Source organism: Pezoporus wallicus, unplaced genomic scaffold (assembly GCF_028554395.1).
Source record: "Pezoporus wallicus isolate ANWC-B61680 ecotype Strahan unplaced genomic scaffold, APGP_CSIRO_Pwel_v1 contig_2384, whole genome shotgun sequence".
Lineage (NCBI taxonomy): Eukaryota > Metazoa > Chordata > Aves > Psittaciformes > Psittacidae > Pezoporus > Pezoporus wallicus.
In genome coordinates, this window is record NW_026640488.1 from 8549559 (window position 1) to 8693005 (window position 143447).

General features: G+C 41.3%; 4 protein-coding genes and 1 long non-coding RNA gene across 7 annotated transcripts in view; 3 read left to right on the plus strand and 2 right to left on the minus strand.

Moving 5' to 3' along the window:
• Positions 1–10323: 10323 nt before the first annotated feature.
• LOC130604562 (uncharacterized) lies at positions 10324–26325 on the plus strand. 2 transcript variants are annotated; one of them, XR_008973485.1, is made up of 4 exons: positions 10324–10381; positions 17271–17400; positions 22196–23130; positions 25797–26325. It is a non-coding gene; the product is annotated as an uncharacterized LOC130604562 (long non-coding RNA). The 2 variants fall into 2 exon arrangements; XR_008973484.1 differs by lacking the exon at positions 10324–10381 and having other exon boundaries at positions 16415–17400; positions 22196–22329; positions 23021–23130.
• Positions 26326–28233: 1908 nt separating this feature from the next.
• On the plus strand, positions 28234–104403 carry GALNT7 (polypeptide N-acetylgalactosaminyltransferase 7). Of its 2 annotated transcripts, none has more exons than XM_057419019.1 (12): positions 28234–28390; positions 59752–60209; positions 80749–80915; positions 86895–87025; positions 87238–87317; positions 89195–89377; positions 92784–92901; positions 94877–94999; positions 95733–95951; positions 97964–98062; positions 99381–99509; positions 102165–104403. In XM_057419019.1, exons 1-12 carry the CDS (start codon positions 28265–28267, stop codon positions 102300–102302), a joined length of 1971 nt encoding a protein of 656 aa, XP_057275002.1. In that variant the 5' UTR covers positions 28234–28264; the 3' UTR covers positions 102303–104403. The 2 variants fall into 2 exon arrangements, with proteins under 2 accessions (XP_057275002.1, XP_057275001.1); XM_057419018.1 differs by lacking the exon at positions 89195–89377 and adding an exon at positions 89544–89726 and having other exon boundaries at positions 28237–28390.
• A 9515-nt stretch (positions 104404–113918) lies between these two features.
• HMGB2 (high mobility group box 2) lies at positions 113919–115718 on the minus strand. Its single transcript, XM_057419045.1, has 4 exons — positions 115482–115718; positions 115184–115329; positions 114922–115096; positions 113919–114454 (listed from the first exon to the last, which is right to left on the minus strand). Exons 1-4 carry the CDS (start codon positions 115629–115631, stop codon positions 114299–114301), a joined length of 627 nt encoding a protein of 208 aa, XP_057275028.1. The 5' UTR covers positions 115632–115718; the 3' UTR covers positions 113919–114298.
• A 15967-nt stretch (positions 115719–131685) lies between these two features.
• SAP30 (Sin3A associated protein 30) lies at positions 131686–138951 on the plus strand. Its single transcript, XM_057419137.1, has 4 exons — positions 131686–132332; positions 133664–133786; positions 136361–136459; positions 138525–138951. Exons 1-4 carry the CDS (start codon positions 132018–132020, stop codon positions 138645–138647), a joined length of 660 nt encoding a protein of 219 aa, XP_057275120.1. The 5' UTR covers positions 131686–132017; the 3' UTR covers positions 138648–138951.
• A 3170-nt stretch (positions 138952–142121) lies between these two features.
• Positions 142122–143447, minus strand: part of SCRG1 (stimulator of chondrogenesis 1) — a 7725-nt gene continuing 6399 nt past the window's right edge. The window contains exon 3 of the mRNA XM_057419142.1: positions 142122–142414. Within this exon, the coding sequence (XP_057275125.1) occupies positions 142360–142414 (55 nt within the window). The 3' untranslated portion in view covers positions 142122–142359. The remainder of the gene's footprint in view (positions 142415–143447) is intronic.

Consider the following 143447-nt stretch of genomic DNA (forward strand, 5'->3'; position numbering starts at 1 on the left):
AGAGAAAGTATAAATTTATATCAAGTAGGTATGTGGTCAGCTTTTACTTGAAAGATGAATTTACAGATGAAAGCACCGTAAATGCAGATAGATCACATCCTCTGTGCTGTAACAGTACTTTCAAGTTCCAAAAATATCGTATGTTATTAAGTTGCTTGTTCTGATTGCTGGAGAAGTGGCTGACTAACCAGAATACTGATGTGCTGTCTATCCTGTTTTGAGGGAGTAAGGTGACTGGTTTTTTTATTGCTCCTTAAGCTGTGTTTATGCACAAAGAGCATTGATTGCATCCAGAGGATGGTTCTAGTACCAATAACTGTGCTATTTTATGTCAGCACCTTGTAGTTGTAGGTTGAGGCCCAGACTTGTAGGTTATAGGAACTTTTTAGGAAGGAAATGAGATCCAGCAGTATTCAGGATGTATGCACTTGGACAGTTGTGAAATGTGTCCATACATGGAGCACTTGCTGCAAGATAGTGAAGAGGTCTTTCAAATAATCTGAAAGAAATGTATCTATAGAGTTAGACTTCTCATTTTATGATTTTAAAATAGGTGATCTTGTTTAGGTATTGTTTAATTTGAAGATATGGTGCACTCAGGAATGGAAGCAGTAAAGCTACTCTATGAGGATACTTCAGATTTGTTTGGCTATCAGTACACAGGAGCAGGCTAGACACTGCAGACTGTCAGCCTTCCCTGGTGCAGTGTTTGCAGCATCATTTATTTGCCACCTGAACATGAGGAAAGAGGATTTGGAAAAAAAAGAAAACGGCTGCCTACAATGTAAATGCAGCCCTCAAACTGTTGACTGTAACTGGCCCCAAACTGTCAAAGTTCCAGAAACAACACTGTATCCCCAAAATAGAGAGGCAAAGGGGAGTTGCAAACCAGCTAAGCAGCTTACCAGCACAGGCTGGTAGGATTGTATCATTCAGTGTCTGACTGCATTTCAGTGGTTTGATTTTGAAACGTCTAATGGGAACTAGACTTTTGTTGGGGCAAAGAAATTCTATGTCTGTTACAACCCTTGCTGAGTAATATTGCACAGCACTTTGCACTGCCAAAAGAAACCTTCCCATTACTCATAGCTGGACACTAATCGTAAGCTCTAGCAGTCCTTGTCAGAAAACAATCCACGTAACAGATACTGAGATGTTTGGGGAGGAGAGAAGGAAATATGATCTACATATGTATGTTTTCAGGTTTTATCTAAGAAAAAAATATATAAAAATATATTGGAGTTTGTTGTGGATCAATAGTGACCAACTGTTGATCAATCTGAAAGTATAAAGGTTAAATGAAGGTCTAAATCTTGAGGAAAGTTGAATGAGAACTTGTCACAGTGAGTGAGGCATAGAAACACACACACACACACATATATGTGTGTGTGTATATGCATATGTATATGTGACCAGTGGAAAGAAGTAGGTGGAGGAGAGAAGTTTGTTTTCACTTCATGGGCTGATCTTTCAAATATTTAGTATAACCAGAGGCATGCATGAAAAAATGCTAGGACACAATTAGACCTCTAGAGAAGACAGTTATCTCACTGTTTTCAGCTTGAGCAAATTACTCTTTGTTAAAAACTGAGACAAAAAAAGCTAGCATGCAGCTTCACCAGAGACAGGTGTAATCCTCCTACTATGGGTAGAAGGTAAGCCGAGGGACAGAGTTCTTCAGTGTTGTGCTCCTATAACATTTGGCATGATGGATTCACAAAATGGTTATGACTTGCTAAGCACAGGACTCCTTCAGCAGGAAGTTTTATTAATAATAAATGATCATTTAAAATTAAATCTCAGTTAAATTCTGTCGTGGGTGTTCTCCAAAGCTTTCAACTGATAACAGTATTTCATGACTAATTTAACATTCAGAATTTAAGTCTTCCTACAACCATATCTTTTCTACTCAGCAAAGAGCTGAACAACTTGATAGGATGGACAGATATATCTTCCTCACATATTTAATCAGGAGCATTTAGATTTAATATGCTTCTCTTCAAAAGACTGTGAAGTTTCTTCACAGAACTTCTTTCTTTTAAATACCTGGGTAGTTCTGAACATATGTTGAATTTAGTGCACAGGTAGCATGAACTGATGTGGGCTCATTATTTCAGTTGAGCTATACTGATCTGCCCCAACTGATTACTTGTTTGAGATTTTTCGGTTAATTATTTTATGGTGAGAAGGTGCTTTAATCAACATGCCTGAAGATCTCTATATCTTAATAGTTCATCGTTACTTACCCTAATGTTTTTCCATTTAGGGAAAGAGAGAGTAGATGACTATCTTTTTGTGCCCAGCAAACTGTTACTGCAGGAAAGAGCAACTGGAAAAGCTGGAACAAACACTTAAGTGCAACTAAAACTCTAATATCACTGCATATATGCCAAAATCTAAACAGAAGCCTTGGGGTAGAGGGCTTAGGAGCTGGAAACAAAGCATTTCAGCTGTTGGAGAGCAGCTTTGTTGCAGAGGCACAACCAGACTTCACTTCTCATTGGGCAGTTTTATTTTAGAACAAATGTTTCTGCAACAGTATGGCTATGTTAATGATATAATGCATGCTTCCTGGGTGGTGTCAGTTTATGAACAAATGGTCTGTAGCTGCTGAACTAGGTCTTCCTCATGATAAAGATGGATTAAGCTTGAAAGGAAGCTGACAAACACCTAACAGCATTTGATTACCGGCAGTTTGCCAGGCATTAATATCTCCATGACCTCAGTGAAAACGGATGCCACAGAAAATGGTAGAAGAAACGTATATAAATAGCTTAACCAAATTGATGTGATGGGTTGCATCTCTGTAAGAGTGGCTGTCAACTTTTTCTTTTAAAACAGTCATCATACTCAGAATTCATTTGCATTTTTACTGCTAACTTCTGCAAGGGACTGAGTGGGACCCTTTAAACCTCCCCAGTCAGATTGGTGGTGTAGCATTTAGGAAAGCAGTACTGGGAGGCTTTCAATGTGGCTGCCACAAGGGCTGTGTCCATTTTCTGTTTAAAGAGCATCTTTAATGCTCTTGCCTAGCGCTTTTCAAGAGAACACAAGATGTACCTTAAAAAAATACAATAGTCGATTTATTTGGGAGTTTTTTTAATCTATTCATATTGTTAAGGAAATCATTTCAAAACCTTTGAAAGCAAAAAGCTGATCAGAAATAGCTTTTTCATAGCTGGTATTAGTATTATAAAGTTAATTAATTCATTTGTTTAATCCCCTTCCAGATCTGTTCCATACATCCTCTTAGAAAAAGCACAAGAGTCCAAGAGTGCTTTTATGTAACATTCTGAAGATCTTTCCTGTCTGAAAGTTTTGAAAGAACTTCCAAAAACTAGCAAGTGTAAGCCAAAAGGCAACAAAATACCCACAAGAAAAAGTCCCAGGCTATTATGTCTAGTGTACCAAGAGATTTTGCTAAATTTCTTATTCTAAAATAGTACCCATTGACATTAACCACATGTAACAGATAAATCTGTCCTGAGGTCTCCTGTAATCTCACACTTCCTTCTTATACTTCTGAATGCACTGGAGAAAATCTAAACAGTGGGGGGAAAAAAATCCCTAAAAACTATCCAAGAAACCTGTGTAAAAACAGGCAAACAATAAGAAAGTTCAGCTAGAGATGAGCAGAAAAATGCATACTTCTCAAAGCTTCAGCAGCATGCAGAAGATGCTTTTGCTCTGTGCAGTGGCTTTCTATTCTATCAGCGTATTGTTAATATCAGTGGTATTACTCCTAAGGTAGGACTTCTGAAAATGATGTGCTGTCATTTGGCACAGTAGATGGATAGTATGGTGCCAGAGGAGAAAAAAAAATCGACTTTCTAGGAACAGTTCCTGAAAAAAACTGGGTTCAAACATTGCAGTCTGGTATGCCTTTAAAGTCTTAGCTGTTCATAAGGTTTCCATTATCTTAGTATGTCTTTTTTACAGGCCCTGGTAGTGTGGTAGGTGCTTCAGTAGCCCTTATGAAAGCAGTGCAGCCAACAGGGGAACAAAGAGTACATGTGTTAAAACAGTAAGAATTTGGGTTACCTAAAGGTGTTACGTCCACCACACTGATGAGCAGGTTAATTATACACAATGAGAAGTTTGTTTCTTTTGTGAGACCACTGTGGTAGAGGTCCAGCTTCACGAATGAATTAATGAGAAGGAGCCTGGCAAAGTGGGCCGGCTGGAAAACTTGTACTCAGCAGAAGATGTAGAAACAGTCACAAGGATCCATTTTAGAGAAGCAAATGAATAGGGTATTTAGATTTGGGTACATGGACAATGTAAGGAATATGAGGGCAGCTGCAATGAGGTGAGCAGTACTATCTAAAAGACATTAAGGCACAGGAAAGGAAAAATTGGTCCTCATTAACCTTAGCCCTCATTAACCTTGGCAGTATCCCTAATGCTTTGTCAAAGTATTAGTTGATTTAATTAAGTTAATCCTTCACCTCTCCCAGTAAATGGGCTGGAAGGAATCACAGCCCAAGCAAACTTCTGTTGATCAACGCAGAGGATCTAATTGGTACAAAACACCACTAGACACAGTTTAGCCAAAAAACCCAGCTGGCATCAGAACTAAAACAATATTATCAGCCTGAAAGATTTGTAGTCCTCTGGCATCCTTCTGTGAAAAAAAGTTTCATTTGCCTAAATGAGTGATTGATGGTAATGATCCTAGAGTAAGAAGATCAGGAATCATGAGCTTTTGCAGAGGTGAAAGGCCAAATGGTGAGATTAGAAGATGGCAGTTTAATTGAGAAAGGAAGGAGGAAATAGGTGGTAGAAAGGAAGGAGGAAATAGGAGGTAGAAGGAAAGAAGTAGGAATCTGGTTTAATTCTGGATATGAAGGAAGCAGGACCTACAAAGGTCAGACACTGATAATTTTGGCTACCTCTTCATATCATGTTTATTTCCATCACAAATATTCAGGAATTGAGAGGCAATCAGTCCTCCTACAAAGGATTTACTTAATTTTAGAATAATGAAAACTGCATAATCTGAAATTTGTTGATATGAAATACAAGAGTGCAACTAGAGCAAAGCCTTGGAGGATACCAAGCCAGCACTGAGTTTTACACCAAAGGTATGTATGTGCTGTCCTGCAGCTATTTTGTGGGTAATGAATAGAAGCAGAACATTACGATCACCATTTTACCTCAGATTAGTATTTCTCTGCATCTCAGGCTTTTTTGAAAGAGGAAAAGTGTTCGGCTAAATTTTCCAAGAAACGCCAGCCCAGGTTGGTACAAAGTAACTGCCTGCTCCCTGTGTGGATCAAGACAACTTATGTTTCTCTTCAGACATCACATACAGCTCTTAAAAAAAAAAAGGAACAGTGTGGCTCTGCCTTCATGAACCCTTGCAGTGTTCACCATTTTTTATCCATTTCGGTTATTTTCTTTATTCTTCTTACTGCTTGGTGTTTCTTCCCTTCTGCTGACTCCCCATTTGCAGGATTCTGTCAGAATGCTGGTCTTTTCTTCCCTCCTTTCTGTTTTGTGCCAAGAGGTGTTTCTGCTGTTGCAGATCCCTTCCTCAAGATATGAGTGACTAAAGCTGCTTTGATCTTGACTTGGCAGAGGCAGAAGCTCTTCTGCCTTGGGGTACTTTTCTTGCTTGTGCTAGCAGAGGGCTGGGGGGTAGAAAGGCACCTGAAGACAAGGGATAACTTCTATCCTTATGGGTCAATCTCACTACGGATTTTGTCCATGGAAGAGTTATCTTTGAGGGAGAAAATTGCATTGGTGCTCTACTTTCTCACCCATCTTCAAAGTTCAGTGCTGCCCAGAGAGAGGAATGTGTAAGAGCAGACAGATCTTATTCAGTGGATATTCTTCTTATGTATGTTTAGAAACAGCTGAACTTAACCTTGGCAAGCAGGTTTTTAACTTGTGATTATCCTTATTGAGTTAACATAGATACAAGAAACTGAGTTGGAGTTATATCAAAATGTCTTCTTTTGTGCAAGCTACCAAGGGTTTATAACAACTTTAATTGAAGGAATTATTTCAAATCTGAGAGGGATGATCTGTGATGATCACATGACACCAGAGGTTAACTTCTAGTCAAGTTGCAGAGAGTCAGCAGGGAAATCAGAATACCAGTGTGAGGGCTGTATAAATGCACTGTTAAAAGGATTGTCAGCCAAGGAAGAGAGAATTCATGTACAAGAAAAATAAGGCCCCCCAAGCTTGTTTTCGTTTATTTCTGTCATATCAACCTCCAAAATTGCAGCTACTGCTCTACACTGAAACGTATCATGGTAATCAACACCTGAAAGGATAATGATGCTTCATCAAGGCTCTGCTTTCAATTTTTCATAGAAATCTGAACCATGATGGCTATATAAACCTGATCTTTGGGGTTGGGAATCATTTTCCATTGTTGCTGTCCCTGCAATGAGTACATTCCTTACAGCTTTGGCCTGACCTGCGTTTTTCCACCTCAGACCCTGTTGGCTGAAGTTGCTTGGTATCTCCAAGCTCTCCAGATGATGTAGTCCATTGCGCTCTCTTCATTCTTAACTCTTCATAGCAGTCCTATTCACATAAACACACATGCAGTTTTCCAAGCATTAGGTGGCAAAATAGGAATTTGTGGTCCCTTCTGAACCTCTAAGGTGCTTCTGTTCAGCAACTAGCCTTTCTGGTCGTCAGCGTGTTTTCCAGGCATCTCTTTCCTGCAGGTATCCTGCAAAATATGAAATTCTCTCGCTTTTCTGAGAGTCTGGAATTACAGCTTTTGCTAGCTGTTACACAACATTCAGGACAAAACACTCCCTGGCAATCAACTATTAGAAACTATTTTGAAAGGGCCAAGAAAAGCTGGAGACAACTTCGTGTAATCCCTAACCAATGTGTTAGTGACAAGGCAGCCAGTGATGAGCTGGGCTGATAGGTGACTAGCAGAGATCGATCAACAAGTAAGATGGAGTTGTCTTAATTTTCTGGGAATCAAGGTCAAATTATTTGGTTATTGTAATTTAGGAAATATAGCTGTCTGAAAAAAATGGAGAAAATATTTTCAGGTGTGTGCATAAGTATTATACAATAGACTACAATTAGTAATATATACATTATAATAAGTAAAATGGAAATATTCACTTCTGTGCTGACTAGTCACAGATAGTTGGCTTAGATGTTATTAATGGCTGTAGAAGCTTTGACCAACTTACTGATGCATTAAAATAATACTTTCAAGACATGTTTAAAGGATTTACAGGGAGCACATGCCTGTAAAATACTAGACTGTAATTAAGAAACTGAATTATGGAATAAAAATTGTACACCTGCCCTATTTTATATTTGGATGTATTACATTACAGAATACAAAGTAAAAGATTGCTGAAGTACACTTTCAAAACAAATTACCATGATCTGAATGAATAAAGCCACAGCATTAATCTTTCTATTTGTCGTACATCTACTGCTGCTAAAATAACCTGTTGTGTTGAGTGAGTGAAGGAGCAGGCAAGCCCACCCAGCCCAGGGCCATATGGCTGCTTGCTGTTCCCACAGTCCCCTGCCACACCAGCTGTGTAATATCAACAGAAAGAGAAACCAAAGTCATCCTCTCCAACAAAGAGCACTGTTAGCTCTGACAATACTGTAAATCATATCTTGGATGGCCACTGAAATGAGAGGCAGATATAGAAGGGAGGACAAAACAGGCATACACACATCACAGGCCTCAAGTGGCAAATACGGAAGCATTGAAAAAGTCAGTGAGGACTCGTATCCTAGTAAAAAGTCAGGTAAATTAAGATTTAGCTGTCCCCTTTCCACGCCAAAAAAAAACAACAAACTTAGATATTCCCAGTGCCACTGGTTCTTCTTCTGCCTACAGCTGATAAGATATAATATACCTCATCTTCCTAAACAGGATTAGCTTGCTAAAGGAGGGTACCCACATTGCAGAAGTTTAGTAGTCATAGAGGAACAGTAAAAGTCAATCATCTTCAAAGACTATGGAAGGAAAGGTTGCTTCTTATCTTTCTTTATCTCTAAATGGATGATTTTTCTTTTTTTGTTTGCATCACTTTAAGCCTTGTAGTTTAATTTTATGCATACCCATGCACTGCAGTTCTTCAGTGCTGTACCTCTACCCTAAAACTTTCTAATCTAAACTACTTGGTTAAATTCATCCCTGACATCCACTGCATATGACGGAGTTGTGGCAGGACTTAACTGAACTCTTTCTATATAAACTATTTTCTACATAAACTTTCCAGACAAATTGTTGGGACTAATTCTTTACAAGCAGTTCTTCTACTAAATAAACCTTGGTAAATATTTTTCTAGAATGAAGATAGATAAAATGAAGTGGTGATTATAACAACAAAACAAAATACAAGTGGGGGGAATTTTATGAACAACAAAACTCCTGTCAAGTCCCTAATGAGGATAGAGTCACGTACATGATAGGCACTACCTTTGGCAAGGGAACAACTAAGAATGAAGGAAAAATATTACGAAAAGAACAATAAAGGGCTTTAGATACATCAAAACCAATTAGGCATTACTTTTAACATAGCCTAGAGTTAAATGCAGTAAACCAGCAGACAATTCTCCCATTTGCATCATTTAAATTCCACAGCCTGAGGAAAGCATGTATCAAGAAACAGGATAGACTTATGTGAATTGTGTATCAATTATCTAATTACCCTTGATAACATCAGGTGCAAAGCTTAAAAGAAAAATCTTTAATGATCTTTTGCAGGTAAGGACACATCAGGAGAGTAATAAGACTTGAAGCAGAGAGAAAAGAAAGGAGACAGGACTGTCTCTTAGTCTGAAATAAGTGGCTTATCCCTGGTTGCAGGGAAAAGCGATAGGCAGGAGTTATACAGCAGTTACGAATGCACATTTATCAACTAAACCCACAACATTTCAGCACAGGAAGACAGACAAGGAGGCTGAGTGGGTTTTTGCTTTGACTTGTCTTTTACTTCAAGGCTGAGATGTTGCCATGTGTATTCCTGCTGGTCTCGAAGCAGAGGAGTATCCAAGCCTGGCTCTGACCTCCTCCCCTCCTGCTGCCTGTGGATAGGAAAAGGTGAGAGCAGTCTGTGATCATCACAGCTGGGCAGGAGGGAGATTGCTCCAATAGAGGAGGTCAGCAGCAGCTACAATATCTCAGCCTCCAGAGACAGCTCTATGTTAGCAGCAGCTATTTGGAAGCACTTGCAGAATGCAGCCTCCCACAGCCTGAATTTCCATCCTGAAAAGCTTGTGACACCACCAGCTCATGCAGTAGCTCCATACATTAGCTGCCTATTTTCTCAGTGGTGGCACTTGCACCATTCCCTGCACCAGTCAAAGGCATGTTGCCTGTCTGCACAATTGATAATGCTGTGAGTTCTGATCAATGCATTGCCCCAGCTAGGTAGGAAGGAGACAGATTTCCTGGTCAGCAGCAGGGTCTCCCCCTTGGTTTTGAAAGGAGACTGTAGTGACCTTTTCAACTGGAGGCCTTGGGGAATGGGTGTAGAAGAGGATGCCTAGTGGGGTGCTCATGTCTGGTTGTGTTTGGTTAATAATTGGGGGGGGGCTTTTAAGGTGAGGTGGGGAAAAAAAATCAGGATTTTTTAAATGTTTTTTTTCTCTGCTTAAGTGATTATTAAGTGATATTCACCACTGGCTTAGTTAAATGTGTCTAGTGATTTACAGCTAATAAGCTACTTTAAGGAAATTCCAGGGTAAAACTTTCGTTCTGCCGGGGGGAAAGCAAAACTGACAAGTAGAGGGAAAGTAACTCCAGCAGTCAGAAAGACAGACAGACAGACAAAGTGGGAAGAGCTGAGAAAGCTCAGCTGGGGGACTAACCCCAGGAGTAATACCTGCATGCTAATAACTCACAGCCCCTTGCTAAAGAGGTTGGCTCGGTAGCTACTGCCTAAACTAGGTGAAAAGATAGGTACTGTAAGTAAATTACTTGGTTATGCTATCTCCTCAGTGCTTCCCAGAGCCTAAATTAAGAGCAGGAAGCCAGTCAATAGTGCATCCCTCCAAAATGCCTCCCCACACACTTCAGGTGACCTAAGAGGGTCCGTGCTGGCACCAGCACAGGAGGCTGCAGTCAGGATGTCGGGGGTGTTGCCACCTGAGCAATCCCATATCTCCCAGGTCCTCACCAGTTCTACACAGCAACAGATCATACCAATGGTTACGTAAAGCCTTTACAGATTCACTCTCAGGGATGGTTTTTTGAGCTGTTTTTCTTTAGGGGCTCCTGTTTGTACCTCCTGATTACTGACCAGCTGTAGCTCCACCATTTTCATGACAAGAAACCTGCGTTTGCAGCCCTCTAAGAAGATATGACCCTGCCTTTCCAAGCACTAGGACTTGCAACTGAAAGGAGACGTCCCTAACCCAAAATCAGGTCAGTGACTAAACTGTTTGATATTGGCAAGTGTCATGAACTTATGAAGTCACTTGCAGCTCTTGCTTAGACCAGAGAGCAAGAGCTGTTTATTTAAATGTTTCTGAAATAGCAGCTGAGATAGGGAGAGAAGAGTGGGGAGACAAAACTGCACCGTGGCCCTCTGAAAATGCAGATGTCTTTGCTGTTAAGAGCTTATGAATATGGTACCAACAAAGGACACTAGCCAACTGGTCTTTAATAACGCACACAGGTCTTTAATAACCATGGATGTAGGATTATAAAAAGATCACATCAAGCTGCATTTGCTGGTTTCAGTTTATTTCTTCTAAACAGCATGCTACAAAATTAAGGTCTGTATCGCAACCTTTTGGGAGCTCTAACCTATTTCCAAAGCTCTAACTCAAGAAATTATAGCCTGCCATATCTGCTTGCTGGCTGCTTGGCAAGGATGTTGGTGCAGTGTGAGCCTTGCTGGGCAAAGACAAAATGGCATTGCTTCCTACCCCATGTGGCAGTCAGCATGCTGCTGTGCTCCTTACTGTTTTTGCTGAGATAAGCAGAAGGTACTTTTTTTTGCGGTACAGGCGATACCAGCAGTCTCTTAGGCTGACAGACAATGTGGCATGGACTAGGTGAGAAACGGGATTTTGCCTCTTCCCTCTTTCTGATATAGCTTTTGCATCAAGAAATGCAAAGTGTAGGAAAGCATCTCTTGGTTTAGGAGCTACCATATTCTAACTTCCAGTAAATTCAAAGCAAAAACAGAAATCCCATGTCCTTTGTGCTAGTTACTTTTGGTACATGGGATGTTGCTGAAATTTTGTTCCATGCAAAAAATCTTTCTCTTGCATCAATCTTTCATCTGACCCATTATTGAAATAATCTTCAGCTAGCTTACTCTTAAAAAGCTGAACCTGTGGTGGTTCTCAGGACAGACTTGGCACCACATATATGATGAAACTAAAGACAGTCTAGCCATGAATAACACTTTCAGTTTCCTGAGAGCTTCCATCAAAGTAAACCTGGGGTAAGATATTTCCCTTTTAAAGCACACGTTTGAAGTAAGGAAGGCAAACTGAACATTTTTCTGTTATTTGCTTGCCACGACATTCTTTGCTTGGTGTCTAAGCACAGTGGCTGGCATACGCAAATATGGCAGCTCATTTTTTAAAAAAGCATAAGTGTTATATCAGTAATAAAGAAAACAATTTGCATTTCAGATGAAGAGACAGCGGTACACCACAAAATATTTACTCTACCCAGAAGACCAGCAATTTACAGACAATTTAAAAGTGGTTTAAGACTTTTCTTGTCAGTATGTGTAAGCATTTAAACCTTACGACTTTGTTTTTAACTAAGGTTTTCATTTGTGTGCTAAGTAGTTTAAGTTAAAGGATTAGATTGTGAGGGGCTGGTGTGTGTTAACTGACATTCTTTCAAAGGCAGTAGTGATTTAGGTCTGAGTTTTTATAGCATGTGGCGTGTAAGGAGTGTTTAGCTTCTTGTGAAGTTTTTGTATTTTTTATTTTTAATAGAACTTAGTCTTTACTGGAGAGGGTTAACAGAAGCTCCTAAATGGCTCTTGGTCTGGCTGTGTCCTGCGAGCAAAGCAAACAGGCACAAGGGAAATTTGTACTGCTGTCATCAGAGCACATCTGGTCCCAAAGCTGTATTGCAGGCCTCTCTTTAAGCTTTATCAATCATAATGGCAACAGATGTGTGCAAGGACCAAATATGAGTTTACTTGCATGGAGATGTTCCCATAAGCAAAGTTAAACCCAAGGGAGGGTGCTTGGGATCTGCAGTGCCAGATGATTTGTGACTCTGTGAACTGTAGTTGTACCTGTGGTGGGGGCAAGGAGCCCTCTAGTTCTTCATGAAATGTAATTTACAAGGAGAATACCTATAGCTGCTTGGCTTATCTCCAATGAGATGAAGCTGCTGTAACTGCCCTTGCAGGGTACACCACCAACCCACCATACTGAAGTGCATGCTGTCAAGCTGTGGTGAAGTTAATTAAGTATAGAAGAGCTCCTAAAATGGATCTTTTGAGTTACCAAATAGAAAAAAAAAAAGGAAAAAAAAAAAGAATTTTGCTTTATAACCCATGTAGCTACCTATATGCAGCAAAGGATGCCATGTCAGATAAGTCAGGTAGTGCATACATAATCTTGTGATACCTGAAAGCTGCTCCTAATTGCTGCCTTACTTGTGGCAGTGATGCCTCGGAAGAAAGTCCCTAAACCTCTTGAGTGGAGCAGCGGCCCTGGCTCACTCCGCCATAGCAACAAAAGTGCTTCCTGCTGGAAAAGCCAGCTGAGTCCAGAGAAGATCCCCAGAGACCTTTAGAAATCCCAGAAAGCTTTAGCCTCAAAGAGGAAGAGGCACAACTCTGAAGCTGGCAAGACAAAACAGCTTGCCAGTGGCAGGCATACAAAATTTACCAGAAAAAGGTCCAGAGCCACAAGAGCTGGCATCAGTATGTTTCATTTGGCTTCTCTTCTGCACTCTCCCACTCCAGTGCTTGGCAGAGCAGATGTAAAACATGGCACGCTGCTTGCGGAGATACTGGTTACAGTTATCAGATCTAGGATCCTCAGAGACAGCTTAGTCCGACCACTTATGACAGGCTGAATTTGTGGGAACTGCTGTGTCCTTTTACTGGATCCAGGCATGATAATCCTCTCATTGGAAAGCTTTTCAAAGAATTACAATTCTTGATGCACACTGTCACGCTTAAGGCTGTATATGATTGCAGGAGTTCACTCTTGCATGCTTAAAGCATTTGTGTAACAATTCCTTAAACCTGTATAAGCTGTGTCTGATGATAAGTATTTTGAGAAGAAAAGCACTTTCCCCCCGCCCACCCAAAGGTGTATTAAGGCTGCTGGAGTTAATATGGGAAAGAGACTGAATGCACAGCAGCAAACTGTGCAGCCTGGCTCACTGACCTGAGACGCTACACTAGCCACGGAACAAAAGCCTAAGCCTGGCCTTCCTTTCCTTCACCTCTCCTAAAGTAGCTATGCCAAGTACCATCACTGGGCAGCAAATGTAGCAAAAACACCAGCCCCCATCTCTCTGTGTTTAAATTGAATAAACTGAAAGGTGCTGGATGGGAATGTGTATTGAGGATTTACCCACATCCTTGATTCTGCAGCCTCCTCTACTCCCAGTGCATACTAAGCAAGCAGGTCATTCTGAATGCAGGAAACTTTTTAAACCACCACTTTAAAATACCTACAGAACACACTTGGTGTTGAAGTTGTATTACTAAGAAGTTAAGGATTTTTAAAATAATTATAAAAGCATAGTGGTTACAAGGAAGAAATAGAGCATGATTAAGAAAGCTTCTGAACACCTTAACAAGTGGAAATATTCAAGTCTTAACTTTTCTTTATGCTTTGTCTTCCTACCTGTCATTCAGCTTTTCATGTCTATCTGCAATGCATAGTATTCTTGTAACCCTAATGCTTTCTAGGGTCTTTAAAAACTCTGCAGCTAACATTTTAATTGGTTGGCTTTTTGTTTTTGTTAGGTCAAGGAACAGTTAAATGCAATCAGTGAGCAGTGCCATCTTAATTATGGAAAAGCCAATACACAGCTTTGGGCAGTGTGAAGAACAGACCCAGCACAAGCCTTAGTACCTTGGCTATGACTTAAGTATACGTGTAACTTCATGATAACAGCGTCATCATGAAGTCACTAAAGTCCCATAATCCCTGAGGAAAGGGGAGGGCAAGTGATGCCATGTGTGAAAACCTGTACTAGGTAGCTTTTATCCTTCCCTCCCTCCCTCCCTTACAGGAGACCTGCATAACATTCTTATTCTCCAGTTATTTGCAATTATATTTTACATAGCTCATTATTAACAGAATCAACTAGTTAACTGAAAAGCTATAAACAAGGCAAAACCTCAGAACTCAGAATGTGGTGTATGGAGGAAGCAGTAGAATAACATGTTTTTTCAGGATGCAAAGTGCTTCTGCACATGCTTTGATTAGCTCTGAAGAAAATGGCAGGCTTGGAGGTGGTTTAGTTGTGCTGGGGGAGGCCTGTGAAAGAGAAGAAAAAGCAACCATATGTGTCTGTGCCCTGGTTCACATCAGGGAGCACTAACCTTGGGGTTCAAGACTGATGGCTGTCCCGCAGCACCAGGGGAGAGCACACCCAGCAGCAGGTGTGGAAGGAGGAGTGCCGGGCTTACCTCAGGCAATGCAAATACTCCAGGACCAATTGGCACAATCAGTGAAGCCAACCCACGTTGCTTGGCACAGCCAGCTAGCCACGTGGCACGCTGGCATACCTGTGCTATGGCTTTAGCATAAGAGCAAACAAGGGCCTCCAAACTTAGGCTCAGCAAGCCCAACCCAAATGACCAGGTCAAGCGTACTGCAGGCATTAATTAGATGCTAGGTAGGCTTACTTGTCATGAAACATGATGTGAAATAATAATACAAAGTATAAGAGACTGTGAAATATCAGGAACAATTGTGGCAACCAAGCCAGCCTGCAATACCCAGGCATTTTAGATTAACATTGTGGGCATTGCTAACTTGAGAAATATGGCACGTGTGTCTACCGTTTCAGATTGGACTGAAACTTCACATGAGATACCTACAAGTTGCTGCCAGTTACCGGTGGAAATGTCAGTCAGGTGAAGAAAAGAATGAGTTGCCTGCTGTTGCCTGAGGAATGCGTAGTGCAAATATTTTACACATACAAATGCGAAGTGCAGACTGAAGGCAAATTGGACAAAAAGTGCAGAGCATAACAGCTGCTGTGAAGGATGAAGCACCTTTAGGTTATAAAGTTGCATGTTAGGGATAGATGTTCACAAGCTCCTCAGGCACAAGAAGTAACTGGGAAAAGGGTAACTGCATGGTAAAGGCTGCATGCTCTGTGCACATTGTTTACAAACCAGGAGCACAAAGAAACTGTTTTTTGTAAAATCTCTTAACTCTAAGGAGTAAATCTTTAAAGCAGCGCAAGGGAGTCATGCACACAAATCTCATTATTTTGAAAGCTGCTTAGAAACTTTAGCCCTTAGAGTCAACATACCACAATGCATTCAGAAGTACAATTTCAAAGAGTTACAAATGCTTCTAACAATTAGCTAATTAAAAAAAAAAAAAGGAGAAAAAATAGGATTTAAAAGGATTTAAAAGGAAAGAATTACAGAGGGGTTATATGTTAAGAAGGAGGTAATTGAAAGAGATTGAGAGGGTACAGTAGGAAGTGGATGTGGTTAAGGTATTTGTAAGATTAGTTGAAGAAAAGTCTGGTAAAACTGGAAGTAGGAAGCCAAATCCTGGGACAAATGAATAGAGTTTCTTTGATGTATTTGGAGCTGCATGGTTTCTACATAGTCAGCATCTGGCCTGTGGATCTTAAGAATGATTGGATAAAAATAATGGTGGAAGCTTATTAAAATACAACCATAAAAAGTGGTATATAGTATTTGATGCACAAAAGGTACTTATATTATCGGAGATTAAATACCCAGTCAAAAGAACCAAACAGCTGCAGGTAGTACAGCCTCAGGGGTCTTAGGGAATTAAGCAACTTAACAGTAATGGAAGCTGTGACTTGCTATGCAAGCTGGTTTATTGAAATCAAAATTGAAACAGGATTTATTACTGGTTTAGAGGTAGATTGTGAGTTTGAAACTCATTTTCGAACGTGTCCTCAAAGAAGCAGGATGATATGAGTGTTAAAACTTGGGGGGGACCCGTGGCAGTTGGAGGTTATGAGGAAAGCTCTGGCATGCAAGTGATACTGACTCCAATTAGTGCAGATATGCCTTTTGAAATGCCTGCAGGGTTTTTATAACTATAGAAAACACACTCAAACTTCGGGTAAGTAGGTTGTGTGTGCATGCTTGAGTTCTCAGCTTCTAGGATTAAGAGACTGTAAATCTGTGCACCATGCTATAGGTGCTCTAGTTACAGACTGGACTCATATGTGCTAGGCTAGGCACTGAGCAAACACGGGACAACGATACACAGCAAACAGTGTACAAAGCAAAAAGACAGAGAAAGATAAGTAAAGAGCCAAACCAGGTCAGCACGACAGCACTCAAACTTTGTATTCCCCTGCTGAGCCTGCAGAGCTCCTAGGATCTTTTTGCATTTTACATGCTAAAATTTCAAAATCAGAAGACAAGGGAATCTCTGTCCTGACTTTAAGCAGACTCATTTCGAAGATAACTCTCATTTCATTTTCATTGCTTCAGTGAGCCAGTGCCATGTTCAGAGCACTGTTAGCGTTGAGGAAGAATAGACAAGCACTGAGAGTTTCATGGCTGTAAAAATAAACACTGTCAGCAGGATACATAAAATAATATATTGAATTTGAAACACAACATCACAGGCGAATGAAGAAAACCAGTTGCATCTGCTAAGCATTTCTGGGCAGATCAATTTACATAATGTCATTCTGTAACTACACAACTTTATTTAAAAAGTCAGACGGAACAGTACTGCAGGTCTGGGATAAGCAGCAATGGACTTTCTTAGGTCAAAAGAAAGAAACAAACAAACAAATCACCATCTTTTTTTATCTAGGTACAAAACACATTAGGATGAACATACTCTGAACCTCTGAGCTTATGTTTAGTGCAAAATTGAGTGTGTTCAGAGAACTACATAAAGATTTGCCTCCTTGATTTCTGCCACTTCTTTAGAATCCAGGGTGTCAGCACATTCAATATGAGAACTGTTGTAATGATGGCATGTGCTGTTGTGCAGAGGTGAGGAACCTCAAAGTCATAAACTTGGGCGGGGTGCATGTATTTGTTAAGGACTTTGCCTGTCAGAAGTTGAGAGCTATAAATGAATTCATCTGCCTGTGAATCCATCTGCCTATTCTTTGTATTTTATACTAGGTCTCAGGATGCATCAATGACAGACTAGTATTACCCTAAAGTGCTGGAGGCTTATTTGATCACTTTGAGAAGTTTCTCCCATGCCTGCAAGTAGCTGGAAGAAGGCTGTGACATCAGAAACTTTAAAGAGGTCTGGCTTTTTCTGAGTCTGTGTAGCGAGTGTAGATGTTGATGCTGGTGCTGGTCCTGTCCATGCACTGTGGGGCAGGGTGGAACATTTGGATTCGTAATGGAGATAATTGACAGGAGAGAATTATTCAACTGTATCCAGATAATTGACCAGGAAACTGAAAATCCTGGTATCAAGGTTGTAGCCTGATGAGGAACTTATACTGTATAAAGCAATCTTTTTTTTTTTTTTTTTTTTTTTTTTTTGGGGGGGGGGGGGGGGGGGGGGGGGGGCGAGGGGAGAAGATAGGGAATGATGACAGACTAACAAAAGGGCAGTAGGAGGGGAGGAAGGATTTGGTGAAAGCTTTGAATGATCAGAGAGGACACTTATCAGATGAAGCAATTTCTGGGAGGCATACAATGAAGTATTTTAAATTTCAACACCAATTCAAGTTGTGCAGCCACTCAGAAAAACTTAAAAGCTTTTTTGAAGATAATTGCATGCATTTTACATGTACTATAGGCACTTACTCTTTCAGAGAGTGCAAGTAATTGATCACTCCTGCCGAAGGTAATAGTGCATCTCTGTCTAGATTGCAAAGCAATAACTACTTGTTTAATTAATGAAAATTATGCCTAACAGTCTAAAATCCAGATTCTAGTCACTTTTTAAGTTAAAGTGACTAATATATTTTTGGAATAACAACTTTGTGTTTTTCTGCTGTGTACAGGGCACTAATACTCCAAGTTCAGAGCTTGTATAATCCACAAAAATAATTCCCAGTGCCCATCCATCTCTGTATCATCAAGCTGATATCACGAAGACTATAGATAAATCTAACAACTGTAACTTTCACTAATAGTCTACTTAAGGCTGATGAATTTGAGAGGCTGGTCAGAAAACAGTGATGAAAATTTAGTAGCCTAGTGGACACTGCACATGATGGGGAATGACAAGTTTAGAGAACAGTTTGGTGTCATTATAGTTACCACCATTAAACCACCCTTTGTGCAACGAGTGATAAAGAAGTGGTAACATCTCTGAAGCAAAAGGAAAAATACACTACAATCTCTCAGTAACATACCCTGTCCCACACCATCAAGCTTATTTTTATCTTATTTAATGCATAGCATCAAGAAGCCTGTCACTGACTAAAACACTTATACCAATCTAGTTATCCACCAGCTCTGAACTGAGCTGCATGACTAGAATCCAGGCAGTCTACCTGCCTTAGTGCACACTGTTACCACTTGTAGGACTTGAAATACAGCCAGAAATGTGGGTCACAATGGAAAAGATTAGAGTCCATCTCCTATGCTGAAGTCCTGTGTCATAGCAGGCAACCTTGGTGGAAGATCAGTGTGAACTGTGAGGATTTACACTGTCTCAGATTATTTTTACTATCACATCACCAGCCTGTGTGCATTTTTTAACTTATCAAAATGAATGACATTATTTTATTACCTCTGTGGGTTCATCCTAAAACACTAAGCGCAAGACAGTGGAATTTGACATTTTCACAGCTTTGGCTATGGAATGAGATACATGTCTATGTACTTTTGCTACAGATGCACTCATGCTGCACCTAAGAAAATCTGCTTTCCTGCTTCTAATGTGATCTAAAATATAAGATAGCTTCTCAAACACAGTAGGTAGATGTAAGGCATGTTAATATAGGTATCAGCTGATCCACAACTGCGCATTTGAAGGTCACGTAAATCTTAACTTAGGCAAAATTCATGGTTGATACTGATTTGACTGTTTCTCAAATGAAATTTAAAATGAGTTTTTCAATATGTATTTTTTGAATGTGTTGGTATCAAGCATTTATGAATAGCTTTAGTAATCAACTGTCATAGGAAAGGAAAACAAGTATGTGAAAAGTCTGCATCCTATTTACATTTGTAATATTTCATAATTCTTAAGGTATCAGTAGAAGCATTTTAATGAGGGTTTTGACAATAGTGCTGTACCAAATGCACTGAAAATCCTTTTGATGATTAATTAAAGGAGATTGTAAAGGCGTAATTTGAAAAGATAAGGGTGGAGTTAAAAAAGATACCTCACCCACTAGAAAAATGCCTGTGCTGTTCTTGGCCTATGTTTAAGTGCATATTAATAGATCTCCAAGAACAGGTATTTCTTCTTCTGCAAGTAGTAAGATGGCTTCTCATCTAGTATTTTACTATCAGGTATAAAAAAAATCATGTGGCCTTGTGCATACGAGAATAATGCATGTTTATAGAGCTCTGGTTTGAAAAGTCACAATACTTTGCCCTCAGAATGCAAACATGGTATTGCTTGAGACACCCAGCAACTAGCATAAATGCATATAAATTTAGCAATGCCATTAATGCTCTATTTTTAGTACTATGATTCTGTGCATCACTATTGTAATACATGGAATACGGATACAGTGTATCCTACTTCAGTAAGTGTGCTGGATTATTTTTCAGTGGTCAGCAGTTGCGTATCCACTGCTCCACAATGAAGCTCATCTTTAAGAACCTCCCACGCTGATGTGAGTGTCTCTGCAAACTGTTTATGTAATTCTGATAATACCACAGGATACTGCAGACTGCAACTTAAAGTGCACAGGTACAATTCAGCCCCTTAAGTTCTGGTTTGCAACAGGATTTTAGGTGGAGTACTTACTTTATTTTGCAGATCTGATCTTTCTGATTTGAGTTTGATTAAACACCTTGTATTCACATTTAGCTTAGAAAAAGAAGAAAAATGTGATTCTTTTGAATAGCAGCATCAAATTTAAAGTTGAGAAAGCCATAGCCAGTAATTTTTATCCTAAAAACAATTCAAGGTGAAATCCTGGCTCTATTTAAATCAGTGCAACGCTCCACTAATTTCAAGTGAAGGTATTCACCCTGCTAAATGCTTTATATCCTAAGGGCTCGGTAAGTTGTTGCAAAAACATTATGTAATTAAATGATGAAAAAACCACACACCCATTTGTCTTTAGAAAAGGGAATTTCCTCACCTAAGGTAAAAATTTTTGCTGCCAGGTTTCCGTGAGAGAAGCTGACAGAGGTAATCCAGCAGTGATGAAATATTCTGGGATTAATTAGGCATGGCCTAGATACAAGCAAGAGAGTATAAGGGCTGACCTAAATGTAGCAAGGAACAGTGCCTCTTTCTCCTCATTTCTGTTAATCCACCTTGACACCAAAGGCTGAGCAGGGCAAGTTTGAAGAGAGCGCGTGGATATAAGTCTGAAAGACAAGAAAGTTATTACGCTGATTTTAATTCATATTATTATTTAAAGTGTATTGAAGACATGATTTAGCTTCCTGTGTCTTGTAGGTTAGTAAGAAGTCAAGCAGCTTTTCCAAGCACTTAGTCAAGAGTCTACAAAAGCCCTACTGTGGATCACCACGCTTTATCGGAATATGAAGTTTTCCTATTGCTTCCACTTTGTCCCAAAACACCATTTCGACCGGGGGGAAACCAATTCATCCCACACATGCTGTGTTCATTTTTAAGTACATACAAATATGTCAAAGTTGTTGATAGCAAATGAGGAATGGAATAAGCTTCGCTTTGGCCTAAGGTTTACAGGAGCAGCTTTCATTTGTTAAAACATCAGCGATTCTTCAGTTTAATTTGAAATAATGTCAATTGCAGTAATCTGCTTTATAAGTGTGTTGAGTCTCAAGTTACAACCAGTGAAATAAATTGATTTTTTTTTAAGGACAAAACTTTAAATTAGTCTTTTCCCTCTTACTTTGTGAACTCCAAGTAAATTCTGAACTTAAAGGATGCCCCTGGGTTGATCAAAGTACTTAGAACAAAGATTCAGTTAAGCCAGTATTAAAATGAAAGTACAATATAGAAATCTGCTTCTTGCTAATTGCAGGGAATTTTAGACAATTTTTGGTTTAATGGGAATAATCAGCCCACTAGTTTTTAAGTCACTGCAGTTATACATTAGAAAAAGGGGGTTGAATTAAGAGGTCTGAAAACCCGCAGTATTTGAAGATGGATGGGATCCTGCCATTGTTACTATTACTTGTCACAGGTGACTAAAAAGCAGCAGCTTGCCAAGATGATGACTTTATTACAGTTCTTCACCTTTATTTCAAAGTCTTTTTGACAGGTCTAGGAATTTTTTCGGTGAAGTTGGTTGGGTTTTGGGTGGGTGGTTTTTTCAGTTGTGGGTTGTTGTGGGTTTTTTTTGGCTTAGCTTTCAGTTTGGGAGAAAGATGGAAAACATTTTAAAACAAAAAGTTGAAAGGAGTATCTATCTCAATACTAGAGTTAAAACTGCACAAGTTAGGAATCATTTAATTCATAAATAAGGATATCTGTATGTAACTTTGGACCAGAGAAAAAGGAGAAACTACAACAAAATGATGCATCTGCATGTTGTACTAAAGCCCTTTTGAAATCTGTTTCATTATGATTATATTTAGTAAAAGACTTGAATGTGTGCAGTGTTATGATCCAACAGCTGCTATTGCCTGCAATTCCACAAGCAATTCCCACAAAATATGTCTTTTACAACAGAATCGTTTCATTGAACTACTAATCAATACAACTTGGTGTCAGACCATACATAATAGAAATAATCTACTGTTTAAGAGTTTCTCTCCAAATAGCAGCTCAGCTGCTGGTAATATCAAACTTAGAACTTATGAAATCTGGAAGAAGTAACAAAGCTTGGAGCTGTCTGGCAGTGCTTTTATGATTCATTGCTACTAAGACTCTCAACTTCCAGGCATCAATTTGTGAAGGAGGCTCTGTCCTGAAAACTTTAAATGACTGATTGCAATAGTCTTGCTGTCATTTTCTGTTGCAGAGACCTTCCCCATTCTCCAAGCATCCAGGGACCCCAGTCTGAAAAACAGAGTCCAGATGATCTCTGTGATGTTGCGCAATTTCTACTATTTCAATGTTAATGTATAAGCCTATCTACTGGACTGGACTTTCACAGTAGTTATTAATTTACCTTTTACTTATTTATGTAAAAAAGGGCTAATGACACCTTCTGAAATAATGCTTTGCAAACTTACCCTGTGACTAAGGAACAACAAAAGATACTTGGTTTAGGGACTAGTAACTAGTTGCATGTCCATGCTTTTCTATATAAGTCTCAAGTGTCTTTTTTTTATTTGTCTGTGAAGCTTCATAGGGTTTGATCTTGCTCAGATTTGACACTCTGGCTTTATTGAACTCATCGAGTGCTTTATAAATGTTCATTATCTTCAGTAGTTAGGTTTTGTTTCATTTTGAGCAACATGGCAGAATATATCCTGAAGAAAAAACTGTCAAAGTTATTGAAGTTTTACAGCCAATATAGCAAGTATGATACTGAATCGATAATTCCCAAGTTACCAGTTATATGTTAGACTATCAATCAACACTTTATCACTAAATAGTAAAAATCCAGAAATACGAAAATCTCATTAATTTATAGTTGGAAAATTTTCCATTTTGCACCTCACATGCACTGCAGATCTTGTTCAGCCTGACAATTTCATCACATTAACTCCACTAATATTCTATATTTTAAAAGCTTTCTGGAAAAGTAAATCAGCATCTGAAATGTGGGTGGTTACACCACTCATTTTTTTTTCAGCATAACAGAAATTGAAGCAACCTATTTCAATTTTCTCTGCCCTAGATTCAGGAAATGATGCAAGTTAATTTCTGTTCATATTCAGAAATATGATACCTTGGAAAAGGATATTTTCTAGACCTGACCTGATTACTTACATCTGGCTCAAAATACAGGTGAGAGTTCCTAAAAAAAAAAATAAAATAAAAAATAAAAAATAATTTAAAAATAGACATTTAAAATATTTTTTTACTTTTAAAATGGCAAACCCGCACTTAGAATCAATCCAGTTCTCTTCAAACTTAAATGAAACACCCACATAACAGACCATCCCATCCACTATTTTAATGAGATCTAAATCTGTCAAGGATTGTCAACACTCATCATAGTGTGGATGTTTTGAGGACTTGCAAATCTGAAAGAAGTTAAATTTCTTCAGACAAAAGCAGTATTAATAATACAACATTGCTAATAGACATTGATTGGTACTCAATACCAAAAAGGGCAGCTGAAAAAAAAAAAAAAAACAGCTTCTTACATTAGTCTTCAGAACATGGGTAGAATCCAGACCAGTACAAAATAATGAGCTCATTTACTCTTGTGTGGGAAAAGAGAAGAGTAGCTAGAGGTGATACAGCAGGAGGAAAACCAAATAAGTAGGCATGACAGGAGTATGGGGGCTAAATGTAATGACAGGAACTTCATAACATGTTCTTCATAAAAATGACAGGAAAAGCAAATGAGGCAAACTGCACTCTGCCAAAAGCATCCATTCAAATTCTGAAATATTGAAGGATCACTTTTGGTAGGACACACGTTGCTAAACCTCTGGTTTAAAAAAAAAAAAAAAAAAGGATAAATGAGAATTACAGGAGGAATGCTACTAAAAGCTATAGATCATTAACATAAAACAATGAAAATGAAGCACATCACAGTCTAATTTGCAAAAGCACATATTAAATATTACTGAGTCACTTATTTGACTTAATTTCTGGGATTGTTTTAAAAATAAGAAGAACTTTAAATCCTGTAGTTCCTTTTTATCAACTGTGAAGTTAAATATACATGCATTGTACATATTTAGGGCATAGTTTTATCTCCATCGTAGTATCACCTCAATAATCCAGAATCTCACCGCAAATCATTCAATGCTGGGGACAGTGTCAGAAGAGAGGATGAGCCTGATTAACATAAATTAATCAGGCTTCTCCAGCCACATGTAGAGTTTCTACCTTCTCAGATGCAAACTAGGGAAGGAGTTTCTTGGATTCCACCTGGACACTCCAGAAGTTCAGTTAGCAGCACACAAGAGTTTTCCGTGTCAGTGTAGCAGTATGTAGGGATATGGAAAACTACATCAGATTTGTTCAGAGATGACTGTTCAAATGTAAATGACCTTAGAAGAGCTGGCACTGGAGTAGGGAAGGTCAGAAGAGGTGTGAAAAGGGAGCTGGAAGTTTTCACTGGAACAGAGGTGTTGCTTGTGTCGAGGGTATTCAGTTTAGGAAAGCAAGTTACTCTCTGCCAGCTGGCTTTTTCTAGCACTTTCTTGTTTAATCAAAGCACGACCAAATTTGTGTTACGTGAAGCCTAGAGTGTAGTGAAATGCTGTATTAAATGGAGCATTGGTAGTTAGATCTGGAAACTTCTAAGAAAGTGAAATTGCTTGAGGTCTACAGTTCATTTGTCGTATTTTAACCCCAGCTGGCAACAAACACCACTCAGCCACCTGCTCACTTAACTCTGTGCAAGCCCTGCTCAGCAACAACTGAAACATCGGTGTGTTAGCAACATTATTTCCAGCACAAATCCAAACCACAGCCCACACTAGCTACTATGTAGAAAATTAACTCTACCCCAGCCAGCGCCAGCACGCCATCACTAATTTCAAAGGACCTATTTTCATGAGGGGAGAGGGGGGGGAAAGGGAACAACCAAAACCAAACCCACAATTTGTGTTTTGTGCTCACTGCACTCAGTAGAAAGAGAAGTTGGTCCCTGACTTGCAGATTTTACAAAGGAGATCTATGTGTTGACAGAAAACAACCTGCAGATGAGCACATGAACAGCGAAGCCCTCAGAGCAGCTTTGTTGTATTACAGAGCTTCCTTAAGTTTTCATCTTAATAGGTACAAAAGTTCTGTAGGAATTTCCTTTCAAACACTATGTTAATGAGCAAGCAGAGTGCTTTATTATGGCCAAATATTCAGGACAAGAGTTAAGAGGCGTATCCAGATCCTGGTGCTTCTCTAGTGCTAGCAGTTGCATGAGATTTTGACATTTGCTAGTGACCCTGCTCCAGGCACCATCCCCCAAATCCCCAGCAAAAAGGCAACTGCCTGGCTTAGGGGATTGGTAATCGGATACTTCACCTCCAGGTCATTGTAGGTCTCTAGTTCAAGAGCAGCAAGGCTTTGTAAAGACTTAGACACTACTGGATATTTATTTGGAGGCATATGGATAAGTGAGCATATGATTTCTGTGCAGCAAGCAGCAGACATGTCCACATATAGATACAAATATTATGACAGTTGCCAGTCTGTTAGAAACATTTGAATGACAGTATATCAGTCTGACAGAGGTTGATTAACTCCCTAATAACAGTGGGGATTGTGTCTTGTTATAGTACTGGATGGATTGTAAAAAGCATCGTAGTTTCTACAGTATTTTGCAACTGAGAGAGGCAAAAATCCATGTTTAACCCTCCCTTTTCCCTGTCCAGGTTGTAAAAGACTTTGAAAGTAGTTTTGAATGTTACTGGAGGCAATCCAAAGCCAATTTTAATTTGAGTTTTCCGTCTTTGCCAGTATGAATTCACCAAGATGTAAAATATCTTCTGCAGGTCTTTCCAGGCACTTCACTACATAGGGAAAACTGCAAGTGCAGAATCTGAAACTTCCACACGTCCTTAATGAGGATAAAACTGGAAAAAAGAAACAACTACTTCCAAGGTCAGTATTAACCTAATGCTTCTGCAGTCAGACTGTATGGCCTGTGTGTGAGGGAAAAATGTAGATGATGCTCCCTGTTGTGGTGGGACCAGAGCAGGCAGGTGTAATAGTAAAACAGAAGCATGATGCTTTTTCCAGTCTGCTGTCAGGGGTAGTTTCAGAAGGGAGTGGGGCTGGCTGGCATGAGCACCTTGTCCATTGGCCCGTGCTGCCTCCCAGTGGGCATCAACTTCTTTTTCGGGGGAAAAAGAAGGGGTTTTTTAAATGCCCAGTACAGAAACCACTGCCCTCAGACAACTAATGGGGGAATTCACTGATGGCGGCACTTCCGCTGTCTAAAACCAAACTCTTGGATTTTGTACAGTGTACAGCACTCTGTGATGATCTTGGATGCACGGTTCATCCATGGGTTTCTGCAGAACATAAGCCTGCGTTTAAAAGCAGACAAAAAACACAAACAAACAAACAAAAAAAGGTTTCTGCAGGCAACTTTACAAATGTGAATTCACATCGTATTGACTCGCACGCAGAAGGCTCTGTCCCTGTCACTCTCAGCTTCGACAAGCAGCAGCAGAGTGGTACCACATCACTTGAATGTAGCCAGTTTTACAGAGCCCTCTGTGCAGTGGTAAAGGTAACTTATTTTTTCTTCTCACTCTCTTTGAATGTGCTCACAGCCCCCACAATGAAAAGGGATCTCAAAAATGGACAATTAAACAACGGGAGGAAAGAGCACCTTTTGCCACAGTAAGGTCTCCATAAGGCAGTGAAAAGTTGTAAGGAACACTTCCATACGTTTTCGACAGCCTACAAAGCTTCACGGTTTGTAGCCCCAACCTGCCCTTTCCTACTCGGCTTGCTAAACCAAGGGGTCTGCTTAGAGCCAGGCACCTCAACCCTATGCTTTCCCTAGCTAAAAAAAAAAACAATCCCTCCCAGGCTTGTGCTATTATCTACCTGGGAACAGTCACATAAACTTTTGCGTTGGGTTGTTTGTGGGGTTATTGCAACCTAAAACAGGGGAGGGGCTTTGGGGAAAACACCTCTGGGGACCCCCCTGGGGAAGTCACAGGGCTTTGCAAACACTCCTAAGGATTAGAGCTGTTGCCCATGCTTTGAACAATGTGTTTTTCTAAGTCTTGAGCTGTGCTCTTAAAGAATGGGAGGGGGGAGGGAGGTGGCAGATCATACAGGGCTATAGCACAAGTTATATGAATAAACAAAGACTTCTGTATCCAGGTGTGTCCAACTACAAAAGTCACTTAGGTATGGGTTGAGGTTTGGGGTTTCTTTTCCTCCAAAGTGATCCTGTTCAGAGTGTAATATACTGTTTTATTTCTACAGTGCTTATCATTGAAGTTAACGCTTAGGATCCTTGGATGTGATATCCTCACAGTGCACACAAGAAATAGATCTGAAAAACATCAAAGCAAGCGGATAGCACTGAATACACAGAAAAAGCAAAAGTATTACACTGGAAGTACTGCTCTTGCATCACTCTGCTTTGTGAAGAGCTCACATTATCGGGTTTGCATGCGTGTGTGCACGTGCGAGACTCCTTCAAAGGAGGAAACAGGATGCCTAACTTTTAGTGCAGAAAATTAGTAACAAACTACGTGCAAGATACGGGCCGATAACATCTCTGTAATCTCGTACTTAATCTGCTACCCTCAAGAAAAATCTATTGACTTTTCGGTGTTAGTCTGCCCAGGCTGCAAACAATAACTAATGGGCCTGTGTTACCCTGTGACAAGCACTGGAGCTGAGCGTTTGCGCCTCGATTTTTACAAGTCGGTGCCCAGAGCGGAGCTGCCCATCCGGCTGGCTGAGAAAAGCCAACCCCCGACTCGAGCTCTCCCATTCCGTCCCATTATTCCGGGCGGGGTGCAGGCGCCGTTAACCCCACGGCCGGAGCAGGTGCAGCGGGAGCACACACCCGCTGCTGCCGCCGGGGCGGGTGCTGGGTGCCGGGGCGGGAGCGGCTGCCCGGTGCGGGGCGGCCACGTGGAACCGCGGCTCCCGCGGCGGCTACTTCCTGCTCCGCATCGCCCCGGCCGCTGTGCACAGCGGGGAGGCAGCAGGCAGGCGAGCAGCCGGCAGTGGGGGAGCCTACCGGGGAGCAGGGGGAGGGAGGGAGGGAAAGAGGGGCGAAACAGAGGAGAGAAAAAACACAGAAAGTTTGTACGTGCGGTGGTGGGGGGGAGCCTCCGCAGGCGGGTGGCTGCCGGAGAGCAGCGGCGGCCGGGGGAGAAGGGGGAGAGGAGGAGGTGCCGGTGGAGCCGCGGGGGGCGGAAGCCCGCCGGTGCGCGGGGCCGGGCGCTGCGTGCGCGGCGGCGGGAGGGAGAGGGCGGGCGGGAGGATGCGGCTGAAGCTGGGCTTCCTGCTGCGCGCCGTGCTGCTGGCGGGCAGCTTCTTGGGGCTACTGCTGCTCTGGTCCTCGCTGTCGCCCCGCACCGAGGAGCCGGTTCCCCCGGGACGGACGCGGGTGAGTGTGCGGCCGCGCCGGGCAGCGGAGCGGGCGGGACAGAGCGGGTGGCGGGGCCGCCTCCCGGGATGTGACCGGCGGCGGCTGCGAGCGGGCGTGGGGGGGGGGGGGGGGTGTGCTGCCAGGACTGCGGCCTGCGGCGCTGCAGGCCCGAGAGGGGAGCGCGGAGCGGTGGCGCCGGCCCCAGCTGTCCCCCGGATCCGGCGTCCCTGCCCGGGCGCCGCCGAGCCTCGGCCCGCTGCCGCCGTAATGCTGCCCTCGCCGGGCCGCGGAAAGGACCGGGGCCGCTGCTCTCCGATGGGCCCCGGCGGGTGTCTGGTCTCGTCCGCAGCATCCCCAGCCGCCGGAGCCGGGCGGGGAGCTCGCCGCTGGTGTCCGCCGCCGGCGTGGTGGTGTGGGCAGTGCTTCGACGGGGCCCTTACCCGGGACCTCCCCGCCGCCGTGCCCTGCGCACCCAAACCAAGTGGGTTTGCGCCGCCTTTGGGGGTTTTCCACCCCGAAAATGGTGTGAGCGGTGTAAGCATCCTGCAGCGGTTCCCTTGGGCTTCAACAAAGGGTGCAGGTGTTCCCCCCTCCCACTCACCCACCCACCCCGTCCCCGGGGATCGGCTTTCTGACGTTTTAGTAACCCAACGGCACGTTTTGCCAAGGAGAAGCAGCAGGTCGGGTAACTGCAGAACAGCCCCAAGGCGTCGGGTTGATGGTGCTGGCAGTGCAGATCTCTGAAATGGGGGGCGAGACCCGTGAGGCGCGGGGTGGGCAGTGCGTCGGCCGAAAGGGGCAGTAGCCTTTAGAAATGCTTCAGGAGGTCAGCAAACAGGTCTGTATAGAGAGCCTTGCAGGCCGTATGTTAGTCAAGTGAGAATAATCTGACCCTACAATACCAGGGTCCTGGAAGGAGTCGAAGTGCTCTATCCATTTCATCAGATGTTTTAGAGCTGTGGAACATAGCTGGGATTAGGAGATCTGTTAGAAGTAAGAATAGTGAACATTCATTTAATCTTGATAAAGTCATAACATTTTACAGTGCTTACATTAAAACGTGATCTTTTGTGATGTGTTCACTAATGATCTTGGCCCTTCCTAGTGGGCTGCTTTGAATAATCGTGGAGGGCAAGCGAGCTGACTGAGTTCTTGCTTTTGAAAACTGGAAATGACTTTGGACGCCTTCAGCAGATGCTCTGTCTTCTGAAGCTGTTATAGTTTGCTGTGTCTTGGCAGTTACTGCTGAGATAATAGGCCATATTGGAGATACACAGTTTATTAAGCAGTGAAGTTTCTGTAATCTGTTCTTCTAGACACAGCATAGGCTTTCCCATGTATAGAAAAAAAAATCAGGAATTTTATTTGCATACCTCCCAAAAAAAAACATCGGGCAGTAAACATTTTGCATCAAATCCGGTTGAGTTGCTTTTCCTGCTTAGGAAGGGGTAACAGACCTGTAAAATGACATCCTCTGGGAAGAAAGAAAAAGGAGGTCTGGTTGTGTTGCTGTGTAGGGCAGTGACCATCTTCAGGTGATTATTCTGGGGTGACAAGTGAAATATTGTAGTCCTACAGTGTGTGCACTGTATCAACTTATTCAGGTGCTGTAATGAATCATGCTGTCCTTTGTCACAAGCCTGAAAGCATTCGCTCAAAGGCTTTTAAGCTGATCCCTTGTATCAACCTCCATTCACATGAGAGGTCTAATTTGGAAATCTTCTCTAGCTGCTGTGTGTTGCAGTAAAGGAGTCGTAAGAGGTTTTTACAGTCCAGCCCTTGATAAAGCATTATGCTGCCTTGATTGCCCTTGCCTTGGCTGGAAGAAGAGATAGCCATAACAGCCACTTCAGGAAATAATTCAGTGTTTGTTGGGAACAAATACAATTATATTAAGTAAACACCGTCAAAGATGAAATCTAAAGAGAGTATCTGGTTCATTAGCTAGATCAGCTGTTTACTTGTTGTCATGATATATATGAGAGAGGGTAACACGTGCTGCTTCCTCATTTTCTGGGAAACAGTACTGTTACTACTAAATGCATGTCATGGTTTGGACTGCTCTCCTCCTCAGAAGCTGCTCAGGTGAAGAGTCCTAGTTAAGCACTGGTGAGCAGGATCAGTACTGGCAGTGCTCCAGCATATTTCTGGGGAGCTGCCAGAGCACAGGAGTAGGTCCAGAGATTAGGGTCTGTGTATGCTGCATCCTGCTAGGCGAGGCAGTGCGGTCCCTATGGGGTAGGCTTGTGTCTTGCCCCTGGAGACACGATGTGATGGTACAGCGCTAGCACATTGGAACTGGGAGTAATTGTAACTGCTTCTCTGAAACGCCCTGGTGTTCACTGTGTGCAGCACACAGGTGCCTGTTTGCTCTGTTGCTAGTTGCCTGAAAGTTTGTTAAGCTAAAGATAACAGAGTAATTCTTCTGGTACAACACCCTCATCCCTTTGCTTGCTCTGAAAGCACTAGCCAGGAGGCATAGAATTCCCCCTCAAACCAGCTTAAAGTAGAATTTAACTATTTATAACTAACCGCAGGCAGTACCTTTTCCGTCTCTGCACTGTAACCCTGGCCACTTTTTAATAACACTGAGGCATTAAAGCAACAAAGATGAAAAGTTCTGCTGTGTTGTTCTTTTTATGCTTATAACCTTGAATCTTTTTTCTGCTTACAGCAGCAGGCAGGAATAAGTAATTCTGAAGATCTCGTAGTAGTGTTATAACTATGTACTTTAAAAAAGTATATTCTCCCTTCAAATACTGCATTATGTTTTTTTCTAATAACTTTAAAATATTTCAGAGATCTATTGGAGATGAATGATGATTAATATACAGAAAGCTTTTAAAAGAAAAAGTGAAGGTGGAAAAGTGGCTGGTTTAGGGAGGAAATGAGAGAACGTAGAGATAATAACAGTAATACAGACAGTTGGAGATAAGACCTTTCTACCTGATATAAGACTACCACAGGTGTATGTTTATTGAAAGCATGCTCAGAAGTTGGGGGGGGGGGAACGGGGGGACGGGACAAAGGTCTTCTCCAGGTAACTCTGCTGTGGAGCTTTGTTTCTGCAAGGCACTATTTGAGGAAAAAGTGCTTGCAGGATCTGGATGGAGAGCCTAAGTATTTATTAGAAATTACCATTTCTAATAAATTGTCATTATCAGAAATTAGCATTAATAAATAAAAAATTATCATTATCCAAAATATCCAAACAGAATAAAATAATACTTACCCTAAAGAGCTTTTAGTTTCCAACCTAAACCAAATAGAAACAATGAAAACATATTAAGGTCTGTTCTCAGAGTCTTTAATAAGGACATCTGCTGTATGATAGTAAGGATTACAAGGGTACCAAAAATTTAGGCAGGAACACTCTTGTTTGTGGCTGTGAAAAAAAAGATTAAGTAGAATCATCGATCTGTTTTATTATGTGTATGTTGTGAGGTCTTTTGGATGTTTTCCAGTACTTTCTGATCTTCTGGGTCAAAGTATCACAGTTTTGGACCTCAGTTTGAAGCTGTTCATCATAAGAAGATTGCTGTAGGGACCCCAGCTATAGTACTTGTTAACCTCCAGTGAGATGTGTCGCTAATGATCAGTCTCAGAGATGCAGCCTTAAAAGCTGGCATCACCAATGAGTGGGTAGTACAGCAGGCAGAATCAATGGACTGTAAAGAAAGATTTGTAACTGAAAAGTTGAAAACTGTGTGTATTTGGAGGAGTAAGTGTAGCATAGGTCAACTTTAACTCTCGAAATCCAACCAAATTAATATTCCAAAGCTTCAAAGCTATGTACAATTGAAGTTCGTGGTTTTGATTCATGTTTGTTTGGGGTTTTTTGGTTGGTTGGTTTGGGGGTTTTGTTTTTGTTTGTTTGGGGCTTTTTTAATATCTCTCAAACCTACCTGAGGCAAAGGTGGAAGTACAGCTTTGCTAGTTCATAATCTATGCAGCAGTACCATGAACAGTGGTCTCTCACTTCATCTAATGTTCACTGGAATGCTCCAAGAAGCTGACAGAAATTACCCTATTCATTTCTCCATATGAAGGACAGGAAGAAACAGTGTCCAGCATGTTCTTAGTCCCCTTCTGGAGCCTACAGCAATAGCAAAAGATTTGCTGGAAGTGTGTGGTTGACCTTGCACAAGTCAGAAATGTGGTGCTGAGATTGCAAAGCTCACAAGTTGTCACGTGCAGCGAGGAACACTCCCAGAACTCTTGGCATGGGCTGCCTGGCCTCATATCTGGGAACTTGGTGCTTCAGATTTGAAGCACTACAGGATTTGTGGTATTTCCCAACTTTAGCCAGCCCATAGCCACTGCATCTGAGCTTGTCTTGCCACATATTGAAGGTGTTTTAATTTTCTGTGTCTGTAAGTGACATGTTCTAAATGGGCCTTTGTTTAGGGAGTATTTGTTTATCAACAGCTTTCCGGTTTTCTGGACTGGGTTCCCAGGCCTGCTTTTGCTTTGTATGTGCATAAGTAATTGGACAGCTCTTTTCTTCCACCTGCCAACCCTGGAAACATGCACATCTCCTATGCCAGGTGTGCATTGTCTGTAACTTAACAGGAGCTTTTAAGGCCACGGTTTCCCATCCTTTGTTATTTATACCCTGATCTCCTGGTTAACTGTCCTGGCTGCCAGGTGTCACAGAAGCCATGCCACGGTGAGGTTTATCATTGGATCGGGAAGGGAGGCTCTGCTGAGGACCCTGGTGCAGATGATGATTCTGGCATGTCCCTCTGATTCAGGAAGCCAGATGATGGGCTTGCAGCTGGGGCTGTGGGCCCTCACCAACAGCCAAGTTTAAACATTACAGTTTGCACATAGCCACTAGAAGGTGCAGAATTCATGGGGTGGAGGTGGAGGACTTAGAGTTAAAAAAAGAAACAAAAGCTGAATTGACATTTTCTGAGCTTTCTGGTGACACCCCTTCTCCCCTCCTTTAGAGACCACTAATATCCTGTATACCTTGGCTGGATTGTCACTGAGAACTTAATGACAAGTTGTAGACTGAACTTGAAGTGTTGCTGTAGTTTAAATTAGATTCTTTGCTGTGGAAGTCCCAGTGCAAATTCTCCACTTTCCCTTAAGGAGTAAGGACAAATGTGCTTAGAAAAGAAACCTAGATGCAGAAATTTGGAGTTGATATCATTACTGGATGAAAGGTGGGAATCAGAACAAGATGATAAATCTGATGTAACAGGGAGAGTGGTGTTCAGCAGCGAAGGGATTCGAGTTGTCTGAGTTTGGTAAAAACGTGATGCATTGTGGTACACATAATGAAACGGCAAAATAATATCTCTCTCCAATTGCTTTGTATAGTTATCTATATGTTAGTCACTTTTTTTTTTACTGGTTTGCCTTTCTATAATTGGGTGAGACCTAACACCAGGAGCACCAAGTCAGTTCTGGCGTGCCAGCATTACCTGAAAGCTCAACACAGTCATTCATCATCTGGGTGTGAAAAGCTACCTACAGGTGCAGGACTAGGCATAAGCATGCTGCCTTCTTCAGTCAAAGACGTGATAAATCACTACTACTTGTGTTAACACCATGGCAGATTCAATGAGTTTGGTTTGAAATCTGTGTGCAAGGATGAAGTGAGCTTGCTATAGCCATTGTAAGAAGTAAGCATCATTTCCTCCACCACCTCTGTTTATTACTTTAATCTTTAGTGTTGCTAGTGACAGTAATAGGCAAAATGTTTTGAGATATTAAATGCTAATTTTTTTAATGTGTGCTTTAATCTAAATTGGCCTTGATAAAGCTTGTAAAAATATTCTGTCACCCTTGGGAGAGTACAAAAACCCCAATCCCTGTCATATTAAAAGTGAAATCATTTAACAAATGCTTCCAGTTACATTGCAAATAAATGACCACACTAAAAATAATGTGAAGAAATGGGGAAAAAAAAAAAAGCCTACATAATTCCCACAATTTATGTACACATACATAGATTGTATTAAAACTTTCCTGAACTCGCTTGTAATTAAGATCCCCTGTAATAAGTTAGGTAAAGAACTCATTGTTATCTCTAGACTATTAATTATGTAAATGTCTACTCCTCTAGAGAGAGCAGTTTTGCAGTGTCTGTGACAAGATTCCTTTGTCCTATTCTAGCACCAAGTGTTAACATTTGTGAGTAATGTAGAGGAACTGAATAGCTGAAAAATCAACGATCTTATGTTAAGGCTGGTGTTTGCTTTTCAAGAATCCCGTTGCAGGAGAAGGAGATATAGACCACCCAGAGAACCTTGGGCTGTATCCTCAGCACTCTTGGGTAAGATTATGCAACAATATCTTAGTAATTGTGTCTGTTTGGGGGATCGCACAGGTAAAACTATTCCATTGTTGCAGTATCTAGTGGAGAAACCACAGTATGATCACAGAAATCAGGAAGGATCAACACAACCAGTTGGGCAGGTTGTCATTTGTTTAAAAAACCCAAGAACAACAGAAGTGATTTTGTGCTGCTTAGTGGCCAGCCCAATGGGGCATTAAAAATAGCATGTAATGAAATTAATTTTTAAAATAAAAATCTAGGTAGTAGTTAGCTTTATTTTAAAGGAGGTGAATTAAGATATGATGGCTAAGCTGATGTAGTACTAATTCCAGTGCTAGTATATTTAGTTCTCGGAAGAAGCTCAGTGGGCCATCAGGCTGCCAGCCCTGAGAGAAGGCATGTCATACGCAGAAGTATATACATGGAATTTTTCGCCACATGGCCAAACAGCATGCACCTTCCCTCACCCGAAGCTCAGCAGAGTTAAAATTGCTTGTATTGAGCTGACATTCCCTAATGAAAAATGACAGTATCTTTGTCCTATTTTTGTCGGATATTAAATCAGCATTACGGGAGACTGCCAAGTGGAAATAGGGCAGGATAAGCTGTTACATTAATAGGTTTGACTTCTACCTGGGGGGGGGGGTAGATGCTTTTTACAGAAACTAGGCCATATAATCTGAGAGAAGGATTCAAAGTCTGGTAACAGTTACATTTAATTACTAGATTTCCTCCACAAGTATGGAAAACAAACGTCTACTGTGAAAGATTAGTTTAAAAATAGCAATGTGCTGCTTAAAAGGCTGCCTTCTCCATCAGTTTTCTTTAATCTTTTTGTGAATTAAAGGAAACTTATCTTGTTTGAATCTGCCTTCAGCAATCCACCTTCACCCCACAATGCTCTAGATTTAGATCTTTAGATCTAAATGCTGTTTAGGTGAGTGAGGTTTTCTGCTCTTTCCCCTCTTCCCCCCCCCCCCCCCCAATGATTAATAGCAATGCCAAGGTAATGTGTTCAGTAGGGAAGAAGTTGCCAGGAATGGTCCAAAAAAGAAGAGCAATAAGAAGACAGCAGCATGCATGTCTTTGGAACCTGTGGTACTGTTAAGCTTGAATTTAGGGCTATTTTTCTTACCTTTCACCTAATACAAGTTGGGGAGGGGAGAGGAAAATTAAACTCAGTAAATTTATGTGAATTTAAACCAAAGGTTAAAGTTCTGCTTTATAGCAGATTTCTGGGTTGGGATTTATCAGTTTAATTGTAACTTACTTGAAGGAACTTGCTAGGAAAGTGTGTGGTTTTGTAGAACAGGGGTTTTTTTGTTGTTAATAATTGTGACAAGACACAGAGGAGAAGGCTAGTGCTTGAATTCTACCTTTGTTTTTCAAACAAATATCCTTATTGGGTTTCCCCTGCTTGGGACAGAACAGTTTTGAAATGTTTGCTTACTCACTGGAGTATCAAATTTGTAGGTCTGGAATTTGAAAATTTTGCTTAATGCAAGCTGGTTTTGAAACAGGTCGGTGCTTTCCCAGGAATGCATTTTATAGCAGAAAATTCCTATATTCTGAAAATCCACTGACTTCCCACATAGGAATAAAAATATTATTCTTACCAGGTTGTATACATACATTGTTACTTAAACAAAAATGTCTTCTTTTTGTAATGAAGAGTTGATGCTTAAAAAAAGATTGTATTAAGCAGGAATTAAGCATGCTTCTACATGCATAAACATGCTTTCTTGCAACTCGTGGAAGAAACTGCATCTTTTTTTCTCCTCTTTTATAATAAACTAATTGTTTGTTGCTCTATGATGGTTTGTATTTCTTTTAAGTTTCTTTCTTACCATGTCTCCTTGAATCCGTCATTCTAACCACTGACTCCAGTAACGTTTTTTATATTGCTCTGGCTTTCCTAAGGTGCAGCTTATTTTCTTTTGATTTCCTTGTGGAACATTCAGTTGCAAATGGCAGCAGTTGGCACTGATGTGCAGTAAACCCCAGAGCAGCAGGAAAAAACTTTAGGAAGGTATAAGGTAAAAAGAGTATACTGGTTTACATGCTGTTTACATTTGGAAAACGTTATTTGCAGTTGAAGGTCTCAAATTCTGTTAATGAAATTAAAGCATAAGCAGATGGTACTCAGCTCACAAAATTTCTTACTTACTTAGTTGTCTTTTAAAAAATGGGCAATGAAAATGGCTCAGAAAGAACTGTTATCACTTAGGTGAATGCAGCTGATTTTATCAATAAGGCAGAAAGTATTATGTTGAATAGTGTGCTTTCAGTGCAATCACATATAGCCTTTTGCATATTTTTGTCACAACTTGGGAATTAAAATTTGCTTTGTTTTTTAACCTGTAGTGAAAGATTCCCATTTTAAGGGTGACTGAAAAATAAAAGGATTTCAATAGGATAGCATTTCAATAGGGCAGAATCATAACAGCACCCCATTTTAGTTCGCAGTTCCTACCTTTATGGATTTGTGGTAATTAAGCAATGACTTTGTTTTGAGCTAGATAATAAGAATTCTAGATATGTCCAAGAAAAAGGTATTCATTATTTTAAGCCGGCTGTAGAAAATGTCTCATCTGCAACATTTTGAAGTAAACCCAAAAAAAGTAACCAAGCTACCTCTTAAAAGCATGTGATATGGTAATGTCACAAGTTTTCTCATGACATATCTATTGAGGAAGGAAGACCAAGAAAGACAATATTGAGATAATGTGTTCTTCAGGGAAAATAAAGTGTTCCCTGCATGCTTTAGTCTTGAAACAAGATTTGCTACACTCTCACTTAAATGATCCCTTCAAGTCAGCTCTTCAAGGCTCGTAATGTATGTCTTTTAAAAGCTATGCATGTGTCAGTGGTGCATTTATTATGCACCTTAGACTGCTTCACCTGCTCTGGCTCTGCTAATCCATCTCCCACAAGTGTTATTTAACATACCAAAGCTTCTGAGAAGCTTTGAACAGCGGCTATGAAATATGTTAGGGTTTTCTCACCCATTCCACATTTCCCTCCCCTTTATGCAATATGTTGCTCCTCCACAGAACCAAGACCTTCACTAGTGATTAGCTTAAAAACAGTATCACCTGCAGAGGTGGAAAAGGGTGGGAGGTGAGTTTTGTTGTTGTTTTCTTTTGATGGAGTATGAGATTTTACTGATTGTCTCTAAGTGTATCACTTGCCTCTGACTAGAGAGCTCTTAGCCAGCAGCTCTCAAGTTCAGAAGAATGGGTCTCCTGCTGGAAAAGAATCTTTTCCAGCATCTTGTATCACTTTTTGGAGATCCTGAGCTCAAGATACTGATATTCCACTCAATGGAATATCAGCATATGCTGTGAGATTTACTGAGTGTGTAAAGTGGTCTTGAGTATTCTCTAGGGATGTTTTTCAGCCCTGGGTATCTGATGTAAGACAGCAGATCAGTTTCTGGGATGCATTTCTGTGATCTCAGTGTCTAAGATTTGAAGGCTTCTTGTGTTTTCTGTCCCTCTCTATGTTTTCCAATACCAGTATATTTGTCTTGAACACTTGCGTATTTTTTAGTGATGTCAACAGTAGAAGACAGGTTGGTCTAAGGGAGGCCAAAAAGTGTTGGCTTGACAGTGAGGCTGTGAAGCTCTTTGACGGTGTTCAGGTGCAAGCTCCTCCTTCAGAGTCACCAGCAGAAAACCAGCCTCAAGAACAGCTATCCATGACAGTGGAATCTAGACTGGGAGAAGACTTTCATATCAAATCTGGAGCAAACGATTACTCTTGCCCAGCTTTGGCAATGTATGATGGGACCCTTGAGTGCTCATATACAGCAGTGAGTATGTGTCTGAAGTGTCAGTACCATTGCCATGATTTCATGTAGAGAGACAGGGGGAGGAATCTCTGTGAGATAGAGTTGCAGTATTAGATAGCAGACTTACCTTTTCCATGAATAGTCGTATCAGTCACCTCTTGGAGTTAACAAATTTTGCTCCCATTATTATCTTCTACCAAGGCTGGTGATGACAAGGGAGTTGTCAAGCTGTTGTGATAAAAGGGAGCAGACTGCCAGGATAGTTCATGTAGCCTTTAATCTTTGTGTATGCCTGAGGGGCCTTGGGAAAAGAGGATGGCAGGGAGCAGGCTGGATTAATTTTTCTGGATGAAATGGATATGTCCTGAGGGTTGGCCTACTTTAAAAATAATTAAAATTCTTTGAAATCTGCTGTCCTTGAGCACACTTCATCTGTCCTACATCCCCTTTCTGTGATTCCTATATGCCTAGATCTTGTGGTTGAGAGATGCCTCGTACCTCTTTGGAGGGTGTTTGTTTTAGCAATATTTCCTAGGGGTGCATAATTTCTAAACCCAGGCTGACTTGCATATATTTGTGTGGTGAAATGTGTGCGGGGACTGCAGGTAATCAGAGGTACCTCGTTATGGTTTTGCTGTTAAGCTAAGAACAGAGATGCTGCTGGGCTTACAGGAAGGCATGTGAGACTGATTTTTCAGATCGTAACATAATTTTTATATCTACTGAAAACAATACTTTTTTTTTCTTCTTTAAAATGATTTTTTTATCAGTTCTGTACCTTTACATCAGGTGGTGAAGGTATGGACAGCAGAAATCCATGTTACTGTAATGAGGTGCATTGATCTTTGTTATTCCAGATTCTTATTTGAGTCTTATCCTCAGCTGAAGGATGAATACCTCATTTAAAGTTCCTTGTGCACTCTTTGTGGGAATCTGAGGAGTTAATTAAGCTTATTCTCACAAACCCCTGTTCAACAGCTTAAGAGTTTTCTTGCATTGCGGTAAGGTATTAAGTGATATGGATATCTAGATCTAAGGAAGAAAGATAAATGATCAGACTACTTTTCTTGAGTTTATCTTCTGTAATAGCTTGGGCAATCTATCTTCTAACAGGTTTGTCACAGGATATAAAATGCTAAGGTTTTATGGGGGGGGGAAACCTGTTTAATTTTAAACTCTACGATTCTTGTCTATGATTAAAGAAGTCTTCACAGCCTCAAATGCTAAGCACTAAAGTTTTCACTGGTAGACTTGGCCAGTTAGCTTTGCTGCAAAGGAGGGGCAGCTTGAACAGGTTTTTGAGCAAGTTTTATCTCGTATGGTATTTGCAAGAATTTAGTCTATAATTATGATTTGTCAAAATACAGTTTGCAGTCTAATCCCAGCAATCCTAATTTTCAGGAGTGTTTCATAGTTGTTAATTTCTAAGAAACAGGCAGAAATATCTCTGAATTTGGTTTCTCTTATAACCATAATGTACTGCTTATTATTACCAAAGGCATAATGTTACAAGCAGAATTCATTATACCTTCTAGGTTGATGCTTTAAAAATACATTTTAATATTTTAACTGACTGTGTTAAGCTATTGACTGTGATGCCATAGTGTTCACTAGTAAGAAAGCTTTTGCATATAATTGTATTTTATTGTCATCCTTTTTTCATTCTCAAACCTGAGATTTCCCAAGTCCAGAGCAATATACTTTTTATGTATTTACAAAAATGTATAGGTGTTTATTTTTAAGACCAGTTTTACTAATGAGGAATTTAAGGTTTCAGATATAGAATCATTGTCTTATAGCTGAACTCTTAAATATTCCTGTATGTAGCTGTCTTTCTGTAAGTCACTTTGGCTTTACAAATGGAAACCTTCCAGCAGTGTATATTTAGGCAGTCTATTCATAGTCCAACACCAAACCCCAACAACTTTCCTGCAGGAAGTCTATTTTCTCCCCTGTATGCCTTTGTTAATTTTGTCAGACCTTAATGTTGCCTAGCTGATTTATACTGTGTCAGCTGTAGGACTCAAAGAACCTTTAAATGTAATGGAAAAAAAAATCCAGCTCTGGCAACTCTAATGTTCTATAACCAGTGCTGATTTTATCCCAATGCATGTTAACCTCTGTGGTGTTCATTTCCCTTAATACATGTTTGCTTTTAAAATTTTGGTTTCTTTACTTACTTTATTTTGTCTATAGACTGAAGAAATGTGGCCAGTGCTAGACTGGCACATTTGCTAGCACTTTTTCTTATCTAGCAGTAGTGGCTTAAAAGATTAGGAACAAGAATGAGAAAACAGTTATGTGGAAGGGAGCTTTGCCTGACAGTTGTGTGCGTTTTCTAAGGAAAGGGTAGTACTGGAGATTTAGAAATACATGCTCAAATCGCCATGCTGTGAAGAGTCGCCATTTTTATGTTTTTTTAATGAGAACTCTCTTGAGGCTTGGAGCTTACTTGGAAGGAGAGAAGTGCCCTCACCTAGGTCAAGGCAACCACTGGTTATGCACATCTTCCCTCTCTTCCCATTAAGAACATGTAGCTATCTCCTTAGTTCTGCGCTACCAGAGAAAATAATCTTTTTGTAGCTTTGGTTGCGAAGAGGAAAGGGAGATTCATACTGCTAAGAATATTTAACAGAAGTGTCCTTTTGTTTAAACATAACAGTGTTCCTGCATTGCCATTGACACCACAACAAACACTGGAAAAGCAGGCCTTGGGTGCCTTGGGAAGGGGACCAGAAGCCATTGCCCAGACCACCCAAAAGAGTCATGTTTTACTGTTACAGGCATTCCCTGCCTAGGAACACTTGGATTATTTCTAGAAGGGGGTCTGGGTGGGGTGTGGTGGCTGGGAAAACCAAGAAAGCCTGCATATTTTTTCCTGACGCTCTTAAGCGCACCATGAGTGTCTGACCTTAAATTCAGTTGGGACGTAAGTGTGCTGCCTTTATGCCTCCCTTTCCTTAGTGGATTTTCTCCAAGGGAGAAGAAAGGTTCAGAGAGGTCCTCTGGGTTATTTTTCTTGGTTTGGTTTTGTTTAGTTGTGTTGTGTTGTTTTTTTGTAAAGGTATAAAAGCTGCAGATGCTCTCTTAAGTTGGGCCCCACGCAGGTATTTGTTCTGGTCCTGAGGGTGTACAGAAACCTCTTGGGAAAAGCAGAACTGCAGGGTCTTTGTATCTCTGCTGCATGCCTATGTACAAATTCTAGTTTTAAAGGCCTGGGGAGGCAGCTGTGTTCTGTGTGGTTTACTACTAGGGCACTTTCCTCAGTGTTTTCAGCTACCCCTTGCTTCCAGCAGCTTTTTGGTTTCCTTTTTTTTTCCTCATGCTCCTGTTTTGAACTAGCTCAGCGCTGATGTTCACCCTGCATATGGATGTCAAAGTCATTTGGTTTGCTGCACAGCTGGCTGGGGGGGGATGTCCTTGATCCAGCTCCACATGCGGGTGTGGAGGTAGGTGCTTGTATTGGCACACAAACAGGACAAAAATGCGTGAGGGAAAAGTACACTGGTTGTGAAAATGAATCCGTCTTACTTTGGAACATCAGCTTAAAAAATCCAACACCTATCAGACAGAGGTTTAAATCAAAAAACAATTAGAGAAGACAAAAAAGTAAAGGCAGCTCGTCTACAGTCATTAATTTTCTGCAAGAGCCAGGTGCATCTTGTAATTCGTATTGCTGGTGTTCCCCTGTTCTCCGTACAGCAGAGATGAAAAATATCACCTTCAGATTTTACTATGTATCTGCAATCTTGGGAAGGTAAACGTCAATGTAATACATCATAGTATTGACATTCAGAGGTCTTCCAAACTTTGCTTTTTAAATAAACCTTGGAAGTCAGCCTTGAGTCCCTTTACTCAGAAGTGTAGGCAAGTGATTTTTTTTTTCTATGTCTTATTGAAACCTGACTTCCTTTACAAATCTACACTTGTCATGCTGTCAGGAATTATAGAATTGGAAATGCCATACTAAACGAAAGGAAAATGTTCTGTTTCCAGGTAAAATACTGTGTCTGAAGTGACTTTTATTGCTTGTGGATTTTAGCTGCTAAAGAGATGAACAGAGTTTCTGCATGTTAATATTGAAATCGTTAAAAACAGAAAACTTCATAGTAGCTTATTTTTAACCTTTTATATTTTTTTTTAAAGGAATCAAGTTGCAAAGTCAGAAGTTCCAGCTTTAATGATGTCAGAAAGGCTGTCTGAATTTCTTGCATAAGATCATGGGGTTATTCAAGCTGAAAGGGACCTGAGGAAGTCCCTAGTCCAACCTCCACTCCAAGCAGGGTCAGCTATACGGTCAGACAGGCTGCTCAGGGATTTGTATGCTTTGGCCTTGAGCACTACAAGGAGGGAGGGAGACAGCATGACCGGCCTAACTTGTCCCACTGTTCATCTGTTCTCTTGGTACAAAGGGTTTCTTTTAATATCCAGTTGGTTATTGCCATCAATTTCATCAAAGAACACATTGACACCTCTTTGTCACTGTCACTGATATTTTTAGTTTCCCACGAGACTTAAAACTGTATGTCCTGGGTTCAGCAGTAGCAGTCATGTTTTTCCTCCTTGGTAGCTGGTGCAGTGCAGTGTTTTGACTTTCAGCTCGGGGACAGAGCTGATAGCGATGTTTTGGTTTGGCCAAGGACTTTGTGAGCCTCATGCTCTGCCAGGGAGGAGGGGAAGCCAGGAGGAAGCAGAGACAGGACACCTGACCCAAACTGACCAAAGAGGTATTCCATACCACAGCACGTCATGCCCAGGATGTAACTGGGAGTTACCCGGAAGGACAGGGGTTTCTGGGTGGAACTCGTTTTCTTGGCCAGTTAGCTCAGTTGGTTAGAGCTTGGTGCTAATAACGCCAAGGTCGCGGGTTGGCGGCAGTGTGATATAGTCAATCTGCCAGGCCTCCCCTTATTTATACTTCAACCATCGTCCTCCATACCAAAGAGTTTTTAACCGCTTGGCTTGTTTAATTGCAGCACATGTTTCACACTCATGAATAACCTGGGCAATAGTGTCCATTGTTAAGTCCACCCCTCGGTCACGGGCCCATCTATATGTTGCATCTCTGCCCTGATGGCCTGAAGTGTCATGCGCTCACCGGGCCAAAAATAATTCTTGTATGCAAGAACTTTTAAAGGACCTTAACCCAAAAGGTGACTGATTAATGACAGCAATAATACTGGCTTTTTTGACAATCACAGTGAATGTTTTGTCTGTTACTGAAGAGGCTCTTCTATATTGCTTTTACTTACCGTTTTCTATATAACAGTTTTATCTACTGTCCTGTCTTGGTACATTGGCCAGTTCACCCTTCTCTGGTATTTGAGCTTCTCCTTCATACTGAAGATTGAAATACTAACATCTTTCTTCTTTTGCTGTTCTTCCTCTTGGGAGGCAGTTTCTCCCCAGCCAGACTTCACTATGAGCTGCCTTATTTCCTCTGCCTTCTCCAGCTGCTGGCCAGATTTTGCTGTGTTAGAGACAATAGACTGTCTTTCTCGGGGACTACAGAGGGCTTTTGATATGAGTTTTCTGACAGGGTTTAACATAGATGTCTTTGTCAGAAGTTAAAGTGCAAGGCTAGCTAGATCTTGATTCAGTGAACTGTGTTGATGTTTAAACACCCATTTAATGAACAGGATAGATCGTAAGTATGCTTTGCTAATATCTTTTCTGCGTTAGATGCAGTAAGTGAAGGGCACGGTTTTTATAAATGCAGTTATTAGCAGCTCCATTTGAAGCCTAACAGGACTATGCATTCTTAAGGACTTTTAGTGCAAATTACTCCAGATGGAAGCAGTGTTACTGGGGAGAGTATAACCTGATGAAAGGCTTGCTGTTGGTTTGAGATCAATTTTTACATGGAGAATCTGAATTATCAAGACTTGTGATTTCATAACATAAATGTTTACAAGGAGCAAACAGTTACTGAAAAGGTTACAGAGCTTCAGAGAAATGCCTCTTGCTATGTTGTTGGGGTGGTGGGAGTATCCCGTGGTTAGAGCTGTTGCTGAGAACACTGACTTCCTCTTCTTGCAAACAAGAAGGATACTCTTTCTTTGTATGTGTGCTGTATGCCAAGTAATTTAAACAGTAGAATGCTATGGTCCAGTTGCAAAGGAATTGTTGCACACGGGAGAGTAATGTTCATTTGCATCTTCTAGAGACATGTGGTCGGAAATGCCAGCTAGAGCGCACCTGAGCTGGGAACACGAAAGTGACATGAAAACTCCCTTGTGGATCTGGCAGGTGTAGGCAGGCCCCTTGGAAGATGTTCCAGGCTGAAGGCTGATCCTTAGTGCCATATTAAAAGAAAGTAGGAGGATGTTTGTTCCCAAAGATGGCTTTGAGAGTAATGTTTTGAACATTAGCCTCAGATAGGTTCGGGTTTAGATTGCTGGCACCAGTGTGGATTGTCTGCACTAACAAAGTAAATGTCAAGGGATTCTGTTCCTTGAGGTCCAGGTGCAGTGTGTCTGCCTCTCCACTGGGTCTTGTGGTCTCAACATGAATGTGGAGGCTTCCATGCTAGAAATAAAAGATGTTGCTTTGGAGAATGCGGAGCTAAGTGCAAGGCTAAAAGCATACTGGAGAGCAAGCAGGTTCGATGGAGTCCATTTCAAGAAGCTTGTGGATTATACTGTCATACTCATGCCGGCTACCTGAAAGATGCAGAGAACCTAGCTGTGCTCACACATCACGCATGTGGCCTCTAAAGCAAAGCTATGAAGCAGGTTTTGATATTCATCCTGTTTACTTCACGGCAAAACAAAGTAATGTCACTAGCTGTATTTGTCACAAAAAAGAGTTGTCAATTTACTAAAACTGAATTATCTGTTCAATGAATTGGTTCTTACTAGTTTAGTATTGTTGCATGTCTTTTTTTCCTTCTTATGCTTCAAATGCATGTATGTGTCGATTGTTTTTTAAAGCATTTAGAAGAGATAAGAAATTACCTTGCCTCACCTCAACAATTCAGTAGAATATAACTAATTTATTGGCAAATACCACACAAATTCTCTTTAATATCCTACATAGAAAAAATACATAGAAATGAAGGGTCAAGGAAAGATGAGTTTGAGAACACAATTGATCATAACAAGTGATTTCCCCTCACTTCTCTAGGTGAGTAGTACACAAAGTAATTATGTAAATACTCTGAATTTCTGGAATCTTTTGGGAATTCAGATGAAACTTTTGAAAATGGATTTTAGTATGTGTCATTTTCACATAATGCAGCTTTTGACTTCAGCTGGCTGCTTTGAAAAAGCTTTCAAAATTGTAGTGTTCATCAAATTGTGAAATGCGTTTAAAAAAAGACATAAATAGGCTGCTGTAACACTTGAGAATGGTAATAGTATTTCAAGATAAACAGCAAGAAATCTGAAATGAGATTGACATATGTGTCTAAAAATTGAGGTAGACAAGATACAGCACAGAAACCCACATCCCTTGATCAAGCTTGTTCATCAGTGATAGATTTATTGTATTGTAAATGTCATTTACTTGCTGGCATATGTAAAACAAATACATGATTTTTAAATAGCCATCTGTCTCAGATAATTGAGAAACAAGGATGAAGTTCCTGTGCAGTCTTGAACCAGTGCAATGTTCATAGCTGGCTAGAAAAGCTGTCCTCAGCCATTCATCCTCAGGACATGAGGATTGATGGTAATTTTTGTTTCTTTCTGAGGCTTTTTCCTCTCTGGAGGGAAACATAATTGAAGTTGGATATTTTCAATAGCAAACTTATGGGTTATAAATTGTAACTCTTTGGTCTCTTAGTTCTCATATTCAAAGCATGTGCTTGTTTTTACCTACTTATCTCTATAGCATAAAATTTTATTACCTCAATCTTGATTGTTTAAGTCCAAAAGAAATGGCTTCATCTGTTTCTTTCTTCAGTCTACAGAGAGCACTCCTAAAAGGGGCTTGGTCTTAGTAAAGTGAAAAGCCTTGCCCCCTGATAGTCCACTGTGCAACACCACTACACAGGAAAAGGAGAATAATTCTTCCTTTATGGAAGGAAATGAAGTTGGATAGAGGACTGCTAAGATAAGCCCTTAAGAATCTCAAATATCTGTATGAATAAACATGAGTTCTATTTTTAAGACCTCATTCAAACGTGCATAAAATGAAGGATATTCCTAGAGTAAGACAGAAAGTGGAAGTGCAATGACTCAACTAGAAAGGTTACAAGCTTCGTCTAATGTTGAAATGTAGTGACGAGAACAAATCTTGTACTGTGTCTCTCCAGTGATGCTGTGTTTTAAGCCTTTCACCTTGGAGAGCACAACTTCCCTGGGGGGGGGGGAAGATTGAAGAGGTTTTTGGGAAGGAGGAGAGATGGCTTGTTGTTGCTGAACTGTTAAGAGCTATGGGAGAAAGTTCTTAGCAATTGTAGCAATACCTTGAGTGTAGGTATAGGACTGGAGGAAATCAGTGGCTGGGCACAAAAGACAAGGAGATGCTGCTGAAGATCATGGAGTGCAGGACTGAAACAAGACAGTACCAAAGAGAAGGTCTCAGTGATAGAAATGTGGATTGTGGTAATAATGCAGTGACATGATTCATTCTCATGGCTGCTTTCTCTTTTTCTTCCATATGATTCCAAAAACTGTTGGAATTGTTTGCCAGGCACTTGAAAGCATGTGCACTGACAGTAGTAGAATACTACTGTAGAAACTGTTAGGCTACATTGATTGACTTAGACTAAATTGACAATACATCAATCCAGCACTTTATTTAATTTCAGGTAGTCAGTATCATTTGCTCTTAATTTTTATTAATCACTGAAGTTTAATAGCCTTAGGGATCTACCAGGAAGGAGATTAAGCTAAGAGATGGGACCTGCTTTCTTACGTGAGTACAGTTCTACTAATTGCTGTGGTTGCTTGACTGAAACCAGGACACTAACGTACTTTGCTAACACAATATCTGTTATTCTGATAGTCTTTAATTGGCAATATGAAGAAAGCTCAGATGAAAAATCAATGCCCTTCTTTTTCTGAAGAAGGGACAAAATAGTCTAAGAGTCATCGGTTGAGACCTGATATCTGGAAGCTCTTTTGCATCTTGCAGTCAGTTCTGATGGAGATGATGTCTTAAGCAATTGTCCATTTCATTCTTAATACTCATAATTTTTCCAGTCAAGCATTTATAAGATCCCTCTAGAGAGAAAAATTGTGGACAGCTTTCTAATTATGGTATGTTCCTCTCTTTTCCTTGTACCCTGGAGAAAAAATTTATAGGCCAGCAAGGTGTTGGTTATTCAGGTTATTATTAAACAATTTATTATACCCCAAGTATGTTTCTGATTATTTTCATTGTAAATGTGTGAGAATAAATACTATTATCTTCACTCCAGTTTTCTGGCCTTGACTTGAAAGTCTATTTTTCTATTAAAAAGAAATGGATTTCAGTTTTATCAGTCTGCATTAGAAAACTGTATGGTGTAGTTGTGAGTTTTTTTCTATGTTACATGATCAATATGCATGTCTCAGGAAAAGCTTAGAGTAGATGGAGAAAAGCATCTGATACTTGACTCCGAAGCCCTTTTATGCAACTTGAAGGGCAGGGTTATGTTTCCCCTTTTTGTTGATGATTTGACTGTTTTCTAGATTATGTGTTATGTGAGCCATTCAGCACTGTTTTCAAAATCTGATTGAATGCATGCATAGCACTGCTCCAAATGATATAGCCATGTACAAATGTGGTACTCATAATCACTTGGAGGAGGGAGACAGAAAAAAAAACTGAATTTTCTGCCATCCATTTCTGCAATGCATTTTTCAAAAGGGATTTCCTGATATTCAGCTTTGGTCTAGAAGAAAGAGCTGAAAAACTAATTTTGCTTCCACCTTCTGCCCCTCTAAAATAGGGTAAGCAATGGCACCATCTTAATCAAAGCACTGTAAACAGAACTGGAAATTTGAGAGAAATTAAAAAGAGAACAGAAGGTTGCATTTGAACAAAATATGTAACAGCAAATGTTTACAGAAATGAGAGATGATAATATTGATTACAGCCAGACAGAATTCTAAGCATTTGGAAACTTCCCACAGCCTTCATCTGCTTAAACATTTTTTCCGTGGTTTGCTGTGTCCCTAGGAGCCAGTTTGTTGCACTTTTTGTTCAGAAATGCATCAGTTGATCTGCTTTGCTCCTCCTGTGATACCTACAGCAGCTGGCACATCTGCTTAAGGAGCAAGTCACCTTGCTGAACCTCTCACACAGGCGAGAGCAAACCCCATGGATTTCCTCCAGGTTGAGAAACTGAAAAAGAATTATTTTCATTAAGTTTCTGAAGAGAAAACAAGGTTTAACTTTCTAGGCAGTACGTGGTGTCCTTCCTGTGGGTAGATGCAACTTGACATCTCCTAAGACTTCTGGTGGAGGGTTGCTTCAAGAAAAGAAGGAAAATTGAAAGTGATTGGGTCCTTAAGAGTCTCTGCTTTCAAGAGTAGACAAGAAACTATACTTTGTTTTTGAAAGATAGGGTTTGGTGTTTGCTGAGCTTTGCTTACCATTTTTAACCCTAGCGCCATAGTAGAATAACTGTGTCCCAGAGCTGGGTGCTTCTCTTGCCTTTAGACCCCTTCATGGGGCTTGGCTGTTACCATAAAAACGATCCAAACAGGTGAATTACAATAAAATACTTTAAATGACTCAATTTAGCATGAAGTGAGTAACTGGCATATTCATTTTTTAATTTATTTATTTTTTTATTTAATTTGTGTTGAGGCCTATCTATGGTATAGCAACCCATATGGTGCATTTGAGGGTAAACATACCAAACAGGTGCTTCTTTGTTGGCTTGGAGTTCTGAGACATTGTAGTCTCTGAGAATGAATTACTATGGATAATGTTATTTTGCAGTTGAAATACCATGCTACGTACATGCTAATGACAATGTAGGCTGCAGTGCGTAGAAATTTGTCAGTTGTGCAGAGGAAGAAGAAAGGTTATGGGTGTTTGAAATGCAGGTGATGGCAGACTCGTAATGTTGAAGTGTAGTGTCTGGGTTGGCTGGTGGTTGATTAGAGCAGTCTTAAGTACTTAACCTAACCTGGCTTATCTTGTATGATGCACAGTATTTGTCTTTTCCCAATTTGTGTCACGTTCCATTAAGAAGACCTGGTCAGGATCAATGCAGGCAAGGAAAAGTGTATGGTCTCTTGTGGTCTCTGGGTTCTAGGGGACTTTGATGCAACACAGAAAGCCACCTAATTAGCAAGGAGCAAACACACCTGAAAAGATGCAGTGTTTAGGGAGATACTTGCTTTTATGCTGTTTTTTTTAATATTCTGTTCCACTTGATCACTTTGGCTTTCTTCTACTGAAAATGTTGGTTAGTTGTAACAAACTTGTAAACGATTCTTGACGTTCTGAGTTTAAAAACCTTTCTGTCATCTTTGGTGTGCTATATGTAAGGAGAGGATCTAGGAGACCCTTGATCATACTTCTATCTTATCGACGGTGCTCTAACTTTTTTATTACTCTGCAGCTAGCAGCTGGAAATGTGGTTTGGGTATTTTACTGCAAAGGCTACTAGTGCCAACATCTTTCTGTTTCTAAAAGGAGAGTAAAATACAACATCAGCTTAGGTAATATGCAGCTTCATTTATGATTCAGTTTAAGAAAATATGTGTTACTAAAAAATTATTGCAATCCTAACAGTAAGAGGCTATTTTGCCTGCTTTAAAACTAGCCTGAAGTTACAAAATTAAACAGATTTCTTTAAATATCTATTTATTCAGGTATATATCTGAGTCATTCTATTTTAGATCTCCTTAATTACTGTCTCATGAGATGGTGCTTTCCAGAGCCACAAGGAGGTGCATTGCTTGTGGTTACCTCCACAAAGTCCTCGGGCGTCTCTTAAGTGGACGCTTTGAGTGAAGTGAATCTCTGGCAAAGGTTCTTTAGTGTAGCATGACTATTGAACCACAGACGGGACCTGGAGCGGTATGGGACAATAAACTATGATGGTATCAGGAATGGAAGTATGGGATGTGTAAAAGCACAGTAAGAGTTGAATCTTGGGCAACAAGAAAGTCAGAAGGTTTAATAGCTGGTTTGATATTTCCCAAACACTGAATGTCGGTAAAATGAACCTAATAAAAGGCTGCTATTTTTGTCAGTAATTTGTTCTGAAGGACTCGGAATCTTTATTTTCCTTTGCTTTCAATCGGGCAGAATCTAATTGTGAAACTGCCTATCACACAGGAATTCAAAAAGTACTGCACCTTTCCTAAGGAGGCACCATGTAAGACAGGTCAGGTATACAGGCCATGTTGTCACTGGCCTGTTTGTACTCTTAAATCTCATTGAAGGCGAAAGAGACAGAGAAGTTTACAAGTTTTGGCTGGCCAATGGCATCCCCATTAAGAGGCTGGGTCTGGCATGAAGCAGACCCAGGCCTTCTGGTAGTTTTTGCTTTTGATGAAGGTCACTGAACTTTGCTAAGTAAAGGAAGTTACTTGGTCTGGACCAGGTGCATTTAAGTGTGACTGTAACATTTATACAAGATCGAGACTACTCCAGGAGGACGGACATGTACAGCAGGAGGTTGTGGGAGAGCAGGGACATCAGAAAAGGGAGTGGAGGAGCAAGGACGGGGCGGGGGGTAAAGCAGTACAAGCTGAAACAGCACTTACAGCAGGATTGCATTGCTCTGCAGGAGTCTGTGGTGTGTGTGCAGTAAGGCCAAAGAGGATGACAGAAGCACCATTAGCTCTGACAAGTTCCCTTTGAAAGTGAAAGATGGTATCACAACAGAGTCGTTTCATTTAAATGGGATGCTGAGATGGGTATCATATTGACTAAATACCTAAATGTGTGAATATCTAGCTCTAACCAAGGTACTCTGCAGGTAAACCTAAAACTCAGGATTTATGGTGTTCCCCTCTGTTAGGCAAACAGCTGCGCAATCATGTTATTTCAACTGAAAATAAGTATTCTTGCATTGTTAGAAATTTGAATATGGGAATTATTTATATTTACAGGTAGGACAGAAAAAGGAAGGACAAAGGCAGAGGCTGTCTCCATATGATTTGTTACCTGGGGGTTTCCACAGCTTAGCACAATTTCGTATGCGATGATCTTGTGAGATGTTGACTGCAGACCATGGCAGTATGCAGCAATAGCCTGAAGTCACTGTCTTAGATGAATGCTTTTGCTGTGGTGAAGTACACAGGATCTTTACAAAAATCCAAGACAGGAAGAGCTAGTTGGTCTTTTTTGCCTAGGGGACTCTTAACAGCAACCATTTAAAAATGGTTGAGAAACTTAACCTTCCTCAGTGTCTTTCTTCCACCGGTAAGTTCAAGCAGCAGCAGAGATGACCACAGATGTTAGTATTGTTAGTTTTTAGACTCATTACTAGGTAACAAGAAGTTGTTTTACCATTTTTTTGCAGTCAGAGACAGTCATGTAGATTAATGCAAGTCACTCGGAACTTGAATGCTAAAATCTGTCAAACTCTGTCATAATAGCAGAACATCAAGCTGTTTCCAAATTTACATTTTTACAGTTTCTCTCCCCTATTATGTGTCCTTTTTATTTTTGATCATGCCAGTCGCTTTTCCATAAGCAATGGAAAGCCTCAGGAATGTCAACCTTAAGACAGAAGAAAACTGTTGATTTTAATCCCCAAAGTTTTTTGCCCATCAGCTAAGTCAGGTAATTAGGGTCTCAAAGATAATGCCACTTTTTTATTTTTATTTTTTTTTCAATGAGCTGATTTGATATTAATAAATGCGGTCTGCTGGTACCTATTGGAAACTAAGCCACTTGTGTAACTGTAGAAATGTAAGTACCAGTGACTGTCCTGTTCTGCCTTACCAGCAATGAGTGGGGAAAAGGGATTTTTCATAATGCTGCTGACCTGTTTTATTACAAGTATCAATCCCTGGCAAAACAATTCCCTCCTTGAGTTCCCTCTTGAGGACCTACTTGGGAGCTGAGAAAGCAGGCTAGAAAAAGCAAGCTGGATAAAGGATGGTGCAGGCCCATAAGCAATGCATCACATATCAATCACCTTGACAGATCCTGTGAAATGTAGGAAGCAGGTGAAGGGGTAAGTTGCCTCACTTTTTTTTAAATTAACAACACAGAAACACATGTTATTTTTCATTCCTCAGATGTAGGTGGGAGTATGGTACACAGCGGTATAAAATTACTGAACACTCATTTCTTCAAAGCTGTGTGTGGCCCTTGCACCTCAGTTACTCTGAAGTATATTGGGATTTTTTGACAAAAAGAACATAGATCTAAATTATGCATATAATTCCATACTTGCTTGTTTAGACCATCAAAGGTTTTTTCAATTGTTTGGAGTTTTGTCTTGGGTCATCGGCAGCTTCTCATCAGGTCTTATGTTGAACACTCCAGAAAGTAGACTGATGTGGTTGTTATGGTAGCATTGCTTGCTCTTTCAGGTACCGCTGCAGTAATGTGGGTTTGGTACAAGACTGCAGACAGTTACTTCTGTCTACCAAAACTTATTTTGGGTTGGTACAAGACAATTTACACAGCTTTAGCACTGATACATGTGATTTAGGTATGTTTAAGTAAGTTTTTTTTCCCCTAGAATATTGAACAGAGAACAAATCTACTATAGAGACATGGCATTGGTGCGTAGTGCATTTTAATGTTGTCAGTATATGTGTCAAAATTGAGGGCAACTATCAACATAAGAACATAAATTAGATGTTTTTCTGGAAATGCTGCTGGCAAGTACCATCAACAGTATAGTTTTTCACTTGGGTTGCACAAAGCGTGCAATTACAGTGATTTAGGGATCTGTTATTTTTACAAACATGTATTTTTAAACTCCAAAAGTTTTCTATAACTTAGTGTGAAATTATATTTCTGTGTTTCTATAGTTCCCATAAATGCTCTGTTCTGTGTTTACACAAATTTTAAAGGTCACTATAGTGGCTACCAAGCACGTAAGTATGCATTACATCACCCTTGGAATGCCTCTGAAATACATAGAGGAAGCCAAATCAGGAGAGGGAGTTTTGCCCAGGCGCTGTGACAGCAAATGCACCTTTTGAGCACCTTTTCAAGCCACCTTTTGAGCCAGGCGATTTGAATGCTACTGCTCATATTTGACAAAAGAATTCTCCTGGTTCAACTTCTGCCCTAATTTGAGTCAATGTGGTTGCCTTGTGATGGAATTGTTTGATGGAAAGTTTTGCAAATTGTGACTTGAAGGCAGTGTTGCATGTGGAGCTTAAAACAGTCTTTTATGTGCAAAATATTGTTATGATTACAAAGGGGTTTTAATTATTTATTTTCTGAAGTGATGGCAGCTGTGCCATAGATCTTCATCCCTCTTCGTGAAGCCGTGTTTTACCATTTGTGTGTGCTTTTGGTTTTGGTTTCCCTTCTTCAGCTGGTCCTGCTGTAGCTACAACTTCTGACTGCTTGGATGAATGCTACCACAGGTGGTGGAAGTGGAAGGTGTGCAGGCTAATGGACTCCTTTTGGCAGCCAGCCAACTGCGTGGTGGGAATCATTGCTCATTTTATTTATTCTGAAGTTAGTGGGTATTTAGAGTAAAATCTATTCAGAAATACATTGTTGGATGTGTTGATTTTCCCTTTCATCTGTATTTGATCCTCTATACTGAAAAGTCTTCCTGTTTTTTGATCATAAGAGTATTGTGGAGTCTTTTTCTACCATGTAGCACAAAAATAGTTGCATGACTGAGTAGTTTTGTGTGGCACTTTATTTTTTCCATCTGTGCCCTGAACTGTACCCTGGTAAGACCCACACACTAATGATTCAAAGCAAACCAAAATATACTAGATGTTGGAGGTTTTTTCTCACTTCTGTTAGCTGGCAGAGCAGAATCATGCCAGAAGCTTGGCTGAGAGCAGGTGTTATTTTGGTATCTTCCCAGCATGAGCCTAGTTAATAACGAAATCTGTGAATCCAGCTTGTAGCCCTTTTTCTTCCCATTTTTTTTTTCTTTTAAAAAGGTAACTGAATAAATAGAAACACCCCCCTCCTATTTACTCAAATAATTGAAAATGCTAGGCTCTGTATCATTTCTCTCCTGTGGCCTCTTTTCTCCAATAAACCGGGAGTGTGGCTGCAATAAGTTGAGGCAAACAAACCAGCATATTTTAAATACGTTGAAATCCTTGCTAAACTGATAGCTATGTGGTCTCCATCAGAGCATCTGTGGCAGAGGCACTATGGAAAATGATGCCTTTTTGCATAGAAGAAGAACTTGCATCAGGGGAGCTCTAAGAGCTATTGATTTCATCCTTAGTTAAATGTCCTTGAATACTTCCGTATGGTGGAAGAACATATATTGTATTCACCTTTCATGGGAAGTGCAATGATGTTGATGCAGCTGAGAATTAAGAAGGGTAATAGGTGGAGTGAAGAAATAGAGCTACTTAGGGAGTGGCCTCCTAGGTTACTAAAATATTAAACTGTATCAGTTTTTATAGGTTTTTCCTGGAACACCTGAATATTGCTATGCTCAGTATCTGATACTATCTCAGTATCTAGTCAGCTAGGTATGAGCATGTATATTCGGAGAGTGTAAGGGTTTTTATTTTCCTATTGCATCCTTGGGAAATTAGAATATTACTGGATTCTACTTATTTATTCCCCTTTTCAGTTTTTGTGCATCACTGATTTTTGTCTAGATGAGCAAATTGCTTTTATAGACATGGCTTTGAATTGGCAAACTTCTTTCACTACGCTAATATTCCATTTTAGAAACGAACCAAATCCACTTTTTTTATGTCAGTTTGTACTTCAGACATTATTTCATGGGGAGTTTTAGGGAGTTGCCAGTCTTGAACTGGTTGACTGGAGGAAAGTAGATTATGCAACTTTCACATTCACAGTTTTACTGCCAGCTGTAACTCAAACCCTCCTGCCAGTTGACCAGTCTTGCAGACCTATGAATATCTCTTCCAGTTTTCCCTTTTACTTTGTATAATACAAAAACATGTTTCCAAAGGGATGCAGTTATGTTCTGTATGCCTTTAATCACATTTCTCTCTTTTGCACAAGAGGAAAAACCTAATTAAAAATAAATAAATAAATAAAACATTACACCAAATACCTCTTTTTTTTTTTTTTTCCATAGAAGTCACTGTTTCCAAAACTCCCATTGCAGTGACTCATACATAATGCTCTAAGGAGTGAAAAGAACATTTAAAAAAATAAAGCAGTGTGCACTGAAATGGAGCTAGAAAAGCTGGTGGGAAATCCTAGGTCTAGCCCTACAGGAAAAAAAAACAATGATCTATGGAAAAATCATTTTTCTATATGCATGTAAATAGCTTACTATGTGTCCTTTATAAAGATGTAATGAGATTTTTGTTGATGTTTGTCTTCAGATGTGAGAGCACTCACAGATTTTCTTGCTTCTCTGCCCTCATTTTTGGACAACCTAGAAGTGTAGTGTTCAGATGTTTGTTGTGCTCACTTCCTCTGAGCCTTCCTTTCACCTTGATGTCATTGATTTGTCTTTTAAAAGTTTTTCAAATAACTTTAAGACTTGTTTTTGGAAACCTTTTAAAAGGTTGTTGTGGTTTGGGTTTTTTCGAAGTGCCTTCCAGTTTGACTGTTATTGTATGAATCTTTTAGAAGTTTGATACTAAGTTTTTAGTGGAGCCAAGCTTCTAATCAGTGAGGTGCACAGACTAAAAATTATTTTAGGAGGTTTTATATCACTTTTCTTAAAGGGGGGAGGAGAGTCATAGCTCATAAGAGAGAAGCAGCTTTTGGATGTTCAATATACAAAATGCAGAAGTCTTACATTACTCTGTTCTTCCATCACTATTTGTGGCTTATATGATGACCAAAATAGTTCTTTGATTGTGGTTTGACTTTGCTTTTTTTCCAGACAGTATTTGGAAAACCTTTGCCTCTGTTATCTCTGGAGAAATGAATAACCTCCAGGAACTGTGGTCTGCACACTGCTAGTTCTTTTTTTTTTCTTTTTTTCTTTTTTTCTTTTTTTTCTTTTTAAATGCCCATAAAATGCTGAGATTGAGTTAATTTTCTTCATAGCATCCCATATGATGATGTGTTTTAGATTTGTGAGCAGTGAGAGGAGGAAGGAGTGAGCAGCTGTGGTGCTGGGCTGCCCGCAACACATACCTTCCATCATGTTTGTCCTAGGCACACAAAAATTGAAGGAAAGAGATGAATGTGTCTGTGTAATTGTCTTGTTTTAGGCAGTATTTTTTCAGGCCTACAAAAATGAAGTATATTTAGTGTTTGAAAGGGTACAGCAAATAAATGCATTACAATGCAAATTGTACATAACAGTTATAATGAGGCGAAGTGTAATACAAGATAAATCATAGTTCTGATGACAGACAAATGAAGAAACTACTTTGAGAAGTATTATGTTGGAGTCAAAACTAAGTGGAAACTCATAACTGTTTTATACATGATGGAAGTGGAATGAAAGAATATTTAATTTCACTCTGACCATAAGAAATTACTGCCTGATTGGATTAGCGATCCAGGATGGTGTCTGAGAGTGGCAGCATGTAAACCTGGCTGCTTTTTCATTGGATTCTTCCAATATCCAGCATCCACAGCTGTTGAATTAGAGTTTTTAGAAGGCACCTCCCTGCCCAGCCCTTTCCCAGTCCAGACCTGTCAACCACCTTGAAAAATGTGCCTTTTCACATGCCTTTATACTTCCCTTTCTCATGCTGGCTTTGAAGTTCCTCAAAAAATAGTGATGGAAGAACAGAGTAATGTAAGACTTCTGCATTTTGTATGTCCTCTCTATTTAAAGAACAAGCAGAGAAGTAGAAAGTTTCCTGAATAAATTCTTAATATTTTGAATTGAAGAAAGTCTGACTCCCATTGTTACATTGTTAACCTAGACATTTTTTATACTGGGCTTTTCTTCATTTCTGATGCCTTGTAATGCAGAATGATACATGAGGAAAATACTGTAATGTAGTAACAAGTATTGTGGGATTTAGTTAAACATGGACATGAGTTGGCATTGTGCCCTTGCTGGTGAACTGCATAATGGGTTACATTAGGAAGAACTTAGCCACCAAGCAAAGGGATGTGGTTTGTTTCCTGACGCATAGCGTTAACAAGCTTATGCCTGGTTTCTTCTGTGCTGCCAAGCACAGGAGAGATACTAAGAGATGGAGAGCAAAACCTGCTAAGGAAACTATAGGGCTGCAGTATGTGGCATAATCATGGAAAGGGTAGAGGAACTCAGCTTGGTTTGGCTGGAGAAAAGTCTAATGATGAATCTAATTGGATCTCTTTGCCCCCAAAATTGAGGTTACAGAGAAAACAGAAATAAAATTTTCTGAAGGGTGCACACTGAAAGGATAAAAGGCAGTCACCACAAAATGAAACATGAGAAACTTCTACTGAGGTACAAGGGAAAATATCTTCACTATGAGATGGGTCATATCATAGAGTAGTTTTGGTTGGAAGGGACCTTAAAGATAATCTAGTTCCAATCCCCGCTGTGGGCAAGGACTCCTTCCACTAGACCAGGTTGCTCAAAGTCCCTTCTAACCTGGCCCTTGAACACTTCCAGGGACAGGGCATCAAAAACTTTTGTAGGCAACCTGTTTCAGTGCCTCAGCACCCTCACCATAGAGAATTTTTTTGTAATATCTAATCTAAATCTCCCCTCTTCCAGTTTAAAGCCATTCCTCCTTGTCCTGTCACTTGTAAAAAGTCCCTCTCCCGGTTTCTTGTAGATCCCTTTATGTACTACAAAGCTTTCCTTTGGAACGTACTCTTCTTCAGGCTGAACAATCCCAGGTCTCTCAGCTTGTCTCCATAGCAGAGGTGCTCCAGCCTTCTCATCTTTGTTGTCTCCCCTGGACTCGCTCCAGAAGGTCCATGTCCCTCTTGTGTTGGGGGCCCCAGAGCTGAATGCAGTACTGCAGGTGGGCTTTCACGAGAGCGGAGTAGAGGTGGAGAATCGCCTCATTTGACCTGCTGGTCACCCTTCTTTTGATGCAGCCCAGCACAGAGTTGGCTTTCTGGAACACGTTGTCCAGAGACACTGCATGTTTTCAGGGTATGACTGGTCAAGTTTCTGAGAAACCTGATCTAAGTGTGAACTTATCACTGCCTCCAGCAGGTTTGAATAGGTGACATCCTTCTATCTCAATTTTTTGTTTGATTCTGTATTTGTGAATAGATAGTGAGACATTGCTAAAATGTGTGCATTGTTCTCTGCTGATTTCCCTGTGATCTAACATGTTGTGTTTACAAATAATTTTAGAGGAAATCTGAGCCTTTGGCAATGTTTCCTGTTGTCCTCTTGGACGATAGTATTGGAAAAAGCAGTGACTCTATGTTTTGGGTGGGGCTGTTGTACTCTGGGGATTTCACACTTCCAAAATCACCCGCCCTCATTCTAACCCACCAACCTCATTGATCACTGAAAATGCCAGGCAGTTTTCAAAATCCCAGCCTTTCTTCAGGCAGGGAGGAGTGCTGTGAAATAGAAAAGACCTTTTAAACAAGGACACGAACAAGGAGATGCTGGTGCCTGTGGCAGCGCTCTTCAGCCCCAGCGCTGCTTCCTCAGGCGGGTCAGTCTGTGTGGCCAGGCAGCACATCAGACCAGGGCTGCATCTTATTTTTGCTGGCTGTTCCCAGTGCCTTCAGCTTACCTCATGGCTCTAAATGAACAGTGTTGCTGTTGCAGCAGAAGGAGTGATGCTTAGTGGGAGTGAGTTGTAGGGGGGATGAAGAATAGAGATAAGGTGTGGTTTGAGGCTGCTGCAGATGTGCATCCCAGATTACAGGTAGTCATGACACTCTTTCCCAGTGTGGGAGCATGTTGAGGCTGTATCTAGCAATACTGAAACCCTTTAGAGGTCTCAGCGTCCAGTATGAATAGCCTCAGAAAGAGTGGCCCCAAGAGTGCCACGTCTCACGTTGTGGCATTGTCTGCCTCCGTACCACACCCTGTAAAACGCTCTGTCAGTGCTCCCTGCACATTGGTTTGGTGTGCAGCCTGAGCTATGTCCAAGCTAGCATGTCCTACATGAGTATTTGGTCTTTAGGAATGGTTTGGGTGTTGGGCCATTTCCAGGCTCTACTTGCCAAGGTAAGTGTGGATAACAGTTGGCAATGTTCTCCAGCAGCAGTTGCTTTAGTAAATATTGTTCATTGAACCCCTTCACAGAGATATAGAGACTTCTCCCTTCTTGCTTACATATATTTATTATCAACTCTCAATGCATTAAGGTACTGGATTTAAATAAATGAAGGATTATCAATATGTATGATCTGCTGTTTCTCTAGGATGACAAAGAAGCCAACAGACCCATGCCAAACAAAGGAGACCATGGACTAGGAAATGAGAAGTTCAAACCTGTGGTACCTTGGCCTCATGTTGAAGGTGTAGAAGTGGACTTGGAATCCATTCGAAGGAAAAATAAGGCCAAAAATGAACTAAATCATCATGGTGGTGGTGATAACAAGCAGCAAAACATCATCCAGAGGCAATATCTCACATTTAAGCCTCAGACATTTGTATACCGAGATCCTGTTTTACGACCTGGAGTCCTTGGTAATTTCGAACCCAAAGAGCCTGAGCCTCACGGAGTTGTTGGTGGCCCTGGAGAGGAAGCAAAGCCATATGTTTTAGGACCAGATTACAAAGAATCCATTCAAGCCAGCATTAAAGAGTTTGGGTTTAATATGGTGGCAAGTGATATGATCTCACTAGATCGGAGCGTTAATGACTTGCGTCAAGAAGAGTAAGCAAACTTCTTGTTTTCTTTTAGTTCTGTTTTTACAGATTTGATTATTTTTTTTCCATATGTAGTAATTGATGTTTAAAATAATATTAATTAGGTAAAATACCTAAAGCTTCTTGTCCTGACAGGCAAGAGCACTATACTATGTCAAATATTTCCATATATTATTCTTAATGCTGTTGCAATGTTTCCTTTCATGAATACTTAATCTATATTGATTAATCTCTGAAGTCATCTCTTTTAGTGTCTAATTGCATATACTGGCATGTTCCATGTCCAGCCACAGTCTTCATTATTATATCTTAATCCATCACTTCTTAAGATCTGTCTTCAAGAAGGAATTATTTTCTTTATTAGAAATTCCTCTGCTACTTAGTTTATTCAGTTTTAGTTTCACCCCAAGGCTTTAAAAATTACAACTAAGTAAATAGAAAAGAATCAAATGTTGTTCCCTTTAAATAACTCTGCTTAATTACCCACATAAACAGAAATATAGATCTGCCATAGTGGTGTTTGGGGTTTGGAGCTGATGGAAGAGTAGTCTGGTAATGATTTCTTGCTACATTTGTCATAAAGAAGGAAGGAAACTTAGAAAAACATTTTTTATTTGCTGGAAGGGTGTCTACTTTGGTGTGGGGAACTTCTGGGAAGTTGTCAGCATTTGCTCAATGATTACTGACGGGTTTACACAGCCCCTTCTGATCTTTGGTAAATGCTGGAGCCAGACTTGCTCTCAGGCTAATCTGCGTTTGGTATCATTTTCCTTGTTAAATACCAGCTATGGACAGGTCTCTGAGCAAACTGACTGGTAGGGGTTTTGGTTTTTTTTTGTGGGGTTTTTTTTGGTGGCGTGGTGGGGGTTTTATTTGTTTTGTTTTGGTTGATACTTTTTCATTTGGGGGGGGAGGTTATATAAATTTACATATAAAATGACAGAATTGTCTGTTTTCACTCGCCCCTCATCTGTGGCAATGGAACTATACCAACCCCTGGATTGGGTGCCAACCTCTGGGTTGTGTGTTTCCCATTCTGGCTGCTTATCTGTTTGGCTGGTCACTGTCTGGTTACTGAGGCTCTGCTGTAGCCTCTTATAGTGGGTGTTTTTCCATTTTGTGAGGTAGGAGAGAGCTGGCCACCTGTGAGTGACTCATGGCTGTGCATGTACGGACCTCTGTGCTGAAGAGATTTTTCTGGAGAGGAGGAAATCATCTGGGTAACTTGCATAGGTCAGAGTTCTCTTATACACGGTTATTCCCTAGACACTGCTGCTTCTGCTGAGGCATTTGGGGCCCCTTTTGTAGGAAGCAACAGGAATAAACAAGTCCACAGAGAAAACCCATTTCCCTGTCAAGTGTTGTGATTAACTAGGCAGAGGGGAGCTGATGCCAGAAGTTCATGTTAGCAGAGATGGCTTTGGCCCTGCTTTCCCTGGAGAGGGTGGGAAAGAGATAGAACCATGTTCTCCTCCTTGCTCTCCGCTTGTCAAGGACAGCAGAGCAGAAATGGCAGCATGAATGGCAGGCAGGACCGGGCTGCCTCTGCCCAGGCTAGTAGCCCTGTCTTTGGCAGTAGATCTCAAGTGCTCCCTCCCCTCTATTTTTCCCTAAGGTGGAAGGCATCAGCATATGTATCTGCCACACAGTTTGAAATCTGTAGCTTTTTGAAGTGTTTTTTTTTCCTAATCTCAGAGTTGGTCCTTAGTTCTGTTTTGAAGGAGGGTAATGAATACAAATTTCCAGAGAAGCAGCAAATACTTTGCATACTTTGAGAAATAGGAGGTACAGCCGTGGCATGGTCAGAACAGAAATGGTGGATTTTAGAAACAGCTTCCTCCAAGTGCTCTTGCAGATTAGTCTTCCATGAAGGTCAAAGCCAGCAGCTCAAATTAGGTTTTATTATTTAATGTTCTAAGCAAGCAAACAAAACAGCATTGAAAACATTGTGAACAAAAGCCATCTTTCTGACAACTTCAGATATTTTGTATATTGAATACCTTGGACACTTGCAGTTGCCCTACGTAGGTTAAGGGTTTATAGATTCCATGCGTCTCCTGGGAACAGCAGAAGAGAGGAGAAGCAATGTAAAGTTGGCCGATACTGCTGTGTGCTTTCAGGTCTCAACATACTCTCCTCATCCTCAGATATCAGCGAGAAATGCAGCAAAAGGTCAGATACACCATTTATTTTCCTCCCACTGATCTATTTAAAAAGTCCAGAAGCCATTTTGGCTGATAAGGCTCGTCAGTATTCAGTTTAATCCTACCAAAAAGCAGTATAATCAACTTTTTCAGGCAAAGGCTGGGTTATTCATTTGTAGACATTCAAATCCAGGTAGACCTCACCTGAGCCTTCTCTTTCTTTAAGCATCAAAATTGTTAACTGTCACCCTAAGCAGTTGGGTTTGCTCAGTGAAGTATGCCAAATGCTTTCCCAGCAGTGCTAGCAGGAGTGAAATAGTGCTGCAAGAACTTTCTTTCTCAGCTTGAAAGCCACGTAGCCCTGGGGCTTGTCCCTGCTGGAGGGGGAAGAGGGAAGAAATGCTAATAAAGGGGGATTCAGTTCTGTTTATATTTGACTGGAGTCGGATGCCTTGCCAAGTTGATTTGTCAGCTGTCTTATTGATTCAATAGGAACTTTGGTGATGATTCTGGGCAGTCTCGGCTGCCACAAAGCCTGAACTCTTGCTGCACCCTGTAGAAAGGAATGACGTTGGATGGTGTGTTGAAGTTGCTTGTCAGGTACTTCAGAATGTTTCTATTTTGCCAGCACTCCATACTGTTGCCGTATGGATTTTAACCGATCTGTTTTGAGGTTGAAGCCAAGCACTTTTGTGGGCATACGGCAAGTCATAAGCCTGGTTAAACAAAATCGGTAATCTATGGGAATACGTAAAAGTCAAGTGTACAAAATTTCAAAGATGGTATCATCTCACTGCAGCCTTTGAGTGCTCTGCAGGAGAGCCAGGGGAGCTATAAACTGGATTAAGGTGGAGCAATACCTGTTTTCCACCAAATTTCTAGCTGCAGAGAAAAAGAGCCAGCTTAGCAGGCCCTGGCCAAAACCTCTGTACAGTTGCAGAAAAAAAACTTTTCCTTAAAACTTTGTGTGTTTTACCATTTTCGGACCTTTTTTATTATCCTGATAGGTGACAGCCTTTTACTTTTTAGAGCAGTCATTTATATTTTATATTGGATTTTACATGTGCCTGCCTCCTACCAGACCTGTGATAAAACTAATTTTAGCCTCAGGGAAGAAGGATATTAATTAGATTGCTCTCTGGATTTTATTTATTTTTTGTGATCAGAAGTCCGTACAGAGGTAGAGCTGGTGTAAAAAAAAAAGAGTGATAAAGTTTCTGGATGGTCATGGATTCAGGATAAACACATCATGTGAGGGAAATAATAAATGGACCTAGGTTTGAGGGTGAATGCTGTCAGGTAACAAGGTGTGTCCTCTCAGAATCAGAACTGAAGAGAATTGCTGCTAGGGAGAACAAGAACTGAGCTATTTTTCCAGCATAATGAGCCACTTGTGCAGAGTATTTTAAAATAAAATGCAATTTATAGGTCTCTGGGCCTGACTAGATATCATTTTTCATTACAGTCTTGTCTCTAGCTCTGCCAGGAACACATGCTTGGGAGAAAACATACGAAAACAGACTAAGCTTCACTCCTGGCAACCAGTGAGCTGGGACACTTGAGCCAAAAATCGCAACAGGACTGTCATGATTCATAGACCTTTTTCTGTGCACAGACTTGTCTTTTAAATGCTTTTCTACTCTTGGAATTAATGACACCCCGAGTCAGTGACTCTTTCCAGGCTGAAGAACATGCTGTTTGTTTAGCCTGTCCTCCTGGATACTGTCATGTACCACCCTGTGATACGGTAATAACAGAGATATCTACATCAAGCTACTATATAAATGTTTTGTGTTGCTTCCTTATTATTCCCGCCATTCTGTTTGTCTTTTCTTTAACTCTGAGCTAAAATGCTCAAAAAATTTATTCACGTTTCACTCTAATTTATTTTGGTTTTTGAGTAGTAGTGCCGCGTTTCAGGTCTGTCACTGACTGCACACACTAAGAGTGGTTTAACACTCCGTATACAGTCATTTGCACTTACAGGGAGCTTTCCTGCCGGCTCATTTCATTAGTGTCCTTGAATTATTCTGCAGCTGTTTATAGTCATTCTAATTGCAACTGCCAAGAATTTTTTTCTATTATTCAGTAATGACCTGGAAGAGGAGGTGGACAGCTTGGCTCCCAGCGCAGACACTTAAGGCTACTATACTCCCAAACTTCCTCAAAAAATTTGAATGAATAGACAGTTTTTACACTGTAAAATACACTCTATTAATGGGCTCACCTGTGTCTACATAGTTTCTGATTTCCTCAAAAGATGGTGTGTTTCTGTGGCATGGCTTTCTTCCACAGAACCTGTGTCTATGGTTTGCTAATTTTCTTATTTATGGCTTGCTTCTTTTCAACATAAAAATCAGACTTAGCGGTCTGCAATTCTTTACCTCCTCGCTGCCCTTTTATAAAAACTGGTGTCATGTTTTCCTCCTTTTGTTTGTCTGATAACAAGGCTGGTGTCAGCAATGTTTATATAATGCAAGAGTTTGTCAATTTAGGTTGCATTTGTTTGGAAATAATAGGTTTATAAAAATGGCTATTCAAGGCACAAAAATCCAGCAGAACCTATCATACAGAAACCTCTGATTTTCTACATTGCTCTGAACTGGGCTGGACCTATCTGAGCCTGGCTGGACAAGTCTAAAATGAGCTGAACTGGGCTAACTTTGTCTGGACTGGGCTAAATGGACTGGGCTGAGTCAAACTGGGCTAAACTGGGCTGAACTGTTCTTGGCTGGGCTTAGTTGGGCTGGACTGGGCTAAACTGGGCTTAACTGGGCTTGACAGGTCTGAACTGGGGTAAAATGTGCTGGACTGGGCTAAACTCTTCTTGGCTGGGCTTAATTGCACTGGACTGGGTTGGATTGGGCTGAATTGGGCCCAGCTAGGATTAACTGGGCTATGGGCTAAACTGGGCTGGACTGAGCTGGCCTAAACTGTGCTCTGTTGGGCTGGAGTGGGCCAAACTGGGCTGAAGTGGGCCAGTCTGGGCTGAAGTTGGCCAAACTGGGCTAAACTGTGCTAATGGGTCTGGAGAGGTCTGAATTGGGCTAACTGGGCTAGGCTGGGCTTGGCTAAACTGGGCAGGGCTGGGCTAAATTGGTCTGGACAGGGCTAAACTGGGCTGAAGTGGGCTGGGCTTGGCTAAACTGGAATGGACTGGGCTAAAGTTGGCTGTGCTGGGCTAAAGCGGGCTAAACAGGCTGGGATGAGCTGGAATGGGCTGGACAGGGCTAAACTGGGCTGGGCTGAACTGGGGTAAAGCATCTGAAGTGAGATAAAGTGGGCTGGGCTAAGATGGGCTGGTCTAAACTAGGCTGGGCAGGGGTAAAATGGCCTGGACTGTTCTGAGCTGGGTTGGACCAAGCTAAACCGGGCTGGGCTACATTGGGCTAAACTGAGCTGTACTGGATTAAACTGGGCTGGAGTGGGATAAAGTGGGATGGGCTAGGCTAAGGTGGGCTGGCTTTGGCTACATTGGTCTGAACTGGGCTGGACATTTCTGAGCCTGGCTGGACAAGTCTAAAATGAGCTGAACTGGGCTAAACTTGTCTGGACTGAGCTAAATGGGCTGGACTGAGCTGGGCTTGGCTAAGCTGTGCTAAACTGAGCTGGACTGGACTGAGCCAAACTGGGCTGAACTGTTCTTGGCTGGGCTTAGTTGTGCTGGACTGGGCTGAATTGGGCCAAACTGGACTAAATGAGGCTAGGCTGGGCTGGGCTGAACTATTCTGGACAATTCTAAACTGGGCTGAAGTGGGCCAAACTGGGCTAAACTTGTCCAGTCTGTGCTGGTTTGGGGTATATTGGTCTGAACTGGGCTAAACCAGACTTTACTGGGATAAACTGTCTAAATTTGGCTGAACTGAGATAAGCCCGTCTGAACTGGGCTAAAGTAGGCTGGACTGGGCTGAACTTGTCTGAACTGGGGTAAACTGGGCTATGCTAAACTGGTCTGAACTGTACTAAGCAGTGCTGTGCTTGGCTGGGCTAAACTGGCAGGAGAATATTCTTTGAAACTCGGATTTGCAGGAACAGAATTCCCTTGTTCAGCAATTCCAAAATTAAAGAGCCCCCCGTCATCCAAAGCCTGAATTCCATTAAATACAAAATCCTCTCGCAGGAATGCTGCTGCGATAGTTCTGGGATTTGTTAAGCGGAGCACCCGGCTCTGCTGGGTGCAGGTACACCAGTAGCCAGGGCATGGGCTCTTCTTACCGTTGGAGACCGTGACACTGAGCGGCACTGCCTCCACGGGGAGGGACGGGAAGAGGGAAGCTGTCCCCTCTGCATGCCGGGACAGCAGCCCCGCCCCGCCGCGACTCCTCCCCTCCCGCTGCCGGGTTGCCCCACAGCCCCTGGGTGCCTCGGTTCCTCGGTTGTCTCTCCGTGCCGAGCCGAGCAGTGCAGAGCCATGCAGAGCCATGCTGTAAAACTTCTGTCCCTGCCCATGCCAGGGGGGTTGGAACTTGATGATCTTAAGGTCCTTTCCAACCCTAACGATTCTATGATTCTATTTACAAAGTCATTAAGTTTTAGGTAGCTGAAGATAGAAGTGTCACTGTGTGCTTGCCCTGTTTTTGTTCTCTTCCCTGAGTTTCTGGCATTGGTCACTGCTGAGAGTTCAACGGAAATACTTAATTTAGCTTTCCTGCTTCTGAAGTGGTCTCTTTTCATTTTGATCATCTATCAGCCCAACAGACTTTCTGGCAGGCATCCTATTCGTGGTGTTCCAAAAAAAAGTATTTCAATAGCAGCTTTTATACTTCAGAAAGCTATTTCTCAACCTTTTTTTTTTTCTTTCTTTCTTTTTAATCTATCTTCTTATTTACATTTTGTTTTTCCTAAATTAGTGCTCATTTCAGTTTTCCTTTTTTGAATGCCACCCTGTGCTTTTAAAGAATGTCTGTCTAAAAGCATCTGTTTTTTAATCATGCTGGCTTTCCCTAGTTCCTGTTGAGGCTTTTTTTTTATGATTAACGATAAAAACTCTCAGCTTCTTAATGTGGTATCTTTGAAAAAGCTCCAGGCAACCTGAAGGCATTTTACCCTTAGCTTATCTTTTCAATAAGCCCAACTTACTTCTTTACAGTTCCCCTTTTCAAAAGGAGGTGTTGCTGGGCCACCTCTTATGGCATTAGAACTTCAGTGTGTTGTGGCCACAACTAGAGTGTGGTCCAACATAGGTGTCTTCAGATGAGCTCTGCATTGTCCACTGAGGACTCAATGTGCTGCTTCTGTTGTGGGTTCTCTGATGTACTGCCCTCTGTGGAATCACTAATTAGTGATGCCTGGAACAGTAATGTCTGGAGCACAGTTTATATTTATTGTGGCCCCTGAGGCAGTAGAAGCTTCCTGCATCTTCTGTCCTGTCAGGTTCTCTGATTTTTCCATACACGTTGCAGGTACTGAGTCCTGCTTGGGCAGCTGGTACTTCTGTGTGGTTGTGTTGATGGCTTCCCCTTATCTTCATACTAGACAAACCCTAGCACATTTAAGCTCTGGTAATCTACTTCTGGTTTTGGAGAATCATGAAGTGATAGAATGGTTTGGATTTGAAGGGACCTTCAAGATCATCTAGATCCAACCCGCTGCCTCAGACAGTCCAAAGACATCTGCCACTAGACCAGGTTGCTCTAAGCCCTGTCCAGCCTGTCCTTGAACACTGCCAGGGATGGGGCAGCAGCAATTTCTCTGGGCAATCTGTTCAGTGTGTCATCACTCTCACAGGAAGGAACTTCTTTATAGTTGTTTATCCTTTTTCACTTTAAAGCCATTCCCCCTTGTCTTATCACTATTTGCTCTTATAAAAGGACCCTTCCCAGATTTCCTGTAGGTCCCCTTTAGGCTGCTATAATTTTTTTCCTGATACAGTTAATCAGTTCCAAAAATTTCACAATGTACAAATGAATTCAGAGCATGCTGTCTTCTCATCCAGGCACTGAAACTACTCTCCCTCTACCCTTCCTTCCCCCACCCCTCCCTATATTTCCTGGAAATTTGGTACATCCAGCTATTTTCTTCCTCTTTCCATCTGGGGGGAAAGAGAGCAGAACCTCACATACACACACACAAAAATAAACCATGTCCATACCCTCTCAGCTCCATGACTGAGGGTGTGAGATGTTGAATGAGTCCTTGGGCCAGGCCTCTCATCTGCTTCTTCCAGTCTGTTCTATTACTTTCCATGGCATATCTAAAGTTTGCAGACAAAGCAGCCACAGTGGTGGCCAAGGGGGCTGTTGCATTTGGAGCTGTGGGTAAAAGCGTAACTGAAGCGACCTGCTGCAAAATTACAAAATTAGGGTCAGTACTGGGTCCAGTATTATTTAATATATTCATCAACGATTTAGATGAGGGAATTGAGTGTACTATCAGCAAGTTTGCTGGTGACACTAAGCTGGGAGGAGTGGCTGACACGCCAGAAGGCTGTGCTGCCATCCAGCGAGACCTGGACAGGCTGGAGAGTTGGGCAGGGAATAACTTGATGAAATATAACAAGGGAAAGTGTAGAGTCCTGCATCTGGGCAGGAACAACCCCAGGTTCCAGTATAGGTTGGGAAACGACCTGTTAGAGAGCAGTGTAGGGGAGAGGGACCTGAGGGTCCTAGTGGACGACAGGATGACCATGAGCCACCACTGTGCCCTTGTGGCCAAGAAGGCCAGTGGCATCCTGGGGTGTATTAGAAGGGGGGTGGTTAGTAGGTCGAGAGAGGTCCTCCTTCCCCTCTACTCTGCCCTGGTGAGACCGCATCTGGAATATTGTTTCCAGTTCTGGGCCCCTCAGTTCAAGAAGGACAGGGAGCTGCTGGAAAGAGTCCAGCGCAGGGCAACGAAGATGATTAAGGGAGTGGAGCATCTCCCTTATGAGGAAAGACTGAGGGAGCTGGGTCTCTATAGTTTGGAGAAGAGGAGATTGAGGGGTGACCTTATTAGTGTCTATAAATATATAAAGGGGGAGTGTCACGAAGATGGAGCCAGGCTCTACTCAGTGGCAAACAATGATAGGACAAGGGGTAATGGGTACAAACTGGAACACAAGAGGTTCCACTTAAACTTGAGAAAAAACTTCTTCAGGGTGAGGGTGACGGAACCCTGGAACAGGCTGCCCAGGGAGGTTGTGGTGTCTCCTTCCCTGGAGACATTCAAAACTCACCTGGACACATTCCTGTGTAACATTATCTAGGTGTTCCTGCTCCGGCAGGGGGATAGGACTAGATGATCTTTTGAGGTCCCTTCCAATCTCTAGCATACTGTGATACTCCTCCAAATCAACAGGTTTAAAGAGACCTACATGAAGTGATTATCACTCTTAGAAGTCAAATTGCTTGAAGTCTGTGGTTGTCATGTCAAATCAGTGAATAATGTTCTTTCCTGCATTCTCATGGAAGTCCTGCTGCATGACTGTCGGAGCAGCAAGTGTTGTATAATAATCTCAGTATGCTGAAAAATACATTAATGCAAATCCCATACTGACATTGTGTGTTGGCCTCCTTTTAAAAGGAGGCAGAGTCAAACTGCATTTTGCTTTTTATGTCATTATCCTAAATGGATTCTTGTAGGACATAGTCTTATGCTTTTTATTCCCAATGGCTGTTGTTAATAGCTGGTTTGTTGGGGCAGAAAGTATTGATTTTGAGTTGGAAATTTTTTCACAGTCAGGATCATGGCCATGGTAAAACCATGTTGGCTATTCCAACTCACCTTCTTCATCCACTTGGAAATGTCTTCCAGTGGCCATCTTTTCAGGGGCTAAGATTAAGCTGCCTGGCTATAGTTCCCTGGATCCTTCTTGAAGGTGGGCATGGCATTTGTCTTTTCTAGTCCTCTGTTCACAGTCAAGTACCAGAAACTTGTAAAATTGGCAGAGTGTGACCACACAAGCTCCCTCAGCACCCTCTGGTACAGCCCAACCAGTCCAATGAATTTGTGCTGTGTTTATCCCATTTGCTGTGATATGTCCAGTGAAATGGTCCCTCACCAACCCTTCCTTCTATGATGGATATTCCTTCACTTCCACAGACTTTGCCACTAGACATGGAAGATGCGTGACCGCAAACCTTGCAAGAAAAGACACGGAAATTGGGTGTTGAGTGGCTCAGTCCTTTCTGTGTCCTTTGGCACAAAGTTGCATCTCATTCAGCTGTAAATTCATGTTTTCTTTAGTCTTTTGCCTGCAAGCCCTTCCTGTCTCACAGATGTCAACTCCATCAGAGTTTTGCCTTTAATTCTCTCTGCATGTACTCAGCCAATATTTCTGTACTCCTCCTGGGTAGCCAATCCATGCATCTACCTTCCCTGCTCTTCGTTTTTTGCATTGGAGATCCATCAGAAGGTCTTAGTACAGCCAAGTGGGTTTTCTGCCACGCCTGTTTGACTTACTGCATGTGGGGATGGACCATTACTGTGTTTTGGCGAGGTTGTTCTCAAAACAGGCCCTCTATGGCCAAGTTGTGACACCTGAAATCATGGCAGTTCTTGGGAAACATTTAAATAATGGTTTCCCTATGACAGAGTGAAAAAAAGGAGTGAAAACTGCTTGAAGTAAAAAACCACCGATGACTGCGAGTGTGAGGCTCTAACAAGATGCTTTCTGGTTGTTCCAGAGAATCTCTATTCGGTATTTCTAAATATTACGTATCTACAATACCATAGTTGCACTAGTGTCTTGTAGTTTCTTTTATCTCAGTAACACTGAGAAGTAATGCAGGTTTTCCTTTATGAAGTTAATGAAACATTTCAATCCACATCTGGCATTTCTATTGATATATTTTGCTGGGTTTGGGTCACACTTATTGCACTTTTTATTGAAGTTTAAATCGGGAAGCATTCTCTTAAAGTGTGCTGTAAGTGATGCTCTGTGAAACTCCTGTTTGTCCTATTAACTAATTTACATTGCACCCCTTCAGCCAGGGTTGTTCATACTGTTGATTACATTTCATACCAGGGTAATTAACTGTACTGGCTGTAGAAGGGCTCAGTGCTCAATGTGCTTTGCTCAGGCTTGATATGCTGTTTTTATCCAATCCATGGGCAACTTCCTTACGAATTATTCTTACTGACCCAGAGTATTCGTCTCGCGACTGTATTTAAGAAAGGTTTTTTTTGACAGCTTCTTTTGACAAATGTTGGAAGAATTTCATTCTGAGTAGTTTAACTGGGAGCAGAAGCATCATGACTCTGTGAATGTTTATGGCATGAGACAAATTAAACTCTTACTGGATATTTTTTTTTGGTTTTCAGTATGACAATACTGAAATACCGTCTGATGGCCAGCATGAGCCAACATTTCAGCTGTATCACCCACACATGTCTGTCAGTCTGATCATGGCAAAATAAATATTTTTAAGTGTGTTTTCCTTCCATGGCTTATCTAGTTTGACTTTTTCTTTTTAATGACATTACTGCTTTTACAAGGAATGTCCCCTGGGCCACACAAATTCATCCTCGAATAATTGGATTTGTTGCCATAGGTCACCTTTTTACTTCAAACAGAACAACTGGCAACAAGCTTTTGTTGAAAAATCTGGAAAAATAACTCTTCCTTGTTTGAATATGATGCTCCTTGTGTACAGAAATGTATTTTTAGACAACTGGTTTTGAAGCTCATGGCATCTTATAAAATAAATTGCAAGGAAATAAGAATTGGCTTGGTTTTTAAAATTGTCATTTTGAAGGGCCTTTTTTAATTATTATTATTATTTTTATTATTATTTATTGTTATTATTTTTAGTAGAAGCAGTGGAGGGAATTCTTGCCAAAAATAGACTTCCAAGAATACACACATGCAAAGCTGTGTGTTAGTAAAGCAGAGAGGTGTTACTAAAGATATTCTGCTATTGTAGTTTGATGGTGACAGCTTGAGCTCTTTAGTCAGTCTGAATGCTATAAAAGAAATCAAGTTATATAGCAAATTTCTGACGCTATACTTGAGTTGAAAAAATACTGAAATCTCTAGTCATATGCAATTACTCTGGGTATGAAATAAGGCAGATAAATCTTAGCTGCTCATTAAAAATGGATGGTCTTTTTACAGTGGGCAAATAACATGAATTTAATATGTTCCTTTCAGTAAGTAGTTAGTTGTCCAGTCAATCTTGTCATAGCTAAGGAGGTTGAATAGCAAAGCTCTGGAGTGGACCCTCCTTTCTTCAGGAATGTCATTAGTTCCTTAATTATAGCACTGTGCAAATTACATATTTGATACTGGTGTATGAAGAATATTTCAGCAATTACTGTTGGTATCTATGTGACTGGCAATGGAGCATTAGGGACTTGGTTTCATTTCACAAGGTACCTTGGGAAAACCTTTTATTCAAGTGCCGCATAATACACTGGAACTCTTCTGTAACCAAGAAAACTAATTTTATGGTACATACATAAATCTTTGTGTGCTTCAGTCAAGAGCTGGGTTTGAGAAGCAGGTGAATTATAGTGGTCACACTAAATCAGGAAAGCTGGCTTTCCACTGCAGGTTATCAGCTGCCTGACTGCTGGCAAGGCTCCTGGAGGAAAAAAAAAGTGTTTAAAGTATTAGCCACGTATTGTCAGAGCGTCTCCTTGTGGTCAGGAAGGATTTGAATTCCAGGCATTGGCCTTAAAGCAAAACCAAGCATTTTCTGTTAATGTTTAAGGTCCCAGCAATGAAAACTACACTGAAGATGGATCCTGTGTCTTTTTAGCTTTGGCTGCTAGCGTTTCAGATTATAAGTTTCAGCAGATAAATGATTCACCCAAAAAGTATGAGGAAGTTGATAGAAACACCAGGTGTATTAACTGTAGTTGGATTTTCTTACCTCTTGTGTGCACATCTGAAATGAGAGGATCAAGCTCTGACCAGGACCTCTTACTCAATAGAAATGTATAGTGCAGCACCCTGGAGTATGTTTAAATTCTGCCTTAAACCTCGACTTGGTAGTAGAGGGCAGAGAAAAGCCTGAGAGGTTTCCTGCCGCTGCTCATGTAACCCTCCAGGTGCTGTCTTGCGTCATAGAAATTTTGAGGCAAAGGGAGGAAGCATTCTGTTAAATGAGCTGTAATCTGAATGTGAAACAAAATAAATCAAATGAACTTACAAGTGCTCTGTTTTGTTCCTGTTAACCAGAACTTAGACAGCATTTAAATAAACTTGCATGATGTAAGTTATAATGTAAGTAAGCTGAGCATGGGCAGGAGATTCAAGGTTTAATATCTGATGAGCAAGACATGGTGGAAAGAAAGCATTTCTGTGGGACTGAGCCCATTACCCTAAGCTTCCTTCTAGCCTTTTATTTACAATATTGGATAAAACCGGACAGTGTTTGATAAATACAGAATTATGCACAAAGTGGACTCTTTTGAGCTTTACATAAGCAACAGTCTGCTGCATTTGGCAATTCTCATAATTTCTCCGTTGAGGTGGGAACTAGTTATGGCTTGATGTGTTTCCTTTTACCAGTGTTCTCTGAGGACACTGCCCTAGCCCCTTCAGAGGGGAGAGGGAGTGCATCACAGCAAGCTGCTCTCATGCAGCTAACTCGCAGCAGTGTCCTACGTTGGTGACAAGTGATCCACTTGCACCATCTCCTCCCTGCAGGAGTGCCTGGTACGTGACAGTGCTGCAGAAGGGCTGGAGATGCACTGGGAGGTACTGCACCACTTTAAACCAAAACAGGAAAGAGGGCTTTGACTCCTCTCTAGAATGGGGTTTTCCCTTCCCTAAGGAAGCTGCCGCAGCTCTCCTGCCCTGTGGTGTTTATTGCTTCAACTTTGTCAGTGTTGGGCAAGTGATACCACGGGCAAGAATTCTGTGATCAAAAATAGAAATGCAAAACCTATTCCTTCAACTTTCCCATCAGCCCTAATGTTGGGTCTCTTGGTCTGAATTGGATGATGGCACTTTCAGATGTATGACAGGAGATGTAGCTTATGCTTCCAGGTGCATTAATAACAAAATGTTTTGCAGGCTGTTTCAGGATTGGAAATAGACAATGCTTGTAGCTAATGTAAAAGTAGCTGAATACTATGTTTCAGTGTAGGTTTAAGCTGGTAGGTTGTGTGTAGTAGAGGTTTTGCTGCTGTTTGCTGAAGGGGGAAAATATATAAATTATTCAGCTGATCAAACTGTCTTTGGATTGTCACTGCACTTCTCCTTCAGAACCCCTGTTTTGTAAGCTGATTACTATAACCTTACATTGATATTGATGGTGCATAAAAATACCCTGTAAGGCTTCATAAGTAACAAATTTAGTATGAACATTAGATTCACTTGGTTATATCTTAACAAAGAACTGCCCAGTTCTGTAATCTGTTTCTTTCTACTCTAGGCTTAGGCAACAATCCCTCTAACTTGCAGACATGAAGCAGCCGGTCTCAGCCAGAACCTTAATGATGCCAGCCATGTAGATGAGCACACTGTTGGTGTCTTGTGAAAGAACCTCTCATCCATCTTCCTAAGGGGTAGATGCAGTTTGCTGCAGTAGTCATAATAAATTGATGATTTAAAATAATAAGCAGCCCTGAATTCAGTATTGAAGGATATAAACAGCATGCTATCTGCTGAATGACTCTCTCTTTGTCAGAGCTTGCTAGAAAAGGGAGCTGCAAATGAAAACAGAGCTCCTAACTTATTCTGGGGCTCTGCTACTACTAGAGCCTCTCAAAGAGTGAGAAAAATGCCTACATTGTAAAGCAATTACCAATAGGTGCTAATTGATATCACTATGAATCTCATACCATTTTAAACATGAAATAAAATACTAATTGAAATTGTGAACAGTTTTATACTAATGGAGAAGAGAGATTCTGTTTAATGTTAGCTACAATTTCAGGATAAATGCTAATTTGAGACCTTCAGCTTTGTACTGATTCAGGGCTCTCAGCTTGAAATGGCTGACTTGAGCTTCTTAGGAGTTGGCTGCTAGAGCTGCTACAGGAATGCAGTATCATCTGCCTGCTACCCCAGAGGAATCTGCTACTGCATTTTGGTCCGAGCACAGAGGTACAGTGCTTTAAAATCCAGAGAGGGGACGGGTGTACCTTTGGTAAGTGACAGCGCTAGTTTGATAGTTTGTTAAAGTTTGTATCCCACAGCAGAGTCTCAGATGTCAGAATCTTAGAAAATAGTATAATAGTTTGACTGGTGCAGGAATAGGCACAGCTTGAACTGATGCCTTCAGTGAGGGACCCAGAACAAAGAAGTTCTTGGGGGTTTATACCCTTACATTCTACACACTTGACCAGCTCACATTGTTTATGGGCCTTGCACATGGCTCTTGGCTTTGGTCTGGGATATTCTTGTCTGCCATTGAATTCTTTTGCAGTGGTGAATGCCTTCTTATCTCTCCAGTTATTGCTCCTTACTAAGGATGTATCTGCTTTATATTCTAATTTGCATTGGCCTCAAGCTTTCATTTACATAACTAAGCAGAAGTAGTTGCAGCCTAAGGCTCCAGCAACTGCAGGTACCCATGCTAAGCAACTACTCATGCTAAGCAAGACCACCCCATCAGAACAACTCGGTTAAAGAATTCAGCTAACTAAACTTAATTCACAAGTTGACCTGATAAAGATTGTATCAGGTTATAGAGCTGGTTGCACGTATTACTTTTCTATGGTCTTAGGTGCTGGTATAACTAGAGAAGGGAGGAATTCAGGATGTCATGGGAAGCACTTTTGTTGTCTCAAGATCTCAGACTGCCCTCTAAGTATCTGACTAGGGCTCACCCTTAAATTGCTGTTGAGGTTCACTTTTGCTTTTTTGCTTGATGGCTGGATTACTCTTCCAGGAAAAGCAGCCTCGAGCCTGTGCTTTTGTTACCTTGAGGAAATTTGAGCATATATTTGCAACCCTACATCCTCCCCATTAACAACTCTTAGTGGTTGCTAACACGGAGGCTGTAGGGTCATCCAGTCCTTGGAGCATGCACCCATAATCACATTTGTGGGCCTTTGGACATCAGTAAGAGCAAGCTAATAAAGAGAGTACAGAGCTGTAAGAGCAGAAGTTTCCTCAGTCCAAGGAGGGCTCCAGCTCAGATGTCCAGCTTCTTGTGGGGAGGGGTCCCTACAAAAGCGGTCCTCTCCTGCTGTGGCTAATGCACAACTTTGCAAGTAAGGGACAGGGACATTGGTGTGACGCAGCCTCCAACAGTGCTGTTCCCTCCCGGGGTAGTGAGAAAGTAGGACTAATTCACATCTTAAGTATACAGGCTAATAGTGAGAAGAAATGTTACTCGCCCTCTTTCTCCATTAAATCACCACAGTATCTTTAAAAAGGTTTCTTCTCGCTCCAGTGATGAGTCACTCCATTTCTTTGTTCAGTGATACCAGTGCTAATTTGGGGACAGGAAGTTTTTATTCATGGACTGATCTGAAGATGTTGCTTCCTTTCACCCCTGAGCACCCTCACGAGGTGATGCCAGCTCTTCACAGATCCGTGCACGCCTGCTTCTTCTTGCCCTATACAGTAACTCTTTACAGGGGTCAGGAAAAGTGATGTGAAGTGTCTAGAGGAAAGACTAGCTTAAGGATTCTACCCTGTCATTCCTGCACACCTGCTGCAATGTGCTGCTCTCTTAGCTATAACATAAGAATTCAGATACATTTTTGTGAGTTTGTTCATCAGTTTGGTTCAAAACATATCACCACAGCTGGCCTGCAGATTACATCTGATAAGACACTGTGCTGTGGGCACACGTATATGGGCAGGACAGCACCCAGGGGAGGAAGCTAGAGGTTGAAACATATTTAAATCCTTTTTATCACAAACCCTTTTGTACTTTGCCCATGACAATTTTCAGTAGCTTGCAGCTTTTTCCTGGATATCCATACCTACTTGACCCTAGTTTTTAGAACTGAAGCATGAGGCTGGAAGTCTAGGCTTTTTATTTTCCTCTTCTGGTGCCTAAAATTTACAGGGAAGCTGGTACTGTAAAATTCGGCTTTAAACACAAGAAAAAAACTTTTACGGCCTCTTGGTATTTGATTTGCCAACCACTGGGTGTCAGTGCTGCTCCACTGAAGAAAGGCTCTTCCCTGCTTCCTTCTCTGTGGGTGTGAAGGAAACGATAGCGGAGGATCCGGATTTTTGTCACTGAAATACTTGAGCAACATTCACGTTTCTTTGGAAAAATCGATGCAGAAATTAACATATTTATTCGTTGCACATATCTAAAACAATTACAGTGTCTCAGATCTCTACTTCTCAATGCAGAATGAGAGGCAAGGTAGTGCATAGGGGTTGCTGCAGTCTATTGGAGCTTACTGGCTTGGTGAGTCAGTCTGTGGACTGTCCAGTAAGTGAAATAAAGCCTTTGGAAAAAACCTAAAAGTATGATCTTACTGCAGGTATAAATGTAGTGCTTTTATGGCTTGCAAATGGCACATTTAGCAACACATGATTTTTCAAGTTTAAAAAGTAAAACGTGCTGACAGATTCGAGGAGATTAAGTTGGATATGTAGCAAAAAAAAGCCTGTCTAGACCTCTGGTTTTATGTTTTTAAAATGTATTAAATACGGATCAAAAAATGCTTATAAATTGCACACAGATGGGTTATTCAGTTCAGGCTTTTGTAAGAAGTTTGGCTTTTTAAACTTACTGTCTTTCATTTTTATGCTCTTCACTCTTTTGTTCCTAAATATGACTAAACTACACTGCAGGAAGTGGAAGAAATAAGCAACCAAAAGCTTTGAGGTTTCTTGCAGTGTTTGCTTTGTTTCTGTTGTTGAAGGCAGTCTGAAATGTGGTTGCTGCCTTTTTAGTTGGAGAGCAGAGTGATTTCCTAGATAAACCACTGAAGTTACAGGTCAGTGACAGAGTGCAACCTGGACCAGATATCACCTTCTCCTTTGAGGCAAAAGATGCTATTAATTTCCACTACTTTTTACCTGGAACTCTTGAATGGCATTCATCTGGCATGCTGACTTTAAATATTTAACACCCCATTTTCCAGCATTTTAATGTAACTGTATCACCAAAATTAATCCAGGTAAATATATATGTAAGGCAACACAGTTATTAGCCTGTTATTAAACATATAATGGAAAACCTCTCTATTGCACAGCCAACTTAGCACACCTAGGTAGCATATCCATTTTATCTCTGCAGATGGCTAAATTATAATACCTTAAATGCTTGCGCTACTGATTGGAAGTACTGCAATCTGTAATCAGCCGAAATCTTTTGAGAGGGATCTGTGGAAGGCAGGCATCAGTGGCCTTAACTGTGCATTTTAAACAGTCAGTCTAGCACTCATATATTTGTGGCTTATAAATATGATTAACTTGACTACTTCAGACAAAAAAAACAATTGAACTGGAGAATTTTAGTCAGCAAACTGTACTTGCAGTGATCGTCCTGTTTCAAAGACTGCTTACAGCATGCGTAAGAGAAGAAATACCTTATTATATTGGACTTAGTCATAGACTATTTTGATTCTGTAATTTTCCTTTCCTACAGAACTGAAATTAATAGTATGTTTCTACCAATTAGTTTCTTTTTTTGTGGGGGAGGAGTGTGAAATACATATTAATGCTGTTTCCTGACAATAAGCTAAATACTCCTATAGAGCTGTTATAGGAGTTCTTGCCACATTAAATTTAATTTAATTTCAGCAGTTCTTCTGATTTCTGGTGATTAAGATAATTTCTTTTCAAACACAGCAATGTTTCTGGGCATTTGAGGATTTTATTGTCTATACAGAGTTATAACTGTGGAAGTCTATGCACCCATAAGTTTAAAATGTTTCATTTGTCAATAATATTTTCTTAGTACAAGAAAGTATTGAAAATTCAGATTCTCTCTAGATTCTCTCTCTTAATCTGAAAGATTAAAAAAAGAAGTCTTTTCCCCATTGAAATCAAAACTGCTATGTCTCTGGGTTTGGTGATAGGAATTCTGTTATCATAGGTAAGAAACAGGCTAGTGATAAGGTAGGGAAATTCCAGGTAAGGAAATATTGGGACTGGTTGTAATTAGGAAGACTATGACAGTCTCATTTAGGGATGCAGTTGAGGAAATGGACATTACAATTGCAAATTAAATGCATTGTTGATAAATGTGATTAATGAATACTGGAAAGTGTGTACTGAATCACTTATATTGCTTGTTTCTAAATAATCCTGTAATCCCTCAGGAAAAAAGACCTGAGCCCAGGTCTACAGTGAAGTTGAAATTCGTCATGTTTTGAATGGACAAAGAAGGGCTTTTCATGGCACACCAAGCTGGAATGCACCAATACTGATGCTTAAATTAAAAAGATTTAGTAGGAATGAACATAGACAATAGCTACATTTCTTATGTTACTCTTTCTGACACTGACACTACTCTTGCGATTCAGTTTATGCAATTGTGATCTGACTGCTGGAAACATGTATATTATAGCCAGATACATGGTTGATTGAACCTGTTACTTGAATGTCCATTCGTGCATTTGATGAGTTAGAATCATAGAATCGTTAGGGTTGGAAAGGACCTTAAGATCATCTAGTTCCAACCCCCCTGTCATGGGCAGGGACACCTCACACTAAACCATGTCACCCAAGGCTCTGCCCAACCTGGCCTTGAACACTGCCAGGGATGGAGCATTCACAACCTCCCTGGGCAACCCATTCCAGTGCCTCACCACCCTTACTGTAAAGAACTTCTTCCTTATATCCAATATCAATTTCCCCTGTTTAAGTTTTAACCCATTACCCCTTGTTCTATCACTACAGTCCCTAATGAAGTCCCTCCCCAGCATCCTTGTAGGCCCCCTTCAGATACTGGAAGGCTGCTATGAGGTCTCCATGCAGCCTTCTCCAAGCTGAACAGCCCCAACTTTCTCAGCCTGTCTTCATACGGGAGGTGCTCCAGTCCCCTGATCATCCTCATGGCCCTTCTCTGGACTTGTTCCAACAGTTCCATGCCCTTTTTATGTTGAGGACACCAGAACTGCACACAATACTCCAAGTGAGGTCTCACGAGAGCAGAGCAGAGGGGCAGGATCACCTCCTTCGACCTGCTGGTCACGTTCCTTTTGATGCAGCCCAGGATATGGTTGGCTTTCTGGGCTCCAAGCGCACACTGCCAGCTCACGTTCATTTTCTCATCAACCAACACCCCCAAGTCCTTCTCCACAGGGCTGCTCTGAATCTCTTCTCTCATGTGGTCCATGCAATGCCAGTCACCTACCGGAAGTATGTAGCTATTGAGGCAGGTGGTTTTGTTCACCAGCTCCATCCTGCCTTTCAGGAGGGGAAGAAGGCTCACTGGCTGGGAAGAAAGTTGCTCTTTGGGCCTCATACCTCTGTGATGCATTTAAGCCTCATTACCTGCTATATCCTGTTTCTCTTCATCTTTGTCCAAATGAAATCTTCATTGAAGAGTTGTTAAGCAGTTCTGTAAATCACAATGTCAAAACTAATCAAATCAAATCTTTTTACAGATGCAAATACTGGCATTATGATGATAACCTGCTCACCTCCAGCGTTGTCATTGTCTTCCACAATGAAGGATGGTCCACACTCATGAGGACAGTCCACAGTGTCATTAAAAGAACACCCAGGAAATACTTGGCAGAAATCGTGCTGATTGATGATTTTAGCAACAAAGGTATATTTTGAATATTAACACACTACTTGTAGAAAAAGAAACTTATCCTTTTCTTTACATAGTTTTCTTTTGATTTATTACCTGTCACGGATTGAGTTGACTGCAAGAAAAGTTGTTTCTTCACAGTCCTTTCATTTTTCAATGAAGGGAAAGCTCTTTTCCAATGAACTGCTTTCATAAAGGTGGCAATCCTTCGTGTGTATTCAGCTGATTGAAATACAGGATTTGTGGAGGGCTCTCTACCACAGTTGTTGAGCAGTACATAGTAGAAAGCTGGGATAGCTAGTACTTCTCTTTGCTCTTGTGAAAACAAGTAGTTCAAGGTTATTGAAGGAGTTTATTAAGCCTGTTAGGCATAATTTCTTTATTCCATATAGGAATCCAGATTCCCTCTTGGTGTGTGTGTTGCTATAATAAAAATACATCTAAGACTATTGAATTATTCTGATCCATTTTCACTATGTTTCTAATTTTCAACATCTTATTCAATTAAACATCATGTTAAGGGGTTTATTGTTTCTTACAGGGGCAGGGGCTTTTAAGTGTGTTTTAATTTCTGCCTTTAAACATTTTCAAAAGTCCAGAGATTTTCCTCCTCCTTAGTAATATACATTCTGGTCTTGTTTTATAGCCAGGATGTACCTACGTACATTTGATTCTTACAAATATAAACACACACTGATTTTTTTCCTTTAATAGTTATATTTTCAGCATTAATTAAGGCTCAATACAAAGAAGAACTGAAAGAGGTATGCTAGAGATAGATAATTGATTAGATGAAGCCTGTCTGGTTTAAGCAAATTTAAAAACAGTGCATCAAAGCTGTACATTCTTCAAGATGTTATTGCAGTATAGTTCTTGAATAGAAGTTGACTCAGAAAAAGAGTAGATACATAAATAAAAGCATAACTTTTAATATTGAATAAAAGAGGATGATAGCCTCTTCTAGACAGTGATGACCATGGCTTTTAGGAGCACAGGCGAGTTTGAACTGGTCATCAGCATAGGATGCGTTCCCTTTACCCTCCTCTTTGTTTTTATAATAGCTGAACTGGGTAGTGGCATGGAAAGCAGATGACTGTTCTAAAACCCTCTGTTTTATCAAGTGATCTTATCTTCTCCCAACTCCTGCTTCACAGGAGCTGTTTTCTGCAGGTATACACACTGTAACTTTTATGACTGAACTCATCACATATTTGAGGTTGCCTTTTATGAGTGTAAGTTGCTGTTAAAAGTAGTTATTGTATGCTAATTTTTACATCATACCTGTAGATAAGTAGGTATCATTTTCTGTTTGTTTTTACAGGAGAGGAACAGTTACCTGTATTGTAAACTTAACTACATCTGTCTTAGTCTAATAAAGATACTGAATGCTACGTTATAGTCTCCTATATCCTTTAACAGCTGTTGGGAATTTGGCTTAGGTATACATGCACACTGTAAACCAAAAATATCTTCTCTCCTAAGGGATATAATTTTAATAATTCAGTCAGCAGACATGTGCTGTGTTTTCCTTTTCAGCTGGGATCACAGCTTTCCTTCAGAGCCATTCAAGGGCTGAGTTAGCTGCATAACATAACTATGACACTGATGGTCTCTAGAAAAATTACCAGACTTTTTACTCATGATTGGACTCAGTACTTGGGTTTCACATGAGTGGTAGCTGACTCTGTGCTATGTATATGTAATTCATGGAATGAGTTTGTCTGGCATAACTTGTACTACAGTTTTTCCAGTATATGACAATTATTAAATAGAGGCAGGATTTTACAAGAAATTTGTTTTGTAATACAGAACTTTACTTATGCCTTCTGCTCATATATGAATGGTTAGCAGATACAACTAGCCTGGACCTAACCTCCAGCAGATCCTTGTTTCTCTATTTCCCACGCTTCGTTTTCCCAAGTAGCTTTCGTGAATCAGAAAATTCAGTGAAACAAGATCAAGATGCAGTTTTCTCATGTATGATTGACTGGAAAACAGGCACGGACTAGAATGGCTCTGAACACCTTGCTGCAACTGTACTGTTTCACTATAATAGTTCTTCAAAGTGCCTTAGGCTATTACTTGGTAAACATAATTAACTTAATTTCAATAATTCAAATTGCATTTTAGATGAAAAATGGCCAAGGGAATAGAATCTTGCTCCACTTCTTTCTCCACAGAGAGAACCATGAGCTAGTACAGGCTGTGAAGCGTGCCAAGCCTCCTGAAGAGATCTCCAGTTGTTAGGAGCTGCAAAACACAAACACTCTTAATCACACCAGAGCTGCTGGTGGCTTTTTGCCTTTTCAGCCAAAAGAAAAGCAGTGCTGACAGCACAGATACAGGATTTTCTCCTTCCCCCACCTGCTTTCAGACTACACACTTCATATCTGGCTTTCCACCCAGCAAAGAGCATTTTGCACTCTTTGAGACCAACGTTGAGAGATGCAGATGCTGAACTGAGTAGATGTTTTCTCACACTCAGTGTGACTGTCCTTATTTCTTAGCCACCTCCTTCTCCAGCCATACGAAATTAAAATGGAGCATAGCTGTTGCAAACACTTCCAAAGGCTGGCTAATAAAAAAGCCTTGCCTGTCCTCCTTTATGAGAAATCCTCTTTCATCAGAAGGGAGTTACAGCTGCATAGATGCTTATATATGTTGTGCCTCACAGGGACAAACAGTTCCAATGCTTGGAAAACGTCGTTTTCATTATAATTCTTTGTATAAAGTCAGTTGGGAGCACTCTTTTTGCTAAGCAACACTCTCTCTCCCTTCCTTAATCTCTTCTGCAAACAGCAGGGTTTGACCGCGGATAACTGCGCAGAGAGGTGTGCTGAGTTCTGCTGGAGCATTTTTTCCTTTGTCAAAGCACAAAGGGAACAGTAACAAGATGACACCAAGATAGTTGAATGATGCTAGTTCTGATATTTTCAATGGAGACCTCTGTGTTAACGCTTGTTAGAGTCCAAGAAGTGTTGCAGCTGCTTCTACCAGTGTCAGTGTGCCCACACTGCTGCTCATGGGGACTCTTTTTCCTCAGTTTTGCTTGTGTTTCGTGATCAAAACACTTTATTTTGCTGTGAATGCTAGCTGAGTAGAGGCTACAGTTGCTCTGGAAGGGCAATGAGAATTCACACCACCAGATATTCTGAAGCTCCCTACAATTGCTGTAGTATATATAGGTCTTTGACAACTACTTGTTATGCATTTAGACACCAGCTTGCTTGCTTTAGAGGTATAGAAGTATTGCTTTGGAGCATAGAAGTCAATATCTTAGCTGGTGCAGCTCACTTTTGTAGCCCATGCTACCTGTAAAGATTGACTGCAAGGTAAATGCCAGTGTTCCTAATAGCCTTTAAAGGCTTTGTCTACATTTTGCATTCACTTGGTTTTTCTTTATATTTCCCACTGATGCAGCATCCCATAATATAACCAAAGGGGATGTAATGAGAGTAAACACATAACAGTATTTTTATTAACTTAACAGTGCTTGTAGTGGGGAAACTGAAGCATTGATCAGTGCTTTGTGTTAGCCGAGAGCTCCACATGAATAGTATTACAGTGCAGGGGACTTGGGCAGCTGCTTTAGGGAGGACTTCTGATGCTATTTTTCTACAAACTGACATCCATGAGTCAAGAGAAAAAAAGCTGCCTTCCTCCTCCCCCCTTCTTGTAATCTGCAGTGCCTGAGATATTTTGGAGAAAGGACGTGGTTTGAAAAAATCGTAGATTCATGCTTTAATCATGTGCTGAGACATGAGAGAACCCCCGGAACAAGGGGGGACCAGAGCGGTGGTTATAATATTTTGAAAGGTGAAATATACATTTTTAAACAAAAAACAGAATGTTGTAAGGCTGTTGACAGATATCATAAATACATGTTCTAGGTGAACAAAATTTAACACTGGCCAAACGGTATTTCTGACTGTAAAAGTATCGGGATTTTATACACTACTGTCATGCAGGCTTTGTAACACGGGAAGGAGGGAAAATTCACTTTTCCTGTGGGAAATAGCACTTGCTGCTAACCCTGGCACGGTTTCAGATAATGGACTGGAAAGTCCTGAGACTTGTACTGTAGAAAAGCTTTACACAACCAATATGACAGGTTTTTACAGCTCCCTGTGAGCCTTACATAGCTGAACATTTGATAACTAAAACATTTGCCTTCATAGGCAGGAGAGCTGGAAATAAAGCCAGGTTTTAAATCTTTAAAACATTCCTGACAGTCCTTCTGTAACACATACTTGGAATTTGCAGAATAAATAATGGCGTGGTATAAAGATTCTCTTAGTACCACTTCAGTATGACCTCATAACTCTGTTGATTTTATCCTATAAAAATTTATATCACAGCTATCGTACCACATATTCTATATATATTACATGGCATGTTATTCTATACAGCATATGTGATAAAATTGTTCTCTCTCTAGTTTGATATTTATGTGTCCTGGATGGTTTCCTAATGCACAAGGATTTACAAAAGAGATTGTAAATGCATATGGGAAACAAGAGTATATGTAAAACTTTCAGTTGAGAAAATTTATTCTTTTATAGAGGTGAAGAGGAGGGATAATAAGAGTGTTAAAAGATAGTGGTTTCAGAGATTGTTCTTTGGTAGAGTTGCTGGATTTTCAAGTTTGGAAAATACACTTCCAAAAAACAACATTTCCATTTCAATTATTTATATGTCAGTTTTGCTTAATCTAGATTTTTTTTCAATACTGTCAGCAAGAATATAAAACATACTGACATGTAAGTTGCAGCAAACTCCAGACTTCAGTCATTTCAGGGTGAGAAAGATGTTGCTGCTGAAGCAAGCTGATGGTTTACTGCTGCTACAGGGGACATCCTTCTCCTTCCACCTCTGCACATCCCCTCTCCTCTTAGATCAGCAGGGGCATGGCCTCTAAGCAGCCCCTCAGAGCTGGTTCAGACCAGTGCATGGATGCCTCAGCTGTAGCTGAGGTGGCTTAGTTTGACTCCTGACTGAGGGAAACTGAAGCTGTAGGCAATTCTTTTGAGCTTTTCAGTACAAAAATAGATGTTAAATGAACACCAGTAGCTAAATCAGCGTAGCCTCAAACAGCAAGCGCCAGCCCTTCTGCCTTTATGAGATTTCTCAACAGAATCATCTGTGCAATATTATGCAAGGCTAGGATCCTTTTTTCAAATTGTGTGGTAGGAATGTGGTTTCCAGATTAGTTCAGCAAAGACCAATGTGCAAATACAAATCTGCAACCATTTAAGCGTAGCCCATCATGATTCTTACGGGGTTACTCAGCCCTATACTGACCAAGTCCCTTTGGCTAAAGGTTTCCAGTCTCATCAGTATAATTAGACATAGTTTGTTCACTCCAGTTCTGGCCCTCCAATTATTCTTTTTCTTTATTTCATTAGAAGATTAGCGTAAGACCACCACAGCCCCAAGAGGAAACTGGTCTAGGTGAGGGAGTGCAATAGTTTGACTATGGTTGGTTTCTGTCTCAGGTTTCCAGATTTAATAGACCAAGATCATTTTTTGTGAGACAAAAAGTGAGGACAAACATTTAACTGAAAAGTGGGACCTTCAACTGTACACATGACATTATCTGATAAGGAAAGGTCATGTGCTGAAGTGTAGAAACTTCTCTGCCTGGTTGAAATACTAGAGATGACCTGAAAGCCACAATACGATCTATTGAAGTGACTGGGAACTGTCCACCCAGCTCCCCTGTGGTGTGGCCAACTGCTTCAGCTGCTTTTTTCTTGTAAGTGTGCCAGAGACAAACCTTTGCCATGAAGTCAGAGCTCCAAGTCTTCAGATCTTCAGGTTTAGTACAAGCAGTTGTTTTGTGAGCTTTGTGAGTGGTAGTACAAGCAGTTGAATTAAAGATTCTCTTAAGTGTTTGTAGATACTTTTAAGTAGGGTTGATTTGTGTTGTGTCAGGAGTACAAAGCTCTTTATTATTAAACCTCACCATTTTTTTTTTTCTCTGTTACTTGATAGCGCACTTACAAGAGAGGCTGGATGAGTATATTAAGCAGTGGAATGGCCTTGTAAAGGTATTTCGAAATGAGAGGAGAGAAGGTTTAATCCAAGCTAGGAGCATCGGAGCCCAGAAGGCTAAACTTGGACAGGTAGGATCCAATTCACACACAAGGCTTGTCTTTGGGGAAGGCAGACGGTGGGTAGGGGAGGTGAGGTGGTGGTAGTTACAGGGGGATTAATTTAACTGATGTAATGTTTTTTTCGTTTATAATATGAAAGTATGTCAGGGTAAATAAGCTTAATTAAGTCATCGTGATTTCATATACAGAAATATAAATTGCATTACTTATTTCTTTTGAAGGTTTTGGTTTACCTGGATGCCCATTGTGAGGTGGGAATTAATTGGTATGCGCCACTTATAGCTCCTATATCTAAGGACAGGTAATGTTCTCCTGTTATTTCCAGTGTCTGATCCCTTAGGAAGAAAAAGTCACAGTAACGAGCTTCACTTTTCAAACTATAGTCAGTATGTTTTGTATCTATACCAATGCATATATATATCAAACTATGTCAGTATTAGCTATATAATGATTTTATTTTCTTCCAGCATAAAAGCTATGTGAGGAGGAAGGAAAATAGTCAGGCAAACGAATCTCTGGGTAGTTTATTTTAGTAGGCATACTGGATATTTTGCTTAGTATAGATTAAATATAAGACAATGATTGTCTTTTGCAGTGATCTGAGGGACTGTTATAAAAATGTGCTGTTCTGGCTGAATAAGGAGCCTGATCAAACAATAGAACTAAACAAAACTATTATTTTTGGTAGAGGAAAAGCAGCACTAAGTGTTTTGATTTAATGGGGATTTGAAGCCACTGTGGTCTCAAGAATTTTACAACTTTCTCCTCTTTGGTCTTGCAATGTGGTCTTATTTGTTTTCTCTGGAGCACTTTGGAGCATTGTCTGTAGTGAACCAAGGCCAGGGCTTGAGCCTGTCTGCCACAAGCCCAGGCGCTTGCTAGGAGTCAAGCGGTGGAAATGCCTGTGCTGCGTGTGTGGGATCTGAGAGAGGTGACAGAGGAGGGGAATCCCCAGGGGCTTCACTTCTTCCAGCTGTTGAAATGCTGTTGTTGCTGTGTGCTACTGTGCTCTTAGCTTGTGTGGTCGGGGGAATGTGTGTTTAGGAAACTATGTGCTTGTTTAAACTCTTTAACGCATAAGATAACTGCTTAATCCTAAAAAAGCTGTACGTTAACCTGTTGTACTATCAGAACTTTCATGAACAGGTGGGTTTTGTGTATTTGAAAGGCTGTAACTCAGCCTTTAAAACTATTTGGGCCAGGGTACTAGAAAGAAGGTGGAAATGCTTGTGTGCTTTCATGAAATGTGTGTTACTGTTCTGCATGAGTGAGGCTGGTGAGAACAGGCATCTCTAGAGGCATTCTCCAGCACCACCGTCAAAAGCAGTAGTTACAGGAGGACCAGTGATGCTGGGGTACGTGACACCAGAGGGCAGGGCTCAGCAGCTTTCTTCCAACCCTGGGTGCAGCATGCTGCTGCTTTTGCCTCAAAGAAGGCACAGAGTTAGTGTTTCTCTTTTCCCCAACTGATTTTTCGATCTTACAGGATTTGACTTAAAACGATGGAAATGCGCCAAGTTTGGTCACCAGGAAACTCATTTGGAAAAGCAGGGAGAAAAATAAGATAATGTCTTTTCCTTGGTGAATATTGTGAATGTGACAGATCACAATGAGCAACATATTGCAAATCAAACAGGAAAAATTCTCTGAAGAATGCTGCTAGGAGAGCACCAGTAATATTTTTTTCATCCTGAGAGGTTAGCAGTTGAATAGGATAGAATAGTGAAAATCCATGTTTATACTAGTAGAAGCTAAGAGCTTACCATACATGTTGACAGATAAGATCTGATATGAATAGAAATCATGGGAAATAACAATACTGTGAGAACCCTGTGGGCTACTCTGTTGCCTCCTGCAGTGCTTTATTAGAAGACCAATTTCAAGAAGTGCACATAAAGGAAAAATTATCGATAAATTGATATATTAGCATTTCAGACCTAACTCTTCTGCATTCCCAACCCCTTAAAGCAGCATAAAGAAAGGACTATCCCTTTTTTTTTTTTTTTTCTTTTTTTGTTAATCCAAAATAGGCTTCATTTTTTGGTAGTATCTTTACAAGTGACTTTTCATATACCCTGCTCCATAAGCTTAATAATTAATGGTGTTAATTGCAGATTAGACAGATTACTCTTCTGAAATTGTATTTTGCTCTTTCTTTCCCTTCTATAAATGTTTCAGAACTGCATGTACTGTACCTCTAATAGATTACATAGATGGAAATGATTATTCCATTGAGCCACAACAAGGTGGGGATGAAGATGGTTTTGCCAGAGGGGCATGGGACTGGAGTTTGCTGTGGAAACGAATTCCGTTAAGCCACAAGGAAAAGTCCAAACGAAAGCATAAAACTGAGCCTTATCGGTAAAAAGAGCTGTTTACATACTGTGAATTGTAATGAATAATTGTCTAAACCCTTTCGTTTTTCCCTCCCCCACCTCTTTTCCCATGAACTACAACCCATGCGCGCGTGCCACATGGGTCCTTTCACATAACTACATCTTCCCTGCCACCATCCGCCACCCTGCAGAACCACATGCACTGTGCCACTTATAGATGTCATAGATGGCAACACTTATAAGATTGTGCCCCAAGGGGGTGGTGACGAAGATGGGTTTGCTAGAGGCGCGTGGGATTGGAGTATGCTGTGGAAGAGGGTTCCCTTGACCAAGCGAGAGAAGGAAAGCAGAAAGACAAAAACTGAACCGTATCGGTAATCACTAAATCACTTAACCGTTTCTCATTTTTCCTGAAGTCAATATTGATCCACTAAAACTTGCATGTACTTCTATCCTGAAAATCTCTGTATTTCTAACCACACCAGCTGCTTTGTTTAACCAGACCTGTTTGCCAAAACTATTTGCTCAAAATACCTTTGCTACCTTGTCTTGCCTCTCTGTTCCTGCTCTTGTGTGGTTAATAGGGTGCACATTAGAATGACAGGGGTTTTTTTTGCAAAATAAAATGCTGAATGACTCTGTTTCCAGGGAAAACTTAATTTAGCTATGATATTTTTTTAAGTAGTGTTGGGAACAACCGTGCTTATTTAAACATTTGATTTGAAATAACAAGCATGCTGTGAGTATTTATAATAGATGGTAATGCATAAAATCTGTAACCCGCTGTCATGGCTTGATGCATGCATACAGCTCGTGGATTACGCATGTGCATCAAGAAAATCCCTTTTGTCATATTTCTCTCATTTGTTTTATAATAGACCACATCTGACAAAGAAGCATATTGTTTAAGAATCTTGGCTTAATATTTTCTAAGGTCTCAGTATGTTTGGGAATTTTAATTTAATACACATAACAGTTTAAAAAAAAATGAAGAAAGAAAAACACTACCACTATATTTTCTAAGAAAACTCCAGTAACTTTCATAGAAGTCCCACCTTTTTCTTATGGTTTGTAGTGGGGTATGTTTTCTTCCCAGCACACAAAAACTGGCTAGAAACCTAGCTTAGGAGCTTAGGTTTCTGGATGGCTTTTCAAGATTGGGAGACTGGTTCTGCTGGTTTTTATTACTTTCCCCTTCACACTTAACTAATCGTGTTACTACATTTGAAAGCAATCCTCACATCTTCAGAATCTAATGTCTTCTATTACTCGTATATATGATTTAAACATTGTAAGAACTGATGTTGGTAATTCCCTATCCTCACCCGTGATTGTTCTCTGCTAAAATGGCAACACATGCAAGGAAGTTATGAAGCTTTGATCTGTTTTGTATATAGTATAAATAATACCATTTTCTGACAAGGCTGTCCACATTGGAACTTTAATATTCTCTTAGAGGGGGATAAACTATTTCAAACGTTGCTGTTGTGTTCTGTGTTTACTATCCAAACAGGTCTTAAAATCCTTTAAACTGTTCCCAGAAACACAGAACACATGTTCTCAGAATGGTTTAAAAGATTACTTTATTTTTAATAATACTTTCAAGAGTTACAGTGCTTCTTTTAAAAAGAGATATTCCCTGCATCTGTTTATGTCCAGGCTGTGTGCATTTTGTTGCAGCAATACCAAGGCAAGTAAGACCAAGTAAAAGTCTTGCTGAAACCATAGCCAGGATTGCTTGGTTTAAAAAGAAAACACACAAACAAAAAAAACCTCAACAGCTTAAAGCACAGAAACAAACTTTTTGTAATGTGAAAATTGCCCCTTTTTCAGTAATAATTGTGCTTACCTCTTCATATCCCATAAAATAAACTACAGAGCTTATGTGGATTTTACTGTGTTCTTTAATACACTTGACAGCATGTTGGAGGCCAAGACTGGAACTTCACCATCTGAGGCCTCTACACTTGCCAAGTCTTTATAGCGCTGAGGAAAACCAAAAAATGCAGGAAAGCCACAGGGCTGTGCTATGCAACGTGCTTCTCCCTGCTGCGCTTGCTGTCTTCCAGTCCTTTGAACCCTTGTGATGCAAAAGCAATGCTGGAGGCAAATACAGTACGCAGACAAGTGGGAGGGGATATTTAGGGGTAACTGATCAAGTGATTTGGAGAGCATCTGAACTGATAACCATTGTACTTAATTCAGCTGGTACACCCAATAGCTGTTTGTTTTTGCCCTGCCCCTGCTATGCAAAGGGGGTGTATATTAACCCTTGGGTTACTTTCTCTTAAGCAGATCTCCATTTATGTGCAGAAGGGAAATACATAATCATTGCTGTTAAAAAGAGCGCCACTAAGTTAAAAATATAATGGAATGGAGAGACTGAATAGTGCTAGAAATGACCTATCTCTCAATAATTTGGTCATGAAGGAAAATTTCATTTGTTTTACTTTGCTCACCAGCGTGATCCGGACCCTTTGATCCTCCTGCTTTCAGTACTGCAGATCATCTGAAGTCAGAAAGAATTCGCTTTTTCCCCACCAGCTTCTTATTTTTTTATTGCCATCTTAGTAGGGGCTCCAGCTTGTATCCATTAGGGGTTTTATGTATTTATTGATCCTCAGGTGAAAATGCTTGGTATGTGCACTGGAAATGGATTAACATATCCTACTCACTGTTTCACTATGAGCAAGCTACCAAAGAATTTTGGGTAGAGCCATTGTGCAAAAATGCTCTAATCCAAACCACAACATCTTGTTGACACATTAAAGCTAGTTAATTGAACTTTGGCATACATGGAGGGATTTGCAAAGCCATTAAAAAAAAATAAATAAATAAACCAAAATGCAAACCTTACAACTTGAATCCAGACCCTTCCAGTAGATTGAAAAATACCTCATATGGCAGCAGCAGGAAAAGAGACAGAGGGAGAAGATAGAAAGGTATCATTTAGCTGGAAAAACTCTTGTTGCTTGCTAATAGACAGTGTTTCAATGTGGCAGCTTCTCAGAATGTAAACTTAAGTCTGCTATGCAGTCTCATTCTCAAAAGCTTGAACAACTTTCAAGAGAGTCTTGTCACACTGATTCTTATCTTTTTTGTTATTATTTTAATTGAAGAATGCTGGCTGACTGAATAAATAATTCTAACCAAAATTGTGTATTTAAGAACAAACAAACAAACAAAAAAGACTAAACCAAACCAAAACCACAAGATAATAAAAACTGTGTTTAACTTCACTAGAAGTTAAACGGATGTCACTTCAGAAAATTGCTGGAAACTGATGACAAAGCTTCATGATTTTTCAATGCATTGCCATTTATCTAATCTTTATTATATGTTAACAGTAATTTACTCCCTTATTTAATGCTTTCTCTGTGTGTTATCGTATCCCTTTGGCAGAATGACTTAACACTGTCTTCCTCTTTCAGGTCCCCTGCAATGGCTGGTGGATTGTTCGCCATAGAACGCGATTTCTTCTTCGAACTGGGTCTCTATGATCCAGGCCTTCAGATTTGGGGTGGTGAAAATTTTGAAATTTCTTACAAGGTAACACCAAAAATGGAAAACTAATTCAGTTTACTAGATTTTTTTTGGTAAATACTTCTGCTTGAAGGTCAGACAGACCTACCTCTGATTTGCACCACCTCTGCCTTGTGAATGTGCAGCCCATAAGGTTCCATTGTGAGGAGATGTGGCAGAGATGTGTCCCCTCAGTGTTTCCTTGTGCGGACCCCTTTGGGGCGGAAGTGTTCAGAGAGGTGGCCTGGTGCTGAGAGCTGAATGCTGAGTAATCCAGATCTTGTTAATGGTTTGGGATCACACATGCCCTGAAATATCTAATCTGAAAGCAGACTGGCAAATCTGGGGATTTGACTACATGACTGCTCTTACGATGAGTACAGAAAAATGTCATTTCCAATGAAAGTGATTATAGAGAACAAGTAGTACTCAGTTTATGCATAGATGCCTGTAAAGTATATAATGATGCAACAAGAAGTAATCTGCCCTGCTTTCCTTCTCCCTGCCTTTTTTATGGGCAGAAAATGATCTCATATACTTTTCAAAATTTCAAGAACTTCTTTACAAGAGATGTCTTCACAATTGAAATGCTAACTGCATAATTCATAATCACTGAAGAAGATTTTATTTTCACTCCTAGGCATATGCAGGCTCTTCAGTTAGCAGGAAACGTAAGATGATAATCATCAGCTTCAATATTCATAATGACACAAGTGGCAGACAGCAGGAATCTGTCTCAATTAACAAACAAAAGTGGAGACATTTAATATCCTCAGTAGTGATCTGTGAAATTGTAGCTGAATTTTACTGAAAGTACATTCAGAGCTCCTCTAGTTACTCTTGCTCTTCATGATTTTGAGGAATGCTCCAAGTGCACTTGCTCAGCTGTAAATCCATATGCAAAAGGTAGTTACTGAGAATGTTACATATACAGGGTCTTTATCCTTGTAATTCTCCATCTTGCTTAGAGCTAAATCATGATTGAAATTGCATACAGTAGTGGTGATTATGTAGAGACCTCCAAATTGGTTTCATGTCTATCATAACCAGTCTTTAGGAGAACTAAACAGTATTTACCAGCCTTGCATGCTGACTCCTAGATAGCAAATATAGTGGCCTTGCATATCTGAATTGTTTTTTTTTTTTTTGTGAAACTTAAGAAAACCGATATGATGATGCCATAAAGGAAGTAAACTATTCTGCCCATCTTTCCTAACACTGCTAAGTCATATTTTTTAATCTGAAATTTGGACTAATTTGGTACATCCCCAAAGTTATCTTGAATTTGGATTTAATGTTACATTTCAAACTTGTCAAAACTGTAAGCAACCAAATTCAGATTTTGGTGTGTTTTCTTTTCCTCATAAATGGATTATCCAAGAGCATGTGGGAGGGAGAGAATTTCAGAATGGTAATATGTTTCACCCATATTTTATTTTCAGCTACTATAGTTCAAGAAAAATCTGCTTGTACTTGGGTTACCAAAGACATCCTTATCTCCTACTAGCCTTTATTAAGAAAGACCTAAATGTGATGGGAATCTAACCAAAACCCATCTTAGTGATGGTATGTGAATTGCTTTAATAAAATCAAAATATTTTGACTAATTCTGTCATAATAAAAATTACCCAGTTCCAGATTTGGTTCATTTATTACTGTTGTAAAATAGCAATGGAATGAGATGGCAAACTTTTTAAAAGCTTTTTAAAAAAGTAATTTAGCTGAGTAATTTCATGGCTAAATTGAAGATGCATTCAGTGAAGACTTTCATTTCAGAGACCAGTTATGTTTATGCTTATGTATGAAGCAAAAATATTTAAATATATCATACAGTTAGCACAGTAAGAAAAGTAATCAATATTTCTTCCATAATTTATTACCTGTCTGTCTGTCTTAAATTCACAGAACCACAGAATCGTTAGGGTTGGAAGGGACCTCTGGAGACCATCTCATCCATTCTTGTGCATATATATATTAATAATACCTTTGCTTTAACTTGTAGATCTGGCAGTGTGGGGGAAAACTGTTGTTTGTTCCCTGTTCTCGTGTTGGACACATCTACCGTCTCCAGGGTTGGCAAGGAAATCCTCCTCCTGTGTATGTTGGGTCTTCTCCTACATTAAAGGTACTATTTTGCTGCAACCTTGAGGGTGGTTTTTGATTTTAGATAACAACAGCTATTTAAATTATCAGCAGCAATTTAGAGAGCACTTTATCCAAAGCTAGTTAGTGTCTAAAGCTGAGATGGCCTTCCCCATGGAAGGGAAATCTTGTGCCAATCCTGCTGCTTTTTATAGCTTTGTTCAATTTATGCTGGATGTAGATTAAAGGAAAACTTGTAATAGTTTGGGCCATCAGTCAGATCTATTAAGACTGTTTTAACACCAGGTCATTTATACTAGAACAACTATACAAAGTGAGGTGTGCATCTGGAACAGGTACAGGTTATACAGAGATAAGAGCCATCAAAGAAACTGAGAAGAAAGATGTGAGGGAGGGGCTTGTTCAGCAGGCGAGCTATCCATTTTTCCCCCTTGTCCAAGCAGCAATAAACTACTTAGGAAGGTAAAATCTCCTTGATATGTCCCAACTGACCCATTTAAGACTTATTTTTTTTTTGCGCCTAGTAGACTAATGCATCATTCTCTGTATTAAAACTGAAGAAGGTGAATAGAAACTCTGAATTACAGTTCTGGTACAATCTGCTGGAAGTCACAAATCATTGGTGCTCTATAGTAACTTCATGCTGTTACTTTTTAAGGGAGAAATACTCAGATTTCTGAAATTGGCATGTAGTTGCATTTGACCTGTTTGTTGTGTGTGCTTTGAGGTCACAGCAATGTCCTTGTTCTTGACAGAACTATGTCAGAGTTGTAGAAGTGTGGTGGGATGAATACAAAGACTACTTCTATGCCAGTCGGCCAGAAACAAAAGCACTACCCTATGGAGATATATCTGAGCTGAAAAAATTCCGTGAAGATCACAACTGCAAAAGTTTTAAGTGGTTTATGGAAGAAATAGCATATGATATAACTTCATATTATCCCTTGCCACCAAAAAATGTGGACTGGGGAGAGGTAAGTACAGCACATAACCTGTATTTATTTTAGGAGCTAAAAGAATGGGAATTCAAAAGGAACTGATTGTTACTTGGCACCAACCTGAGAACAGTTTCTTCGATTACTCTTATATTAAGGTATACGATATTAAACAGAGAGCTGTAGAAATATAACCCTAGGAAAAAAATTATATACACTTTAAGAGGTGTGAATTTTTTTTAATTAGCTCCATAGGTCCTTGAAGGATGATTTTATATCTAGCGCTTTCTTCAGTTATGTCTAAAGCTCTTTTTCCCATAACTGAAAATTAGGGGTTTTTAAAAGAAGAAATGTGAATCCTGAGCATGTAGGAGTATTGGTGAAGATAAAAAGGTGATAATCTTTTTCTGTGAAGGCCTAGAGAACAGATCATTAAATCCAGGAGGAGTACATTTCACCTATATTTGCCAGCCTGAGATGTACACACACAGTTACAGCCCCAGTAAATCACTTATCTGCATATAATGATTTGATGCCATTCCTTAACAGTCATTTCCAGCATTAGTGTACAGTGTATAATTCTCAATAAATTAAGAATGTGGTTACAAAATTGTCATTTTCACATGGTTTGCAGAAAAAGACAACATGTAGTCAAGGGAGTGCAGGACACCTCACTGATCCTCATTTGTTTCCTCCTGGCTTTTAGGCCACACCTTTAGGAGCTCTTTACTGCAGGTCTCCTGTCTGCTTTCAGATTTATTTATTTATTTTTACCTTTTCAGTTATAACTTCAAAAGAGCATTAGAAAGTACAGATATATGCTGTTTCCCATGGCCAAGAAAGTGTCATCTTTAATTTCCCTGAGGAATTAGTGATACAGAGCATGTGCATGGTGGAATAGGGTACAAATAGTATCATTTCTGACGAACCAGGTGAACAATGACACCTTTATTTCTTGCCTAAAAGCTAGCACAAAGTATCAGTTACTAGATTAGCCTTAGACCTCCTTTTGAATCCACATAAAAGTTTAGGAAGGCATGTTATATGTTACTGCTCACTGAGGTGTAAGTATCTGAAGAGAATAAAATAATAATGGCCACCTTGTGAGAAATCGCCCCTAATAAAAGCGAGCAGCTCTGGTAAAGCAACAGGAAAGTCAAAGTTCACAGACTTCTCTGAAGTTTTCTTCAGCTCTTCTTCACTGGCTGCTAGTTATCCTACATCTGAGAAATACCCCTCTGTTTGTAACACCACACTAATTGCATTTCCAAACTGCCTGGAATGGAAGTGTGGTGTTCATCTTCTCTAACCCTTTCTCTGGGAGTCAGGTCTAAGCTTAGTCTTCCGGACTTTCTTCTCCTGTCATGAAGAAAAAAGAGGCTCTGGCAAAGAAAACAGGTCTGGAAATAATGTTATTTGTGTCATAAAGTCTTTGTAAAGCTGTTGGTTGGCCCTTTTGAGAAAGGATTGGGCTAATCAGCAGTTGAGGCATGCTTTCTGACAGGACTTTTGTTCTATATCCTATGCCTGCCCCTCATCAATTTTATCTCTTTTTCTACTGTGTAATTGCTGCTGCAGAAGGTACATCTGAGCAGCTGGGTCAGTAGGCTGTGCCTGGCTGCAGTTAATAACTGCCATGCATAACTCCTCTGCATCCTGTTTCTCTCATCCACAAGATGAGAGCAACTTAGCTGAGCTTCTGCTTTATTTATGATGACCTGTGAGACTGAACATGCTTTGATAGGGGGTTGAATAAATTAAAATAATTGAAAGTCCTACATCTCAGTGTCATTAATTTGGAACTGAGCTTTATAACTCTAGCTATATCAGTGTACTCTAACTCACATAGGAGCCTGCAAATTAGTACAGACACCTGGTAGCTCCGTCTCTCAGAACAGTTAGCATAAGTATTTAAACTTCATACACAGGTTTGTCTCATATCTCTCTGTCACATATCTGTTTCTGGTTTGAAGATACGTGAGAATTTCCTGAACTCCTTCATGCTTATTTTTAACTTGAGGCTAACTTAGAGTGCAAAACCTCTTTTCCAGATTAGAGGCTTTGAAACTGCTTACTGCATTGATAGCATGGGGCACACCAACGGTGGCTTTGTTGAGCTTGGGCCATGCCACAGGATGGGAGGAAATCAGGTAAGTAGCTTGGAAGCAGGTCTGAAGGAGAATCACTTGCTGTGGATAATAACAGGCCAGTTTTCTGTTCAGCCTGTACATAAAGTCACTTAGGTGCCAGCTTCAGAGATGGGAGTTGGGGACTTTCCATAAACATAGTGATATTGGTAAAATATGTGAATCTGAAAATAAAATTACAAACACAAACAGTATAAAATTGAGGGCAAATTCATAATCTCTTCTTCAGTGAAACAGGTACATGAGGAAGCGAGAACTGTACTGTTTTACAGCAACCATATCACTGCATTAGAATAACTGCAGCTCCTGGCATTGCTGCTGATCCATCATTTATCTTCACTTAATAATTAATCATTCAGGAAACAATCCCCTTATTCACTTTGGCTCAATTATTTCACAAAGTTGTTTTGCTCTAATGGAGGTATAAAACACTTCTGTGCAGTAGGTCATCTTCCACCACAGGAGACAAGAAATTGAATACAGATATGTGTCTGCTTCATTTACAAATTAATTGGCAGAATGTAACTGCTAATAGATGTTTGCAATCCAAGCTGCTATCATGTTTGACCTATATCTTCACAAACCTACCCACGGTACCACAAAAACATGCTGTTCTGTCTTTACATCCCTTTTGGAAAACTTTTCAGAATTCAGAGTCCTTATTTATGTTGATGTAGACTTGAACCAGGCAAGTTTTGTCACAGCAGTCATGAAATCATGTGCAGAATGATGCTTTTAAAAAATCATATTTGGGTTAGCTCTTGGTAGCCCCTGGAAATATCTCTTTGCTATTTAATTTAAAAGTTCCCTAAACTACTACTTCTTTATATGTTACCCCCAAAAACCCTGTAACAATGATTTCATAAGTAGTAGCTAGGATAATCTTTCTTTATCTGGGTGCATTAGTTTGATTTCCTCCATGGGTAAAATGCCATTCAAATGAAATTACCATCCAGCACCTAGGACTTGCTACCAGACCTTCAGAAAGATAGTGGATTGTTTGACCATCAAATCATACAAAGGTTTTTAATCAAACACTTTCAAAAGTCTCCCAAATAGGAATCCCTTAATTTTTACCATTTTTGTCTTGCTACGTAAATTTCTTACTTTCCTAAATCTGAGAGGAAAGTTGAAATTGAGTGTCATGACAGTAAAAGTGCATTACATCATATAAAGTTAAGAATCCTTCTGAAAGTTAGGTGTAATGACATCAGAGAATGTTTTGAATGATGAAATTTAGTTGGTATTTTCAGTGCTTCTAAAATAGTCATAATTTTGAGTCAGCCGTTTAAAAGATGGCCTTTTTTTTTCTTCCTGTTAGCTTTTCCGAATCAATGAAGCTAATCAACTCATGCAGTACGATCAGTGCTTAACTAAAGGACCAGATGGATCCAAAATTATGATTACACACTGTAATCAGAATGAATACCAGGATTGGCAATACTTCAAGGTATGTAACAGATATATAGCAGAAAAAAAATTATAATTTGTATCCTGGGTTTTTGTACCTCTTTTTTATTATTTACATATACCTGAAACTAAAGTTCTGTGACATGGTTAACTGAACCAGCTAAATTATTAACTGCACACTGTTAACTCAAAAATCCATGCTTGCTGGGAAAGCTTCCTCTAGGAAAAGATGCTCTTCCTAGTGGTTCTAGTTGCTGGTTTCTGTAGCAAAATCTTTAAGGAGAGTCTCATGAGGCTACATCTACTGCCACAGGTTAAGAGTTAGCACTTGCCTCAGAGGAAGTAAAGAGGATGTCCACTAGCAATGACAGAGTTTCTAAAAGCTTTTAGTGTCATCACCCTCTCTGCTTCTGTGCTTTCTGTCAAGAAAGTTTATTTATCTAATGTATACTGTGAGAAGATTACTTAAATTCTGGGGTGCATTTAGCAGCTAGGTTCAATATTAAATCTAATTTTAGGAAGTCTATATTGAAGTGTTGCTCTGTTTATAGACAGATCTTTTTAAGCCTACATAGAAATAGGTGAACATAGCATTACTCTTTGCCCTTTTGTGTTGGTTTTGCCATCTTCAGTATTTCTTTTTCCAGTTCATCAGCCGTTCTCTAGTAACATGTTCTGTTGTGAGTTCTGGGTGTGGCACCATTATAATGCTATTGCAAAATATGAATTAATAAAGACTTGGAATGTTGGCTGATGGACGTGCTAGGGTTGCTACAGTCTATTTAGTCACTACACCTGTAAGTCCTCTATTACTACTTGTTTAGAAAAATGTCCATGGTTCTATTTCTGCTTGCTTCTTTAAAAAAGGAAACTGAATACTCATAAGTGTGATGTTATCCTTGGATATAACAACACATAACTTGGTTCTGTCTAAGAAACTATCCTGAGTCAGTTTTTCTTCAGTCTACCTAGCATGTTGCATATTAATTAGTTCATTAGCTAGTTATCTGGATTGTGTTTGTCTGAAAGAGGCAGGCACTGTCGAGTGCAGTGAAATCTGTTTATTATTCTTTAAGCCACTCTATCTTTTCTGCTCTTTACATAGATAATCAATGTAAAGAGGAAATATCAAGCACAATAATTTCCACACAGCTTTCTTGTGCCGTATAGACAAAATTCTTTAGACCTGAAACTTAAAACTTGATAAGCAGTGTTTCAGTCCCTGCAACTTCTGCTTTAAATTTGTAATAATATATAGCACTGGTTAACTCTCCAGCCATTCTAGTGTGTCCCAGCATGTTACTTGGCTCTTCTCTAAGCATTTCTTTTATGCAAGAAGGTCCATTTCCTCCACACTGGTAGTGAGTTGTGTAATTGTTTGCTTATTACTGAAAGTTATAAGGAAGCCCAGTAGGCATGGTCTGGGCTGTAGAACAAAACACTGACTGGCTTCCAGAAGGCAAAAAAGAAAGGTGGGGGTAAGAGCAAAACGACCACCAAGGGTGTGTAACCAAGCAAATACTAGAAATTTGGCACTTTCTGCTGTGCAGTACAGAGGGTATGACCCTTTCTTCTAATGAGGAGCGAATAAAGAATGAAATGCTTATGAACTGCTGAAAAATGTGGCAGCCTCCTATAAGAGAAAGCTGCCAGGAGATTTTATCTGGCTGGTCAGTCGGTTGTTTCTGGAATTAGTATTTGTGTGCCAGTTTGGTGAGTGTAACCTCTGTATGGCTTGAGCATTGAGCAGTAGCAGAGCTTCAGTGCCCGTAAGCAAACGTCCAGAACAGAGCTGGTGGTAGCCTGCCTATTGCTTTTGTTCAGGCATCTGTTTACCTCTCCAAGTAGAGGATCCCCATGTCTGGCCACATGGCAGGAGCAGGGATCAAGCTGAACCAACGTTTGGATATGCACATGTGTGTGGGAGTGACGGGAGAGAGGGTCCCTATGCCAAGAGAAGCTAGGTGCACAGGGCAGGGCTGTGCAGCCCCAGCCTGGCTGCAGTGCCTGGAGTTTGCTTCCACTCGGGTGCTCTCCACGCTAGATACAAGTTAGTGAGTCTGCCTGCATCTGGTGCAGGGGGTCAGAAAGCAGGAGAGGAGCCACAGGCATGGAACTTGAGCGTGGCAGCACAGAGGGTGTGGAGGGAGCCAAGTGTGTGAGTCTAAGCCTGAATGTGCTAGGCACAATAGGTCTGCAGTTTCTTAGGCAGCCCTGTTGCTCTGGAGGCCAGACTTGCTCTCATACCCTTTTCTCTTCCTTCTACCAGCCAAGCAGGTAGCAAAGTTAGTGCTTTTTCTCTCCAATGCAGTTAATGCCAGTGTCGTGCAGTTGTTTTGTGTGAAGGGCTAACCAAAGGAAGATCTGCCGGTGAAGTCAGTTCTCATAGAGCTGTCCTCAAGTGTCAATCTTTTGGTTTGGTTACAGGATGGATGAAAAGGCTGGAAACATTTTAGGCACAGTTCCCCTCATTTTCTTAGCAGTTTGTTGCCTAAGAGAAATGTGAAATGTCTCAGGCAGGCCTACATGTGTCCAACATTTAGTAATACAAAGGCTGCGAAAGTCTAGGTTAAATAAACAGTAAAATGAGCATAGGACTGATCTGTTCTGGGACCCTGAAACTTGATTTTGTAAATAGCTATACTAAAAAAGAAAAAAAACAAACTCACATGTTCCTGATGGTTTTGTTTTCCAGAATCTACACAGATTTACTCATATTCCATCAGGGAAGTGCTTGGATCGCTCCGAAGTCCTCCATCAAGTTTTCATTTCAGAGTGTGACTCCAGTAAAGCAACACAAAAATGGGAAATGAACAACATCCTTAGTGTGTAGACAAACGAAACCTACCTACTGACACATTAATTTGTACAGGACTCAAAATAGCCTGAAAACTGCTGCAATTATTAACTTTGTACAGCTGTGAGCCTCCTGGGTTGGATGAAGGACATAGAGGAACTGTGATTATTACAATAACATTATCATCCGCAGTTAATGTTTACAAAACTGCTTTACCTTAAACTCTGTAGATGTTTACATCTTTTTGTTTCAAGATGTTGGTAAATTAATGTGCTGTTAGCTATGTTTCATAGGAACATAGCTAAAGGCGTTGTCGTCTTCTTTGGGATTACACTCAGGGGTCTGAAGGCAGTTTTTTTACACACACTTGAAAAGGTTGGAGTAACCAGATTTTCATAGAACTTGGTGATTATCAACCTGTTGTATATTGTTATTTAATTTTACATCCTACTAAGCACTGCCACAGGTTACTAGCCAGGGTGGCCTTCTCTCACAGTCATGCTGCTTTTTTGGAAGGTGAATTTCAACATATTTAGTGCCTCTTTCATTTCTCTCTTTCACAAGAAAAGCATTTGTGGAAATTAAACAATGGATTTTTCTGAGCTGTCACCAAGGGTAGGGACCAACCATACTACCCCGTGTCATTACTGTGTGATCAAAGACAAATTCCTATTGCCAGTTTGGCTGCTCTACTTCAACTGGACACTTTGTACGGTGCAAAGAAGAGCTTAATGTCACGTTTAGTGCAAATGTGGTACATTTTGTTGGTAGTCAGCACCCTCGTGATTCCAGTTCAGAATTTATAAGCACTAACTTGCTTGTTTAAACCATGCCTTACATAAAAAATAATTATTAAAAAACAAAGAAATAAAGCTGCACAATTATGTAAAACTTAGAAAGTATCCAATGCTTCATTTGATTTGTTATTTTAAATGGAAATCACTTAGAGGTGGACTAAAACTTTGAATTAGGAAAAAGCATCCCGCTTCTTAACACAGCTGCGTAATTCTTTACGAGGACATCTGTCAACTAGCTTGGATGCCAGATTTAGATTTGAAAAGAGAAATGGAAATCCTGAAACCACATTTGTTCATACTAATTTTCTTCTTCTTTTGGAAGAATGGAAGTCATTGGAACTTCTCCTGAGGGACTACAAACACAAAATACAACCACTTGGTGCTATAGTATACAGAATAGAATGTGAAGAAGTTTCTAAAAATGCTCTGGAAAGGAGCTGATGCAAACACCCTTAGGAGTATAAATATTTACTCTGAATAAGCAGAGAGGTGGAGGAGAAATGACTTATCCTCACTTCCTTATTCCAGATTTTGTGACTTAAATGTTGACATCAGTGTACTGATTTCAAAAGAGTCATGCCTAGAACGTGTCACACTAATAAATATGACTAAATACTTCCCTAAAGTCTAGAATAGCATTGCATGCAGCTTCCATTGGTGTTAACAAGGGTTATGTATCATATTTGGTGACAGATTTTGATCTTTATAGGGCTGTCTGCACTGATCTATTAGTTTGGGATCTTTCCTAGTTTCTTTAAACTTCTCATCTGTCCTTTCAGAGTTATGATAAAATAGAAAATAAAGGAGGGAGAAACTGGAAAAAAAAAGAAAATAAGGGGGTGTGCCGGTACTTGTTCCTTGTGTGTATGAAAACTGACTCCATTTTTGTGTATTGGGTAGATTAATTTAATCATACAACTATGCATAAGAGAAAGAATGGTGGCACATAAATTGTGCAGGTGTGCATTTTAAATGGATATTTTGTGCAATTCATTGAAAGCTGATGCTGTATGTGAATATGAATCTGTATGTGAGATTGAAACCTTACAAAACATGAGATCATAAGAAGCTGTTGCTGTAATGACTTTTTCCTACTATAGCCAGCTTGGAAAAAAATAATTCCCATATTCTTGCTTTGTAAGTTGATAATATCACTATGCATTTCTACATATTTTATAAATTTGATTTATGCAGATTTTTGATACACTGTATGTTTCTGTAGAAATTGTATAAATCTTTTAAAACTTTATTAGGGATAAATCGAGGAAACCTATGTATATCCTACCTATGGGCTGCTTGTTTTTTAGGTGAAGTAAATAAAAGATTTGGATTTTTGGGTTTACTATACTTTTACAGAGTAAAACTGGATTATTACCTTTATGGAAATCCCATATCTCAAAATTTAGACAACTTCAATGTTACAAACTTACTTTAAAGTGTTTCATTTTAATTTTTATCTAGGCACCTTCTGTCACATCTGTGGGGATTCCGTTTTTTTTCCAGTGAAATGAAAAATTAAATTCCCACTGAGAGTTGCCGCATGGATGCATTTGGATTTTTGTATCGCCTGCCCTGATCTAATTAGGTAGATTTAATATGTTCATAGGAAATTAATTTGAGAATGATCTCTAATGTAGAACCAAAGATCAGGACTAGTTGGTAATGTTTTGACTCTCTGTTTTAACTTGGTCTGTTTCTGTTTCCACCAGCAAACATGTTTCAATCAGATATACTTTGTTGGGGTTTTTTTGCCCTGTAAAGGTTTCTTAGCAAAAGAGTAAGCAATTAAACTGGGGCAAGTTCTGGCCTAAGAACAAACCTATATGCTGAAATCTACAGCATTTTTTACATAGGATATTCTTGTTTCCCAGCCATGTCTGTCAGTGCACTATTGTGTATTAACATTTCTAAAGACTCCTTTGGCGAAACCCTGGGGATATAGTAGCAGCCAGTTCATGTAAGGAATATCCTTTTATGTACAGAAACAGGGACTGATAGGAAGGGAGGGGACATCCTTCTTTATTACCAGGATCCTAGCACCAGGAAAACCAACAAAACCCTTTGGGCAATACCAGAGATATTGTCCCCATTGATGGCATCCTAGAATCAATTCATCCTCTTTCCCTAATGCCAGTCAATCTCCTTTACTGTCTGCTTCTTCCGTACCATCTGCCTCCAAGTCACAGTCCCTAAAGCCAAAAGTTGACAACTTAGTGCTCTGAAACTAGACCAAGAAGCCTGGGATCTATTACATAATGTCAGAGATGTAAAAAAAATTATGCTTCTGCCTGATCTGTGAGACTTTTCACAAGAAAAGAAAAAACATACCTCTGCCTATAAAACCACAAAAGGTGCTTTGGTAGATTTTGCTGTACATCAAATGCAATTTCCTCTTTAGGTTAAAAAACATCAAGTTGTGCAAGATCTGTGGAGGCATGGGAATAAGGAGGGGAATTTCAGACAGTGTGGAAGAAATTACCTACATCATTGAACACGAACTGGGTTCTTTTTGTAAAAGCATTAATTGTTTGTTCCCTGCAGGCTGGTGAGCTTAGATCCATTAGTTGTAACAGGTAAAAAGAAACAACCTGGGGAAAAAAACAGCTGTTCCTGTTTCTTGTTGACTTGGCCTGCAGGCCTCCTCTGAACTCCTGTAGTTGTGTGCCTTGGCTGGCACTATACAGGAGGACTCTCTATGTAGAGTGAGTCTAGTTAGAAAAAGCAATAGGCTTATCAAGATACGTTGGCTCCCTTCAGGTTTAAAGAACAAAAAGTATATAAACCGTGAGTGACCCCTGAAGTCTGAAGCCACTCTGGCCCTCCTTTCACTGTGGGGAGCCTCCAGCAGTCTTCTCTCACATGCTGCTGCCACAAGCGTGTGCATTGGTGCGTGCTGCCTTGCTCATTGTGCCCTCTACACCAGCTAGTGTGGAGCACAGCAAAAGCGGGAAGAAGTGTGTGTGTGGATTATACATCTCATTAACCCAGTTAATGGTTAGTAACCTTTGGTTTTTAAATCTTAAAAGCATCCGTTCTTTACACTGGGAAACAGATTAATTATTCCCCATTACCATGTAAGATGGGTCCTCATAAAAGAAAAAAACAAGCTGTCTGCACAACTCATAGGTTTTTTCCCATGTTGCACTGCCCTCTGGCTGTTCTGAACCGGGCCAAGATGGAGACTCTTCAGCAAAATAGTGGCATAGCTTAAGACCTTAACTGACTGGTTGTTCCTTAACAGGTCGACAAATGTGACAAGGATCCAAGCATGTAAACAGGAGTTTGAGCTGTTCAAACACCCAGATAAAGAGGTATGTTTGAGTGTTAGAAGACATCTTTTCCCAGTAATATGCTTTACTGAAAAGAAATGTGATTGCTTTAGGGACAAGAACCATACCCCATCCAAGGTGGAGTGCAAGTAGAGGTGGGATGAGGGCTAGCTACGTCCCGCAGGTCTCCTGGATGCAGTCGTTCAGTGTGAGCGCAGAACTGCCTCTGGTGGGCTGCCAGTTCGAATAACTCGGCGATGTTTCTTCTTCAAGTGTAATGTCTCCTAAACAAGAATAACGTTTCCTGCACAAGACAGGAGCAGAAAGGTGAGAGAAGCAGCGTAGCACTAGCTCACAATAAAACCAGAACCGAACAAGCTAATGCCTAAGATGTGCATAATGGCAACAGCAGCCCTCTGGCTGAGCATTCCAGGGCTCCTGAAAGGGGAAGGGAAAATTAATGGAGAGACAATATTTCAGTTTCCTGGAGAGGGCTGCTGGTGGCAGTGTGTGTCAGTCAAAAAGGCAGCATGCCCAGAGAGTTAAAGTGGTCTTAGTCCTGCTTTGAATAGGCTTTCTGAATCACTTGAAGGCACTGGAGTGGAAATCGGAAACAAAATACAGCCTTTTCTGTTGGAAGTTTGGAAGGGTTTCCACAAGAGAATAGTGCAGCCCCTTGTAGAACAAGCCCTGATATTAAACAGTGGTGGATCTTTGAGTGCAAAGCACTCTGGGTCTTCTGTGATTGCGTGCATGCATGTTCTCTGAGGTACAGCACTGGCACTTACAGGTAACAGCTGGTCCAGAGCCATGAAGGCTGGTACCTGCATTTCTGAGGGCTGTTGAGTGAAAATGTGCCCTCTATGAGCCGTGCTTTCCACACATCTCTTCCCACTGGAGAAGCACCCTGTTATTCTGTGGTACACTCAGGAAGCCCCACACACTGCTGTCTTGATAGCCTGAGCCTGCAGGATGGCTACACCGCCTTGCCAGAGTCCCCAGGGCCATCACAGCTGCACAAGCAGCCACAATTGCATTTTCATATCTTTATTTCCGAGCAGCACAAACAATGAACAAAAGTAGAACTGGATGAGAGTAGAACCCTTTTGGAGGATTCTTGTGGGTTCATAGGGAGGTTTAAGAAGAGCTGACTGGGAGAAAAAGCACACCAAGTTCTAGAAGTGTTTCTGGTTATACTGCTGTTTCAATTGCACTGAGGAATACCCTGAAGTCCTGCCTGTCCTGAAGATGTCAAGGGCACTCTAATAACAGAGCTAATCAGCCTGGCAATGGAAGGGAAAGGTGCCTGTCTTGCTGTCTGGGAGTGAAGGTAAGATGGTGTGGGGTGTTGCTGAAGAAAACAATTCTGTAACCTTACAGCAGAGTGGGGTCTGGTTAATGCTGGTATTAGAGCAATTGGGGATGAAGTAATGTTGAACTGGGCCATTCCCAGGTACTCCTGCTTGGTTCTTCTGCCTGTTATAGTATCCTATTATCTTCCATGTGATGATTATGAGGGGAGTGGAGTCCACGCTCAGAAATATCAGAACCCTTTGTCTAATGGATAAAATTGAAAAAAAACCCTGACTTAGGAAAAGAACTGAGCTTAACATAAGGATACTTGTCCAACATTGTTCCTTCTTCTGGCAGTATACAACTCAAGCACTTTCTGAGCTAGAGATGGTGTTTTCTATTTGATAGTTCAGAATTTGTCCAACTGCTGATTGAATCTAGGCAGGCTTCGGTCATCCGTCAGATCTGATTATGCAGAAAGTTCCAAGGTTTGCGAAGAGACACGCTGGCTCTGCAGTCCACTCCTCTGCTGAGACAAATCAGTGAGGTATAGCAGAACTATGAAGGCTCGCTAAAGGTTTTAATTCTCAAAGCAGTGTTTAATGCTAGGTCAGTGCTGGGTCCAGCCAGCCAGGAACTGGCTTCAAGGTGGCAGCACTGACAATAACATCATCACAGCATGTTTTTCAAAGGGCCTTTCAGAAGGGTGTGGTCTTGGCCACACAAACACCACCCCTGTAGCTCTGTTGAAGAACTGGTTTATGGGTACAAATTTTACCATTAGATGTTTGGGCCAGGAAATACTGAGAATAGCCATACAACTTCTAGGTGGAGCACCAGATATGCTGGCTATGAGCAGTTTCCTGAATATATAGATTATAATATAATGTAATATAATATATAATGATATTCAGTCCTGGAACATCAAGACCCTCTCCAACACTAAGGCAAGCTGGATAGTTTATCTCAGGATATCAGGATAGTCGGAGCAAAGTACAGATTCGCTCACTAATTGGTGCTGGCCTGTGACAATTACTTAATTGCAGTGATAAAGAGAAATTTGCATAGGCAGTCAAATTTTTAACAGGGTAGGTCTGAATCTCATGCACATCCCATAACAGCCAGCAGAGCTTATGCATCCCTCAAGGGCTGCATGCATTGGAGAATGCAGCCATGAGCTCGACATCTGGGCTCCGTTATGGGATTCTTGACACTGGATTCAAATGGGATCATGGAAAAGCAGACAGAGCTATGATGCAGCTCATACAAGAGGCTCAGCAATTTTGGAAATGCAGGGGTTGCTGGCAAAACACCTATCTGTTTCAAGATGTGGAAAGAAATACAAGCCAAAAATGAGAAAACAAACAAGAATAAATATACACAAAGGATGGTAAGGCAAGTGTAGCAGGAACAGTGACAGACACCACCACAGCAAATAATCCATCACTGAGCAGTATGTACTACATTATTTACCAATGCGATATACAAGATGCCTGTGATACACTTACAAAACCGTTCAATAGATCATAAGCTAAAGATAAAACTCCAATTCCATTTTTTTCTGATTTTCTCTCCACACCCGTTTGCAATTTCTCTCGTGTTTTTTTAGCTCTACAGCCTGTATATGCTGCAGTAAGTTCCCTGCTCTGTAGATGTTCTAAATATATTTACAGTTCTTCAAACCATAGGTTTTACTTTGGGAAAATAAGAACAACTTTGTAAATAGGCTTTGTCCTAAGCTGATCTAAATAAAATGAATCTTTACATTCCTTTAGGAAGATGGTAAGGAAACACTAAATACTTGTTTTGCTCTTAATTCTTTCCCTAATAATGCCTAACAAACGTTAGATATTTGGTTTTCTAGCAACTATCTATTATGTCTTCACAGAATCACCTATTACAGGTTCAGCATCTCCTCCAGACTAACATAATGTAGTTTATTGTCCACTCACATTACCCATGACATAAACGTTAGGCCTGTTTTTTCCCCTTCCCATGTGTTGGAGAAGCACATATTAATACATAGTATGCTTTGTATTAACACCGTATTTCACCTGTTGGTTTTATTATCCTGTCACTTCAGGCCGCAGGCTGGCTTTGCAGTTCTCTGCTGTTAGCTCTCGCCCTTCTTGCAGCACCATTCACTGCTTTTTTTCCAAGCCACTAATATATATATTAAGCAACCACTAGTCAGGAACCCCATCTCCAAAAACAATTTATGGGTTTTCATAGGTAATGTTCCTCCACTGGTGAAACTGGTGACTAATTCCTACTTTGTTCCTGTATTGTTAACCACCTGTTTACCCCTGCAAGGCCTTCAATGACAACTTATTTCTGAGTGGGCCAGACCAAACTCAAGCAGGCCAGAATTACTTGATCTCCTTTATCTCCATGTTCACTGATTTCTTTGAAGAATATTTACATGTCTGTGGGACAGGATTTCCTCTGGTGAAACTGCCAGTCCTGTTTAGCCATTTGGACAACAACTCTCAGCGTACCATGGCTCCTACCAACCTGCCATATGGATATTACTGATCTGAAGTTCCCCGTACCTCCACAGAATGCTTTCTAAAAATCAGTGTCATATTTGTGACCTTCCATTCCTCTAGCACTAAGGCAATTTTAAGTGAAAAAATACAAAGTACAGTTCATAGTTCAGCCATTTCATCCTTAAGTTTCCTTAGAACTCTTGGATGAATACCATCTGTCCTGTCATTTTGTTTCAGAACCTTTTACACTTGGATTTGAGACAGATGCTCCACCATGCCTCTCCAATTAAAAATTGCTGTCATGAAAACTTCCTGCAGCTCCTCTACAAGGTTAAAAAAGAAAAAAGAAGTAGTTTTATTTTCCTGAAATCTTCTCTAGGCATTGCTACTTTATCTTGAGCTTCTATTGTCCTTAGGACAGCTTGGCAGGCCTCCTGATTCTAATGTTGACTTGGTTTCAGCTGGGATAGAGTTAATTTTCTTCCTAGTAGCTGGTACAGTGCTGTGTGTTGGTTTCAGGACTAAAATAATGTTGGTAACTGATGTTTTAGATGTTGCTGAGCGGTGCTTACACAGAGTCAAGGCCTTCTCTACTTCCCACACCACCCCACCAGCAAGGAGGCACAACAAGCTGTGAGGGGACACAGCCAGGACAGCTGACTCCCACTAACTATATTCCATACCATATGGTATGCATAGAAAGCAAGGCCACTGCACAGGAACAGGTTGGGCAGCAGTCCGTTGGTGGTGAACAACTGTTTTCAATTTGCATCACTTGTTTCTCTTGGGTTTTAGTTCTCCCTCTGTTATTTACCTTTTCATACTTTTATTATCTGTGTCAACTCACAAGTTTTCTCACTTTTACCCTTCTGATTCTCTTCTCCATTCCACTGGGGTGGGGAGCAAGGGAGCAGCTGGGTTGTGCTTGGTTGCTGGGTGGGGTTAAACAGATGTGTTTGTAAGTTGTTATTAATATGTTTTCTCAAGCTGCTCTGATGCTCTTTTTCCCTGCCACACATTGCTGTGTCTGGCCTGCTGAGGTGCAGGTTTCTTCTGGTTTAGAAATAACTTTGACTTGTTAAAGACTGAGTTCCTACATTTGTTACTCTTTCATACCTGCTCGTTATCCACCTCAATCTTACTTTTGGTGGTATTTTGGCTTGGTTCACCTGGTGGTATGCCTCTATGCTGGACCTTTAGTGCAATGTCTCCCTGATGCCTGCAACCATTTTAGGCATCGCTTTTAGTTTTTATTTGAGACAGACCTCCCGGTTCACCTCCAGTGAAAAGTTTCCAGTGAGTCATTTGGGAAGATTGTCCATATTGAACACGGATGTGAAAAACTAATTTGGCTTTTCTCCTGAGGCCTTATCTTTTCTGAACATTCCCATTACACTTTGATCACTTACTAGTCTTTTCCAGCACTAGCTCTTTCAGTGCTCACAGATGGGCATTCTCTGAACCCCCTGACCTGACATAGCGTACCTTTTAAAGGTTAATTTGAAAGTAGGAATTTCCACATGCTCTTTTCCATTTGCCTTTAATCTGTATTCAACATACTTCTTATCAAAAGGACAAAATACTATTTTCTTCTTAAATTGCTGATTGAGTCATAACGTCATTCCTGGTTGATAGATCAGCCTGATGCAGAGCTTTGCCGTGGCTTGCTGCAGCTCATGCTGACGTAGCATGCACCCAAAATGATCAGTGTAATGATGTGGGTCAGGCTAGCAGAGCTGTGTAATGGGCTATTTTTGCAATACAGCACACTCCAGCAATCGAGATATATATTTGTAAATGAGCTCACAAACAAAAGTAACCCACATCATGAAGACAGAGCACAGCAGAGTGGCAACATTAGGTGGTTCTGCACTGATTTGTGCAGAAGTTGTGCTGCAACAAAATTAGCCAATTAATGCTAAATGAAATAGAACCTAAAAGCCATTTTACCTCAGTGAGGAAAATATTAGGAGAGCTCCTTTATTCTGAATTACCTCTAGGTGTGCTCTTAATTCGGACACAGTATTGAAAATTCCATGAGCTGTGCAGCTTTCTAGGACACTTGAAGGGTTGTATTTTGTTTCAATTTAAAAGGATTTGAGCAGAAGTAAAAAACATTTCATGTAATCAAATTAGCCAATTCACTCTGATGCTACTGCTCCACTGCAAAAGATTATTTAAATCTAATCAGAAAGACTCCTTGAAGCATTGCTGTTCTGTTTGGGGAAGAAGTCTGAGAGATGAGGGGATGTGGTGGTGCATTTCTACAGGGAAACCTGAACAGAATATGCTGAAAAGGATGGAGACCAGCACAGTCTCAGCTACATGTTATGACAAAGGAATTGCCTCTAGCTGGAAGAGTAAGGATAAAGGTGCTCTAGGATTGCAGGCTCTCCGGCAAAAGAAAATGTTCTTCAGCACTGGATGTACTGCACACAGACCTGCTGCCTCTCGGTGCCAGTTCACACCTGTGGCTTCCCAAAAGCTGAGCTTGCAAAACGGAGCCATTGATCCCGCCTGTGCAGAGTATCTCCAGCGAGGCCAACACCTGAACAGCAGCCAGTCCTTCTGGTAGTACTGTATCTACCTCAGAAGCAGGGTGGGGAGGAAAAAGCAACTCTGGGTTTCCGAGGCTTCCAAAGATTAGTACCTGTATTAGTATGAAAATGGTTGCACTGCCTATACAGTTACCTTATTTCCATACTTTCAGGAATACAGTGTTTATGTCCAGCCTCCTGCTTCAGACAGTGCTACGCTCTTGTTAACCAACTGCAGTGACATTCACCACGGTTACAGTATGGAAACCGCTTTTTATCTTACACATGCACAATGACTGTAAGAAGATTCTTTTCAGAAGTTGATGGACGATAAGGAGACAGTTAAAAAACAAAGTTGGAAACCTGCTCTTTATAGTACTTACTACTTTAGACATTAAATGCTTCTCATTGCTGGGCTTTCAAAGTCTTCGTAAAAGCTATTGCCTAGTATTTATCTGAGCAAACTAAACTTAAGCTGTTAGTTTAGCTGTGGCACCTCCCATTTCCCACTTGCAAACATAGTTAGATATCTAGATTTACTTTTAAACATACTAACAGTTGAGTAAAAAAATCCCTGAAAACCAATTAATTTTATGTGATGATACTGTTACCATCACAAATGGGAATATATCAGGAGCACATGTTCTTTACAAATGCTACCTCCTCCTCTCTTTTCTGCAGGAATCTATTGGCACGTGTGGAAATAACATTCCAACATTTTTCATGCTGTTCTGCAAGCTGTGTATTTTATGAGAAGCCACTAATACTGGGGCCAAGGGAAGACAAAAGGAGTAGGGAACATCTGGGAAGACATACCTCTAACCACATCTGTCTAACAGCCAACTTTCCTGTCCTGGTACGGGCAGCAGAAAAGGCCTGTGGCCCTGAGCTCTAGGAGAAGTTCCCAAGATTTGCAGTTGTCAGAGAATACAAGGCAAAAAACTCAATGACCCGTGCTTCAGTAGCTTGGGAAAAACAATCCATGAATAATTATCAGCAACTTCAGTACTTTTTTTTTTTTTTCACTCACAAGGTGGTCTAAGTAAATGCTGGCATAAGGAAAACATCAACAGCAGCTAACGGCAGTAAATGTGGGAGAGAATTGTGACTTAAAAGGTTTAGGCTCCTGTACAGACTCCAGGAGTCAATGGTCCCAGACACTTGTCAGTTTTGTGACAAGAGCAAGAACACAAAGCACTTCCCTGGAGAGGGCTGCAGTGCTCTAGGGGCAGCCAGCCACTCCAAAACGTCAAGAATGCAACAATCATCATGTACAAGATTTTATTACAAAACTGTTAAAAAAGTAATACAATGTAATATACTACAAAATATAAGATCAGCTATTAAGCTACCTCCTTTGTTTTACTTAGCTATAAAGAAACACCTGGCTATCAGTCACTGAATTTCAACAAAACCATTAAATATGCAGAAACATTCCACAACTTTTTCTTTAATTTTTAACCAAACCGTAGCAGCCCTCAGCTACTACTTACATTAAAAATAGAGGTCTCCCTACAAAGAACCACATTACCTATACACAATTCTGTACAGATTTTTATACTGAAGCTAACAATGAGCTGCACTTGAGTTCACATTCTTAGCAAAATATTGGATTTTGAGCATAAATCTTTACAGCGGGACATTCATTTATTCCTCATCTTCATCTTCTTCCTCCTCTTCATCTTCTTCCTCCTCCTCCTCCTCTTCCTCTTCTGGTTCCGCTTTCTTCTTAGATCCTGCAGGCCTACCTGGGCCCTTTTTTCCTGCGTCACTCTTGCTCTTGGCACGATACGCTGCGATATCCTGCGAGAAAAATGCTGTTTAGATGATGGTAACATAGTTCTGAAGACAAATCTGTACTGCTTCAGTAATTTTACTTTACTGTGCAAACCAACTACAGAGTGTGCGGTAAAACAGGGTTTCAGCCTTAAGACTTTCACACTTAAACCTTTTAGCAAGAAAACACATGACCTGGACAGCTCAAGAATTTCATGACCACAGCAGTTTGGAGCATGACTGTGTAATTTACCAAGCAGGTGTCCTGTCTTCTGGAAGTAAAGCATCTTATGGGTAAAATCCCTAGGCATGCAAAAAACACATCCAGGTTCACTGCAAAGGTTCCAGACACCTCTCACATCATACCCTGCCCTCTGAAGCCTGACAAGGGCTGACATAAAGATGTAGCTATGAGGTATACATGGTTTAGGTGGAAAACAAGTCACACATTCACCTGTACAACTTGAGCCATTATTTTATCACTTTCACTGTACCTTTTCATATTTCTCCTTTAATTTTGCAGCCTTCTGTTCATATGGCAGTTTGTCTTTGGCAGACTGTTCAGACCACATTTCACCTAATTTCTTTGCTGTATCTCCAATAGACAAGCCAGGATGATCATTTTTGATTTTTGGACGGTGTTCGGAACAGAAAAGGAAGAACGCAGACCTAAAATAAGAGACAGTGATTAAAGGTAAGTGCCAGACTAGTAGAAATAATACCTTTTTCTCTTTTTTTTGTCACAGAAACACTCACGGTGGTCTTTTAGGAGCATTGGGGTCCTTTTTCTTTCCCTTCTTCTCGCCTTTGGGAGGAACATAGTTCTTCATCTCCCTGTCATAACGAGCTTTGTCTCCTTTTGCCATTTCTTCAAACTTCCCTTTTTCCTTGCTAGACATTGTCTGCAGACACGTGGAGGTAAAAGCATAAGATAAAGCGCCCGGTGACCCACTAACGCCTCAGCAGCAGCTGCCACCAGGGTGCTTTTCCCAGCAGCCCGCAGGACAGGCGGGGGCCGGCCCGGCAGAGCTCGGCCCGGCCCGGCCCTTCTCACCTTCCACCGCTCAGAGCATTTCCGCGAGAACTCAGCGAAGTTGACGGACGAGTCCGGGTGCTTCTTCTTGTGCTCCTCGCGGCAGGTCTGCACGAAGTAGGCGTACGAGGACATCTTGCCCCGCGGCTTGTTGGGGTCGCCTTTGCCCATGGCGCAGTCGGCGGAGGGTCCCTGAGGGGGGCAGCAGGAAAGGAGAGGCGGCCTGAGGGCGGGAGCAGCGCCGGGCGGAGCCGCGCCTCCGGCCGCTCCCGCCTCTCTCTGCCGGCGCTTCCCGCCCGAGCACACCCCCCGCGGCCTCGGCCCCTCCCCCGCCGCCGACCTCGCTGCCGCCCGCCCGCCCGCCCGCCTCGCGGTCCCTCCCGCCACCAGGCGCCTCCACCCGCCTCCCGCCGCTGCCGGCCCCCACGGAGCCACCGCCCGCGCTCCAGCCCGCCCCGGTGGGGCCGCCCTCCCCACCCGGCCCACCCGCCCGGCGGGATTCCTGCCTCAGGCTTGGCCGCACAGCCGGCCTTGGCAACCCCGCGCTCCTTCCGCTCCCAGGACAGGCGGCGGGGCTCCCGCCTCCCTGCTCCCTCTCTCCTTCCCTCCCGGAGCCCTCCCCGCGGCCGGGGGTGAGCGGGGCCTTGCCTGACTGGGATGAGTTCGTTGGCGGCACTGGGCTGTACTCCCTCCGCGACTACCGCTGAATGGTTTCCCGGCGGCGCACTTACAGCCTCTTGTTTTCCACAGCTCTACCCGCCACAGCAACTTGACCCGCGGCGCCTAAGGGCCCGCCCCCTGCCACAGCGGATTGGCTACCGCACCGGTTCAAACTGCCTGCAGCCCCGCCCACTAGGGCCAGAGCTGCGGACTAAGAGCGCTGGGCGGCGATTGGGGGAGAGGGACGGTTTAAAAAACCGCGGGGGCCCGCGCTATTGGCCGCTGGGGTCTGCGCGCGGTTTGATTGGGAGGAGCGGGATGCTGTAGCGTGGTTTAAAAATACAAAGGGAGGGAGGAGGATGGTGGGGTGTGTTGAACTCGGGTAGTCGTGTAACGGGATGGGTGGTGGTGGGCCCCTGCCGGGGCGAGTGGCGCCCGGGCCAGCTCTGCCGGCGGTGGAGGACATCTGTCCAGGTCTCGGCATGGCCGCCGGAGAGCGTAGCGTCCCCTCGGCTTTTATGCTTCTCCTGTCCCGGAGAGTAGCCGGGGCGCGCCGCGGAGGGCAGAGCCGCCATCGCTCGCTTCCCTCGGGGCGGAGCGGTGGTCCCGGGGCTCTCCGAGCCTGGCGAGCAGCAGTCGCCACAGCTGTAAAACTGGGCTTTAACTTCGGGTGAGCTACCCGAGCGAGGCCTGCTCCGGGGTGGTGATGAACCCCGAACCCCCACTCCCGAGCCGCCTTGTAGCGGCGTAACGGCTGGCGAGGCACGGGGTTACATAGCGGGGAGGGCTCGGGGTGCTGCACCCAGCCATCAGAGAGGCCTGGTGTGGAGAAACTGCCTGCTCCTTCCGTTCGTCCTGGCAGGTTTGATGGAAGATGCCGCGGCGGGCTGTGTTGGGAAGAGAAAGTGTCCCCTTTCCGTGTTTTGTTCTTTCTGCAAAGGGAAAGCCGCAGCAGTGAGAGCCCGGGGACAACGCTCAGTCCAAGCTGTAACGCCTGTGGTCAGTGTTAATGTACTTAAGTGAACTGCCAGCAGTGAACCTGGCCCATTCGGTTTGGGGATAAAACCGAAGTTTCCGTACAGTCATTCAGTCTGGTTTATCGTGATTTGACCCCGGTTTACACGATGTGGGGTGTGCTGATGCTGGTTTTCTTCTGATTGCTTTCATTCGGTTCTCTAGCTGACATCGGTTTAATTAAATACCCTTAGTCATCTGAGCACCTTCTAACACTCTTGCTTTTTGAGGTGTAGTTTATAGCACTGGTGAAAAGCAGGTTATAACTTTGCCTGCTGAAGACGCCATGACTTCAGTTGAGTTTTAATCACATTAACCTAGCTCAATGGTAAAAAAATGAAGCAAAACCCAGAAAGCATAAAGAATCCCTAAGATATCTGAGTGTGTTGAGTAACTGCAGATGTGAGAGCAGTCAGTATCTTGATCTGTTAACTCCCCCCAGTTCCAGATTTGCTCGCTGTAAGCAACACTGAATAAGAAGCACTTACCGGGTTCAGTCCTTCAAGCTGTCTGTGTTTTGCCTTTTTTTTTTCTTCTGTGTTGATGTGTTCACATAGAGTAGTTCACTAATGTAGCAAATGACTCCTTGATCCCTGTTTCATTTTAAGCTTTATGTACTTGCCCAAACTGCAGCCTTAATAGACATAATGTAACTAGGAAAAAGTTAGAATCTGCTACAAAGAGTGCATAACTGGGAGGTAAATTGTCAGAGCAATACATAGAGATGTAGTCGCTTTGCAGATGTTAAAGCCTGTCAGAAGCCAGTTATCCAAATTCTTGTATTGGCTGCCTTCTGTGGCTATTCCTTTTGATGGTGTTTAATGTACAAACAGAGCTTACACTTATCTTCTAAAATGAACATTTACAGAGGATATTCTGTGTTCCAGTTTTGGCTTTTTTATTACTGTAAACCATTCCAGTGCTGCTCAATAGCAAATTCATATTCTCAGTTCTGTGGCACTGAATTCTGTGAAGGAGTTATTTTAATTGCTATGTAGCTTTAAAGTGCCTTTACTTCATACGTTACTTGGCAAGCACTATTTTGTTTGGTGAATTAAGCTGCCAGATGGGTTACTCATTCACTTTGTGGTAAACCACCTGTAGATGACAGTTTCTTGCAGAGTGTTTTTTAGTTATAAAGCAGTTTTGTAATAGATGGTAGAATCTTGCAATTCTAGTGTGTATGGAATAGCTCTTACTATCTCTGGTGTAAAACCATTCTTTGTCCACCAGATTTACCTGTAGCTCTCCATACCGTGCCATTCAAACAAGTTCATAGGTACCATCTGCATTGTTTACAGCTATTTAAAGGTGTAGGTTAATTCCATCAAAATCAGTTTTACTTCTGAATCCTCACTGATGCAGCTGGAAAAATAATGAAGTGGGCTGCTGATTTTCAGGAAACAAAGTTTTCTCAGTGTCTGTGTTTCTAAAATAGCAAGTTTTGACCAATGGGAGGGAGTTTATCACTGACAGGTTATCAGGATGGCTACACACACACACACTGGGAATTATTTTTAACAGTTGAAAGGAGAGAAGAATTTTTCTCATTTTATCATTCCAAATCCATTCTCTGTCAGTTCTTGAGCAAAAAAAAAAAAAAAAAAAAAAAGGAAAAGCTTTGTGTTAAGTTTATCAACATATTTTACTCTTCCTTTTCACATTAATATAACAAGGGGAAAAAATTACTTTGAAACAGTCTTTTGAAATTATGGGATATAATTGGAGTACAGCTTCCCCTGTTGCATCTGTTTTCATATCTGCTCCAAGAATATGAAGGAAATAATTCTGGAAAAGCAGGTAGGGTGAGAAAATCTGATTACTGCTATGGGAAAAAAAAAAAGGGGGTCGACTTGACTTTCAAATGATTTAATCTGATCTTTTAAGAAAGAAATGGGGTTCTTTGTTCTTTTAAAGATATTCTTGTTCTAGATTCTCTTCGCTGAAAAAGAAAGCTTTTGTACAATTACATATATACATACAGGGTTATGTCATGCAATGTCATGCAACACAGGGCAGCGTAACAAACCAAGCAGTTGTACTGTAACATCTGTCTGTCCTCCAACAAGGAAGGCAGTATTGAAAATTTTCCACGCTTGAACATGATACTGGAAGGTTTCCACAGCAGCGCCTATGCTGAAAGCTGCGCGCAAAAATGCCAATGTTAGAAACGTGTCAGTCCCAAAGCCTTCTTCCCAGCACCCTCACACCTGGAAAGCGCTTCTCTGTGCGCCTGGTTCCACAATAAGCTGTCACTGTTTTTTTTTTCATTACACCGCACTGTTCCCTTTCAGACAAAACCGCAAATTCTGTCTCGAGAGATTCAGTCACTCTTACTCCTCCAAAGCAGTGGTCTGTGCAGTATTGACTTAAGTCAGTCTGTGTGGTTAATTTATTAACCGCATGTGGATGACAGTTGTGGGAAAGGCAACTGTAGACTCCAGGACTTGAAGCTTGCTCCTGCTTGAATAATTCAACTCATGAAATAGCTCCCTGGCTTTGAGCCCTTTGGAGTTTCTAATCTGCTCCACGATTACAATTTTGGGCACTATTGTAAACTTCACTTAATCTTCAGTAAACTGCATATGAGGAGAGATAAGTGATGTAGTGACTAGAAACAGTGGGTAAAAGGAAAAGACGAGGTGGATGAGACCAGGTTACAGAGCTGATTAATAGATTTAAAGAAAAGTATGTCATGGACAACAAAAATGTGTGATTGGAGTGATAAAACTTCACATCCTACTGTATCTCCTGGCTTCTGTGTGCAGCTTCTCTGGGTACTGGTGTCAGGGTGGACAAAGCAGGGGAAGAAAATTCTATTTGAATTAATGTTTCCATCAGCAGATCCATTGCAACAGTTACCGTTCAGCTGAGGAAATTGCAAACTACAGTTCCAGGACCTCAACCCTGACCAAACTTCCATTCCGGCGTAAGCGTAGTATATGGTGACACTGTCAGTTCTAATTCAGTTGGTTGGATGAAGAAGCTCTACTGTCTTTACCCAGAGACTCTGCTGTTACCTGAGCTTCTGTATGGAATATTTTTTAATGTAGCCTGAATGGCAGTAAAATTCTGCATTGGAAAGTGATCAATCTGGATTGATTACTGCTGAAAGGGTCTCTCTTATGGACCTGAAAAGTCAGTGTTTGACAGATGATTAATGAAAGAGAGTTAACAGCTGCTTTCAATGTCACCTAGCTTCACTAATGCAAAATGATGAAAGAAAGAACAAATTTAGCTTTGATCAGCAATTTTTTGATACAGGAAAAGATTAAAATCCAAGATGCAAAAAGCATTTAAATAGGTCACTACTTAGAAGAAAGAAAAAAAAAATACCCACAAAAATACCCCCCACTTTTTAATATAAGTTTCAAAGTCTACAGGCAGCAACTATGTTTTTGACCTATTTTATGTGAGCATCTCATAATAGATATATGGTAGGAGCTTTAGGATGAAAAGCTGCTGAAAAACCAGATCTACCTAGGCTACTGGTTACCCAAGTTCAACACAAAACCTATGTTACTTTAGTGTTCCAGTTATAAGCATTTCCTTTCTTTGTACTTTGATAAAAACATATATAACTGCAGCTGCCAAAAGTTTGCAAAACTGGTATTTCTGTCAATGTCTTAAAGAATTGCATTAAGATAATAGAACTTTTCCCATTTTTGCTGTAGCATGCAAATAATAAGTATTTTGTAAAAATTGTAAATATATTTACCCTTTAAACATTATAGTTTTATTATGCAGGCTCTTGTAAAGCCTGCATAACCAGTTAAGCAGCTCATAGGCAAGTGGCAGGCTGGTTTAGTCTGAAAGCTCAGGAACTTGTTTTGACTTTCTGCTGTGTACCAAATACTTGAAACAAAGGTGTCCTACATTAGATGCTACCTGGGACAGGTGTGGAGTGGAGACTGAAACTGCAGTGGTTACACGATAGGAAATAAGTACAACAAATCTCTCCTGGTACTAATGCAGATAATACTAGGAGCACCAGCTGTTCCTAGTCATAGTAATTGTTAACTGAACTTTTTCAGTCTTAATTTCACAAGAACTTTTCTTGCATTGGGTTTACAAGCTTATATATATATATACACACACACACGTATATATTTTTTACTTTTGTATTCCTAGACTTAATTTTCACTTACTTTCTTCTTTACATCCAAAGTAATACTCATGTAACATTTTTGCCCGAAGATCTTAATAGAACTCCTTTATATTTTGCTATACTCTTAATCCCTTTTTATGGGTATGAGAAGAAAGCAGTAATTTGCCTTTGTTCATCCATTAGACAGTTTCACAGGCAATGTAGAGGAACTTTAAAATGCTGATAGCTGTAATTTACACTCTGAAATCAGTTTAAAGGCGGGGGGGGGGGAAGCTTTTTACCCCTCTGTTACCACCCCCCAGCCCCTTACAGCCTTGGTAAGCACTGGTACTTTACATGACTTACTCTTAAAAAATAAAATATAATTACTAATGTTGCATTGTTTGGGAATTGGAGAACACAGTTCTAGGATGCGGGGCTTTTTCTCTCCTAAGCAGTAAGACAAAGGGTTGGACTGTGTCTGGCCCTGGAGGTGTGACATCCAGCAAGCAGGTCTGAAGAGAATGCAGTCCCAGTCCACCTCCTGAATAGTCCAGGCACCCATGTGGGGCTAGCCACTGGTGCTCATGCTGCCAGAATTAAGTACTTCATAACCCATGGTGACTTACAAATGCTGAAACTTCTACAGAGCAAACCAGAATGTTTTGTTTGTACCCTGTCCTATCTGAGGGACTGCTTTCTTCTGTGGCTGTGAGGGCTAGAAACCTAAAAACCAAGCTGAATCTGGTGGCAGAAGCTGTTCCCTATATAATTGTAGGTCTAAAATTTCTTAGGAAAGAGAAATGATAGCGTGTGTTGACAAGGATGCGTGCCACAAGCTGCAAGAGGAAGGAGGAGTAGTGCCCTCCTATCTTGCAGAGCCAGAAGAGAGAGCAGGTTTGACTGGTAACAGCTGTGTTCCTCCTGAGCACTGTGATACTCATTAGCCTTGCATCCAGGTGGTAGAAAGCTTAAATGAATTTCAATGAGTCTCATTAAACTTAAATGGGTCTCAAGTTTTGGTCATGTGGAGTGCATCCTTGCTGTTGCTAATGTAGACACTGTCTTGGTAGAGTAATTTATTCTGGCAAATAGTGCTGTCATACGTGTCAGAGGAATGATCATAGGATACACAGGTAATCTGAGACTAGTAAGAAAATACACAGGAAATTTTGAAATTCTTGATTGTCATAGACCCTGCGGGATTTTCCAGCAACTAATGATATAAAAGTATAGTTTCTCTAGAACATTGAATTGTATACCCTACTCCATACTAGGAAATGTTTTACAGTAATAAGGAAGGTTATTTCAGAGATCTTGCGCTACTAGAAATTGTGTTTGTCTGTAATACCAGTCAAAGCTAATGCTTCTACTTCATGGCCCCAACTGCTGGGAGGTGGGAATAAATCTTAAGGAAGTCTGATAATAAACCCTTGGGCCCATGATTAACTCTCATCATTTAGTCTGATCGTGTGTGAAGTCAAGAAGAAGCTCTCCCCAAGAACTGGCAGGGATAAACACATACTACAAATGAAAAAGAAATAGGAAGCAGCACAATTGTGCATTGGAAGAAATAAACAAAGAAATGTCAAGTTGTTCGTGTCAAAGAAAGGGCAGCTTATTCAAAGTTACCAAAAAGCTAAATTGCAGCCCAAACAATGTATTTTCCATTTTTTAAAAGTTGAAAACAAGAATCCTTAAAACCTGTAAACTCTTGACTTCAATGTAAACCCTTGAGAAGCCATCTTGATAAGTATACTCCAGTTTGTAGGCTTGATCATGTTGTGCAATTTTTGTCATTAAATTTATATTAATAATTAGCATTTATATGTTGTTAAATTATTGTCATGTGCATAAATATTAAAAGCATAAAATCTTCATTCTCCTTTTCCAGTAGTTAAAAATTTACTTTGTAAAGATATGATTCATTTTGGGACAGCCTTTCATAACATAACTACAAAGAGAGAATCACAAAGAAGTTAACGTTGTTTAAGAGGTAAAAGATCTACATTATTATTTTCCCAATTATGACATAATTTACAGGATCATGTAAAATTGTGCTCCAGCAGTCACTTCTGGAGAGAGGTAAGGATCTTTTAGTGCCTGTGGATAGCTTTAATAGCAGAATTGGGTCACATCTATGGTGTTAATAATGTTAATAAAGATTAACAAGCAAACTCGTGGATTAAAAAGAAAAATTCTAAAACCGTATCTGTTTAAAAACCAGAATGTTGAAGCTGGAGGGTGGGAGTCTTTTTTTTGTGTTCTATCCTTTAGGTATATCCTTAACCGGATTTCAAATTTACCTTTGCCGCCATAAAGGCTGAAAGTTTTGTTAATATGAAAGCTGAGACCGGAGAACATTTTATCTGATCCTTTTCCCATTGCATTTCTCAGTTAAGGGTTTACTGTCAAGTAACATCATCAAAAGCCAACTGCAGTTCAAAACTATGATGATATTTCAATTTGTTGGAGTACAAGCCTATATCTTTTGCATAGAATGAGCTCTGCAGGAAGTCAGGAAAACATTTAAACCCCAAACCCATATGTAATTTTACTCATTTTATTTTTATAAAAATATCTGTATTCATATTGGACTCTCTTTTGTTTTTACTGATGGAACCAAATGCCTTCTAGAGACCTTCTAAGTGATGCATTCTGGACTCAGGTGGAGGAAGCGTGCTCCCAAGGGGCACTTAAAACCTGCTGTAAACAAGCTCAACAAGAGCTGAGTCAAACTGCGAGATACTGCACTTCAAAGACAAGGGCACTGGAAGAAGCGTCAGGGCTACAGACATTTCCCATTTCCCTTTCTGAAGAATGAATCCAGATCAGAAGAAAACATGATAGTGTAAAGCACCACCGCAGTTTCTAGACTGACAAAACTGCGAAGATCATGTGATATGCTTTATTCAACTCAAAAAGCAAGTGATTAAAGACAGTGTCAAATCTTGAGTTTCTATAAGGAGAAAACTGTGGTTCACAAGACTTCAGCAAAGAGTATTCAGTGCTTTCTGTGGTATCAGCAATGCATTAGAGACCTGCAAAATTTGCTGAGAAGATATGACAGTCTGTATTACAGCTAACAAAAAAAAACAAAACAAAAAAAGCTGAGCAAGCTTTTTATTTATATTCAGTGGATTAAGAAATATCTCTTAAGCAATATACTATATCGGTCTATTACTCATAGCCAATTTTTTATTGCATTATTGCTCAAAATCTCCAGAGGTGATACAGCTGAGGATTTCAGCTATGGAGTCCTCAGTACAGGAAAGATGGACCTGTTGGAGATGGTCCAGAGAAGGGCCACAAAAATAGTCAGAAGGCTGGAGCATCTCTCCTATGAGGAAAGGCTGAGAGAGTTGGGGTCGTCCAGCCTGGAGAAAACTTCAGAGAGAACTTGTTGTGGCCTTTCAGTTCTTAAAAGGGCCTAAAAGAAAGATGGGGAAAGACCTTTCAGCCGAGCCTATTGTGATAAAGCGAGGGCTAATGGTTTTAAATTAAAAGAGGAGAGATTCAAGCTAGATGTGTGGAAGAAATCTTTACAATGAGGGTGGTGGAATACTGGAACAGGTTGCCCAGAGAGATGGTGGATGTGCCAACCCTGCAAACATTCGAGGCCAGGCTGATGTGCTTCTGGGCAACCTGGTCTAGTTGAAGATGTCTCTGCTCATTGCAGGGGCATTGGACTAGATGAGCTTTGAAGGGCCCTTTGAGACCAAACTATTCTATGATTCTATGATACTTTTCCACTATACATTCCAGACAGTTGCATTACATTTTAGAAAAGCACTAACAATGATTCTGTTTGGTCTCTTTCTGGCTGTGAGATCTCATGCGCTGTGAAACAAAATGTTAATCAAAGCAATCTAAATAGAATCATAGAACAGTTAGGGTTGGAAAGGACCTTAAGATCATCTAGTTCTAACCCCCCTGCCATGGAGAGGGACACCTCACACTAAACCATGTCACCCAAGGCTTCATCCAACCTGGCCTTGAACACCGCCAGGGATGGAGCATTCACAACCTCCCTGGGCAACCCATTCCAGTGCCTCGCCACCCTCACAGTAAAGAACTTCCTCCTTATATCCAATCTAAACTTCCCCTGTTCCAGTTTGAACCCATTACCCCTTGTCCTGTCACTACAGTCCCTAATGAAGAGTCCCTCCCCAGCATCCCTATAGGCCCCCTTCAGATACTGGAAGGCTGCTATGAGGTCTCCACGCAGCCTTCTCTTCTCCAGGCTCAACAGCCCCAACTTTCTCAGCCCATCTTCATACAGGAGGTGCTCCAGTCCCCTGATCATTCTCGTGGCCCTTCTCTGAACTTGTTCCAACAGTTCCATGTCCTTTTTATGCTGAGGACACCAAAACTACACACAATACTCCAGGTGAGGTCTCACGAGATCAGAGTAGAGGGGCAGGATCACCTCCTTCGACCTGCTGGTCACGCTCCTTTTGATGCAGCCCAGGATACAGCCGGCTTTCTGGGCTGCCAGCGCACACTGAAGCCATTCATGTGCATTTTCTCATCAACCAACACCCCCAAGTCCTTTTCCACAGGGCTGCTCTGAATCTCTTCTCTGCCCGACATGTAGCTGTGCCTGGGATTGCTCTGACCCAGGTGTAGGACCTTGTACTTGTCATGGTTAAACTTCATGAGCCCACCTCACAAGCATGTCAAGGTCCCTCTGGATGGCATTCCTTCCCTCCAGGGTACCAACCGAACCACACAGCTTGGTGTCATGGGCAAACTTGCTGAGGGCGCACTCAATCCCACTGTCCATGTCAGCAACAAAGATGTTAAACAAGACCGGTCCCAACACCGATCCCTGAGGGACACCACTCGTTACTGGTCTCCAGCCAGACATTGAGCCATTGACCACAACTCTTTGCATGCGGCCATCCAGACAGTTCTTTATCCACCGAGTGGTCCATCCATCAAATTGATGTCTCTCCAATTTAGAGACAAGGATGTCGTGTGGGACAGTGTCAAACGCTTTACACAAGTCCAGGTAGATGACATCAACTGCTCTACCCCTGTCCATCAGTTCTGTAGCCCCATCATAGAAGGCCACCAAATTGGTCAGGAAGGATTTCCCCTTAGTGAAGCCATGCTGGCTGTCACCAAGCACCTTGTTGTTTTTCATGTGCCTTAGCATGTCTTCCAGGAGAATCTGCTCCAAGATTTTGCCAGGCACAGAGGTGAGACTGACTGGTCTGTAATTCCCCGGGTCATCCATTTTCCCCTTCTTGAAAATGGGGGTTATATTTCCCTTTTTCCAGTCATCGGGAACTTCACCTGACTGCCATGATTTTTCAAATATGATGGACAGTGGCTTAGCAACTTCATTTGCCACCTCCAAATGCCAGATGGATTTCATCAGGACCCATGGACTTGTGCACGTTCAGGTTTTTAAGATGGTCTCGAACCAGATCCTCTCCTACAGTGGGCCCAAGGTCTTCATTCTCACAGTCCCTGCGTCCACCTTCCAAGACTTGGGTGGTGCGGTCAGAGCCTTTTCCAGTGAAGACTGAGGCAAAGAATTCATTCAGAACCTCAGCCTTCTCCAAATCCTGTGTAGCCAGGTCTCCCAATAGGTTCCGGAGGGGGCCTACATTGTCCCTAGTCTGTTTTTCATTCGCTACGTACCTACAGAATCCCTTCCTGTTATCCTTAACATCCCTAGCCAAGTTTAATTCTAAAATTAATTCTAGATAGACAAGTCATCGGTGCCTCTGAAAAAAGCAGATGGATGTACACTTTTAACTTGGCAGAAGCTGGGCTTGGGAGGAGGAGGAGAAGATGGAGTTAGAAGATGGGTGTTGAAACTTTGGGAGTACCCCAGTGCAGTGCAAAGCTGGAGGTTGGCTTCTCTGCTTCCGGGCAGTTGTTGTATCTAAGGTATCTCCCTTATCTCATACTTAACTCCCCCACCAACCATTTGTCAACAAAGAACATCTAAAGTTTCTGTTATTTCTGCACGTAAGAATGAAGCCTTCTAACAGAAGGCCCTTTGATGCCTCCTGTAACTAATGGCTTATTGTGAAAGTGAACTGGCACAAATTGTTAAGGGGCATGTATTACAAAGCTTTAAAGCTTTTACAGTATGCAGGCTCATCGGTTTTAATCCTGTAACACCTAGATTATTCTTAAAATACAGTGTTTAGTTCTGGACCCTGTTTACTGCTTTAAATCTTTCAATAAGAGCCTGTGTTACCTGAACTCTTTCATACGCCCTTAGTTTCCACTGTATAAGGCAGAATGCTTAGAAAAGGAACATTGGCTTCAGGTGGATTTACTCAAAAAACCTGGAAATACCAGTTTGGCACCAATATCACTATTTTGGTTAAAGGCATGATTTTTTTTCTCTTATTGTATTACAATAACCTCTATGTGTGCTAAAGCAGATTGGTTTATTATACAATTAACTATCTGAAGTTACATTTTAACTATCCTAGTGTAAAACATATAAAGAAGTGAAAAAATATACAGTCTGTAAATAAGTCCCAATATTCCTGTTCTTTGGACTCTATGCTTGAACAGATTTGGATAATTAATTGGAGGCAGTGCAACAGTAGGAGGCAGTAGCACAGTTACTTGATTAGAGGCAGTTGGTTAGTTGGAGGCAGTAGCAGTTAGTTGGTGCAGGAGTGGGAAGGGAAAATCAGAAATTCAAAAATCAGAAAAAAAGAGAGACCAATAAAAAGAATAGGACTTGTTTCTGATAAGGGATGAGAGGTTTAGTCACTGTTCTTTATCACAGCCCATGAATGCCTATCAAGTAGGTTGTTCTTTTATCAAAACCACCAGGGCATGTGGTAGAATTTGTGGAATTTTAAAAGTACTTTAAAGTAATCTATTTTTCTTTTGAAAAATCCAAATCAATCCAAGTTACAATCCAAAACAAAGAAAATGTATATTTGCTGTGGAAAAATGTACACCAATAGTTTTCCTTATTATTTTATTTGCTAACAAGATAATTTCAGGTGCTGCGCACAAGTGCGCCAATGTGTGCTGTGGAAGAGTCGTCCCCAGTTGAACCTTATCATGTGAAGATGTACACAGTTAGAAGCCACATTTGCATTCCATGATTAATTACTAATAATATGTTTGCAGCACGCCTGCAATATATCCTAGGTGATGTGTTTGGTGTCATTCTTCTCTCTCAAATTACAAAACACATCAGTCAAGAGCCAACAAGAGCTGAGACATATGGCATCTCAGAGTGGCACAAGCTGCCCAGCTCCACCTGTGCCTGGCCCACCTCAGTGCCAGGAGGGGCCACCAAGTCCTGCCAGCTTCAGAGCGTGGGAGCTGTGGATTCAGGCACACTTTTGGGGATGCTGTAGCTCCTGCTCCTACTGCATACCACTTACTAGTAGTACATGCTGTGGTTTTGGCACCTATGAGGGATGTAGATAACTGTTGCCTTCCGTATGATTCAGTTCTGCTTGTGTGCACGGCTTGTAAGTGCTACTGGTATCTCATGCAGAGTTGCTGGTTTGTAGCTGCCTTTGAACTGGTTTAATATTTAATGTTTTACTCTAATCAGTATATTGTTGCAATGCTGCATGGTTTTACGTTTATTTAAAATCTCTCCCTAGATGTGTTTTAGTTATACCTGAATAATTCTACCAATCACTACTAGAGCTTATGTTATAAAATAATAATTTTAGATGACAAACTCTGCGACAACTGATTTTTTTATCTCATGAGGCCCAAGCTTCATGAAAGTTTGCACATCCATCCTATATTAAGCTTGATACTGCCTGTTAAGCTCATTTAGCTGCAGCTTTGTATTTTCTGTCTGCAGCTCTTTGTATTTTTTGATCCCACATATGACGCAAGACTAAAAGTGGCATGATTTCTTTGTTACTGTAAGCAGGGGTTCATACCAAATGAGGCAATCATCCCCCTGAATGGATCACACGATCCTGCCCTTCCACTGGACCTTCCTGTGTCCTGGGACACCATGCGACTGAGCGGTAAAGCAGGGTTAAACTTCTCTGATTTTCCTGTCACTGGTCTAGTTGTAACACAATCCTGTTTGCCAGAAATGCTTTTGCAGGCACAAAGAAGGACAGGGCACAGGTGTGAAAATGCGCAGTTTATGGCAGAAGCAGAACCATCATTCTCAGCCCCACAACTGTGTTATTGTGATCTAATCACGAAACTATGATACTCCTCTACTTGAAATTCCACTTAAAAATTAGCATACTGGCAAGCATGGCTGGGTAACATAATCAGGCTTTTAACTGCTCACAAACTGTACAAAGAGGATCAGAAACATTTAAAATGCACAACTGATCTTTCCATTGCAGCAAATCACAGCAGCCGGACCCAGGCTGACATGTTTTATGCTTGCAGTAAGGTCAAATATGTCTGAAGAAATGAAAGGGACCTCTACAGACATAGCCTAAGAATCTAGAAATTGCTATTCAGAATCCAGATTTCCACTAAAGAATTCCTGGAACTCACCCTTGTCCCACTTTTCCCAGCTTGTGCTTCCTATGTTTTTCTTTAAGGCCCACTATCATTGTTACTGATTTGTTGTTGGGTTTGGGTTTGGTTTGGTTTTTTTTAACATTATTATATTTTTGAAAGTGTGAAATCACAAGAAACACAAAGTGAGTTAAACTTCTGATGCTTAAGACTGCACAGCAGCAGAGCGTGGAATTAAACCCAGGCACTCCACATGGTCTTCAATCAAACAAACCGGGATTCGGTATTTTTCCCACCTCTTACACAATTCCTTTCTCTAATGCCTGAAACGTGACTTCTAGGGAACTGCTGCCAGTGACTTTATGCTGAGTTTAGCTTCAGTTACTGTATCCTTCCTTCAGCTGCAACGGTGGGTGAGTGAAGCGGGACCTACCCTTGTTCTCTAATACCAGGTTATGCAATCAGATTAAGGAGCCATCTGCAGCACAAACCAAAACTGCGCTATAATCGCGTTCCCGGCTCACGCAGAACTTTGGCTTACGCAGGATCTGTGTCTCCTCGAATCACTCACCGCCCTCCCCACTACTCCTCTCCTCCTCCTGCAAGCTGGAAACGCAGGCCAAGCGATACGGTCAAATATTTCAGTGATTAAATCATTACGCTTCGAGTACGGTCAGCTCGGATGCCGCTTCTGAGATTTAAGGGAGTATTTGCGGCCGTTCAAAAGGAAAGCAAAACCTCACCCTTTACTGCGTCTGCTTTGAAGGCGCTGGAAGAAAGAGAGAAGGTCAGCTTGCTGCTTCTGCCGCTCTGCTGTCGACAGCTGAATCGTTACATGGTTTAATGCCAATGCATCTCGCATCGTAGTTTTTGTACTCTCAAAACAGAAAATAGTTGCTTTTATCAAGTGTTTTCACACTGTTTTAGCTAGCCGTGTGCACAGCAGGGTCTTGGTTCACTCGTAGCGAAAACGATTCTGCATTCATAGTCTTTTCTGTTGTTAAAAGTCACCTTTATTAACAAAAAGCTCTTTTAAATGACAAAAGTGTGAACTCGCAAGTCCTCTTTGTTTTCAGAGATCTTTACCAAAGGAACGCCAGGCGGACCCCTTGCGTGTGGTTTAAAAACAGATGTAACAAAGGCCGGAGCTCAGGCTGCTCTCGACTCAGAGCGGCAATCGGGGGCTGCGACCAGGCTCCCAGGGAGCTGCCCGTGACAGCGGGATCGGCGCGGCGGCACCCGGGGCAACCCGGCAACGGTTGAAAAAGTGTAAAAGAAAGGAGGCGGCGAGGCAAGAAGGGACGACAAGAAATTAATCCCCAACTTGTAGAAAACCCTGGACAAGTGGCCCGGGTGGCGGAAACACCGGAGCTGGAGTTAGCGCCGAGGGAGGCAGCGAGGAGCACCGCCAGAGTCCGGGCAAGGGGAAGCGCGGCAGCCCGATGCGCCCTTGGCGGAGGCACGTTTACGCGCTCGGCGGTGCGGACGACAGCGCCGGTTCCTGCCCGGCCTCTGCCTTCCGCCCGGCGCCTTTCTCGCCTTCCCGCCTCCGGCCGGGATGAGCTCTCCGCATGGCTGCCTTTCAAATCCCAACGGCCGCGCCGCTAGGGAGGAGCGACAAGGGGGGGAATAAGGGGAAGAGAATGAACGGGGCCTTTTAAAAAGTGGGCTGAGCAGCTGCCACCCCTCCGCACGGCGGGGCACAGGGTGCGCAGCGCGGGGCAGGACGGAGAGGAGCAAGCAGCTGCCACCGGGGCGGGACTGCCCCGCCAGCCCGAGCACCGCAAAGCGGCACGGCGAGACCCCAGCACTGCGCGGCGCGCCCCCTGCACTCCCGCCCGCCCGCCCGCCCGCCCGCCCGCGCTCCCGCCGGCGTCGCGCAGCAGCTCGGGAGCGGTAGTTCTCCCACCGCGGCGAACGCGGAGGGGTCGGTGGGGCAGGACTGCATTTCCCGTGGCGCCCCGCGGCGGGGAGCCGGCATGCGCGGCGGGCGGGGCGGGGCGGAGCGGCGGGCAGGTTGCTGTTGTTACATAGGAAACAGCTGAAGAGTCTCCACATGACAGAGGGGGAAGGAGGAAGTGGGGTGACCCGCGGGGCGCCGCTGCCGCTCCGGTAGCTGTGGGGTTCGGGCAGCGCAGCAGACGGGGATAGCCCTTCCCGCGACGTGCGGGCTGGCCGCCCTCGGGGGCGGGTTTGCAACCCGGTGCCGCCGCTGAGAGGAGGCGGGCGAGCGGGTAGAGAGCGGGAGAGCGCTTCCCCGGGCCGCGGCGTCTCACCGGGGAAGTTCGGCGCGGGGCGGGATCCTGCCTCTTTCCCTTCGGCTTCCCGCCGCAGCGGCGGTGGCGCCAGGCATGAACGGCTTCCCCCCCGAGGAGGTGACCCAGCGCGGGGCGGACCCTGCCGCAGCCGCCGCGGTGGTGGGCAGTGCGGGTTCCGCCGTTGAGGTGCCGCCGCCGCCGCCAGCGCCGCCGGGGCTGGGTCCGGCCGTAGCAGCCGCCGCGGGCTTGGTGGGCGCCGGGGGTGCGGGCGGCCCCGGGGCAGGGCAGCTGTGCTGCCTGCGGGAGGAGGGGGAGCGGTGCGGCCGCGCCGCCGGCAACGCCAGCTTCAGCAAGCGGATCCAGAAGAGCATCTCGCAGAAGAAGGTGAAGATCGAGCTGGACAAGAGCGTAAGTCCGGGCAGGGGAGGATGCCACGCACAGGGGCCGGGGCTGCGGCGGGGCAGGCGGACAAAAGCGGCCAGTGGGTCTCGGCGGTGCGTGCTTGGGCAGCGGCGGCGGGTCCGACCCCAGTCCCCGCTCCCTCCGGCCGGGTACTCCCATGCCTCAGTTGGTTTGGGGGATTTTAATAAAGTTTAGGTTTGGTTTTGTTTTGGTTTTTGGCGGCGGGGAAGCGTTGTTTCCGCTTTCGCCCCTTTTTCCGTAGCACGGTGGAGTTTGGCTAGTGCTGCAGAAGCGCGGCCTGAAAGTGCTCTTCCTCGGCAGGAGGAGCAGGGGGAAAGCCCTGGCCCCTCCTGCGTGCTCCTGGGGTCTCCTTCCAGCTCCCAGGAGCGGGGGGCACGGGCTGCGCTTCCCCCGCGCAGCTGGAGCGGGAAGCAGCGTGGCTGGGCAGCGCCCCGCCTCCCCAGAGTGGAGCCCGCATGGCTCCCGCCGCGCTAGTTTGTGTCTGTTTCTGGCGAGCGCAGCGCTCGGCTGCTCCGCCTCGTGTTGCAATGTTGCACGTCTCCCTTTGCCACTGTATCTTCCGCTCGGCAGCCATCAGGCGCAGCGCGGCTCGGCACGGGAGCGGGGACAGCCCCGTTTCAGAGGTGTGCTTCTCTGGCCCCGTACCACAGTTTTTTTTCCGGCGCGGGGGCAAGGTTGCTTAAAATGCGCGGTAGCGGACGTGAGTACTCCGCGCGTCGGCCAGCGGAACCCCCGCAGCTGCCCCACCCCGGGCCGGGAGTTCCTCGCTCCGCAGGCGCGATCCCTAAGCGGGGTCCGTACTTTCTTTGCCGTGAAATTCGGTGTTGGTACCTGCTGAAGATCTCTCCAGTGTGTGCAGACCCCCACAGACGGAAACTGATAAAGAAAAGGGAAAAATACCCAAAGAAGTGTTGCTTGACATGCCCTAGGTAGTGGAAGTGAAACAAGAGGTGGGAGGCTATAGATGGGAAATGGGAGCCGGCATTTTGCCCTCCAAAGAACACCTGAAAGCTTGTTTTGTGTTTGCTTCCCGATCCCCGAGTTGGGGTGCATGGCTGGAGGGAGGGTGGTACGCGTATGTGTCTGCAGCCTGTTACTGCTGAACCCGTAGATTGCAGGACTCGGCTTCCCTTGGCCAAGCCGGTGGCAGCGAGCTGCAGCACAGCACATTGTTGAGCAGAACCCGGTAGAAAACCTTTCTCAACGCAGTTAATGTGGCTGCGGTTGCTGAAGGGTTGTTTCTGTATGTGCGTTTATATTGTCAGTGGGAGATTCTGACGTGAGTTTGACTGAAAGACGCCGAATTACTCTTCCAGGCAAGACATCTGTATATTTGTGACTTCCACAAAAACTTAATTCAGAGTGTGAGAAATAGAAGAAAGAGGAAAGGCAGCGATGATGATGGTGACTCACCCGTGCAAGACATCGACACTCCAGAGGTAGCTAAGTAGTTGTTTGGTTTGGTGTTTATTTTTTCCTAACTGTCCTGTTAAGCTTGTTGTTAATGACTACCAAGTCCACACAGACACCACTTTCTTACGCTATTTTGGAGCATGTGGGAAAGATTCTTGATTCACTCTTAATAGAACAGAATCTTACAGTATATTTTCTGTATTAATTGTGCATAGTAGAATGAACAAGAGTCTGTCTGTGATTTTTTTGTCTGCTCCCTCTCTCACAAAACAGCTGTTTCCAGCTTGCTTTTTGGTGCTCTCCAGAGTGGTGCTTTGCCACATAACAGCAAACTGTCTTCGCAGGAGTTGACAATTTGAAGGGAATTGCACATGGGGCTTGGGATATTGTCTGTGCCCCATCCCTCTGATCCTTTACTCTGTGCTCAGTGTGTTGGAGATGGCTCTTGCAGTTATTCTGTTGCCTTAGTCACCTTACACACAGTTTAACAATGGTAGTCTGTGTTTTGACCCTGTTGTTGGGGGAAGAGACATTCAGGGAGTTGTGCTATACAAGAAGATGGTGTTTTTCCCACCTGATTTCTCTGCTGCAGACCAGTGAAACTTCACCCGTTAAAAAAAGTTTTAAACCTTTCTCAGAGCACAGTAGGAGAGACTGCGCCAAAGGCTCCCTTTTTTTTTCCCCTCTCCATGTGCTCTGGATTATTTCTGCTACAGCCTGGTTTAGCAGGTGCTCTTCAGTGTGGTAATTCTGAGCAGAGGCTGTCATGCCTACCTGTTCCTTTCTGAGAGGGATTTTTAAAGCATTCAAACATTGCTCCGTAAGTGTTAATTTAATGGAATCCTTATGGTCAGTATCTGTAGTTAGCAGCATCGTAAGTGGTGAAATTTTGTATAGGAATCTGTGTCTAAAAGCACGTGGCTCCAGTCCGAAGGCTCTAGCTAAGAGGATTTTCGGGGATTGGGAGTAGTTTGATGTTGGGCTGTGTTGTTTGTCTGTTAAATATCTGGGACTGCATCTTTGAGAGTTGTCTGAAGCTAATGCTGTGTGTGACTTCAGGTAGCTCTCTGGCACAGTGGTAATCGCAGCTCTCTTGCAAGCCTGTTTTCTTTTCTCATGAAAGAATTATTAAACATGTCACAACTGATAGATATCTCTAGGACAAGAAAGCAAGCTTTTTCTATTAATGGCACTACTGAGCGAAATTAAACTGCCTGGGAAGTATTTTTGAGGAGTTTCAGCTGGCCATTTGGATAAGGGCAGTATGTTCATCCCACATTATTACTGCATGCATTAAGTGCCCATTGGCCCTCAATCTTCTTTATTTTCAATTGCTATCCAGTCTACTAAGGAAAAAGTAAAAATACCGTTCTTCTGAAGACTTGTAAAGCGTTCTTGTTTCCATCTTGGTTGTGACCATCATTACCTGTTAGAAGTGGCTCCTACAGGAGGCGAAGAGGCTTCTGCAGTACTGGTACCTTCTGCGACTTGATGGAAAGCTGCCAGTACTCCTCTGTGTGATGCTCTGGGGTGTGGATTCCGCACTGTGACTTGGGAAGTGGAATTTGTGCCATGTAAGCTTTAGAACACCAAAAGATACCTACCCATCCTCTGTCATGGAAGGCTGCATCACATAAAGTCTGGCCAGATTACCAAGTATGCAGTAGCACTGCTTTTCTTGAAGTGTTCTGTCGTGAGACTGCTAAATGAATTTAAAGCAAAAGCAATCTTTAATGCAGTGAGTTTGGAGAATGCTATTGTAATTGCCACTGATCTAGCAGACTTTCTCATTCAGCCTGCTTTCTCAGCTTACTTTGCCTCTCAGTCATCTGGTTAAGCTCTCTTCCATTGTCAAGGAAGGTGGGAGGAAGGTAAGCTGTTGCTGGGAGAAGTGACTGTTGGTCAGAGTTCATGGGATTCAAAACTGGCAGAGGACTGGGTTAAGGTTGTGTGTTTGTATCCCTAAGAGGACCTTGTGCAATTCTCTCAACTATCCACTCGTGCTGAAAAACAGTTTGGCTAGTTACACCCATGCACATAACTTCTGCATTGTGCTTATATAGCAGGAGTATGTTTGGAGAGCAAGAGCAGCTGTTTTCTTCTTTCACCTCAAGCCAAGAAAAACTTTGCACTCTAGACTTTTTCCTGATTCTAATACATGCTCTTTTGTGGTGTGGATGTGCCATATCTTGCATGGAACTTGTGTAAAAAATAAAAAAAAAATCACAATATAGGGCCCTCCTTTGAAACAGCGTCTTCATAGATGCTGTATGAAAGCTCTTACTGGGCCTTGTGTTGTCATGCTTGAACTGGGGAACAAATGGAAAACCCAGTGAATTCTGAATACTGTCCACAGCTAAAGGGTGGCAGAGCCATGCTTGGTAATGATAAAATGCTCTTAAACTGAGCTGGGGTGTTTTCCTTTCTGCTGGAAGGTATAGGGTGAAGGGTTTTTTTTGTCAAAATGAGGTCTGCTGGGCTGACTGTTTTCACTTGTGTGTCTGTGAGATTCCAAAATGTTTTTGAGAGGCAAACTATTAATGATTGAATCATTTTCAGTTGCATTAGATTTCCTCCCCTTCCACCTCCTTTTCTTCTAGGTTGATTTATATCAGTTACAAGTAAACACACTTCGAAGGTATAAAAGACACTTCAAGCTACAGACCAGACCAGGACTTAACAAAGCACAGCTTGTTGAAGTACGTATGAGCGTTTGCTCCATAATAGAAAATGCAACTTGCCATAGCATGTGGTTTTCTATACAATGTGATAGTTGCATAAAGAGCATGTGTAGTCTGGCTTTTAGGAGAACAAAAGGGAACTGCTTATCTACTTTCCTTTACTGCCCACAGCTCCTGAGCCAAGTAAATCAAAAGTAAAAGTTCTTTCCAGAGGCAGGACTCTTCCGATAGGAGTATGTGCTGCTTAAAAAAATGAGGCGTTGAGTTAGAGCAGTAAGATGATCTGCATGTCTCTGAATATCATAGAATCATGCATTTACAGTCTGTGCATCAGTCACACCTTCACCTGAAGTGTCCTGCTGAAAGAACTAGAAACTGAGGGGTGGTAGCGAAGTTCTAGAAAGGTTCAGAGTTTGCTTTAGAAAGTTAGTTACTGCAAGCATGTTCTTCTGTATATGTAAAGTACGTAAACCTGAAAAAAAACAGGGTTCTACTGATAATTAATTCTGTTGATTAAAATCACTGGGATCTGCCATCAGAAAAATGGAACTTTATGAAATTAAGGATTTTTATTAATATTCCTAAAAGTGCTGGAGCTGTGTGCGTACAGCTGTACATAAGCATCTTTGCAGCTTAAAAGTATATTTTTAAGGAATTCTGCGCTACAAAGATGCAGTTACAGCATGCTGATGTAAATATGTGGGAGAACTGGTGTCTTGGTTTAAGCCATGGCAGCTGGTTATCTTCTTAAAAGGGAGGTATAGCTACTGTTTTTTCACTTATGTGCAGAGATACTCAGTTATACTCCAGTGCAGATATTTTGTTGGTCTGTCCCTTAATTTGTGTGGATTAAAGGCGAGATTCTTAAATGTATGGGAGATCTCAAGGCTGAGCTGCTGCCACTATAAGAATGTGAAATCAGGCTTCTGTTTTCTTATCTGCAAGTTGAGGTACAGCTAGCTTTTGAGTTAGCAGTAATGTGATTTGAAAAAGCACAAGCTGTTTTTGTTCTGCACAACTGGCATTTTTTAAGTGTCTGCTTTAGGTATCTTCTAGATATTTGCATTGGGTTATTCTTACTGCATGGTGTGCACCAGCAAAGCTGCTTCTGTCATGTGCTTGGTTTGACTGACATGCAGGCCTTTGTGAACATAAGTTGCAAAACTTGTGTAGTTTACAGTACATGTGATTCCTCGTAACCTGTCCTTACATACGATAGACACTCCTCTGGCTGTTACTTAAAGTTCACTTCAAAGGACTCTGTCACTCTGTCAAACTACTTCTTTGTGATGTTCTTTTTTTTTTCTTTTTTTTTTTAGGAAGATGGGGTTTAAAAAGCTTCCTAACTTGCTAATTAGACTAACCTTTTATACCTATATAGCTAGTAGTATATAGTGGTAGTTAAATGAGCAATTCCATGTTTCTTGCTTGCTAATTGCAGTCTAACAAAACATTCTGCCAAAAGCCAGAGAATAGACTTGGGCAAGTATAATATTTTGCATGGTTTGTGTTAGAGCTGATGTTCATTGTGGTGAAGGGAAAGACTTCTGGAATGGAGTAACAAAAAAATGATTCAAAAACTGTTTAGAGATCATCATATTTTAGTGTTCCAGTGTAGTGAATTTTCAGTGATAGTATTTTGAAGATTCTTGAATTGTTGTGGATGTTTCTGTCTGTGACTTGATACAGACATACCCTCATGTCCCCCCCAGCCTGAGTGATGAGCAGTAGCCTCCCATTTCTGTGCTGTCGTTTTGTTGATATTCTGCAGTTATTAGTTGCTTTATAGTTTTTTAGTTAAACTGCACCAATGTAATGATACTCCTATGCTTGTTTTGAGAGTTCCATCCCCCTTAATTTGGAAATGGGGGGGATATACAATTTGCTATATTTAGTTCATAGTTCTCAATAAAATGGTTCCTATTTATCTTTTTTATTACTGTTAAAGTCTTTTGAAGAGAGGTAGCTTTTTTAAAGCTGCTTGATTAATCTTTTAAAGCTTAATGTCCTCAATTTCAGTCTGAAACTTTGGTTACTGCATATAGGAGTTGTTATTTAATTTCCTTGCATTCTTCCTTTGTAGATAATTGGCTGCCACTTTAGGACAATTCCAGTGAATGAAAAGGACACCTTAACATATTTCATCTACTCGGTGAAGAATGAAAAGAACAAGCCAGATCTAAAGATGGATAGTGGGGTTCATTAGACGGAAAAGGTTGGGACTGAGACTCAGGCTGCAAATCAAAAGACTGAGGTTTTGTTGATACGCAGAAGCTTTCTTTGTAACTTTTTCTCCCCAGAGACTTTGTCTCTGTTTTATTTTTCATAACCCTGCTGATTTGTTTGAAAACCATCACTTATGAAACAAATTTCCTCAGCAAAAGTATTTTAAATAAATATCACTGATACTGTTGCTTGAGTGGGTGTGTCTGTAACTTACTGAGTTACTTGTACCTAATAGTTATGCTTTGACTAACTATGTAATAATATTAAAATATTTTTCAATTAAAGTGTGCCAAGAATATATTTATGAATGTACTTCAAGTTCTCATGGTGCAATGCCTTTAAAAAAAACCCAAAGCTGTGGCAGACTTGGCAATAGGTTCCTTTTCCTAAGGTGAAAGGCTTTAAATGACAGTCCCAGTTGTTAGCTGGGCAGAAATAGTTGAATGACATTTTATTTTTCCCCTTGAAACAGGAATTGATGGGGGATTTTCTGGTGTGTGTATTCATCTTGTCACTGCTGGGATATGTGCTTCGAAGCACTGAGACCTTCCTGCTCCTATATTAAAATGGGGAAAAAAAAAAGCAGCTCTCAAATTTCAAAGCTATAAGTAGGATGAAAAGACTGCTGCAGCTTACTGTGCTGAGAAATCCTTCCACTCGGTAAGAAATCCTTTAGCTGCTGACTTCTCCATTTGTCTACATAGGCTGCTGCTCAGAACTTAATTGGAGAATGGAAGACGGAGTCTGTGCTGGGTCAATATAGTATCTTTTAATAGGCATGCTGCTTCTTTTTCATTGCATGCATTAGCTCAGGCCTGTTAAAAATATAAAAACAAAAATCCCCAAACAAAACTTATGATAACACATATGAGAAATATCCAGCAATACTTTTGCTTTTAACTGAGTATCTTAGTAAAGTCTGTTGTTGAACATGATATTATGAATGACTTTTTATTGTCATTTAACTGTTGTGCCAGTCTAAATGTGTGATGTATGGAATATGATTTTTCTTCTTTAAATGACACATAAATTGAAAACGTGGAAGGGAAACAGTTCTTAAAGCAGAAGAGAACACAGCTTCAGCTTTTTCAGTTAGCATTTGTTGCAACTCTTAGCCATAATCTAATGTTGAAAAGGTTTTTCTTAATTTGGGGAAAAATGAGAAAGCCGTATTTCTGTGGTTTAATTTGCTCAATGTTAATATTATGCATTTTTTGAAAACTACTCTTTTGCTAGCATCACTGTAACTAAGATGCTGCAGTTTGCTTTTTCTGACCTGTGACAGTTGCATTGAACTGAATGATGATAAACCATAAAACCTAACCTTAAACTGGCTGCCTTCCCAGTAGCTCTCAGTGGCCTTATTTCTTTCACTTGCAGTGTCTTATATATTTCTACAATAAAGTTCTGCAGTGTTGGCTGCAGTTCAAGACAGTTAGTGATACCTAGGTAGTAACAGCTAAAATTGGTATTCCTTTGAAGAGCTGTTTTAGTGCCCATTTCACTAGAGAGACTGTGAAGTTTGCTAAATATCTGCACAAATTCAGCTTGTCACATTTAAAGTATAAACAGCCAGGGGAGCCTGGCCATGCATAGGGCATCCAAAGGACAAGAGCTTTTTCTCTTGAGTGCCTGGCCGGGGTGAGTGTTCTCACCTAGGCCTGGCAGGACACATAGAACCTTTGGGAGGAGGGAGAGAAACAAAAGCAAGTTTCTATGGGACATCAGTCTTAAGGTAGTACCCTAAAGTGACCATATCCTGCTATATGTGGAAAGCAGCAGAATTTTGCTCCAGTGGATTATGGATTTTCCAGGAGTGGTGGAAGGAAAGTGACTGAGAACCACCTACTAACTTTATCACCCAGATTTGCATCTGCCTTATTTTTTTTGCTACTGCTGCTTTGAAAAGCTGTGAATGCCAGGCGTACATTACATGATTCATGCAGATAGTAGATGGCACAACCAATAGAAGTTATGTGCCCTTGTTACTGCTAGATGGTTATAGAGGACTTCACGCAAGAGCAGATACCATGTGTTTCTTTAGCAGAGCACTGACTTTGGATATTTTGACTGTGGGTTGTCAGATTTATGGGTTTTTTTTTTACCCTTAATTTGGTAGGGAGCCTAAAAGGCTTGAGAATAATTACACAAACCAGGCTTAAAAAGCCTGGTGACACAAACTGTTTTAAGAGTTAGTAGCCTAAAAATTACTTGGCAAAAATAGTACGCACAGATTTACTTGAAACATTTATTATTAGCTATGTATAATCACCTCCCTCCCTCACCATCCAACCCTGGTTTACTAACAGAGGAAGAAAAACAGTCATTGTGATATTTCATACTGCATGTGAAATAAGTCTGATAAGCTGGTGGTAGCAGGTTTTGTGGTGTAATGGTTCAAGATTATTAGATAAATAGTACACTTTTTGACTGGAAAAGGCTAAATAGTTACTTCAGTACTACACACCTTCCGTATGACTTGATAGCCAAAGAGGTTTTGTATGTAAAGCAATAAGCCGGGTTTACTGCCTATAAGCCTGCTTTGTTCAAGTGGTTTTCCTTAAACTTACAAAAGGACACAAATTTTTAGCTGTTTTTCTCTTGTACTGCAGTTGGTGTTGGCAGGCGTTGAGAGGTGACTATCTACAGCCTAGATCATGATAACTCTTAAACATTAAGATGATTGCTTACCTCTTTGTCTTCTCTTCCGTAGTTATTGCCTTACAGGGCTAGCCCCAAAATAAAAACCCAGCATTAAAACTTAATTGTGGAGTACTGTATTTCAAACAAGGCTTGATTAAAAAAGCTGCTTAAGTGTGGATTTTTATGTTGCCTTAACAGACTAAATTAGTCCTGTCTTCTTTAGAGGTCTTTCTGGAGATACATATATATATATATATATATATATATATATATATATATATATATATATATATATATATATATATATATATATATATATATATATATATATATATATATATATATATATATGCTATTGTAAGTGTCCTAGAATTTTAATGCTCAATGTTAAGCAATTTAAGGTTTTACAGAGTGCATAGTTAATGCAGGTGACCACTTACACATATAAATCTGCTTTAGTGTACTAGTAATGTGCATTTTGCCTGCTTCCCTCCACACCTTCACCCCATGGAATTTTTAAATGTTAAATTTTGCCTTTTGTAGGTGCATGTAATTTTAAGATGTTCAGATAGACTGTGGGAGCCTGTCTGCAGAAGTGCCAGCGACGGACTAGTTTCAGCTTAAAGCAGCATTAAGTGTGTGATGGCAAAGCTGTACAGCAGTGAGTTGCTACAAGAGTCACCTTTCTAATGACATGAAGGCTTAGGCTTGAAGTTTCTTCATCCAGACTTGTTGAGAATGTTGGGCTGAGTAACAAGAGTTAGGCTTTTTGCTGCAGGGTGAATATTAGAAAGCATTATGAGCTTGTACAGTCTTTTACACCATTATGGGAATTTAAGTCAGCTATCAGATTTGAAAGGAGAACTTTTTACATATTTGAGATTATGAAAAGGTATAGAAAAGTTTTTTTTCTACAGTGTAAAAAGAGGCACTGTCTTGTGGTTAGAATGTTTTTTTTTTGAGGTGGTGGTTTTGTTTTCTCCTTTGAAAGCATTGTTATGTGACTGTAGAATGATGTCTGTTGTCTTCACTGGCAGACTTTATATCCATCACTGACTGTTGCAGGGTATCACAAAAGATATCTTTGGTCCAAAGAAAATATCCCTGAAAGATATTATCAGATATTTCAATAATTAGATCATTGGGTTATCAGAGCTTTAACATGGCATGCATGTCTAGTTGTTGACTTTTTAGCTTATGATGGGGTATACATAAGATTACTGTGTTCATGGGTTGCACTTGCAGCAATGCACATCCAACTGCAGATCTAGATGTAGATACTGCATTTCTACCTCTGCTGGCCTGATCTGGAAGAGATGGCAAAACATTTTATTGCCTGAACAGCGCAGACTCCACCCTGGAATTGTATCTTTGAGAAAGTAAACTTATAAAATACATAATATTATATTAAAAAAGCATGTGCATGTATTCGGCATGCACATGCGTACTGTTTAGTGCGTTTGTCCTGAGAGCAGTCCTGCAGCACAGGTTGTCTGTACCTCAGGATGGTTCAAGTAAAACCTTATGTATTTGTATCAAAGTAAGAGGCTTTGTTAGGCTGCTCACAGTTCAGAGATTGAAGCTAGACACCAAAAGTGTGCTTCAGAGTGAGGATACCATAGCTAGTTTTAGGGAAAGTAAAATATGAAAAACTTATTTAAACTGTGTTCAGTTTGAACATGAGGTTTGTAGCTGCAGAAGTCATTCCCACTTGGTTCAGACATAGTCCCCTACAGGAGTGCTGGAAAGTTGCCTTTTATTGGATTTTAGGGGACATCAGAAACTTGTGTCGTAAGAGGAGCACATATTAAAAGTAAATTTTGCTTCCTGTATAATGCCATTACATTCTAGTGTCCCTGAAGCATTAGTAAGTTTTGCAGTGTTGATATTTTTTATCAAATTTCCTGAATAAAAGATGTTGCTGGAAAGCTGAATTAAATAATACATCTTAATACATTTTATTACTTCAAGCCAATATGGGCCGGTGGTGTTTATTAACTCAATATTAATTTTGTTGCGATGTACATTCTTTCTGTAAAACAACAACAGCAAAACCCATGTTCAGCGAGAACTTCACCATTCAGCTTTGTCAGCAGTGCCAGCGAGCTGAAGAAGTGTTTATGTTCTTGAGCTAAAT

What these genes read in the sequence shown, in the direction of transcription:
- HMGB2 (XM_057419045.1), bottom strand. Translation starts at nt 115,631, where the DNA reads ATGGGCAAAGGCGACCCCAACAAGCCGCGGGGCAAGATGTCCTCGTAC. An exon ending in AATGCTCCTAAAAGACCACC is followed by an intron (nt 115,097 to 115,183) that starts GTGAGTGTTTCT and finishes CTCTTATTTTAG; the next exon opens with GTCTGCGTTCTTCCTTTTCT. An exon ending in TAAAGGAGAAATATGAAAAG is followed by an intron (nt 114,455 to 114,921) that starts GTACAGTGAAAG and finishes TTTTTCTCGCAG; the next exon opens with GATATCGCAGCGTATCGTGC.
- SAP30 (XM_057419137.1), top strand. Translation starts at nt 132,018, where the DNA reads ATGAACGGCTTCCCCCCCGAGGAGGTGACCCAGCGCGGGGCGGACCCT. An exon ending in AAGACATCGACACTCCAGAG is followed by an intron (nt 133,787 to 136,360) that starts GTAGCTAAGTAG and finishes CTTTTCTTCTAG; the next exon opens with GTTGATTTATATCAGTTACA. An exon ending in ACAAAGCACAGCTTGTTGAA is followed by an intron (nt 136,460 to 138,524) that starts GTACGTATGAGC and finishes CTTCCTTTGTAG; the next exon opens with ATAATTGGCTGCCACTTTAG.
- GALNT7 (XM_057419019.1), top strand. Translation starts at nt 28,265, where the DNA reads ATGCGGCTGAAGCTGGGCTTCCTGCTGCGCGCCGTGCTGCTGGCGGGC. An exon ending in AATGACTTGCGTCAAGAAGA is followed by an intron (nt 60,210 to 80,748) that starts GTAAGCAAACTT and finishes ATCTTTTTACAG; the next exon opens with ATGCAAATACTGGCATTATG. An exon ending in GGTCTTCTCCTACATTAAAG is followed by an intron (nt 95,000 to 95,732) that starts GTACTATTTTGC and finishes TGTTCTTGACAG; the next exon opens with AACTATGTCAGAGTTGTAGA.